General features: G+C 35.1%; 2 protein-coding genes, 1 long non-coding RNA gene, 1 other non-coding gene and 2 pseudogenes across 4 annotated transcripts; 5 read left to right on the forward strand and 1 right to left on the reverse strand.

Moving 5' to 3' along the window:
• The first annotated feature begins 9,971 nt into the window (after positions 1-9,971).
• Positions 9,972-12,095, forward strand: LOC120199306 (annotated as a pseudogene).
• Positions 12,096-66,560: 54,465 nt separating this feature from the next.
• LOC120199308 lies at positions 66,561-104,598 on the forward strand (annotated as a pseudogene).
• On the forward strand, positions 80,703-80,967 carry LOC120199309. The gene is made up of 2 exons (XR_005523450.1): positions 80,703-80,762; positions 80,930-80,967. It is a non-coding gene; the product is annotated as an uncharacterized LOC120199309 (long non-coding RNA).
• A 469-nt stretch (positions 104,599-105,067) lies between the features above and the next one.
• On the forward strand, positions 105,068-106,539 carry LOC120199220 (tropinone reductase homolog At2g29170-like). The gene is made up of 3 exons (XM_039200380.1): positions 105,068-105,142; positions 106,140-106,382; positions 106,453-106,539. Exons 1-3 carry the CDS (start codon positions 105,068-105,070, stop codon positions 106,537-106,539), a joined length of 405 nt encoding a protein of 134 aa, XP_039056311.1.
• A 16,998-nt stretch (positions 106,540-123,537) lies between these two features.
• LOC120199310 (methylsterol monooxygenase 2-2-like) lies at positions 123,538-126,780 on the forward strand. The gene is made up of 7 exons (XM_039200430.1): positions 123,538-123,666; positions 124,562-124,699; positions 124,847-124,992; positions 125,169-125,288; positions 125,394-125,606; positions 125,717-125,797; positions 126,393-126,780. Exons 1-7 carry the CDS (start codon positions 123,637-123,639, stop codon positions 126,472-126,474), a joined length of 810 nt encoding a protein of 269 aa, XP_039056361.1. The 5' UTR covers positions 123,538-123,636; the 3' UTR covers positions 126,475-126,780.
• A 1,506-nt stretch (positions 126,781-128,286) lies between these two features.
• Positions 128,287-128,360, reverse strand: TRNAV-CAC. The gene has a single exon. It is a non-coding gene; the product is annotated as a tRNA-Val (tRNA).
• Between the last annotated feature and the right edge of the window lie 15,819 nt (positions 128,361-144,179).

The following is a 144,179-nucleotide window of genomic DNA, read 5'->3' on the forward strand; positions in this document are numbered from 1 at the left end:
CCAAGAGATATGAGCTAAAGGATCCATGCCTATTCGGCCACATCACATGCCATGCATATGAGAGCCTTTGGCGCCAAACATGAAGAGACACACCACCATTCGGCCAAGGGAAGAAAATGGCGCCAAAGATGAACAAGCATGCCCATTCGGCCAAGGGAGATGTCTTCCCATCCTTAGCCGAATCATTAAGGCTTTTCATGATGGATTAGCCGAACCATCACAAGCCCAAAGGACTTATTCATTCATCTCAAGCATTATGTATTTTCCTATAGACATGTATCTAGCCGAAACAACTTGTAACCATTCGGCCAAGCCCTCTCATTTCCTAAAAATAGAGTGGCTTGCCTTCATTTGTACCCATCTCATCTCTTATATAAAATATACTCTTGTGAGTTATTTCTCTTCAAAGTTCTTTGTGAACTTTATCGATTAAACAAGTATAGTTCCTATACTTGTTGCGTCATTCTTTCTATCTTGATTCCAAAATTCCTAGATTGATATTTAGTGGGTTGAAGACACTATCACCACCCCTCAAGCAAGTTTCTGAAGACTAGGATTGTGCTTCATAGCATAGTTTTCTCTTTGGCGTGTTTGAGATACAACATCACCACCATTGCCATTTCATCATCACCATCATCCATCTCTTCCATCAATTCCGCAGCCATCTCTATCCTTTATTTATCTCATTTCATTCTTATTATTTATTTTCATTACTTATATTATTATCCCCTTTATTAAATTTCATTACTAATCATTATTTTTTTATCTTATTTTGCAGCCCAAACTTATAAATTCAAGGACATCAGTACTTGTCAATCCTAGATCGGGACACAATACGGCTATCTACTCTCTTTCATCAAAGCGTGTAGATTTGCCTTACATCAAGTGGTATCAGAGCATAGTTGGATTGACAACAAAAGTGTCATTGGCGTGCAAAGCAAAAAGAAATTCAAAAGAGAAAAAGACTCCTTCAACAAATTAGAGTGCAAAAAGAAGAGAAAATCAGAAAAAAAGAAAAGAAGAAAAGAAAAAGAAATTCAAAAAGAAAGCAAGCCAAGAAAAGTGCTCTACCATTACAAGTACATCAAAGAGGCCATCTGCACTAAGAGAAGATAACCTTATTGCTTCTTGAGAAAGGTTGGAGTAAGTGTTGTTTCTTGAATTGTAGGTCACCTCTTTCTTTTCCATAATTTCATTTTCCTTGTCTTCAACCATTTCTTTCTTTTAATACCTTAAAACCTTTATTCTACCTTTCCATTTCTTCTATTCTTTCTACCCTAACCTATTTGCAGCCGACTCACAAGGAAGGAATTAACTTGTTATAATCTTGAGTAAGTTCCTCAAAGGACTTAGGAAGAGAAATTGAGTGGAAAAAGGCTATTGAGAGAGTGAGATCAGAAGGGGAATTGTTAAAAGCCAAATATATATTCCCGAGAGTAAACATGAGTGTTGAGTGGAGTGATCTTATTTTTTCTTTGGAGTGAAATTGTGAGACTTTGTGAGTGTGCTGGTAAGGTTTATTTTTGTTTTATTTACTAACCATGTCTCAAAGTCCTAAAGGAAATGCAGGTCAACCCAATTTCAAATGCAAGCACTGATTGGAGAAATGATGAGAATGTTTCGAACAGAATTTGATACTCTCCATGAGAAACTAGACCAAAGAAAAGATCAACCATAAACCAGAAACAATGATACTCCTCGGAGGCAACAACCTCTTCCAGAAGATGATGTTCCAAATCCTTATGATGAAGAAGAACCAGCATTGATACAAGGACCTAGGAGTGCCAATGTTGATGATAATATGAGCAACATCAAAATCAAAATTCCTCAATTTCAAGGAAAACTGATCCAGAAGCCTATCTTGAATGGGAAAGTAAGGTGGAACATGTGTTTAGTTGCCATAACTATTCCGAACTCAAGAAAGTAAGATTGGCAGCTATGGAGTTTGTTAGGATCAACTTACTATTACCCAGAGAAGGAATGGAGAGAGACCAATCTTAACATGGCTCGAAATGAAAGGTATCATGCGTAAATGTTTTATTCCTACTTATTATCACCGGGATATGTTTCAGAAATTGCAGAACCTGAAGCAAGGCCAATGGAGTGTAGAGGATTATTATAAGGAAATGGAAGTGGCAATGATCCGAGTTAATGTTGAGGAGGATCGTGAAGCAACCATGGCTCAATTTCTTGTTGGACTCAATCCCGAGATTGCCAACACACTAGAGTTGTACCATTACATAGAACTTGATGAAATGGTGCAAATGGCTATGAAAATAGAAAGGCAACTACGGAGAACACCTATCTCTCGTACTTCAGTGCCTACATCTTCAAGATGGAGTCAAAATAACAATTTGAGGAAGTCTACCCCTATTCCTACCAAAGAGAAGGCTGAATCATCAAATGTTTCCCAAATTGGTAAGGAGAATCGAGGAAAAGAGATCCCTGAACGATCAAGAGACATCCGTTGCTTTAAATGTCTTGGGAGGGGACATATATCCATACAATGTCCCAACAGAAACACCATGTTACTACTTGGAAATGGTGAGATCGAATCTGACCATGAAGAAGAAGAAGCGCCACCACCACCAACAGAAGTTGAGGAAGAAATAGAAATTAGTGCTCCGGTGGAAGGTGAAGCCTTAGTGGTTAAAAGAAGTCTGAATGCTCAAGTAGTAGAAGATGATGCACAACGGGAAAACATCTTTCATACTCGATGCCATGTGAATGAAAAGGTATGTTTCATGATTATAGACGGTGGGAGTTGTACTAATGTTGCCAGTACCATCATGGTGGAGAAATTGGGATTGTAAACTTTGAAACATACAAATCCCTACAAACTATAATGGTTCAATGAACGAGGTGAACTTAATGTCAACAAACAGGTGATGGTTCCTTTTTCAATTGGTAAGTACAAGGACTAGGTTATGTGCGATGTTGTTCCTATGCATGCTAGCCATTTACTCCTTGGAAGACCATGGCAATATGATAGGAGGACCATTCATGATTGTTTTACCAATCAGTATTCATTCAACCATGGAGGAAAGAAGATCATTCTAACACCCTTGACGCCTAAACAAGTCCAAGTTGAGCAAATCAAGATGAAACAAAGTGTTGAGGCCATGATGAAAGGAAAATCGAAGTTAATCCAGGAAGAAAACATTCCAAAAACAAGTGCTTATACATCTAAGTGCTTCTTACAAAGATGTTTACTGACGAGGCACAAGGTCAATGAAGATTTTTCTAACTTTGACAATGCAGGAATTTCCTTTGATTTGCAGGATGATCCAAGTGACACAATCCATCGATTTGGGAAATTAAAGGACGTGACCTTTCAAGAGCCAAAAGGTGCGATTTTTGAAAAGCAAAGAGTGGTAATTCTTCATCCAAAGAACGTGATCCTTCAAGAATCAAGAGTTATGCCTAATGAAAATCAAAGGGAAGCGATTTTTTAACCAAGGGGCGTGACTTATGAGAACATCACCATTCCAAGAGTCACATCTTTCACGAATCAATGCAAACATCTATTGAAGAACAAAGGGACATGATTTTTGGAAAGCAAAAGGGTGCAAACGTTCAAAGCAAAATGACTTCAATAGACATGAACTTTGAATATACAATTTACAACAAGTATTTCTTAACTTTAGTTATGTTTGATCATATTTTTACTAATGAAAGTTTTCTTTCTTTTCAGGTTAAGAACTTCCAAAGCAATCTTTCAACGGATATGAACCTTTTTATAAAGATTGAATGGAATGAAACTAGGAAAAGAAGATCATTCGATTTGAGGACAAATCGATTAAAAGAATGGGAGGATGATGTGATCTAATTCAGCATCATATTTACCATGGCTATTCCAACCTCTCCAGGGAAGAAACTCTCTATCTTTAAACCTATAGATGCTTATTTCATATGTTATAAGATAGTTATTTTCATATATATATATTATACCTATAGTTATTATGATAATAAGTTATTCATTTATATATGAGATACAAGTTATTATCCTATACTATAGTCACAATCTTATAATATACACATTATATAAGTTTATATACTTAGTTTACTTCTTTATGTTATGCATGTAGGCAAATTTGGCCAACACTTGGGAGTTAAATGGAGCATGTAACGGTAAGGAAACTTACATAGGATCGATTAGGAGAGCACAAGGAACAATTGGTGAAAAGTTGTCTGGAGGCCGTGAGCTCATAGCTTGATTGAGCTGAAGAATTGAGCTACAAGATGACCTCATTTCAGCTGGAGAATTGCACCATCATCATCACCACTTAGGACACTTCAAATATGTCCTAAGTCAAAATTTGTGAAATTGTACCTTTTTGCGAATAGTTGCCACCTTAAGAGGTACCTTTTCACAAGGAGCTGCCCAAACGTTCACCATGTTACAAGTCATCTAAGGCCAACTCACCACCAGCTCATTCACACCCAAAGTAGCTCAAACATGAAGGGTTACCTTTCCAAACATTGTGACCTTTCATGAATGATGCTGCCCATGAAGATGCCTTTTCAACAAGGAACACGTGGATGAAGAGATCACACCTATTGGAAGCTTAAATCACCAAGAGATATGAGCTAAAGGATCCATGCCTATTCGGCCACATCACATGCCATGCACATGAGAGCCTTTAGCGCTAAACATGAAGAGACACACCAGCATTCGGCCAAGGGAAGCAAATGGCGCCAAAGATAAACAAGCATGCCCATTCGGCCAAGGGAGATGTCTTCCCATCCTTAGCCGAATCATTAAGGCTTTTCATGAAGGATTAGTCGAACCATCACAAGCCCAAAGGACTTATTCATTCATCTCAAGCATTATGTATTTTCCTAGAGACATGTATCTAGCCGAAACAACTTGTAACCATTCGACCAAGCCCTCTCATTTCCTATAAATAGAGTGGCTTGCCTTCATTTGTACCCATCTCATCTCTTATATAAAACATACTCTTGTGAGTTATTTCTCTTCAAAGTTCTTTGTGAACTTTATCGATTAAACAACTATAGTTCCTATACTTGTGGCGTCATTCTTTCTATCTTGATTCCAAAATTCCTAGATTGATATCTAGTGGGTTGAAGACACTATCACCACCCCTCAAGCAAGTTTGTAAAGACCGGGATTGTGCTTCATAGCATAGTTTTCTCTTTGGCATGTTTGAGATACAACATCACCACCATTGCCATTTCATCATCACCATCATCCATCTCTTCCATCAATTCCGCAGCTATCTCTATCCTTTATTTATCTCATTTCATTTTTATTATTTATTTTCATTACATATATTATTATCCCCTTTATTAAATTCCATTACTAATCATTATTTTCTTATCTTATTTTGCAGCCCAAACTTATAAATTCAAGGACATCAGTACTTGTCAATCCTAGATCGGGACACAATAAGGCTATCTACTCACTTCCATCAAAGCGTATAGATTCGCCTTACATCATGCGGGTTTGAAAATATTCAAAGAGAAGATAAACCAATCAACATTTCCAGTGAAAAATCCATAATGAGAATAACTCATCCAACGTGGGAGAAGAAGTTCATAATGAAAAGAACTTGTTCAACCTTGAATCAACATTTCCAGGGGAGAGTTCATAATGAGAAGAACTCATCCAACAAGGGAGAAGAAGTTCATAATGAGAAGAACTTGTTCAACCCTGCATTAACATTTCCAACTGGGAGTTCATAATAAGAAGAACTCATCCGACGAGGGAGAAGAAGTTCATAATGAGAAAAACTTGTTCAACCTTGCATCAACATTTCTAGCGGGGAGCTCATAATGAGAATAACTCATCCGACGAGGGATAAGAAGTTCATAATGAGAAGAACTTGTTCAACCTTAGTTCGATTTCATCATAGAAGGAGGTGGATCAATATTTCTAATGGGAGAGTTCATAATGAGAAGAACTCATCAGACGAGGGAGAATAAGTTCATAATGAGAAGAACTTGTTCAACCTTGCATCAACATTTCCTGCGGGGAGTTCATAATGAGAAGAACTCATCCGATGAAGGAGAAGAAGTTCATAATGAGAAGAACTTCTTCAACCTTAGTTCGATTTCATCACAGAAGGAGGTGGATCAACATTTCCAATGGGAGAGTTCATAATGAGAAGAACTCGTCCGACGAGGGAGAAGAAGTTCATAATGAGAAGAACTTGTTCAACATTGGTGATTCCATCACAGAAGGAAGTGGGTTGACATCCCCAACGAAGAGTTCATAATGAGAAGAACTCGTCCGATCAGAAAAAATTAGAACTCAAGAATTTAACAGTTTAGGCCAGATAAAAAATGGTGCTTACTATCTTTGCCCTAATCCTGTTCTACAACAATGAACAAAGAGGGGAAGTTGTAAACACTATTTTTATTTTATTTTATTTTGTAAAAACAATAATATATTATAATGGTTAGGGTTATTAATACCCCAACCGATAGCTTGTACAAGGGGACCACCTTTTTGAGAAAACCCAAGTTTTTATAACCCAATCATTTTATAAACGAGATGAAAGGTAAATAGAAAACCATAGGGGTCTTAGTCTCCTTCACGTTTTTATACATCTTTTTTCCTCTTATTTTTTTTTATTTTTTACTCTATTTCTCTTATTGTTGGGGTTCTTATCGGGGGGTTGCGTCGAGGCCGGTTATGGAGCTTGGTTAAGCTCCTGCCGAGAGAGAGGGGAGTTGAATATAAGGAAATGTGAGTCCCTTAGGGGTTGTTTTTCCTCGGTTGGGTGAACCCTTGGACTGTCTGTGCGAGATCCGGTGTGCGGTGAGAGAGTGAGCTGCCATGGCTTAGCAGTCGGTGGTGTCTTGGGGCTCTAAACAGGGTCACCGACAGGGTTGGTTCTGAAAGAGAGTGGTCGTGCGTGGAGAAGAAAGAAAAAAAAGGGTTGTATGTTTTCAAGTTTTGGATAAATTGCATGTAAGTCCTCCACATATTTGCACGTTTCATGTTTTGGTCACCTGTTTCATGGGGAAATCACCCATTAGTCCTCCCAATTTTAGTGTTACTTCACACTTTGGTCACTGTTGGAGAAAATCACTTATAAGCCCCTATATTTTAGTCTTGTTGCACTCTATTCACTCATTTTTTATTTATTTCGAATATGCATGCAAATTTTACTAAATTTTAATTCGGTCACTATTCTGCTATGTTATTTACTTCTAACTACAAACTTTTATTTTATTACACTTTAATCATTGTTATTTATTTATTTATGTATTGTTTCTAATATTTGATTCGGCCTTGTGGTGACCCGATCCAGGGTATGAGCCACATTATTATGGTTCGGACTCTGCTAACTACTAACTTTTATTTTATTGCACTTTAATCATTGTGATTTATTTATTTATTTATGTATTTATTATTTCTAATATTCGATTCGGCCTTGTGGTGACCGATTCGGGGTATGATCTGCATTATTATGGTTCGGACTCTGCTAACTACTAACTTTTATTTTATTGCACTTTAATCATTGTTATTTATTTATTTATTTAATTATATATTTATTGTTTCTAATATTCGATTCGGCCTTGTGGTGACCCGATACGGGGTATGATCTGCATTATTATAGTTCAAACTCTGCTAACTACTGACTTTTATTTTATTGCATTCTAGCCATTGTTTATTTATTTATTTATTTATTATTTTTAATATTTGATTCGACCTTGTGGTGACCCGATCGGGGGTATGATTCACATTATTATGGTTCGGATTCTGCTAACCGATAATAACTAATTGTTAACCTTTTAGTTATTTGTTTGTTTTATTTCATGTTTGAACCATGTACGACCTTGCGACCTGAGGTATGACTCGCACCATTTACGGTACGAGATACATAATAAAATTCGATATGAATATTTTATTTTTATTGCATTTTATTTCTGTTATTTAATTTTATTCACCTTTAAATTATGTTTATTTTAAGTTTTTTTTATTTATTGTTTTTTATTATTGTACTTTTTTATTTTATTTTAATTAAGTTTATTATTAATTGTTTTATTTCATGATTTATTTTCTTAGATTTAGTTTTAAATTAGATTAATATTCGAATCAAGTTTAGTAATTAGGATTTCACCTTAGTTTTGATTAGGGAATGATTCGATTAGAGTTTTCACATAACATGTCTCATTACTCGAATCGATTGTTCGACTTTTAAAATTTATTAATATTTTCTAAAATTACTTTAGGTTTAAAAAATAGATAATACTTAGAATTTTAGCTTGTTATTTAGTCCTCAATTTTAGAATTTATCAACTTAGGTCATAAGCTTTTAGATCTTTTAGAAATCAATATTTTTAGAACTTTAACATTTAGTCCCCGAACTTCGATTAATGTTTTAATATTGACATAATTAAATAGGTTAAATAGAGCCTCCATTTTAGATTATATTTAGAACTAGTCTTTTAATTTAGGGGATAATTCGAGTTAACCCTCGCGTAAATGCTCAAGGGACCATCTCGTTTATTCGATTGAATAATTAATTAAAATCAAATAGGATTAATATTAGAGTCTACATTTTTAGATATGCCTTTAGGTCCTTTAATTTTCATAATTTAACACCTTAAACTAGAAAAAATCATTAATTTACGTTAGCTTAATTAGGATAAATAAAACTTGTTTGATTTCATTTTATTTATAAACCTAAGGCAATGTTCACCTATTAGGGAATTAATGATATAACTCCCGCAAATATGCTCAAGGGGTGATTGCCGGTGATTCCCGAAATATGTCGACATCCTTTTCAAAGACTGCATCATGATTTTTTTTAAAATTAAGGCAATATCCGATTATTAGGCACAATAGTTGATCTCCCGCATTTACGCTTGGGAGAAAATGTTATCGGTCTCAATAAAAGAATACATTTTTAACTTTGCATCCGTAATGATTTTCAAATTAAACAAAGATTGAACTCAAAATTTCCAATTTTAAATATAGGGTAATCAACTAGGTACCAATTTTTGGACGCTTGTGGGGGTGCTAATCCTTCCTCACGCGTAACCGACTCCTGAACCTGATTTCTGGATTTTCGCATACCCCAAAACTATATATTTTGATAAAAATAAAACATTTTATTAAAATCACCCGGCTTTCATGGTATTCCAATTACACCTTAAATTATTGGTGGCGACGCTTCACATTTCGAAACCCTTTTCAAAGAAAAAATCCCCAAATCAATATCGATCTTTTCCTTCCCGAGCGAAAAACGGTGTGGACATTTATACTTTCACTGTGAATAATATATTTAAAAAAAATTAAACTTAAATGAATAGCTTTAACATAGTTGGGTTAATTATTTTTAAATATAAACATGTTCGAATAAAATTTTAAATAAGATTAGATTTAATAATTATATATAATATGTTTTGGGTGGAATACTAATAATTATGAAAAAACAACACATGAACTTGATTAGAATCCAATTCCACAAGCAATTCATGGTCGTAAAACCCAGAGACCAGAGCTTAATTTCGACCGGTTCTACGTACTTTTAAGAGATTTTGTTTACTTGGTTTGGATCCAAATCGTATTAAATTAATCCCTTTTTTAATCTTCAAACTACTACTAAACATGGCGGTAAAAACATCATCTTGTCATGATAATGAACGCAATATATTTTATTACAGTAACCACCTGTCTAGTTTTCTTTTTTCTCGATCACCAGAACCATCTGACTAGTTGGAGCAGTGAAAGTTACGGAAAGCATATATATTACATGGGATGGATCTATCGATTATTAGGCTGTCGTTGTCGTTAAGAATTTTAAATTTTCATATAATTTTTAAAAAATTATCATAGTCATCCCGTTTATTACCGAACATCAAACTTAAATACTCCATGTTAGTCAAGTTTTAGGATCGAGTGATATTCATTGTCCGAATTCTTGACTCATAATCAGACCTTATCTTTGAAAACTTGATTGGACATTTTTTTACTGATATTTTCATCTCAAGTCCCAAGTGCGTGAATATCCATCGACGCCCATATTCTTGAATAATTCTTGGTTTGTCATCAATGGCGGCTAAACTTAGTATTCTAGTTTCCATGGTTACAGTTTGTTCCATTTCCTATGCTGAAAAGCAAAACCAGTTTATCTACAATGGTTTCCATGAAGCCAACCTTCATATTGATGGAGTAGCCAAATCCACCCAAATGGCTTGTTGCAGTTAACCAACACTTCCTACCAACAAATCGGTCGCGCTTTCTTTCCCATCCCGATCAACTTCAACACATCATCACCGTCCAACGACACGGGTTCTTTTACGTTTTCGACGAGCTTTGTGTTTTCCATAGTCCCCGAGTTCCCCGATCTCGGTGGCCATGGCATTACCTTTATTATCACGCCATCGATGGAGTTAAAGGGAGATATTGCAAGTCAGTATCTTGGCCTTTTCAACATCACGAGCAACGGTCTTTCGTCCAACCATGTGTTTGCAGTCAAACTGGATACAATCAAAAGCCCCGAGTTCAATGATATCGATGGCAACCATGTTGGAATCGATGTCAACAGTTTGAAGTCCTATGCATCAGCTTCAGCAAGTTATTATTCAGACAGGGAGAGGGATAACAAGACACTGAAACTCATAAGTGGAAAGGTAATTCAGTTGTGGATTGACTATGATCAAAAAGAGATGTTACTTAATGTAACGGCGGCTCCTCTTAGAACTCCAAAACCATGGCTGCCTCTTTTGTCAGCAAGGCTTGATCTTTCTACAACACTGTTGGAACCCATGTATGTTGGTTTCTCTGCATCAACTGGTTCGATGTCAAGTGATCAATACATACTTGGATGGAGTTTCAACATAAGTGGGCAATCACAAGGCCTTGACTACACCAAACTTCCGACCCCACCCCCATCTAGGAATCGATCTCGGTAGAAACCCGATTTCCAGATCGTGATCCCGTTGGTGATCATGAGTCTTCTCCTTATAACACTCATCGGAGCAGCTTACAAGTTGCGGATGAAGAAATATGAAGAAGTAAGAGAAGACTGGGAACAAGAGTATGGACCTCAGATATTCTGTTACAAGGATCTCTAAAAAGCAACCAAAGGTTTCAAAGGAAAAGAACTCCTCGGCATCGGTAGTTTTGGAGAGGTTTACAAAGGAATACTGCCATCTTCCAATGAAGAAGTTGCAGTCAAAAGGGTCTTCCACAGTTCAAAACAAGGGATGAAGGAGTTCATAGCTGAAATTGCTAGCATGGGAAGTCTGAGGCATAGAAATTTGGTGCAACTATTAGGGTATTGCAGGAGACAGGGTGAGCTTCTGTTGGTCTATGATTTCATAGCCAATGGCAGCCTTGATAAGTTCTTGTTCATCAATGAAAAACGAAGCCTTGACTGGTCTCAAAGAATTCAAATCCTCAAAGGAGTGGCCTCAGCACTTGTGTACCTCCATGAAGAATGGGATCAAGTTGTGATCCACAGAGACATAAAAGCTAGCAACGTTCTATTAGATGCACAACTTAATGGAAGATTACGAGATTTTGGACTGGCTAAGTTCTATGACCACGGTTCGAATCCTCAGACCACACGTCATCGGTACCATCGGCTACATTGCGCCGGAGCTGGCCAGAACAGGCAAGCCTACAACCAGCTCTGATTATTTGCTTTAGACACCTTAATGGTGGAAATCGCTTGCGGAAGGAGACCTTTTGAACCCGGAAGACCATCCGAAGAGATCATTTTGGTCGACTGGGTCCTCGAATTCTGGAAAACTGGTATGATTCTTCAAATGAGCGATCCGAGATTGGAAGGTGAGTATGTTGTGGAAGAAATGGAATTGATATTAAAACTGGGGTTGCTTTGGGCAAATCCTGCACCGGAAACAAGGCCTAGCATGAGGAAAGTAGTACAATATTTGGATGGAATGTGACGTTGGCAGAGATATTTCTTGATGATTCCTCTAGTAGTTTGATTACGGTTCCTCTGCCAAACCCAAAATCTGTCAATGATACATCATATGTTGGATCGGGTGATAACATTTCTATCAATTCCTTGTCTAGTTCTGAGTCCATCTTCAGCTACGGTAGGTGATAACGCCCGAAATGAAACATTGGATATTGTTGCAACTCCTTTATCTTCCATTTTTCATTTGCACAACCAATGGTAAATCCCTGTAATATGAAATGTGAGGGTTTAAGATTTTGCATTAAAAGTTTATAATATTCGAAACAGCAACAGCATCGTATCTATGAATTTTTTCATCCCAGAATAATTTCAAATAAATCAACTTTGTTTTCCTTGAAAAGTGCCATAAATCAATATTATTTGGACCATAGTATTATTGTTTATTATTTAGCAAGGAAGAAACAAGGTAGTTCCCCTAGAAACCCATTCATAATTTGTCGTTACAAAATAATTTAAAATTTTATATGAATTAATTTAAGTTAGACCTCAGTTCGTTTTACATGAGTTTGAATTTGTTGCTTGCATATTAAATATTTTAGAGGGAAAAAAAAGGGAAATAACCATTTTAGCATGGAGGCCAAGTAGAGTAAAATAGTAGAAAATATTAATCAATTAGAGAAGTAATGGGGGGGGGGGGATGCGTACCGATAAATGTTCCTGTTGTAGACTTACCAAGTTCCTAAAATGCAATGAATGGGCTGATTTAAGATCAATCGTTACAATCCAAGTGGTATTTAGATTTCTGTGGCTGAAATCAACAATGACTTTAGGCACTTTTTTCTGTGTTTCTATATATAAAAATCTCTTCAACTGGTTCTGTTGTGCCTCTATATTTAGCACCTATATATGGATCCAACAAAGGTAATACTTTGCTCCTAAACACGGCCATTCCTATATATTTTATCACTTCTTTTATGTTTAAAAATGCATTTCGTGTATTCTATTTGATTTTGTTGCAATGGCCATGAACCAACTCGGGAAATACTTGGCGTTGGATTGGGCAGGAGATAATATTAGGGTTAAAACGTTGCACCTGGGTTTATCAAAACTCCCCTCGCTCAAACTGTAAAACTCTTGTGCTTATCTTTATTACTTGTTAGTAGGAAGGTATAATCTAGCACTCGAAAACACAAATCGATTCGAGTTTGGTTGATTTCATTTTTGAACTTCGAGTTTCGATTTCTATGTTCAAATATTAATTTAATAATATGTATATGAGTTCAATTTGATATATTTATTGTATTTCCTTTTTGACAGGCTCTTGAAGCCTATGAAGAAGGATTACAGATGACAATAAATCGAACAGCATTAAGATGGCTTGAAGAGATGGAGGAGGTATCGTCAATGGTGGCTTTCCTCTGTCTTTCAGCGGCTTCATATGTAACTGGACAGATAATTTGTGTTGACGGAGGGACGACCGTGAATGGCTTATACTTTCCAACATCTTATAATAAATAAATAAGGCTTGGTTCCCCCAACACCATATAATTGCTAAACCTTGACTAGGGAGAGTCTGATTTGGAGGAAGCTAAGCAATGGAAAAACTTGATATTTCAGGGTTATAATGGGTATTTGGATTAGGTCTTCTAATTGGATTAAAATCATCAAATTTAGGTGAAATCCTACACTTGATCTAGGAGTTACAACTGAATCATGGTAGTCTTGCTGATCACAAAAATGATTTATGAAGGATTTTAGTTTAATAAATATTATTAAAAATATTTACTAATTATAAAATCAAAAATAAACTTATGTCACGATTAAAAGGGGTTGAAAATAAATATTTAACCTCACACAATATAAAACTGAGACTATTCTTTGATAGCCAAATCGGTTTTACCTCTAGATAATCTGAAAATGTAAACAGAAACAAGGTGAGCTAAAAGCTCAGTGTGCCCTCTAAATATAAATAATACTTATTATAAATAAATATACAAATTGACAAGCGTTGAATTTGTTAAATAAAAATAATTTTTAATTCTTAAATAAATAAATAAATAAAGTAGTATAGAAAAGTAGGGTTGATTCACATGTACTAAGGAAGTTCGACAATGTCGTTTCTCGGATTGAATCGACTGCAAAAGATAAAAGAGGTGATTTTAAAATTAATGAAAGTGAATAATAAAAAATAAATATTGAATAAAAATAATGAGAAAATAAATAAAGTAAATAAATTAGAAGAATTCAATAGAGATAATATGGTCTTAAGTTTTGCTTAGCCTCAATTTCGATTGATCATCAAAATAAAATTTTCTCTTCGTGAAGTGCAACAGTTACAGTCATCAGGGCCCAACCTCTGCAGCTAACTCTTCTCTCTAGTTAAACAACATTTTCAAATTAAACAACATTTTCAAGTCTATCTCTGAAATTCGATCCTTGTTGGTCTAGCCACGTCTATCGTTGTTAGATCCAAAATAGGTTAAAGTTCTAGAAAAGTCCGACTTGAGTTATAGCGTCTCAACGAGAATCAAACTCGATCTTGATTCCCCTTAATAGACCACTGCTAAGTTTGTTCACAGGAAGCCGAATTACCACCAACCGACCTGACTTCCAAACTTCAAACAAATTAGTCTTCAAATCAACGTGCACCTTTTGAGTTAAAGATGTAATAACTTTTAAGGGAACGATTGATTGCCACTCCTAGTTTCCAGAGAATCGAAGAATACAATCTAAAGGTATGAAGATCAAGACTCAATTCTCATGATTAGAATTGAGTTTCTTAAAAACCTTTGGTTAAGTGGAAGTTTAGCTAAGCATGGATTGGATCATGCTTAGTATTATGAAAAGAAAATAAAGAAAGAAAAGTGGAGATGAAAATGCATATTTAAGTCTTGTAGTCCTAGATGAATTGTACTTTATCTTCTAGATAACTTTGTCTCAGGTAAATTTCAAATTAAATATTTAAGATAATTCTGCTAGTTTTCTAGAAGATGTTGACTGGACCATCAAAATCTACTAGTTTGTGGGTAAATTAATCTAACGAAGCTCTTGTCCAAAATAAACCAAAAATAAAGATAAATCAGTAATATTCAATTGAAAATAAAGAGTAAATAATAACAAAGTTATGCAATATTAAACACTTATCAAATTCCCCCACTTATTCAATGCTTTTCCTCATGCATACATGAGTTCAACATACTAACTTTTCTATTTACCTTCCACCGTCTCATTTCAAATCTCAAAATACCAATAAAGTCAATTCCACATCAAATATTCGAACCAAAATAACAATCAAGTAGAAGATCATGAATAAGATATATTTATGGTAAAATCAAAACATCTCATTAATTCATTAATTTCAAATGTGACAAGACTTAACACACTCACATAGATTCACTCAATACTCTCAAAGTGTTTAGGGTGTAATCAACTCTCAAAGTTAGAACATAACACAATATTATCATAGGTTTGCAAGTGAATTGATAACTCCGTAAAAGACATTGTTCTATGTCTTTTTACTTAGGTTATTGTTTTTCTAAAAGCCATTTTTCATAGCATTTTAGTTGCATGTAGTTGCATGTAGGAAACATTTGCATGTGGTGGACAAGTTTTGTCGAGATAAACTTTATTTGGTTTAACTAATGTTGTTGAAGAGGAAGGTTGTTTTCTGGTTGTTGATACAGAAAATGACGAAGGAAGAATTCATTTGTCGAGACAAATCAATTTGCTAAGGCCAGTGGAGCAGAAGAAAACAACAGTAAGGAACATATTTTCTAGCCTAGGCGAGAAATATCATGCAAGTTTGACGCACCTTGAAAACATTGCTGACGTCACTTGCCCAACTTCAACCTCACGTGCACTCATGCCCTTATTAAGTTAATTGAGACCATTTCCAGCTGATATATCATTCACAAAAATGGGTATAACATTAAGGGTATTTATGAAATTTCGAAGGGCACTAAACTCTATAAATTCCCACTATAAATACCCCATTATAACTCTTCAAAAAGGAGAGTGATCGGAATCGAGAAGAAGAGAGAAGAATATACCCGAGGCTTGGAGTAGGCAGCTACAACACTAACTTTCATACCATGGCCCACTCTACCGTTCTTGGTACCCTCCATAGTTGGACTTTATTGGAGCAGTGACCATGCCTCGAGAGAGGCTGGTCGCCAGAACAGGCGAGCTGGTGGTTAGAATGTCACGACAGAGCTCTAATTTTGGGAGTTTTTCTTTCTTTGTTTTTCATTTCCATATCATTTCAAGGGTTGTACTTAATGAATGATTTTTGGATGATATTTACCCCCACCATAACTGTTTTATTTGGTGTTGGATGACGCTTGAATGATACTTTGTTCAATTATTAATGATTGATGCAGTTTTTGTTTATGCTAAGTGTTGTTTTGTTTATTGTTTCAATATTTTTGCATTGATGCTGTAAGAGCAATCGAGAGATTACCTGGTGTCATGACAAAACATTCCTAGTCTTTGTAAGAGCCTTTGAGAGATTGCCATTTTTCTAGGAGTAGATGCCTAATATCGAGAGAGTTAGGGTAGATTTACGTGGACAAGGGAACTAATCCGGGATGGTGAGGTTCTAATCTGCCTTAGAGATAAGGATAGGGTTTTATTCAACTAAAGAGGGTAAAAACTTGAGTAAGATATGCCAAAATCTATAGTTTACGCTTAGGTGTATTGTCGTAACTACAGTTTGACAAACCAAGGGTTGTAGTTCATGCCGAGTAGCATTATCGTAGAAAAAGACCTGAAACACTCTAATGAATCATGTCGGGAAGCACAAGAATATCATTTTTAATCATCATAAACGTAGAATAATTTGTCACCGTAGCAAGTCCAACCCAAGTGCTTCGTTAGAAGTATGATTGTGTGAGGTTTTTCTGAATATTTGACACTCGAACATTTTTATTATCTTGACAACTTTTATTTGTATACTTTTTACATATTTTTATTACATTGACCAGACTTTTCTAATTAATTCACTTTACAATTTTTTTTGGCCCGACAATATTTTTTTCATCTGTTCATATACTTTGTTATTGTTTGCTTTTTAGACAATTATCATAGGACTAGTTAGTGACACCTAGTTCTAGCTATTGAAAACATCAAAAAAATTCTCATCAATCCCTATGGAGACGATAACTCACTTACTACTATATTACTTGCATCAATTGTGTATACTTGCATAGAATAGCGTGCCACAACACATACATTTACACGCCATCAAGTTTTTGGCACCGTTGCCGGGGATTGGCAACTGGAGGAATTTTTGATAATTTGTACCGTAACAACTTTTATTTTCTTGTCACATTTTATTTATTTATTTTTACTTGTTTTTTTCTTTCTCTTTTTTGTAGGTTTTTTCGTTGCATGACCAGGATATATGCTGATAAACCGTCAATACCATTCGACCTTGAGATCAAGTAGTCATTTAGACAAAGGTGATGTGCTCAGCGTGCCAGAGGCTATATGAATCGACTGTAGTTTCAAGCTGATATCCATATGGAAGATCAGGCAGATCTTGATGCCGCGATAAATAATATTCCCCAAAATGTTGCAAGACCACGAGCTATACGAGATCACTTAAATCATATTCTCGATGATCTCAACCATGGAATCGTGGCACCGGAAATATAGGTAGTTCACTTCGAACTCAAGCTGGTGATGTTCAACATACTCAATTATATCGATCAGTTTGGTGGCTTGCCTAATGAATATGCTAGATAGCATGTGTGTGCTTTCCTTGAGGTGTGCGACTCATTTAGGCAACAAGGTGTGCACGAAGATATGCTAAAACTAAAATTATTCCCATACTCTTTACGTGATCGAGCAAAAGCATGGTTGAGTGGAGTTCTATCTGGCTCAATGGAATCTTGGGATGACTTATACAAAAGTTTTTTGTTTCAATATAACCCACCCAATATGAACACCCAACTCAGCAATGACATTGCATGTTTTCACCAAGGCGATGATGAATCTATGTATAAGTGTTGGGAAAGTTATAAAAGTTTTCTTCGGAAATGCACTAACCATAGATTCCATGACTAGACTCAAGTCCTAATGTTTTATAATGGTGTTAATGCACCTACTCGCATGATGCTGGATGCTTTGGCGAATGGTGCTTTGCTTGACAAATGACCCGAGGAAGCCTTTGATATCTTTGATCGGATAGCCAATAACGACTATCAATTCCCGTCTGCAAGGTCATATGAACTTGACGGTAAGGATTCAATTTTTGCCCAACTTTCAGCCATAACTAACATGCTGAAAATTTGCAGCGTTCTAGGTAGGTGAAATAAGTCAAGGTAACAAACTCAACATGCATTCTTTGCCGTGACAACCATCATGAGAGTGAATGCCCAGAAAACTAGGAGTCCATCAATTTTGTGGCTAATTTTAATATAAGCAACAACAACCCCTACTCTAATACATACAATCCTGGATGGCGACAATATCCAAATTTTTCGTAGTGTAATCAAGGGAACAACAATAACAACTATGTAGGCAATTTTAATAGGCCACAACAAAATATTTTTGAACATTCATGTTTTAAACATCAACAGATGCCCTGGCAAGGTAACAATAAAGATAATGCATCTTTGTCAAATTCTAACTCCCTTGAAGCTTCACTGTATGAATCTATGGCCTCGACAAAATATTTCACGGCTTCAATAAAGATCTTGACACGTGAGCACTCATCGAAAATCAAGAATCAAGGTGTTTTGTTGCAAAGCCAAGCAGCTCTACTACAAAGCCATAGTTCATCATTGAGAGCATTGGAGAATCAAGTGGGCCAAATGGCCACGACAATACATTCTTGCCCGCAAGGAAGTCTCCCTAGTGACACTGAGGTCGTTAAGCCTCATGGGAAGGAGCAACACAGTGAACTTACACTTAAGAGTGGTACCCAAATAAATCTCGATGATAAGTTTGGGGAAAAGGATCGAGAAATTTCTCGCTAAGGCACTACACAGTAAGAACCATAAGGTCAAGCTGAAGAAGCTGAACATGAAGACTTGTTTAAGGAAAAGGAAATGGACGAGTAGTAGATAAGTCAACCCAATTTTGGTGGAAAATTTATGGCTAAGGCAAATGTTTTACCCCCATCTGCAGCAGATGAAATCAAACCTCCACCACATTTCCCTTAACAGTTAAAGAAGCATAATGATGAGATCCAGTTTAAAAAGTTTCTTGATGTCCTTGATAAGTTGTATATCATTGTCCTATTACTTGAAGCTATTGATCATATGCCTTCTTACGCCAAGTTCTTGAAGGATATTGTCACAAAGAAGAGAAAGGTGGAAAGAATATTAAGAATTGCTATAAAAATATAATATTGTTTAGCATTAAGTAAACTTCCACCGAAGTAAAAAGATCCTGAAAGTTTTGTTATACCATGCTTCATCGGTGATAAGTATGTTGGGAGAGCCCTTTCTGACTCGGGGTCAAGCATAAACATGATTCCCAAGTTCATATTTTTGAAACTTGGAATGGGTAATGCTCAACCAACCACTGTGATTTTTCAACTGACAAAATGATCACATGTTTGTCTCGAGGGAAAAATTGAAGATGTGATAGTTAAAGTAGACAAGTTCATCTTTCCAGTTGATTTCCTTATTTTAGAATATGAGACCGATGAAAACACACCCATTATTCTTGGGTGTCCCTTCTTAGCCACAAGGCGCATCCTAATAGATTGTGAGAAGGGAGAGTATACGATGAGGGTGGTTAATCAAAGCGTCACTATCAATGCCGTCAACACACTCAAGTATGTTGATGATCCTGAAGAATGCCATTGCATTGGAAACATGGAGCCCCATGAAAAAGACGGGACAAAATTTTTTGGTCAAGGTAAAATTTTACATCTAGACGAATATAATACTCTGTGCAAGGATAACATTTCCCAGATTGAGGATTGTAAAAAAAATTCCCTTATAGTGTTTTACAGCCAGAGAAAAACAAAACTTTTGGTCCAGGCGAATTTTTTCAGAATGAGGGAAGAAACATTATTTGCCCAGACAAAATTTTTCCAACTGAAGCAAATATAGGATTTACTAAAAATAGTACAAATGAAGAGTCTGAGGATTATTCACTGGAGGTGGGATAATCTAGCTTACTTCAAGCTAGACCAGGTATGAAATTCGAACCCCTTGATTTCAATGAATTTATTCCTCAAAAACCTTCGTTACATCACACACCTACCTTTGAACTTAAAACTTTGCCATCACATTTGAAATACAATTATCTAGGGTGTGACAATACTTTACCAGTTATAATTTCTTCTAGCTAACCCCCGAGCAAGAAGGTAGTTTATTGAATATTTTGTCACAACATTAAAAAACCCTCAGGTGGACTATGTCAAACTTGAAGGGAATCAACCCTACCATATGCGTGCACATGATCCAACTAGATGAGTGTCATATAAATTCTATGGAACCCTAATGGAGACTTAATCATACAATAAAGAAAGTAGTGATGAAGGAAATCATCAAATGGCTCAATGTTGGGGTGATCTATCACATATCTGATAGCTTTTGGGTCAGTCTGGTTTAATGCATGCCAAAGAAAGGTGGCGTGACTGTGGTAAAGAATGAAAATGATGAGTTTTTTACTACAATAACTGTCACAGGCTGGCAGATATGTATAGATTATAGAAAGCTCAACAAGGCAACAAAGAAAGACCACTTCCCCTTTTCGTTCATTGATCAGATGCTTGATCGGTTAGCAGGCAAAAAATATTTCCTTGAAGGATATTATGGGTATAATCAGATCGCCATCGCACTTGAATATCATGAGAAAACCACATTCACCTACCCATATGCCATATATGCTTTTCGAAGAATGTCGTTTAGAGTATGTAACATCCCAAAAACTTTTTAGAGATATACAGTGGCTATTTTCTCCGACATGGTGGAGGACTTTTTTAGAAATATTTATAGATGATTTCTCCATCTTTAGCGATGACTTTGACTGGTGCCTCTACAATCTATCTAAAGTACTGAAGCTATGTGAGGAGTCAAACCTTGTGCTAAACTAGGAGAAATGTCACTTTATGGTGGCAGAAAGAATTGTGTTGGGACACAAAATTTCACACCTAGGAATCGAGGTTGACAAAGCTAATGTGAAAGTAATTGAGAATTTGCCTCCACTTAGAACTGTGAAGGGCATCAAAAGTTTCCCAGGACATACAGGATTCTATAGACATTTCATCAATGATTTTTCAAAGATTTCAAAGCCTTTGTTTATATTGTTGCAACAAAACCAACCGTTCGTGTTCAATGATGAATACCTCAATACATTCACTGATGTGAAGAAAAAACTTACATTGGCACCAATTGTTATTCCACCTAACTGAGAAGCCCCTTTCGAACTGATGCGCGATACCAGTGACTATGCAGTAGGAGTAGTGCTAGGAAAATGAAAAGGTAAAATCTTCCATGTCATTTATTATGCTAGTCATACCCTTAATGATGCACAACTTAATTATAACACTACTGAAAAAATTGTTTATTTTAGTATTCAACTTTGATAAGTTTAGGGCATACCTTATAAGAACTAAAGTCATTGTACATATAGATCACTCTGCCATTAAATACCTAGTTAATAAAATGATGCCAAGCCTAGGATTATTAGATGGATACTCTAGCTGCAAGAATTTGATTTAGAGGTGAGAGATAGGAAAGATACTGAAAACCAAGTAGCATATCATTTATCTAGGCTAGAGAACAAAAACAGTTTTCACGACATGAAAGAAATTCAAAGGGAATTCCCTGACGATAAATTACTATTTGTCACGACAATGTCATGGTATGTTGACATAGTTAACTTTCTTGATAGTGGTATTATGCCTTCAGATTTATCTAGCCAGGGCAGGAAAAAGTTCAAACATGAGATACACTATTATTACTGGGATGAACCGTTCTTATTCAAACAATGTGGAGACTAAATAATCCAAAAATTTGTCCACGAAGAAGAACAAAATGAGATTCTATTTCATTGCGATACATCCCAGTGTGGAGGACATTTTGGTAGGATGAGGACTGCTGCGAAGGTCCTCCAATCCAACTTCTACTGTCCCACCTTATTCAAGGATACACACAACTTCTATAAGTCATGTGATCATTGCCAACACACTGGGAATACATCGAAGAGAAATAAGATGTCATGGAAAATAAATTAGAGGTCGAACTCTTTGATGTATGGAGAATTGATTTTATGGGACCTTTCCCATCATCTTTTGGTGATATGTACATCCTATTGGCTTTAGACTATGTGTCCAAATAGGTGGAAGCCATGGCAACACCTCAAAATGACTCCAAGATCATGCTGAAGTTCTTGCACAAAAATATATTCACGCGTTTTAGAGCATCACGAGCAATTATCAGCGATGAAGGCACTCACTTTGACAATAAATTAATTGCAAGGCACCGCAAAGATATTGGGTGTGCCATAAAATTCCCATATCATATCATCCCTATACCAATTGGCAAGGTGAGATTTCAAATCTTGAGATCAAGTAGATCCTTGAGAAGGTGGTTAACGTTAAATGAAAATATTGGTCACCAAAGTTAGATGAGGTGTCATGGGCATATCGCAGAACATGTAAAACACCGCTTGAGATGCCTCCATTCAGGTTAGTCTACGAAAAGGCAAGTCATTTGCCCATGGAATTAGAACACAAGGCGTAATGAGCCATCAAGAAACTGAACATGAATACGCAGCTTGCTAAAGAAAGAAGATTGTTGGAATTAAACGAGATAAACTAATTTAGAGCTCAGAAGTATGAAAATGTTTGCCTTTACAAAGAAAATACAAAAAGATATCATGATAGAAAAAAATTTTAAGGTAATTTTTTCCAGGAAAAAAACTATTGCTATATAATTCAAGACTTAAGTTGTTCCTCAAGACCGTTCATAGTGCATCAAATACATAGCCATGGCGCGATCAAAATATCAAAGTTGGATTATGGAACTACTTTCAAGGTGAATGGTCAAAGGCTAAAGGCATACAACGGAGCACCAATCCTACGAGATAAAGTGGCGTCGCTACGCCTTGATGCCCAATAGTTTGCTCTTATCACCTGAACAAATTATGTTACCTAGGAAACATAATTTGCACTTTGTACATAATTTTTTATCCTTATTTTATTTTCTATGAGTTGTTTATTTTAATTTTTTTTTCTAATTTTGATTCTATTGGTGATCTGGTTCCATATGGTAGTTTAGGGTTGAATCTCACGCATGGAAGGAAACAAACCCTAATAATTTAAGTGGCGACACTTTTGAGAGGGATATTTTATCATTCATTATTTTATTCCCTTTTATACTATAAAAAATCTTTTGCATCAATAAACATATCTCATTTTCTTTTTATTTTACTTTTTTACCCCCAATAAACCGCTTCTCTAAAACCGCCTATTTTATTCTCTCTAGCCGTCCTCTTTCACTTCTTTTTCATCTTCATCTTTTGTTTTCTCCCCTTTTCACCAAAAACCTCCATAGTTGTCGTACAAAATCTTTGCTGACTCCATAAAATCTGTTATCAAGAGAAAGATGGCTCTCTCTAAGTCAAATCCAGGTGCGTCCACTTCTTCCGTTGCGGCCACACATTTCCAGCGCTTCCAAAGTGCTGAGGTTGAGACAAGATTTAAGGCGCTGCAAAAGTGCTAAGTCTACTTGGAGGATGATTTTATCTTCCTTGCCGCTGACGAGGAACCGCTCGACCAGAAGTAATGGACATTTTCCGGAATTACAAATGGGAAAAGTTCGCCCAGCATCCGAAAACGGTGGCATCGGCGCTAGTCTAGAAGTTTTATGCACATATGGGAGACCAGTCCCAGTACTCTGTCTATGTGCGAGGGAAGTTCGTCTGTTTCACCCCCTCAGCCATCAACATATATTTCAAGCTCGACAAAGTAGAAAATCAACATAAGAAATTCTTTACCAAGGCAAATTCTGAGACATACGATGGTTTGATGGAGGATTTGTTTTTTGGCTGGGCAAAATTTGAAGGGAATTCTCCCAATCGAAAGTGTGTGGATCGCCGAGCCCTTAAACCGATCATAAAAATATGGAACCAATTTTTAAAGGGCAAGCTGATGTCCACCTCGTACAACACCACAGTGCTGCTACGGGAATTGATGTTGTTACATTCCATTATCTACGAGCGCTCAATCGATGTGGGCGAGATTATCTTCGAGCAGGTCCACGAAGATGCAAAGCGGGCCAGAGGTAACTTTCTTTTTCCCAATTTAATAACCGCTTTATGCAGTAAGAAAAAGGACCCTGAGGAACCTTTGGAGGAATAGTTTCATATAGGTGCATGTAGGACACATTTGCATGTGGTGGACAAGTTTTGCTGATGTAAACTTTATTTGGTTTAACTGATGTTGCTGAAGAGGAAGGTTGTTTGCTAGTTATGTTGATGTAGGAAATGACGAAGGAATAATTCATTTGCTAAGACAAATCAATTTGCTAGGGCCAGTGGAGCAGAAGAAGACGACAGTGAGGAACATATTTTATTGCCTATGCGAGAGATATCATGCAAGTCTGACATAGCTTGACGACACTGTTGACATCACTTGCCCAACTTCAACCTCATGTGCATTCTTACCCTTATTAAGTTACTTGAGACAATTTCCAGCTACTATATCATTCAAAAAATGGGTATAACATTAAAGGTATTTACGGAATTTCCAAGGGCACTAAACCTTAGAAATTCCCACTATAAATATCCCATTATAACTCTTCAAAAAGAAGAGTGACTGGAATCGAGAAGAATAGAGAAGAATATACCCGAGGATTGGATTACAGCACTCACTTTCACACCATCCCCCACTCAACTATTCTTTGTGCCCTCCATAGCCAGACTTTATTGGAGCGGCCGTCAAGCCTCGAGAGAGGCTAGTCGCCAGAACAAGCGTGGTGGTGGTCAGAATGCCATGGCAGAGCTCTGATTTTGGGAATTTTTCTTCCTTTGTTTTTCATTTCCATATCTTTTCAAGGGTTGTACTTAATGAATGATTTTTGGATGACATTTACCATACCATAATTGTTTTATTTGGTGTTAGATGACGCTTGAATGATGCTTTGTTCAATTATTAATGATTGATGCATTTTTTGTTTATGCTAAGTGTTGATTTGTTCATTGTTTTAATATTTTTCCTTGACGTTGTAAGAGCCTTCGAGAGATTGCCTAGAGCCACAAAAAAACATTCCTAGTCTTTGTAAGAGCCTTCGAGAGATTGCCATTTTTCTAGGAGTAGATGCCTAAATCGAGAGAGTTAGGGTAGATCTACGTGAACAAGTGAACTAATCTGGGATAGTGAGGTCCTAATCCACCTTAAAGATAAGGAGAGGATTTCATTCAACTAAAATGGGTAAAAACTTGAGTAAGATAGGCCAAAAGTTACAGTTTACGATGAGGAGTATTGTTGCAACAATAGTTTGATAAATAAAGGGTTGTAGTTCACGTCGAGTAGTATTGTCGTAGCAAAAGACCTAAAACACTCTAGTGAATCCTGCTGGGCAGCACAAGCATAGCATTATGAATCATCATAAACGTAGAATAATTTGTCAGCGTAACAAGTCCAACCCAAGTGCTTAGTTAAAAGTCTGATTGTGTGAGGTTTTTCTGAATATTTGACACTCGAACATTTTATTGCCTTGATAACTTTTATTTGTTTACTTTTTGAATATTTTATTGCCTCGACCAGACTTTTCTAATCAATGCACTTTACAATTTTTCTTGCCTCAACAATATTTTTTTCATCTATTCATACACTTTTTTACTGTTTGCTTTTTAGACAAGATTCGTAGGACTAGTTAGTGACACCTAGTTCTAGCTGTTGCAAACATCAAAAAAATTCCTATCAGTCCATGTGGAGACGATCAAAACACATACATTTACACGTGATGGTGAATCAAATCCCCACCATTATATATGAGTATTATGCTAAAATCAAAGGGTCTTTTAAAGGTTGTAACGAGGCTTAGGTAGGGGTATGGTAAAAAGGAAAAAAAAGATAGGCTCAATAATCAAGACACGAGATGCTTATAAGATTAAATCCACAAAACAATATCATAGAAAACTCAATCAATCAAAAGAATTTCAACATCTAAACTTCAACTCTTTTTTTCTTTTTCTTCACATTTTTTATTCTTTTTTTTCGAACACTTTTCTCTCTTTTCTTTTCTTATTTTCCAAGAACTTTTTTGTTGTTTTTTAATATCTTTTTTTTTCTTGGATTTTTTCTCTTGTCTCGAGAAAGGTAGCAAAAGAGAGATAAAATCAAAGACTTCTAGTTTAAGGTGTGGTAAAACAAAGAAAAGGGAAAATGACTCAAAGTGGCTAACTAGCTGGAAATAAATAGGTAGACCTTTTTTTTTTGAAGGAATGAGAAATGAGTTAACCATAATTTCCCTATCATTTTAAAGCATCAAATCCAAACTATAGTCTCGACATGTATTCACAAGAAAGTTCTAGAATATATATGTTAAGTTCGACACACTCAATACAAGAAAAATGAGTAAGAATATAAGAAATTGCACAATAGGCTCAAATCTTACAAAAAAATGTGTATTTAACATTAAGTCAAGTGCATTTTCAATGAACAAACTCATGAGATATCATCGTAGTATTTTAAAAAAAATTGCACTGTTTAATCTAAAAAAACGTGTTCAAAACTTTCAAGGCATTCTAAGATAATGAAACTCAAGATATTCAATAGAAAATTTAGCATATTCGAATAAAGCATACCAAAATTTAAACATGTGAACAAAAAAAGGGAAAATTTATTCTATTCCACTCCCCTCACTTAAAGAGTTTTACCTCATACGAAATAAATAAAGTAAATGAGAAGGGATAGAAATACTCCCATGTCTAGTGTCGGTGGGCTATCTGGTGGTATAGAAATATTGATCTTTATTTGAATCAATGTCATGTCCATAATTTTGATCTCAATTAGAAAATACCGGGTGTACCTAAAAAAATATAAAGAAAAATAAATAACCAAAAAATAAAAAAGTAAATAACATAAAAATAATAAAATAGGTTGCCCCTATTAGAACATTTTTTGTTTAAAGTCGTTAGCTCGATGACTTGGTTCTTATTACAGGTTCCGTGAGACATACTTCGTCCACTTTTTTCATTTTTTTCTAACTAAGAATTTTCTTATAAGAAATTCTACGATTCTCATAGGTATTTTTTCGAAGCTTTTCCAACTTGTTCGAAATAATAATTGACAGTATATCTCTTTCGTCCAAAATCGTGTTATTCAAATTATTAATACTTACACAATAAAGGTAATTCATCATATTATTGAACGAATGCTCAAGGTGTTTATATATAAAATATGAATGACTTACCGCTTGTAACTAATCTAGAAACAAACTAACTAATTTCAAGAGCAACTAATTCTGACACTCCCACTCAATTTGGAGATGAAAAAAAAAAATAGACCCAACTTGCTAACTAAATAATAATGTTGTTGTGTGCTAAGAGCCTTAGTTATAATATATGCAAGTTGCTCAGCTGATGTTGTGTGTTAGGCTACAATCAACCCTTCTTGTATCTTGTCTCTCACAAAATGGCAATCAATCTCAATGTAATTTGTTAGCTCATGAAAAACAATATTTTTAGATATTTTTAATGATGATTTATTATCGCAATACAACTTAACTGGTGTGCTTCCTTCAACTCCTAGTTGCGCAAGTAAACCTTTCAGCAAAACAAGTTCAGCTATTGTCGATTCCATGCTCATGTACTCTGCTTCTGCTAAAGATCTTGCTACAGTGTTCTATTTCTTTGATTTCCAGGACACTAAAGCCTCTCTAATCTTGATGCAAAACTCAATTATCAATTTACGTGTTATAAGATAAGACGCCCATCCGAATCATAGTAAGCAGTCACTTGACAATCTCCCGAAGCTTAAATAACAAGCCCTATTATGGATTCCTCTTCATACATGTTACTATGTGTAAAGAAGCATCCATATAAGATTGTTTTAGACTTTGCATAAATTGAATTAGGTGATGCACAACAAAATTTAAGTCCGGACGTGTGTGAGTTAAATAAATCAGTCTTCCTTTTTAACCTTTGGAAAATAGTTTTATCTTCAATCTCCATGCCTTTTGTAATACCCCAAAATTTTGGTTAGTGACCAAAATATAAATTTTGAAAGTTTGGTGGCTAAAGTAGAAAATTAGAAAATGTTTAGGGACTTAAGTGGTAATTTTCCCCAAAAAATTATTCGATAAATGAATAATTTACTTTTGAGAGTGGGGTTTTATTCAAATCAGATTCATGATCTGGAAATTTTGTTAAAAACTAAAAAGTGTTAAAGTCTGGTGAAAATTTGAAGGATTATAAATTAAGCTTAGAAATATTATTTCCACATGTTAAAATGATGGGAAATAATATGGACTATTGGATTTGAGAAATTTATTTCCATGCTTAATTAAAGAAATGTTTTGAATTTCTAATGTGACACCTATAACTCATATTGGGTTGTGTATGCGAGTTATGAGTGTTACATTTTTTGGTATCAAAGCTACAAGTTTAGCCGATTATAGGACTAAATCGAGCTTGTTTTGAGTTAAAAGTGTATATATTCCACTACGATGTAATTGTTACTGATTTAGTGATTATAAGGTTCGATTGATGTCACTCCTTACTTATAAATGTGAAAAATATAGTGTATAAAAAAGATGTGTGTATTCTAGGGTTTGAAGAACGTGATCGAGTGTGAGGTTCAAAAATAAGTTAATAGTGATAGTAATGATGTTAACCATAATCCTCATGTTTAGTCTAAATAAGTTGATGCTTTGTCACAATAGGAAGTGTCAATGTAAATTCAAGAAAACCCGTTCATGCATAAGTACAATATTGATTAAAGAATGAAACATTATGATAGAATTGACCTTAAGTGTTACATGTGCGCCTAACCCTTTAAACTTGAAAGTGAGGGTGCGTATTATTTGTAGACAGTAAATGTCTGGTAAGAATTCAACGTGTTGATTTATAATAGACTTGATAGAATTACCTTTCGAATGTAATTTTTGGAATGGATTGATAACCCCTACCATGTTACAATGAATTATCGCATAGACAATTGAATTTTATAGAACTTAAAAAGTTTCAAAATATTTGTAGTATGTAAACAGTGTAAATTTGTTTTCTAATGTGATTTTAGCATCAATTGCTATAAAGTTTTTGCTACTAGGTTGTTAAACCTTCTTATTAAAGGAGGTGGATACTCAAGTTTTCTTATTTAAGTTGGAAGATATTCCAACTGTTCGAGGGTATCCAAATGTGAAGCTACAAAAGTTACCTGGATTACCTCTAGATTGAGATGTAGATATTGAAATAGAGATGTTATCAAGTATTGTATTTATTTTTATAGTCGTATCGAATAGATGTGACTAAGCTCAGAAAATTAAAGGCATAGGTAGTAGAATTGTTAAGACCGAAGATTTACAAGACTAAGCGTGTCATATGGGATGCACCATTGTTATTTTGGAAAAGAAAGATGAGTCTATGGAATTATGCAAGGATTATCGTTCATTAAATAAGGTAACAAAGAAGAACAAGTATCCTATTATGAGGATTGATAATCTTTTCATTAGTTAAAAAAGAATATTGGTGCTCCAAAGCAAATCTCCTATCGGGATATTATTAGTTAAATATGATGAAGAAGATCTTCCTAAGACATTTTTCAGAATTCAATATGAACACTATGAGTTTGTGATAATTTCATTTGGTTTAACGAATGTTCATGCTACACTTATTGATTGGATAAACCGAGTATTTTAGTTATACTTGGATTAATTGGTGGTAGTGTACATTGATGTTATTGTGATCTATTGTAAGATCAGGGAAGAACACAATGTTTTTTTTTATATAGCTCTTCCAATTATCCAGGAGAAAAAATTGCATACTAAGTTGACCAAGTGTAAATGTGGGTTGTCTAAGTTGTTAAAAGAAAACTGACATAAGCTCCAACGTCAGTGTAATCATAATCAGGAAAAGATTATGTGAATTACAGTAATGCATCTCATAATGGTTTGGGATGTGTGTTCACACAAGAGGAAAAGTGTTGGTTTATGCTTCAAAGCAACTATAGAATCATGAAAGAAATTATCTGACTCACGATCTTGAGTTGGCAATAGTTGTGTTTACTTTGTTGATATAACATCATTATCTACATGGTGAGTGACGTTATATCTATACGGATCTCAAAAGTAAAAAGTATGCATTAACTCGAATGAGTGAAAAAAAAGAAATGGATTGAATTCCTTAAAGAATGATGATGTGCTTATCAACTGCAAACAGGAAAAGCTAATGTGGTGGTTGATACAATAAAGCCGAAAGACATTTATATTCTGAAAATTTTGAATACGTGATTGTCTTTAAAGAAAGATGGTGTTTTGATTGTAGAATTAAATTTAAAGCCTATGTTGCTAGATCGAATAAAGGATCATCAAAGATAATATGAAAATTGTCGTGCTTGTCAAAGATAGAACAAGAAGAAAAAGATGAAAAAACACTTTAAGGTTAAGTTTGATGAATTTTTATATTATCGAGGAAAGAGTTTATAAACATGCATGAAAAGAGTTATCATCAAACTTGTTTCTAAATGGCTAACATGTTAGTGAGTTAAAGTAAAGCATCAAGTGCCTTCTAAATTATTGAAACTGATTTCTATCCCTTAATAGGAATAGGAATTAGTTACAATGGGCCGTGTAATGGGAAAAGATCATTTAAGATAATCTCAAGATAGTTACTGATTGACAAAAGTCGTGTGCAGACTTTAAAAGAAAAGAGATTGAATACTAGGATGGTGATAAAACAAATTCTTAAATTATCACCTTGGGAAAAAAAGTATTGCAGTTCGGATGCAAAGGGAAGTTGCGTCCGAGATTTATTGGACCTTATAAGATTATAAAAAAAGAAAGTTGGACCAATGACTTATGAAATAGAGATCCATAATGTTTTTCACGTGTCGATGCTCAGGAAGTATCAATCAAATAATTTACATATTATCACCCAAGAGGAAATAGAGATTCGAACAAATTTGACTTATGAAAAAAACCAGTACTTATTATAATTCGACAGAGAAACCAAAGCTAATCGAAAGGGGGGAAAACAAAATAAGAAAAAGTAATATCCTTATCTATTTTCATCAAGTACGTATTTAAAATTCGATGACGATTTTTCTTAAGGCGAAGAATTGTAATACCCAAAATTTTGGTTAGTGACCAAAATGTAAATTTTGAAAGTTTGATGGCCAAAGTAAAAAATTGAAAAACATTTAGGGACCTAAGTGGTAATTTCCCCCCAAAAAATTATTCCATAAATGGATGGTTTACTCTTGAGAGTGATTTTTCTTTTATTAAAATCAGATTATTAGTCTGGAAATTTTGTTAAAAACTAGAAAGTGTTAAAGTCCAGTAAAAATTCGATAAATCAGATCAAATAGAAATCTTGAAAAAATTTAAAAGATGATAAATAAACTTAAAAATATTATTTCCACATGTTAAAATGATATAAAATAATATGAACCATTGGATTTGAGAAATTTATTTTCATGTTCAATTAAAGAAATATTTTGAATTTGTAATGTGACAACTGTAACTCGTATTAGTTTGCGTATGCAAGTTATGGGCGTTACACCTTTTCTTTGCTTGTCTAAAGTCTCGTCATAAACTATTAAAGTCAACTTCTGGTTTTGCTCCAAATGAGTCATGGCACATCTTGCTTCTTTGAAGCTTGTATCCCCAATCAACTTCAGCGCATACTTTCGCTAATTTAGAACTAAATCCTTCTCTGACCATAAAACTTCAATTCCTAAAAAATACTTAAGATCTCCTAAGTATTTAATCTTGACTTTATCACTCAAGATTTTTTTTAAGTATTTGATCATTTCACCATAATTTCCTCTTATAAGAAGAACATCCACATATACCAAGAAAACTACAATACTACTTTCATGTCTCTTTATAAACAATGAATAGTCAAACTTTGTTCAAAGCCACCAATGATCAAAGCTTTAGTCTACTTTAAATTCCACTACCAAGACACTTGCTTCAAACCATATAGTGATTTTTGTAGCTGGTATACCATCCGCTCCCCCTGGATGCAAAATCCCTCAAGAAGAGACATATAAACATGTTCAACAAGATCCCTTTGAAGGAAAGCATTGTAGACATCCATATGAAAAATGGGCCAGTGGAAATCGGAGGCGAGAGCTAAAACTGAGCAAACTGTAACCATCTTAACCACCAAGGAAAAAGTCTCCATATAGTCAACCCCCTCCTTTTGACTAAACATGCCTTGTATTCAACTTCACCAGAAGTACAATATTTAATCTTGTAGACCCACTTACAACCAATAGGCACCTTCATTGAAGGCAACGAAACCACTATCCAAGTGTTATTAGATTAAAAGGCCTGAATCTCGTCTTTCATGTCTTGCACCCACAAAGGATTTTGAATGGATTCGAATAAAGAATGAGGTTCAATAGAAGAACATAATAAAAAAAAAAGACTGAGTAAGTGAAAGAAAGAAGATGTGAGTAAGATAAAGAAGGAACTGACTGATAAGAACAAACAAAATCCTTAAGCCACCCTGAAGGTTTAGGCAAACGAGATGAACGTCGTGCAACCACAGTAGGTAAAAGAACATGAAACACAGGTTCAGAAATGATCAACACTGCCCTGGCAAAAAAAACTTGCTAAAACAGGAGAATAATCAAACATAACAGGGGATGAAACATGTGCTAAAGAAATAGGAGAACTTAAAGAATGAGATAAGGTCAAAAAATCATCTTCATGATAAGTGGTTGAAGGGGGAAAATATAAGAACTGGTTGGGAATTGATATAGAAAAATATCTTTTAGAAACTTGATATCATAATTAACAAAAAAAGTTTTCGAGTCTAAATTGAAAAGGACATACCCTTTTTGTGTGGATGAATAACCAAAGAAGTCATGGAATTACACGAGAGGAAAACTTGTCACTACAATTTGGAGTGGTAGCATAACAACGGCAACCGAATAAACTTAAATGAGAAATGTTAGGAGGCTTATGATATAACATTTCAAAAGGTGACTTCCAAAGAAGCACCGAGGAAGGAAGACGATTAGTAAGGTAACATGCAGCTGTAATACACTCACCCAAAAACTTAATGGGAACATGAGAACGAAATTTCAAAGCACGAGCAACCTCTAACAAGTGTTAATGCTTATGCTCAGCTACGCCATTTTGTTGAGGGGTATGAACTCAAGAGCTTTGATGAACAATGCCTAAGGAAGAGAAAAAAGGATCACAAATGGAGCTAAAAAAAACTCAAACCCATTGTTAGGCCAATGGTTAGAATATTGGCAGAAAAATGATTCTTAACATAAGAAAAAGAATATTTAAGGTAAAGTATTAGATTTAAGTTTCAGCAAGTAAACCAATGTCACTCAAGTGTGATCATAAAAAAATAGTAAAAAAACTATTGGCCACTATTAGTATAATGTCTATACAGCCCCCATAGATCTAAGTGAATGAGTTCAAACGGTGTAGCCCGAGAATGACTAACAGGAAATGGCAATCGAGTTTGCCTAGCCCTAGGACACAGAGAACAATGTTGTACACAAGACATATCCAATGGACTTTCATGAAAGAAATCAAGCCTATTTAAATTGAGAACTGGAACATAACTCAATCGGGCATGCAAAACGTTAGTTTTATCTCCAACAATAGTTGTCATACAATGAGAAGGAAAAAAATTAACTTTTTGTAAAGAACGACAGACTCGAGACCGAGAAAAAAGTAAACCTATAGAGTCCTGCAACAGCTCTACCAATCCTCGTCATCTTTTCATTGGAGAGATCCTATAAGAGAAAAGAATGAGGATAAAAATGAAAAAAACAATTGAAATCTTGGGTTAACTTAGACACAAACAAAAGATTATGAGTAAATTGCGGACATACAGAACATCTTTCAATATAAAACCAGAAAGCAAAGACATAGTAGCCTTATATGTAATGGAATCAGATTTATCATTGGGTAAATAGACTAACCAAGGGGGTGAAGCACATAAAACATGATTATTCAAGACATTAGAATCTGAAACCACGTGGTCAGTGGCACCACTATCAAGGATCCAAGAAAGACAAGTAGCAGATCGTGGGTTAAAAGAAACATTACCCACTTTATTAACAACAACATCACCAGCAGGAGCTCAATTAAGAAGATCTAGGATCTGCTTGTACTATTCAGGGGTAAAAATAGGGACAGAAAGTGTCGGAGATGGCAATGAATTAGTATCCAGCGTACCCTCATGAGACGAACCATCTGAGCTGGAAATCAAGGCAACCTGAGAAGCAACCTTCTTTCGATTGAACTTGAAATCAAGTGGGAAACCCATCAATCCATAACACGCGTCACGTTTAAGCCCCTCGACACCACAATGGTCACAATTGCTAGAAAAACGTCGATGACAAGATGAACCAAAAACATTAGAGAGCATGGTCGAGGCTTCTAGTGTGGGAGAAACACCAGACAAATGAAGGTGTTGCGCCTCCTCCTGACTCACAATAGAATACGCTTGGTTCACAGACCGGAGAGGTTGCATTTGTAACAATTAACTCCTAATCACCGAGTAAGTTTCGTCGATGCCCATTAGGAACTGGAACAAACGTTGTTGAGCAAGGTGTTGCAAAACTTGTTGAGAAACGCCACAATCGCAATAAGCAACCGGGACCAAGGTTGAATACTCATCCCGCAAAAACTTCAAACGAGAAAAATAGACAGATATCGAATAATCCCCTTATGCGAGCAGCAATCTCCCAATGAAGAAAATAGTGACCCGTCAACTTTACTAAATCTTTCCTTCAAATCCCGCCAAACAAAAGAAGCATTGGATGCAAACATAATACTAGCAGACAAATCTTTGCTGACCGTGTTGATAATCCATGAAAGAACGATCGCTTTGTAGCTATATCATTGAACGTGAAGAGAACTGTCAAAATCTTCTTTGCAACAATCGTCTTCGATGAACCCTAGTTTGTTCTTTGCAAGACGAGCAATACGCATGAATCGACTCCAAACTATGTAGTTTTCAACGCCGATCAACTGATGTGAAACCAAAAGGGACCTTGGAGTGTCCCCATGGATGTAGAAACAAAGTACGGTTAAGATCAATGGTTGTCGAATCCGACAAGGAAGGCGTGATAAATTGGGGAAAAACAAAGATGAGCCTTAAATTGTGTAACGAGGGAAATTGGGTTAGAAATAAACCAAATAGGCCCACAAAACCTGGAAAGGAAACTGATACCGTATTAAGAATTACACGGTAAAGATATACATAATATGAGTGACTAACTGCTTGTAACTAATCTAGTAACAAACGATCAAATTCCAATAGCAACTAATTCTAACACAAATGTTCTGGCAATGTTTCAACTCTAATTTTGATGCCTACAAAATAGATGGAAAAATTTACATTGAGAAGGCTTTAAGCGAAAATCTAAATCAACGTTAGAAATATTTTCTAACTTTATTGACACATCAGCTTCATCATTCAAGTCTTTACGCAATTTGTTATAAATATTATGCTCAATATATGATTCAATAACATTGATAAAACTTACATTTTCCATAGAATTAGGATATTTCATAGCCTTGTAAACATCAAACTTCATTATTTCACTGTCAAACTCCATGGTGAGTATTCTGCTTCGAACATTGATCTTTGTTTGTTTTGTACTCAGAAACGGTCTTTCGAACATAATTTTAGAATAATTTTTAGATTGATCAACCTCCATATCGATGACATAAAAGTCGATTGGAAATATCAATTCATTTACTTTTACAAGAACATTTTCCAACACTCCTTCTAGATATTATATTGATCTGTCAGCAAAGTTTAATTGTCACTCTTGTCTCTTTCAAAGTACATGTGTTAAGCAACTTAAAAATAGATAAAGGCATAATGTTAATAAAAGATCCTAAATCACACATATCCCTTTAATACCAACCTTATGGATTTTGCAAGAAATTGCAAACATACATTGGTCCTCGTATTTAGGCTGAATTTTTTTTTATTGAATAACATCAGAAATATTCTCACTTAAATTTACCTTTTCGTTCCTAATGAGCTTCCTCTTATTAGTACATAGATCTTTCAGAAATCTTGCATACCTTGAAACTTTTTTTATTATGTCGATGAGTGGAATGTTGATTTTGACATTTCAAAAACATCAAGAATCTCTTTTTCTTTAGCCTCTTTGTCATGATTGACAAGTCTTCCTATAAATGGGGGAGGTACGACATGTGGAGATGGAACAAGTGGTTCCATTGACAATTTTAAGTTTTTCTTTTTCTTCCTAGGTTTTATGCCAATATCTTATTGGGATCTAGATTCAATGACAACTCCGCTTTGTAGGGTAATTACACATGCACTTTGTCTCGAATTTGGTTATGTTTGAGACAGAAGTTTTTCCTTGGATTCCAAACAACTCACAACTAATGTAAGTTTACCCATTTGTTTTTCGATTTCTTGAAAATGTGCCTTAGTATTTTGTTGGAATTTCTCTTGGGAAAGTGCAAGCCTTTCCGCTACTGACTCCAAAGATGAATTCTATGATTGATATTGTTGAGGCGTAGGTGGTTGTCGTTGATAAGGTTGATTGTGTATGAGGTTTGAACCATAGCTAAGATTCGGATGATCCCTTTAACTGGTATTATATGTATTTGAATGAGGGTCATAATGCCTTTGGGAAAGTCTAGGAAAATTCCATACAATATTTACAAGTGTCGTACTATATTTTTGAAGAGTCAAACAATAATCTTTCAGATGATCTGGAATAATACAGATTCCATATAAGCAAGTCGAGTCCATTTTACCTACAGGAAGAGTTTGAACTATATTAGTAAGTTCATTAATCTTATCTTCAATGGAATTAGTACTTATCTCATGAACACTTCGAGTGAGTTCATTAGAAGGACAAAATTGTTAAGCGTTAGCGACCATAGTCGAAATTAAATCCCTAGCCACATGAGGGGTCATGTTTACAAGGGCCCATATGCTTTCTGCATATATCATTTTCATCTCCATATAAAACAGTCTTTCATAGAAATATTGTAGAAGAGTTTGTTCCAATAAGTCATGTTATGGACAGCTTGTACACAACTTCTCGAAGCGTTCCCAGTGATCGTATAATGATTCATTGTCCTTTTGTCGAATAACTACAATATTTCTCTTTAATTCACTCGCTCTAGCTGTAGGGAAAAACCTATCAAAGGATAAATGAGACATATCAACTCATTTATAAATTGAACCATGAGGTAAATAAAATAACCAATCTTTCACCAAATTAGCTATAGAAAAAGAAAAAGCAAGAAGTTTTATTTGGTCTTCAGATACTCCTTATGGTTTCATACTTAGACAAACCATATGAAAATTTGTGTATGTTTATACGGGTTCTCGTTTTGTAAACCGTGAAAGGTTGATAGAAGATGGATCAAATCCATTTTAATTCGAACTGTGTTTCGTCATTTAGGAATGTAATGTAAAGTGGTTGTTCTTCATTAGGTATAGAAGCTAGCTCACGAATCGTTTGATCATCCATATATATTAATTCTTCTCCGTCGAATGTGAATAAAACTTTAGTGTAAGAGATTTCTGCAAAGTTTGGATCGGGTTTTAGTTGATGTTATTATTGTTGTTACCTCGTTCGCTGAAGAGTTTCACCACATAATCTTTGAGCAACTGCTTCGATGTCATGTTTTTAATTTATTAATTCTCTTGGATGCGACCTGGTCATATATCAAAACAAGAAACAATATTAGTAACTTTGTCGGAGTCTCTAGCAATGACACCAATTTTACAAGCATCGAATTTACCAAATAAAAATAATTCATAATTCTCAAATAAATAAATAAAGTAATATAGATAAGTAGGGTTAATCCATGGGGACTAAAGAAGTTTGATAATGTTGTTTCTCATATTGAATCAACTGTAAATAAATAAAAGAGGATAATTTTCAAATTTAATGAAAGTGAAAAAGAAATATTGAATAAAAAATAATAAAAATAAATAAAGTAGAAGAATTCAATAGAGATGATATAGACTTAGGTTTTGCTTAGCCTCAATTTTGATCAATCATCGAAATAAAAATTTTCCATTTATGATGTAAGCCAATTACTGTCAATAGGGCCCAACCCCTGCAGCTAACTCTTCTCTCTAGTTAATCAAAATTTCCAAGTCTATCTCTAAAATCCGTTATTTGTTGGTCTAGCCACGTCTATCGCCGTTAGATTCAAAATAGCTTTAAGTTATAGAAAAGCCTGACTCGGGTTATAGCGTCTCACCAAAAATCAAATTCGATCTTGATTCCCTTTAATGGATCATTGCCAAGTTTGTTCACAGGAATCCAAATTACGACCAATCGATCCAACTTCCAAACTTCAAGAAAAACAATCTTCAAATCAATATCCACCTTTTGAGTTGAAGATGCAATAACTTTTAAGGGAATGATCGATTGCCACTCCCACTTTCCATAGAATCAAAGAATACAATATGAAGGTATGAAGATTAAGATTCAATTCTAACGATTTGAATTGAGTCTCGCAAAAACCTTTGGCTAAGTGGAAGTTTTTCTAAGCATGAATTGGATCATGTTTAGAATTGTGAAAAGAAAATAAAGAAGGAAAAGTGGAAATGAAAGAAAATCAGAACTTCAATAATTAATCAATTTCAATATGTTTTTTTAATTGTTAAACCTAAAGGATATTTATAACACTAGAGTTCTAAGTAAATAAAACAACTAATTTCTAAATAAAATAATAAAAATAATAAAACTAAAAATCCTAAATCTACAAGGTTTATAACAAAAGATAAAAATAAAGATTTAATTCTTGTAGTACTGGTTGAATTCTATTGTATCTTCTAAATAACCTTGTTAGAGGTAAATTCCAAATTAAATATTCAAGATAATTTCACCCGTCTTCTAGAAGATGTTGATTGGACCGTAGAAATCTATTAGTTTTTGGGCTAATTAATCTAACGAAGCTTATGTAAAAAAACTCAAAATAGAGATAAATCAGTAATATTCAATAGAAAATAACGAATAAATAACAACAAATATATGCAATATTAAACACTTATCATAGATAATCAGATATGACATATCAAATAACATGATAATCAGACATTAGTAAAACAAATATTTATCCTTGGAAAAAGCATAGAGAGTTTCTCACAATCTTACCTTTCATTATAGATAAATAAAATAAGAAATGTTACCTTCCAAAGAGAAACTCGTCAAAACTCAGAAATTAGATGAGGATACCCTCCGAAGATGATCCCGACAGAATTGGGACGGGGTTGATTCCCTCCGTAAAGGATCCCATATAGAATCAGGACAGAGATAATGCCCTTGATAGAGAATCCCATGCAGAATCAGGATTGGGATGATGCCCTCCATAGAGGATCCCATGCAGAATCAAAAAAATGGACAAATATATAAATTAATGAGAAATCATGCTATACAATATCATATATATTACGAATAAATATATTCAGGTTACAAAAATGTATTCCAATAAAATCATGCCATACAATATCATTAAACATTAAATGTATCGAAAGAGTCAAGGAACACACCTATACCAGCTAACCTATAATGTAATACCCCAATTATTACATGAGGGACTTTATTGAAAAGATTTAATAATTGAGGATTTAAATGTTTAAATGGTAGAAGATGAGAATGGATTTGAAATTATGGTTTAAACCAAATTGTAACAAAGGATAATTAAAAAGACATTTTGGTCATTTAGATTAAATTGAATTTAATATTTAAATTATTGGGTATTAGGTAAAGAGATAAGAGAAAGAGTGATTAAAATCAAGTCAACTCTTCTCTTCTTCTTTGTTCTGCTATGGGTTAGCTCTTCTCCAAAACTCAAAGGTGAGTTTTTAAAGTAATGGTTCATCCTTTTATTTTTGATTAATTTGTGAAGCTTTGAGTTTAATAAAAGCTTAAGGAAGGATTAGATGGGAGAGAAACTATGAGATAGAGGAAATAATGAAGATTTTAAAAAATGGGTTTTGAAACGATATATTAATAAATGAGTGTTTATTGATGTTTAATGGTAGATTTGACTTGTCAAAGTAGTAAATGAAATATTGGAAGCATTGGATGAGTTTAAAAATAAGATAGAAAATATAGTGTGATTCTTAGATTTAAACATTCTTGGGGGAAATGAGATGCTTTAAGGAGCTAAAAGAAGGAAAATTAGTAAATATAAGTAAATAAGAGTTTAGTAACATTATTGAGTACAAAAAAAAAGGAAAATTGACCAAATTTTGGTATTGATACCAAGTAACATCGAATCTAAAAATGGTATCGATATCGGAAGGGGGTATCGGTACCATAGTAGGGTAGTATCGATACCATGCAACATCGAATATAAAATTGGTATCGATACTTGAAGGGAGTATCGGTACCATAGTATAGAAGTATCGATACTATGGTAGGGGTATCGATACTACCAAGTCAAAAATGCTAAGATAGGTTGAGATTGTTACAGAAATTTAATAACATGTACCCTTGAGTATTTCTTAGGTATAATTGAGAAGGAAACACTAACAATTGATATTGTACATGTTTTGAATTGATGCCTAAGTAGATCAAAATCAAGCTCCCGAGTCGAGTAAATCAAAAGGCAAAGGCCAAGTCTCGTAGTAATCATCTTTACATTTTGGTTATCAAAGCAAGACAAGCCAGGTGAGTACCTTAATATAAGTATGCGATATGATGAATATTCAATTTAGTGTGTTTTCAATTTATATATGATATAATGATGATTATGATAACTTTATATGCATGGAAAGAATATTATAAATGAGTTTAGAGTGTGTAAAATGCATGAAAGGATATATTAAAGCATGAAAGGATGCATTAAGGCATGAAAGGATGCCATAATTAAAATGCATGAAATGATGCATTAAGGCATGAAAGGATGCCATAATTAAAATACATGAAATGGTGCATTAAGGCATGAAAGGGTGCATTAAGGCATGAAAGGATGCCAAAATTAAAATGCATGAAAGGATGCATTAAGGCATGAAAGGATGCCATAATTTTAAATGTATAAATGGATGTGTTAATATATGAACAGAGACAAAAATTGAAGTTAATGAAGTAATGGGAAGTTTGTTGGACATATTAAAATTTGTTATGAGGATAGAATGATCAAGGTTTGGTTATGATAAGAAGAAACTTCACTAATTTATATGGATGTTATAATTTAGTTTGAAGCCGTATAAATATGAGATGCTTATGTATCTTTTAATGTTTTTCATTTTCTATGTTATATCTCACTAAGTAATTACTTAAAGTGTGTTATTCTCACGTGTAGGTTAAATCAAAGATAAACTGAGCAAGGAGTGATTTTGGAGCTGTGGTGATCATCAACTAAGGTGGACTTATATGTGACATCAAGACAATCTAATTTATTTTAGAAACTTCATTGGCATGTAATCACAGTATTTAATTATTTTTAATTTCAACCAAGTAGAGCTTATAACATGTTGAAATCAAGATTTTGTCTTAATTTAAAATGTTTTGTTTAAAAAAATTATGTGATATCCATATCTCGTGTACGGAAAGGGTATACGTGGAATGGGTGTTACATTTATTGGTATCAGAGCTACAGGTTTAGCCGATTCTCGGTAGAAACCAGTCTTAATTTTAAAGTAGAAAAAGGGATTACATGCCATAAAGATTGTCAATGTTACTGATATGGTGCCATTTTAGTGAAATTGATGACACTTCTTACTAATGTATATGTTATTATTATGAATGTTATTATAGATGTCAGAATATTCAAATTTACGAAGAGATGGGGGACAGAAGATGCAAGAAGGAACTAATAGTGAGAGCTATGAGGCAAATAGTGAACATCCTATCCCCTTTGAAAATGCTAGTGCACCTGCACCTCAAGGGACTTAGGTGCCAGAATTTGGAACTTTTATGCAAGCCCTTGACACCATACTGACTCGGTTTCAACCTCCTTCTGTTCCTCATGCACCGAGAATGTTAATCCCAAAAGAGTTAAAGAGCTTTGGAGCTCCAAAGTTGAGGGTCCCATGAAGGCCAACTCGTGGTTGAATGATTTTATATTAATGCTTGAGAGTCTTCAATGCTCATATCCAGAAAAGTTGGGAGGAGTTGTATCTTTACTGAGAGGATCAACTCGAGTATGGTAGTTAAATACTACAATGTATGCACCATTGGAGCAAGTGACTTGGCAATTCTTCTTGGAGGAATTCAGGAACAAGTACGTGGGTGAACAATTCAAAAGGGCAATGTTTCTAAAGTTCCTTAATCTGAAGCAAGGTGATCGAGCGATACATGAATTCAAGGCCGAATACAACAAGTTGAATCATTTTGCCACTGAAGTTGTTCCAAATGATAAGATAAGATGTGTTTGGTTTATATAGGATTTGAGGCCTAAGCTGAAATAGATGATGTTGGCCTTGAACTTGTCTAGTCTACAAGAAGTCATAAATAGAGATAAAGCTATTGAAAGAGCTCAGGAAGAGACGTTAGCTATAGAGCATAATGCTCAGACGGGAAAAAAAGTGGGAATGCCTTCCACTCCCTATCATGTTAAAAGAGGCAAGGGCTCGAGTTTCAGATTTTCAGATAGAGATAGTTATAAAGCAGCTTCACAGAAAAAATAGACAATCTCAGTCTTTTGCTGCGAGCTCGGGTAGAGAAACAGGAGAGAGAATTCTATGTCAAACATGTGGCAAGTTGCACAGTGGAGCATGCAAAATACTCAGCGGAGCTTGTTTCTAATGTGGCGAGATCGGTTATTTCGCTCAAAATTCTCCTAAGAAATATGGGGTCAACTCGGCGCAATTTAAAAGATTAGTAGCAACCTCAAATAGAAGCAGAGCAAGGGGTATATCTAGGGGACAAACGTATTCAGTACAGAGACAAGAGACTCAGGGAGTCGCTAGAATTTACAATATTAAGGCTAATGAGGATCGGGATGTGTTGAAAACATTTTGATGTTTCGATATACCAAATTAAGTATAAATGAATTTTAAGATTTTACAAATGATTTTCTAAATATATTCGATTTAATTACTCGAATATCAAATTATTACTCCAAGTCTTTCAAGATCAATTTCAAACCTTACCAAATGTGTAAAATTGTGTTTTATACTTAATATATTTTTGAAACAATTTTCACAAAGTATTTTGAACCAAAATCAAGCCTAAAATCAATTTTTCAAAGTGATGCATCGATGCACCAATCTATGTATCGATGCACCATGGAATAAATTGAACATGGAATGCTTTTCATGCATCGATGCACTCAGGGTTTTATGAAAACATCGAATGCATTTTATTCATCGATGCACCAGCCATGCATCGATGCACTCAAGCTATTTTGAAACATCGAATGCATTATATGAATCGATGCACTCTTAGTGGACCGATACACTAAGGGTCCAACGGTCAAAATATTTGAATTTTACACATGATGGACCGATGCACCATGGGTATGCATTGATGCACCGACGCTCCCAACTGAATTTATTAATTGTTTTCACACTTAAACGACTCTATTGACTCCACTAATCATCCCCAACGTTCAGAATCATTTGAAGGAGTATTTAAACAAGCTTAGAAGCCATTGATCAACTACAAGAAAACACAAGAAACAATAATCAAGGGAGAATCAAAGAGAAAGCATTAAACCTCAAGTTTGAGCATTTCAAGCCTATTTTTCATTCAATACTCATTTTGCTTTCAAGAACACTACTTGTACTCAATTGTATTCATTTTTTAGTGTTCTTTTATTTGTTCTAGAATTGTGCAAACAATCTACATTGTGAGGATTTCCTTATAAGTTTGCAAATTTGTAATCTTCTCTTTGAGAAAGAGTGTTCTCAAGAATTGGGGTATATTCTGGAGGGAGTTGTAAGGTTATCTCTTTGGCCTCAAAAGAAAGAACAAATTAGTGAATTTGTTGAAAAATCCTTAGTGTGGATAGCTAAGGTAGTGGACGTAGACTTTGGTTGAGAAAGTCGAACCACTCTAAATTGCTGTGCAAATCTTTTCAATTTTTTGCAAAAGCTTCTACCAAAATTTTAATAGCCAATTCACCCCCCTCTTTGCCAATTCCATTGATCGATTAACTCAACAATTGATATCAGAGCCTCACTCATTTGAAGGTTTAATCGCCTCTTGAGTCGATTCGGGAAGAGTTACATCGATTATCAAGTCATCAATGGTCTATACTTCAAATGTCGACTCCGGTCTCGATTCGATGCCCGTCAACAAGCCTCATTTCTTCAATGGAGCTAACTATGCCTATTGGAAGAATAGGATTATGTATTTCATTCAAGCAAGTGACATGGGAGCATGTAATGTTGTAGAAGACGGATATATCAAGCCTCTCACTTATCCAAGATTGTGGAGTGAAGGAGAGACATGAATGCTCCAGCTCAACTCCAAAGCCATCCATATCATATTTTGTGCTCTTGGACCAGATGAATATGGAAGAGTTTCATCTTGTACAACCGCCAAAGAAATATGGGATAAACTTCAGTCACTCATGAAGGCACCGACGAGGTAAAAGAATCTAAAATTAGTCTTCTAATACATAGCTATGAAAATTTCAGGATGAAACCAAATGAAGATATCAAAGCTATGACGGATAGATTCTCAACGATTTTTAATGGTCTCAAATCATATGGAGAGATCATTCCAAACGAAAAGCTTGTGAGGAAGTTAGTTTACTCTTCCAAAATCGTGGTAATCCAAGAAGACGACAATCATCGAGGCTAAGAACCTAAAGTCCTTAACTCTTGAAGAGCTAATCGATTCCATTCTCACTCATGAAATGATACTTGAAGATGAGGTGGACCTCGATACGATTGACGAGACACCAAAGGAGAATGAGAAAAAGAAAAAAATTGGAGTTTCTCTCAAATCCACAAAAGATGAGAGTGATTCGGATGAACATGATGATGATGAGGAAATGGCATTGTTTTCCAAACGGTTCAGAAAAATGATGAGACCTTACCAAGGAAGAAAATTCAAACGAAATGAAGGCCTAAAAAATGAACCAAAAGAGAATGACCCTATCATTTGCTATAAATGCAAAAAGCCTGGGCATGTCAAATATGATTGGCCATAATTGAATAGAAAGGGTCAATCAAAGAATAAGCACAAAGCTCATGTGGCTACATGGAGCGATGAAGAAGGTTCCGATTAAAAGAAACAAGAAGTAGCAAACTTGTGCTTGATGACATTCGGGGAAGATTCTAAGGTAACATCTAACTCATTTGAATTAGATGAATTATCTTATGATGAGTTATTAGAGGAATATAATGGGTTGCCTTTGGATTATGAGAAATTGTTTTTAAAATATAAAAATGATGTTTCAAAATTGAAAAATGAAAATAAGCTCATATCCAAAACCAACAATGATTTTGAAAGTAAAATTAGAGATTTGCGAATCAAACTAAAAGAGTTTGAAAAAAAAATTTATATTTGCAAAATTTGCTTTCAAAGGTCAATGATGATCATCAAAAGAAAATTGATGATCTTAAAACTTCTTTTAATAAAGTTAGAACAAAATGTTTTGAAAAAGGGGAAAATTCAAAAACCAACTTTGTTAGAAAAAGTTTTAAAAACTACAATCATAGAGGTCCCAGAAGAACCTCTAATAGAAAAATAGTTAGAAGTATATGGGTTCCTAAAGGACTCATTACTACTAAAGATAAGGATATCCTACACAAATGGATACCTAAGGGGACTAAGATTTTGGAAACTAATGAATATGGACCCAAAAGAATTTGGGTACCAAAAATAAAAAATTAATCTATGTTTGTAGGAAACAAAGCATTGCTACAAGGCACGGGAAACAAATTCAAACTCATGGTACCTTGATAGTGGATGCTCAAGACACATGACCGGAGATAAAAGCCGATTCATAGAGCTCAACACCAAAAATGGAGGAGAAGTGAGTTTTGGTGATGATTCAAAAGGTCACATTGAAGGTATAGGTACTATAGGTAATACCTCTTCTATACAAATTAATAATTTTTTATATGTGAATGGATTAAAGCATAATCTATTGAGTATTAGTCAATTATGTGATAAGGGATTCAATGTCATGTTTGATATTAATGGTTGCAAAGTCATTGACATTGCATCTAATCGGATTGTGCTTGTTGGTCATAGAATAGGAAACATATACATGGTGCATTTAGACTCAATTGATATGACTAATTTATGCCTAGTTGCTAAGGATGAGCATGATAGTTGGTTATGGCATAGGAGACTAGGCTAGAATGAGTGTTTTGCAACGGCTAATTCAAGGAGATTTAGTTCGAGGGTTACCTAAACTAAAATTTGATAATGATAAAATCTGTGATGCTTGTGCTAAAGGAAAACAAAAGCGAGTTTCTTTTAAATCCATTAATGATGTACCAACTAGTAGAGTATTACAATTGATCCATATATATCTTTTTGGGCCAACTAGAACTACTAGCTTGGGTGAAAAAAAATATGCATTTGTCTTGGTAGATGACTATTCTAGATATACTTGGGTTCTATTTTTAAGTACTAAAGATGAAGCATTAGAACATTTCATCACATTTTCAAAAATAATCCAAAATGAAAAAGGTTACTCTATAACTAGTGCTAGGAGTGATCATGGCACTGAATTTGAAAATCTTGGATTTACTGAGTTTTGTAATTCTAATGGTATTAGCCATAATTTTCAGCACCTAAAACCCCTCAACAAAATGGAGTTGTTGAAAGGAAAAATCAAACTTTAGAAGAAATGGCTAGAACCATGCTTTGTGAAAACAATTTGCCAAAATTTTTTTGGGCGAAAGCCACAAATACTACTTATTATGTTGTAAATTGAGTAATGATTAGGCCGATTTTAAAGAAAACTCCATATGAAATTTTCAAAAATAAAAAGCCTAACATTATATATCTTCATCCTTTTGGATGTAAATGTTTTGTTTTAAACAACGGTAAAGAAAACCTTGGAAAATTTGATGCTAAAAGTGATGAAGGAATTTTCTGGGTTATTTCTTAAATTCTAAAGCTTATCGAGTATTTAATAAAAGAACTTTAGTTGTAGAAGAGACTATATATGTTTTTTTCGATGATAATCACCTTCCGAGGAAGGATTCTTGTGTGAATGATTATATAGGCATTATAAATATAAATGACGTTGGACATGACGTTGGAGAATCATCATCAAAGGAAGAAACGAAAGATGAGGAAACTCAAGATCCTCTCGAGAATCCAACCATTGAAGAAAGGGAAGTATCTTACCCAAGGGAATACAACTATGTCAAGGATGGTGAGATTATAGGTGATCCATCCAAAGGGGTAACAGCTCGATCTTCTCTTAGAAATATTTGTAATTATGTTGCATTTATCTCATGTATAGAGCCTAAGAATATTAAAGAAGCATTAAATGATGAACATTTGATTATGGCTATGCAAGAAGAGTTAAATCAATTTGAGAGAAGTAAAATATGGACATTAGTTAAAAGGACTAGTAATAAATCCACTATAGGTACTAGATGGGTATTTAGGAATAAGCTTGATGAAAGTGGTAATATAGTGAGAAACAATGCTAGACTTGTTGCTCAAGGGTATACTCAAGAATAGGGCATAGACTATGATGAAACATACGCTCCCGTAGCTAGGATGGAAGCAATTAGAATGTTATTAGCATTTGCATGTTTTCATGAATTTAAATTATATCAAATGGATGTTAAAAGTGCATTTTTAAATGGTTTTATAAAAGAAGAAGTGTATGTGGAACAACCTCCTAGTTTTGAAGATTTAAAATTTCCAAATCATGTTCTTGAATTGACAAAAGCACTTTATGGTTTAAAACAAGCTCCTAGAGCTTGGTATGAAAGATTGTCAAATTTTTTAATTGAAAAAGGTTTTTCCAAATGGAAGGTTAACACTACATTGTTTTTAAAGCATAAAGGTAAAAATTTATTAGTAGTTCAAATTTATGTTGATGATATAATATTTGGTTCTACTAATGATGTTCTTTGCCAAGAATTTTCTAAGCTAATGCAAAGTGAATTCGAGATGAGCATGATGGGGGAGCTCTTATTTTTCTTGGGACTCCAAATCAAGCAAAGAAAAAATGGCATCTTCATCAATCAAGCTAAGTACGTCAAATATATGCTCAAGAAGTTTGGACTAGAAAATGGGAAACCTCATGACACTCCAATGAGCTCATCAACAAAGCTTGACATAGATGAAGGAGGTAAATGTGTGGATGTTAAATTATATAGGTCAATGATTGGTTCTTTGCTTTATCTAACTGCAAGTAGACTGGACATTATGTTTACTGTTTGCTTATTTGCTAGATTTCAATCATGCCCTAAGGAATCACATTTACTAGCTGTTAAGAGAATCTTTAGATACCTTAAGGACACTCATAGATTAGGACTTTGGTATCCTAGAGACTCTAGCTTTAGCTTGCATGCCTTTTCTGATGCGGATTATGGAGGATGCAAATTAGATAGGAAAAGCACCTCCGGTACTTGCCAATTCCTTAGAAATATGTTGATTTCTTGGTTTTCAAAGAAACAAAATTGTGTTTCATTATCTACCACTGAAGCATATTACATTTCAGCTGGTAGTTGTCGTGCACAAGTTTTATGGATGAAACAACAACTTTTTTATTATGGAATTGAAGTAGGTACTATTCCTATCAAGTGTGACAATACTAGTGTTATTTGTCTCACTAAAAATCCCATCCAAGACTCTAGAACTAAGCACATTGAAATTAGACATCACTTTATTAGAGACCATTCCGCTAAGGAAGATGTAGTTCTAGAATTTGTTGATACTTTGCACTAATTAGCGGATATCTTTACAAAACCTTTAGACAAAGAAAGATTTTGGACACTTAGGAGAGAATTAGGTTTAACTGGCCTATCTTCACTTAGTGTTTAAAATAATTTTAGCACTTTTAAGAATAAATGAAAAATGATTATAACAGTATTTTTTGATTGAATTCATTGCTATTAGATAGGGGGAGTTTATTTTCTTTGGTGAAAATTAATTTTATGTTCAAATGTAGTTTAAGAATTAATTGATTGATTGAACATGATTAATTTTCAATATATGAGTTGCCAATACCACTAGAGCTAATTAATTTAGCATTCTGAGTGTTTTAAAACAGATTTTTGACATTTTTGTGCTTCATGCATCGATACACTTAACAATGCATCGATGTATCCCTTTGAATGTGCATCGATACACCATGAAGGTGCACCGATGCATGCCTTGAATGTGCATCGATGCACACTGCCATGCATCGATGCATCCATCGGGTTTTGGGTTTAAAAGGCTTATTTTCTCATTTGTTTCAAACCCTAAAACTACACCCTCATCAACCGCAAGCCTCTCTCACTCTCTAAATTCTCCACTTACTCCAAAATCATTGTTTTTAATCGGAATTCATCCTCATTTCATCTCAAAGTTCTGCTACTATCATTAAATCGTGCAAGACAACATCTCATTCTCATCAATCCGAAATTTTCAAGGTATTTTTCTAAAAACTTTTAGTTTATCATATTTTGATCTTAGGACTAGTTTTAATTAGTTCTAGGATGAACATTATATCGGGCATTGATTGTTTGATGATTTCAAACTAGATTTTACAATCAATTCCATCATAAACTCACAAATTTTCAAAAAAAATTGAATTTTTTGAAATTAAAAAAATAATCGAAAATATGAATATAATTTTTAAATTTTATGTTTTTGATTTAATTATGTTGTTTTCATGAAAACTATACATATTATGATTTTCCAAAAATTATTTTCAAATAGTTTTCAAAACCTTGCCCATTAGGATTCTGTTTAGAGAACCTTGATTTATTGAGGACTCAATAGAGTTTTGGGATTGATTATTGTGCATACATGTGTTTTAAATTGCATGTTTCATTCCTTATTCCGATACCTTAACCATGTCCAATCCTAAACGTCCTAGGACTTCATCGAGTCGTTCAACCTGACCTCTTAATCTCGTTCCTCCTCCACCTAATAGTCTTATAGGATCCTGTTTTAATATGCCTGAACGTCGTAGAGACGACTTGTACTCTAGGTATATAAATTCTTTCCAATCCTATAGAATCCGGGAAGAGCGTATTCTTTCTCTTCAAGCCATGATAGATATTGACTTCGAATACCTTCCGATTCTTAAAACTTCGAAGTTTGATAAAATGTTTCACCTCAAACCTATCGTCTATCATCAGTTAGTCCGAATTTTCTACTCCAATGCGGTATACATTCAAAACCAAACGCAATGTGGGACTACAGCAATTAGATCATATCTTTTAGGCCAATATATTAATATTGACCCCGAGACTATAGCTTTCCATTTTGGGATAGATTATGATGGGTTATATAATGAGAATGAAACTGTGGAATATCCCTATGTTCCAAACTCTAGTGTTAGTACTCTACGATCTCATCACGACCGTTTTCTTTATTTGATGATCTTTTGGTGGTTTAGACCATCTGGAGGTAGGTACTCCACTCTTCATACTAGGGATTTATGGTGGATGCATTGTATTAAGAATAAGAACAAAATAAATCTGCCCCACATTATATTTAGTCAACTAGTGGATATCATAAACATTGTTCCTTCAAAACATGTTGAAACATTAGTTTATGGATGTCTTCTTAGTAACCTTTTTATCAAACTCGGTCTAAATGTCTCTCTCGACAACCCATCCCTCTCCAAAATCAAATCAATCTCACCTTGTTGAAGAAAGTGGATTGGAAACAAGACGAGGAAACCGGTGTTTGGGTATTTCGACCCGGTACTCTCGTGCTCCTCCTCCTCCTCCGGCTTTGGCTACTGACGATGATCCCGAGTTTCAACACCTTATGCAAGATATTGACGGTCACTCTTAGAAAATGAGTGTAAACAAGAATATACACAGGTGAAATGACTTGCTTTTACATATCTGCTGGTACATTGTATTTATACAGAAAGTTAGGCTCTCATCAGCTCTGTTAACCAACTAACAGACTAACAGCCTTGGCCTAACAAACTAACTGCCTTCATATGCGCACATGCACATTGACAGTCACCTAACATTCCCTCTACTCTTTTCTTTTCTCCCTTTTTTCCACCAACTTACTTATACAACAGACACTACACACACATTTTTCCGAAACTCTTCAAAGACAGTCTTTGACAAGGCCTTGGTGAAACCATCTGCAACCTGGTGCGCAGCTGGTATGTAGTTTACTATCAACTGTTTGGCTGCAACTTTTTCCCGTACAAAATGTACATCCATGTCAATGTGTTTAGATTGCGAGTGGTAGACAGGGTTTGCACTCATCGCGACAGCCCCTGTATTGTCGCACCAGATCACTGGTTCCTGGCGTTGCGGTAGCCCGAGATCATTAAACAAGGCACCTACCCAGGTTACCTCAGCAGCAGTGTCAGCTACACACTTGTACTCGGCTTCCATTGTCGATCTTGACACTGTTTTCTGCTTCTTCGAGCTCCAGGCAACAAGACATTTCCCAACAAAGACACCATAGCCAGAAACTGACCGTCGGTCATCGACACTTGCTCCCCAATCAGCATCAGCAAAGGCTGCAACTGACAGCCACTCATCTCCTGGTCGAAACATCAATCCATAATTAACCGTTCCAACCAGATATCGCAATATTCTTTTTACAGCAACCATGTGAGTTTCTCTCGGAGCATGCATGAATTGTGCCACTTTCCCAACGCTATATGCCAGGTCTGGACGCGTATGACATACATACAACAAAGAGCCTACTATACTACGATATTCGGTTGCATTAGAAAGCAACTCCCCCTCATTAGCTGATAATTTGGAAGACAAAATCATCGGTGTTCCACAGCTAGCTGCTCCTGTCATACCAGATTTGTCCAGCAGCTCTAGTATGAACTTCTTTTGGCTAAGTATAACAGTGTCTCGTGACCGATGCACCTCAATACCTAAGAAATAACTCAGTAAGCCCAAGTCCTTGAGCGAGAATTTTTTACTGAGCGATTGCACCACCTCTCGTATCCGAGCAGCAGATTGTCCAGTGATGACAATATCATCAACGTATACTAGTATATAGACATCGTTGCCATGATTCCTACAGACAAACAAGGAAGAGTCTGCACGAGACGAGACAAATCCCATTTCCACAAGACTTGCTTTAAGCTTAGTGTGCCAGTTTCGTGGTGCTTGTCGAAGACCATAAAGAGCCTTTTGTAACTTGCAAACAAGAGGAGAACCATCTGCGGCCACTTGCTCGAAGCCTGGTGGTTGTTTCATAAAGACATCTTCTCCTAAGTCCCCGTTGAGGAACGCGTTGTTGATGTCCACATGCCGCAATTCCCATCCGTTTGTCACAGCCAGAGTTAGCACAACATTGAAGGTGGAGAATTTCACAACTGGGCTAAAGGTGTCAGTGAAATCACATCCTGGCACCTGGGAGTAGCCTTTCGCAACTAATCTGGCTTTATAACGATGAACGGTGCCATCCGGGTTCCGTTTGAGCTTGAACAACCATTTGCAGCCTACGGGTGTACGACCTGCTGGTAGTTTCACTAACGACCATGTATTGTTTCTCTGAAGTGCCTCAATCTCGGCTCGAACTGCCTCACTCCAGTTGACAGATTGTAGCGCCTCATGAACTGAGACAGGTATATTGTCTTCAAAATAAGCAGAGTAAGACTTGGGTTTGAACACCCCGCACTTACTGCGAGTGAGCATTGGATGACAGTTCCGTCTCGCCAAATCTATATCACCAGCCTCATTCGAGGCATTATGACGCGTAGTTCCTCCTGCATTAGTATGAACATCTGAGTCAGCTACATTAGGACCTGTATTCGGGGTGGAGGTCGTGGTTTCATCCAAAACAGCAGTAACCTCATCAGTTGATTCTAGTGGGGTTGTAGTTTCAGCAACAACCTCAATTTGTTGTGCTTGGTCTAAGGTGACTTCTTCAGCCACACCATTTCCATCACGAGCAGTACAAACCACATTTTGCCACCTTTTCATATTGGTAACAACCGGAATATTTTGTGGCCGAAGGACAGTAGTTTTGTGCTGGGAATTGACTTCCTCTTTACCTGCAAAAGGAAACACCATTTCATTAAACACCACGTGTCGCGAAATATAAACCCTTCCATCAGCTGCAAGACATTGGTAACCCTTATGCCGGGGACTGAATCCCAAGTACGTGCAAGGTTGTGAACGAAAGGACAGCTTATAGTTTTGAAACGGCCTTAGATAAGGAAAGCACTGGCACCCGAAGACTTTTAGGGCAGTATATTCAGGTTTCTTGCTGAACAACTTTTCAAAAGGTGATAGCCCGTCAAGCACCTTGGTTGGTAGCCGATTAATGAGATGCACAGCTGCTGTCATAGCATAAGACCAGTATTGAATAGGTAAGTATGCCTGAGCCAGCAAGACCAGTCCAAGCTCGACTATGTGACGATGCTTGCGCTCGACAATACCGTTCTGCTCCGAAGTATGAGGGCAGGATAGTCGATGTATTATGCCAGCTTGGGCTAGCATCATGGAGAAAGGACGATATTCTCCTCCCCAGTCTGTTTGTACTGCCTTAACCGATGTACCAAACTGATTCAATACAAGCTTGTAAAAAAGCTGAAAAGCAGATAAGGCTTGAGCCTTGTCTTTTAGAAAGTATACCCATGTAAACCGAGTATATGCATCAACAAACGAAATGTAGTATCGAAATCCATTAGATGCGACATGCGGGGGTCCCCATAAATCTGAGAAAATAAGCTCAAAAGGGTGTTTATACAGATTTTTAGAAGAATCAAAAGGAAGCTTGTGACTTTTGCCCATAAGGCAAGCCACACATGTTTTATTAATCTCGGAATCAAGCTTCACATTGACTTCTTTAGCTACTTTATCTAAAGCATATTGCGCTGGATGTCCTAGGCGTCGGTGCCATAGTTCGGACTGAGCTCGAGTAATATCCGCAGTCACGACATGAGCAGCAACACTTGATTCTAACCTACGTGAGCAACCAAAGGCAAAGGTGTACAGACCATCTTTTTCTTCACCTTGCAGCAGAACATCCCTAGTTGATTCATCTCGCACAAGACACTTGCCAGCATGAAACTCAACAAAAACTGCATTATCCCTAGCAAGCTTGGAGACCGAAAGCAAATTTTGTGTCATACGGGGTACATGCAATAAGTCATTCAAAAATAACGCTCTTGAAGAGTCCATAACTGAATTACCAATATTATGAATGTCAAGGGAAACCCCATTTCCCACAGTTAATTTACCTGGGCCTCTAAACTCAGTGGAGTTAGGAATGTTGTTAATATCAGGGGTAATGTGGTGAGTCGCACCCGAGTCCACTACCCAGAGATCGGCTGGTTTAGAGGCCACATTGGCCTGTGGCGTTCCTGCTCTTGCTTGAGACCGACCATTGCAGTAGTCACACCCCGAACTGGACGTTTCAGCAGCTGAGTAATGGGCATGGGCATATTGACTTTTGTGAGGTCGAGACTCAGTAGTAACGCACATGAAATCTTCATCGAACCGATGCCAACAGCGGTCAACGAGATGACCCAGCTTACCGCACAACTGGCATTGCACTCTGGTCCTTCCTCGGCCACGACCAGCAGACTGATTTCCTGAAGACGATCGAGAAGACGATCGAGAGGGCCTGGAACCACGATTGTCATCAGAGAATTTCACCTCATGTTGAGCAACATTGGCACTCATAGGTAATGAGTCCAAAGACTCATCAAAACCAGCTAGTTGAGCTTCCGCATCGAGAAGCATTGTATGAAGATCCTCCAGAGAGAGAGTTTCTTTCAATGTAGTGATAACCGCCATGAATGGTTGGTATTCCCTGGGTAATCCTTTCAGCACACTAGCTATGTGACCAACATGTGATACGGCACTTCCACAAGAGGCAAGTGCGTCACATACTTCCTTAACTCTGGTAAGATATGTCCTCATAGTATCATTCCCTTTCTTTAACGATTGCAACTTACAGTGCAATCCCATGGCAGCAGTAGTAGATCTGCTGGCAAACAACTGTTGTACCGTGCTCCACACTGTGGCAGCCGAATCCGCTCCAACGAATTGTGGTAGAAGGTGAGGACTGATGGTGGAAAGAAGCCACGACGCCAACGCACTGTCTTGTGCCACGAATTCTTCAAAGGCATCATTGACGATCGGTTCGCCATTGTTGTCAAGAACCGTCTCCGGTGGTGGTTTCAAGGCACCGGTCAATAACCGTTCGAGACGGTGGCTTCTAACCGTGAGTAAAATCTGCTGTTTCCACAGCAGAAAATTCATTTCATCGAGAATGATACTTACTTTCTTGTGTGCAAAACTCTTAGACGACTCCATGGCTATTGACGAGAGCACGCAGCAGCGAAAGCTTACCAATAATCCCCAGAAAGCTCGGCGAAAGATACCATCTTAGAAAATGAGTGTAAACAAGAATATACACAGGTGAAATGACTTGCTTTTACATATCTGCTGGTACATTGTATTTATACAGAAAGTTAGGCTCTCATCAGCTCTGTTAACCAACTAACAGACTAACAACCTTGGCCTAACAAACTAACTGCCTTCATATGCGCACATGCACATTGACAGTCACCTAACAGTCACGTACCAGACGATGAGCCTGCACCGGAACCAGCATGGCAAGAAGATCAAACGCCACTATATTTTTGATCTTTCTTAGAGTCGTTTGATCTGAGGTTTGCCTCCATGGAGTCTCAGATTACTGCGTTTCAGCGGGAGATGCATGAACGTATGGATGCACTCACTCTTGAAGTTCGAGCTCATTTTCCTCCTCCTCCCGATCCTCCGATGGAGTAGATTTTGTTTCCTTGTTATGCTTTCTTGGTTTTCTAAAACTTGGATTGATTTTGATGTTTCTGGATTGTTTATTTTGGATGTTTGAATTTTTTGGATTGTTAAATGTTTGAATTTGTTATGGTTTGGATGATTGGATTTTGAAGTTAATATATATATATATTTGGGTTGGTTGAAATTTCTTATTTTTGCATCATTAGACATATATGACCAATAATGTCATTTCACATTTGATTATGAATATTGATTATGAAACTAATGGCTAATCTCTCTTTTGATTGTGATCTTAGTAGCTTAAGCTATATTTACTTATAATCAATTGGCTATGTTTTTTAAAACCTTGTTTAAAACATTTTAAAGCCTTTTTGATTTAACAAAAAAGGGGAGAAGAGTAAAAGTTTTAAAAGGGAGCAGTGTTAGAGCAAGGGGGAGTAATTTTTCAAACTTTATTTCAAAATTTATTTTCAAAATCTTAAAATTACACAAATGTTTAGTTATATCAAAAAGGGGGAGATTGTTGAAAACATTTTGATGTTTCGATATAACAAATTAAGTATAAATGAATTTTAAGATTTTTCAAATGATTTTCTAAGTATATTCGATTTAATTACTCTAATATCAAATTATTACTCCAAGTCTTTCAAGATCAATTTCAAACCTTACCAAATGTGTAAAATTGTGTTTTATACTTATTATATTTTTGAAACAATTTTCACAAAGTATTTTGAACCCAAAATCAAGCCTAAAATCAATTTTTCAAAGTGATGCACCAATCCATGCATCGATGCACCATGGAATAAATTGAACATCGAATGCATTTCATGCATCGATGCACATACCATGCATCGATGCACTCAGGCTATTTGGAAACATCAAATGCATTATATGCATCGATGCACTCTTAGTGCACCGATGCACTAAGGGTCCAACGGTCAAAATATTTGAATTTTACACTTGATGCACCGATTCACCATGGGTATGAATGCACCGACGCTCCCAACTGAATTTATTAATTGTTTTCACACTTAAACGGCTCTATTGACTCCACTAATCATCCCCAACGTTCAGAATCATTTGAAGGAGTATTTAAACAAGCTTAGAAGCCATTGATCAACTACAAGGAAACACAAGAAACAAGAATCAAGAGAGAATCAAAGAGAAAGCATCAAACCTCAAGTTTGAGCATTTCAAGCCTATTTTTCATTCAATAATCATTTTGCTTTCAAAAACACTACTTGTACTCAATTGTATTCATTTTTTAGTGTTCTTTTCTTTGTTCTAGAATTGTGCAAACAATATACCTTGTGAGGATTTCCTTGTAAGTTTGCAAATTTGTAATCTTCTCTTCGAGAAAGTATGTTCTCAAGAATTGGGGTATATTCTTGACGGAGTTGTAAGGTTATCTCTTTGGCCTCAAAAGAAAGAACAAATTAGTGAATTTATTGGAAAATCCATAGTGTGGATAGCTAAGGTAGTGGACGTAGACTTTGGTTGAGAAAGTCGAACCACTCTAAATCGCTCTGCAAATCTTTTCAATTTTCTGCAAAAGCTTCCACCAAAATTTTAATTACCAATTCACCCCCCTCTTGGCCAATTCCATCAATCGATTAACTCAACAGGATGACCCTGAAATTATAACAAGTATTTTTCGTCTTTTTAATGAACCTGTATTTATTTTAGTTGAGCCTGGTTCTACACACTCCTATATTAGTACCAAATTGGTTAAAATTAAGGAAATCCCTTTAGAACCAATTGTGAGTGAGATTATAGTGGTAAACCCCATGGCTCACAGTGCAAAAGTCACTAGAATATGTAGAAAATGTTCTATAAAGATCCAAGAGATTATTTTTTCGGCAACCTTGATAGAGTTGCCCTTCGATAAATTTGAAATTATTCTGGGCATAGATTGGTTATCTTCACATTATGGATGGGTTGATTGTCGAAAGAAATTCTTATTTTTAAAGGATGTCGAAGGTTCAGAAATCATAGTGATTAGTGACAGAATGTAATTACCATCAAGTGTGATATTAACCATGACTGCCATGAAGATTATGTCGAACGGATGTGTAGCTTTTCTTGCCAATGTGATAGATACTCGAGTTCCGGAAGCTAGAGTAAAAGATATTCCCTCAGTTAGATAATTTTTGGATGTTTTTCTGAAAGAGTTACCCGGCTTACCTCCAGATTGTGAAGTAGAATTCAGGATTAAGGTTTACCTGGGTACCGAACCTGTTTTTATGGCTCCATTTCGAATGGCTCCACTGGAGTTAAGGGAGCTAAAAGCACAGTTGCAAGTGTTAATTAATAAAGGATTTATTAGACCCAGTGTTTCTCCTTGGGGAGCACCTGTGCTATTTGTGAAGAAGAAGGACATGTCTATGCGGTTATGTATTGACTATCGTCAATTAAATAAGGTAACGATAAAGAACAAGTATCCTCGTTCGATGATAGATGACTTGTTTTATCAATTAAAATGTGCAACAATGTTCTCCAAAATAGATTTGAGGTAGGGGTACCATCAGTTAAAGATTGAGAAGGATGATATTCCAAATAAAGCTCTTCAGACTCGGTATGGACATTATGAATTCGTGGTAATGTCATTTGGATTAACTAAAGCGTTTGTAACATTTATGGACTTAATGAACAGAGTATTCCAACCGTATTTGGATCAGTTCGTGGTAGTATTTATAGATGATAAATTAGTGTACTCCAAGTCAAGAGAGGAACATGATACTCATCTTTGTGTAATTCTTCATATACTTCGTGAAAAGAAGTTGTATGCAAAATTGTCCAAATTTGAATTATGGTTAGCTGAGATTGCTTTCCTTGGTCATATAGTCTCTGTAGAAGGTATAAGAGTGGATCCCAAAAAGATTCAAGCTATAGTAGATTGGCAGTCCCGAAAGAATGTATCTAAAGTTCAACGTTTATTGGGACTTATTGGGTATTATAGGAGGTTTGTGAAGAAATTCTCAATGTTAGCTCTGCTGCTAACTAAATTGTTATGAAAAGGGGTGTCTTTTGTTTGGACAGAAATGTGCCAAGAAAGTTTTGAAAAGTTAAAGAGAATAGTAACTAAGGCTCCAGTGCTCGTGCAACCTGAGTCAGGTAAAGATTATGTTGTTACAGTGATGCATCCCATAATGGGTTAGGATGTGTACTGATGCAAGAAAGGAAAGTTGTGGCTTATACCTCAAGACAGTTGAATAATCATGAGAGAAATTACCCTACACATGATTTAGAATTGGCAGCAGTAGTGTTTGCTTTGAAAATTTGGCTCCATTATCTGTATGGTGAGCGTTGTCAGATTTACATTGATCATAAAAGTCTAAAGTATTTGCTGACTCAGAAAGAGCTGAATTTGAGACAGAGAAGATGGATTGAGCTTTTAAAAGATTATGATTTGGTTATTGATTATCATCCAGGAAAGGCTAATGTGGTAGTCGATACGCTCAGTCCAAAGACTTTTGCGGCTTTAAAGGCTTTGGATGCATGTATGTCTTTAAAGGTAGATGGTGCTTTGATTGCAGAATTAAAGTTAAAACCGATGCTTTTGGATCGGATAAAAGAATTGCAAGTTTGATATAAGAAATGCTTGATGAGATTGGTGTAAGTCGAAAAAGAAGAGGTCAAAGATTTTGAAATAAGGGATAATGGATGTTTATATTATCGAGGAAAAATGTGCATTCCCGAGGATGAAGAATTGAGGAAGGATATTCTTTGTGAGGCACATTATAGCCCTTTGACGATGCATCTAGGTGGAAATAATATGTATCAAGACTTAAAGTGTCGTTGTTGGTGGCCTGGTATGAAAAGTTACTACAACCAATGTCTATTCCTGAATGGAAGTGGGAGCGAGTTACAATGGATTTTGTTACAGGGCTACCTTTGTCCCCAGGTAAAAAGGACTCGATATGGATAATTGTGGACCAATTGACCAAGACAACTCATTTTATTCCAGTTCGAGTAGACTACTCGATGGATAAGTATGTTGAGATATATATAAAATAAATAGTTAGACTGCATGGAGTACCTGTATCGACAGTGTTGGATCGAGACCCAAGGTTTACTTTGAGATTCTGAAAGTCTTTACATGGTGCATTGGGTACTCGATTGAACTTTAGTACAGCTTTTCATCTGCATACGGATGGGCAATCAGAGTGAGCTATTCAGATACTAGAGGATATGCTAAGGCCATGTGTGATTGAGTTTAAAGGATCATAGGAAAGGTATTTGCCGTTAGTAGAATTTGCTTATAATAGTAGTTATCAATTCAATATTAAGATGTCCCCGTATGAAGCTTTATATGGGAGGAAATGCATAACACCATTAAACTGGTTCGAACTAAAAGATCGAGACCTAGTTGGCTCGGACTTGATGAAAGAAATGTAGGAAAAAGTAAAAATTATTCAAAGCAATCTAAAGATTGCATCTGATCGCCAGAAATCTTATGTTGATTTGAAGAGAAAAGAAATCGAATTTAAAGTTGGGGACAAAGTATTTTTGAAGGTATCACCTTGGAAGAAAGTATTACGTTTTGGGAGAAAAGGAAAGTTGAGTCCGAGATTCATTGGACCTTATGAAATCTTAATAAGGGTTGGACCCGTAGCTTATTAATTAGCTTTACCTACGGATATGGACAATATCCATAATGTTTTCCAGGTATTGATGCTTATAAGATACAGATCGAACCCATCTCATGTTATTACTCCTGAAGAAATATATATTCGACCAAATTTAACTTATGAGGAGGAACCATTACAGATCTAAGCTAAGGAAACCAATGAATTACGTAACAAAAGTATTCCATTGGTTAAAGTGATTTGGTAGAATCATAAAGTAGAAGAAGCTACTTGGGAAAAAGAGAAGGATATGAGGAAACAATTTCCACATCTATTTGTTTAAAATACTTCTTTAAATTCGAGGATGATTTTTTTTAGGGGGAGAATTGTAATACCCTAATTATTACATGAGGGACTTTATTGAAAAGAATTAATAATTGAGGATTTAAATGCTTAAATGTTAGAAGATGAGAATGGGTTTGAAATAGTAGTTTAGACTAAATTTTAACAAAGGATAATTAAAAGTACATTTTGGTTATTTAGATTAAATTGAATTTAATATTCAAATTATTGCGTATTAGGTAAAGAGATAAGAGAAAGAGTGATTGAACTCAAGTCAACTCTTCTCTTCTTCTTTGTTCTGACGTGGGTTAGCTCTCCTCCATAGCTCAAAGGTGAGTTTTCAAAGTAATGGTTCATCCTTTCATTTTTGATTAATTTTTGAAGCTTTGATTATAATAAAAGCTTAAGGAAGGACTAGATGAGAGAAAAACTATGAGATAGAGGAAATAATGAAGATTTTAAAAAATGGGTTTTGAAATGATATGTTAATATATGAGTGTTTATTGATGTTTAATGGTAGATTTTACTTGTCTATGTAGTAAATGAAAGATTGGAAGCATTGGATGAGTTTAAAAACAAGTTAGAAAATATGGTGTGATTCTTAGATTTAAACATTCTTGGGGGAAATGAGATGCTTTAGGGAGCTATAAGAAGGAAAATTAGTAAATATAAGTAAAGAATAGTTTAGTAACATTGTTGAGTACAAATATAAGGAAAATTGACCAAATTTGGGGAAGATTTAGGTTCAAAAATGTAAAATCTGGTTAAGGGTATTGGTACCAATGGAACAGTACCAATACTATAGGCAAAAAAGTGGGTGAATTAGCTTAGTAGTATTGATATTGCTTCAATCAATATCGATACCGACAAGGTAGTATCGATACCATGGTAAGGGTATCGATACCAGGTAACATCGAATCTAAAAATGGTATCTATACCGGAAGGGGGTATCGGTACCATAATAGGGTAGTATTGATACCATGGTAAGGGTATCGATACCATGCAACATCGAATATAAAATTGGTATCGATACTGGAAGGGAGTATCGGTACCATAGTATAGTAGTATCGATACTATGGTAGGGGTATCGATACAATGATAGGGATATTGATACTACCAAGTCAAAAATGCTAAGATAGGTTGAGATTGTTATAGAAATTTAATAACATGTACCTTTGAGTATTTCTTAGGTATAATTGAGAAGGAATACACTAATAATTGATATTGTACATGTTTTGAATGGATGCCTAAGTAGATTGAAATCAAGCTCCCGAGTCGAGTAGAGAAAAAGGTAAAGGCCAAGTCCCGGAGTAATCATCTTTATATTTTGGTTATCAAATAAAGACAAGCCAGGTGAGTACCTTAATATAAGTATGCAATATGATGAATATCCAATTTAGTATGCTTTCAATTTATATATCATATAATGGTGATTATGATAACTTTATATGTATAGAAAGAATATTATAAATGAGTTTAGAGTGTGTAAAATGCATGAAAGGATATATTAAGGCATGAAAGGATGTCATAATTAAAATGCATGAAAGGATGCCATAGATGCATTAAGGAATAAAAGGATGCCATAATTAAAATGCATGAAATGATACATTAAGGCATGAAATGATGTCATAATTAAAATTCATGAAAGGATGCATTAAGGCATGAAATGATGCCATAATTTTAAATGTATAAATGGATGTGTTTATAAATGAACAAAGATAAACATTGAAGTCAATGAAGTAATGGGAAGTATGTTGGACATATTAAAATTTGTTATGAGGATAGAATTATCAAGGTTTAGTTATGATACGAAGAAAATTCACTAATTTATATAGATGTTATAATTTAGTTTGAAGTCATATAACTATGAGATATTTATGTATCTTTTAATGTTTTTCTTTTTATATGTTATATCTCACTAAGTAATTGCTTAACGTGTGTTATTCTCACGCGTAGGTTAAATCAAAGATAAATTGAGTAAGGAGTGCTTTTTTAGTTGTGGTGATCATCAACTAAGGTGGACTTATCTGTGACATCAAGACAATCTAATTTATTTTAGAAACTTCATTGGCATGTAATCACAATATTTAAATGCTTTTAATTTCAACCAAGTAGAACTTATAACATGTTGAAATCAAGGTTTTGTCTTAATTTAAAATGTTAAGTTTTTAAAAAAATTATGTGATATCAATATCTCGTGTACGAAAAGGGTATACGTGGAATGGGTGTTACATATACTGACTAAGCTTCACATTTCCCACGAACAGTAATACTAGTTCTTGCGAAACATAACTTAATGATAATATAATACTATAAAAGAACTGAAGTAATACTTACTTAAACGGAATCAACCAGTAATTTAGTTAATAACACTCACATATATCTCGGATAAAACGTGTGGAATCAAGCTGAGTGGAACAGAGTTGATCCAAACTTACTAGGAAGTGATGCAGAGACATGTGACCACCTTCAAAACATAATATCAGAGGTAAGCCCATTAATTTTAAAATTTACTAAACATGATTGTATTGTAAAGTACTAAAATATGCAAAAATAGGATTTTTAGGTCAGAATTTGGCAAAAAAAAATGGAAACTGACTCAAAGATGTCGAAAAATGTAAAGATAGAGGTCTTCAAAAAAGTCAACGATCAACAAACAAAGTCAACAGTCAACGGGTTGGGTCGGTCAAAGTCAATGCATCGGTCGCTCAAAGTCAAATGGTCGGGTCAATCAAAGTCAAAGTGCAAGTTGATCAAATTCGATTCGGTCAACGATTCAAAACTGGTTCAGGCAAATCGATTCAGACAGATCGCTTCAACAATTTAAATTGACTATAACCCTCCCACACGTGCAACGACAACATGTGTGGCGCGGGAGAAGCCCTTTGGTGGCCGAAATTATACCATTTTTTCTAGAATTGCATTTTAAAGCACCAGAAATCACTTATCGAGGTCAGTTCAAAGTGGAGCTTGGTGGAAACATGACTTCTACAAAACCCAAAAATTATCTTGCTTCACCCCTACTAACGACGACAACAACTAGAACGAGGTCACCATCATTCAAACATAAATGCCAAGGCGAACTGAACGGTGCTAAAGGTGTCGTTAATGGAGACCATATCGATGACGAAACGAGCAAAAATCCAAACACAGAGAGGAGAGAGACGGTTGAAACTTTTCTAAAGTGGAGGATTTTGAAAGCTAAAGCTAGAATTGGATTTTAAAATATTTCAACCTTGGTCTAAACACAGCAGAAGTCCCTACACTTTTAGGGCACTCATACAATGAGACTGAAATTTTAAATGTTTGATATTTAACCTCCAATTTTTGGGGTGTGACATTAGACATCATATTTCGAGATTAAATAATTTGATCCATTTAGGACATTGGATTAAATTGACTATTAGATTATTAATACACTCTTTTATTTGATGTTGTGTTAAAATTATGTTTTTATTCTATTTATGTTTTATTTAGATTATTAATACACTCTTTTATTTGATGTTGTGTTAAAATTATGCTTTTATTCTATTTATATTTTATTAGATTAAGTAATGAATTCGATAGGCTGGTGTTAACTTTTTTTAATGTTGATATTAATTACTTTATATTTTTTCATAAAATTAAAATTATTTTAATTATATTTAAAAATAAGTATTTAATATAAACAATATAAGAAAATTTGTCATTAAAGATGTGCGAACATCAAAATCCTTATTTTAAAATAATAAATGAAATTAAATTATTGGACAATTGAATTATTATTTTTCATCGATATAAATAGGAAAATATTGAAAGCGTAAATGAATATTCAATAAATTTATAACTCAAATAATAGAAAATTTATTTTATAAGTCCTTCCTATCGAAAAATTATTTTATAGACCTTCCTTACCGTGTAGTATATAAACTCAACTAATAAAATTAAAACATGCCAACATTATTTTTTTAATCATCATTAAATTTAAATTTAATTTTTAATTACTTATTTATTTCTAGGATAAACTACATCAAATGTTATTTACCTTTAAGTTCGAGCTCATCATTGACGTTTTAATTTCACTAATTTTATCACCGACATTTATGTTTCAATACAATTATGTCACCTCGCCATTAATAACTTAACGATACGATGACATAGTATCTTCGTGACTTGACGTTGCTGACATGACTCCCTCATCAAAAGGATGTGGTTTTGACGCAACTATTTTGATGCTAAAAAATCCCAAAACGACGTCGTTTTGTTATAATCATTTAGTGAAAAATTACTCCCCATGGGATTGAAACCCATGCTCTTCAAGAATAACTAAACACCCAACCACCATATTAACTTAATAATATTATATAATCTTAACAAAACTAATATGTATATGTTAAACTGTAGTTGTATACTCCTTCTCCACTCTCGTCTTTTTCTCGTCTTTTGAATTGATTAATAGTTTAATTTAATCATTTTATTGGATTCGTAGATATCGATGGATGCCATTGTTGAAAATGCTGGAGAAGAAAGAGACGAGAATGGAGAAGTATACAACTACAATTTAACATATACATTAATTTTGTTAAGATTATATTATATTATTAGGTTAACTTGGTGGTTGGGTGTGTAGTAGTTATTCTTGAAGAACATGGATTCAAATCCCATGGGGAGTAATTTTTCACCAAATGATTTTAACAAAACGGCGTCGTTTTGGTGAGAGAGACACGTCAATAATGTCAAGGCGTGGAGATGTCATATCATCGTGCCGTTAAGTTATTAACGACGAGGTGACATAAATGCAATGAAATATAAACGTTAGTGATAAAATTGACAAAATTAAAACGTAATCTCTTATTGAGTCTCTAAACTTCCTCTTTCCCTCCCTTAAACCACGATTATCATAATGTATCTTTCCTTCATTCCCTCTCATGCTTGATAGCCCTCTCCACACTCATCCTCGTACAGTTGAGCTGCTTTGCCTCATTGATGGGAACCTCGAAGTCGATTTTGCGGAGACGATGAACAAATTTTCTGGAGACATGTTTCTATTCCCTGAAGGATTGGAGCAAATCAATACAATGTTGATGTTAGAAATCCAGATGTCCCGACCAAGCTTGTCCATCGTCTCAACAAAACCGACTTTGAGGTTCCCACCCACGATGTGTGTGGGGAGGGCTGACAAGCATGGGAAGGAAAAAGACACTAGCTATGATAATTGTGGTTTAAGGGAGAGAGAATTTAGTGGTTGAATAAGAGATGGATATTTAATGCTGATATAGAAATAAATAAGTAATTAAAAATTAAACCTAAATTGAATAATGATTAAGAAAATACTGCTGACCTATTTTAATTTTATTGGTTGGGTTCATATATTACTTGATAAAAATAGATTCATAAATTATTTTTTTATGTATTATTAATATAAAATAAAATACGAGTACAACTTTTATTAATAGTAGTTTGTTAATATAAAAGACCTCACTTCAGTTTTATAGTTCTCTCAATCTCCTTATTTTTCTGCTTTACACACATGCATCTATCGAAACTAAGAACTAAAACACATATATAGGAGAGATCAACGGACTAAATGAAAGCTCTAGTTGTTCAATTTCTTCATTCACCAAGTATCTTTGCCGACTCACTCTCATTTTTCAACATTTTTTTACTTTTCAGCAAAACAAGAACTTTCTAGTTGCTGCACTTAGGAAATCAAATTAGATTTGGATTCTAACATTATTATCGTAATCAACGGAGTAGACTGATTTTAGATACTAACATCAATCATCAGACGGAATTGATTTTAGAAGATAGGATCAAACATAGTATTTATTGTTTAATGAATATTTCTCATTTCATAAAAAAAATACAGAAAGAAAGAAACTGAGAAGTAAGAAGATGGGAGAAGCAGAGGGGTGTAGCAAAGACAAGAGATGGAGTCTTCAAGGCATGACTGCCCTTGTCACAGGTGGATCCAAAGGGATTGGGTAAATTTCTCTCTTTTTCTTCATTACATGTATTCGGAATACACAGATTTTATACGAGTCTAGTCGAAATTCACTCAAAAGAGATAATTGCAATGCCAGCAGACATGCAATTGTGGAGGAATTAGCAGGACTGGGAGCAAGGGTACATACATGCTCCCGAACTGAATCCCAGCTCAACACTTGCTTGCTCCAATGGAAAGCCTAGGGTTTCCAAGTCAAAGGTTCAGTGTGTGATGTTTTGAATCAAGCTGAAAGGGAAAAGCTGATAAACAATGTTTCATCTGAGTTCGATGGGAAGCTCAACATCTTGGTATATTATCCTGAATTGGTTATAAATTAGATGGATCTGAACTTGTGATGATGATTGGTAAAATTTGCAGGTAAATAATGTGGGAAATAACATCGTGAAAATGGTGTCGGATTACACGGCGGAAGATGTTTCATCTCTGGCGAGTACCAACTTTGAATCAGCTTATAACATTAGCATACTGGCCCATCCTCTCTTGAAAGCTTCAGAGTCTGGAAGCATTGTTTGTCTCTTCAATTGGTTCTGTTATGCCTGCATATTTAGCACCTATATATGGAGCCAACAAAGGTAATACTTTGATTCTATATTTGACCCTTCCTATATTTTAACATGTTATACTTGTGTACATGATCGTCTATATAAATCTTGATATCTTAATAATGATTTTTATTGTATCATGTCAAACATTGGAGACAGAGCTACGTTTTTATTTCATCCGTGTATACACATTATATGAGTATAAGATTGTTTGATTTTGTTGCAGCGTCCATGAACCAACTTGGGAAATACTTGGCTTATGATTGGGCAGGAGATAATTGACAACTATCGTTTCGATGTCAAAATAAAATTCCTTCTTCTCGATTAATAAATAAAGGAAATTCACAGTATAGAGAAGTAAGGGTCGAATCCACAGGGACTTAGAAAATTTTAAATTTATGTCTGATTGGTTTATACTAGGTTTGATATAGTAAAGTGGGGGGATTGGTAAAATGAAATTAAATAGTAAAAAGAGATTAAATAAATAAAGGCAATTAAAGTAAAAATAGGAGAGTAAAGATTGAAAAATGGATATGGTAAAAATAGCCTCAAGTTTCGCTTTGACTCAATTTCCTTTAGATCATCAAATTAGATTTTCCCTTCGGGATTCACATCGGTTACTTTGTCTACAAGGGCAATCCCCGTGAGTATTTTGTATACCGAATACCCAAGGCAATATTTGATTCTGGCTTCGAGATCTGATCTAATCAACATCAATTGTCGTAGATCAATCACCGTTTATGTTCATGGCGACCGACTCGGATTGTTGCTTCTATAACCGTCAATTCCGATCTTAATTCCCTCTTGGCGAAGCTATCTCGCCAAGTGTGTTCCCAGGAAGTCAAATGTGCTTTCTATAAGCCGATCATCATTTCACACGTTTAATCGCAACGACAATCTTGACCAAAGTCTATATTTGATTTTGAAAACTGTTTTGATTTTGAAAAATAAGCGCAAAGATTGAGAGAGATATTCCTAAGATATTAAGGGCTTGTTTCAATTCTCCCGATGGAATTGAGTTATCGCTTCAGCTCTCGGCTTATGAGAAAATTAGCTAAGCATGACAAAAGTCATACTTAGCATATTTAAAAACAAAGTTTTAAAAATAAAGTAAAAACCAAAAAACTTGAAAAATAAAATAAAGGAGAAAGCTTTAATAAAACTAGAAAGAAGAAGAGAATTGTAATCTGAGATGTGTGTTTAGGCTTACCCCAAGAGGGTATTTGTAGCCTCTCAAAGCCTAAGGATAAACAAAGAAATTAAAATAAAATAATCCTAAAGATATTTTTTTTCTAAATTCAAACTTTAAACAAGTCTTCTAATGCAACTCTGCTCGTCCATCTTCCAGAAGGCACCCTGAGTAGATCTTCTGAAACCGCCGCTGACTGGACCTTCTAGAAACTGCCACGTCAGACCGTGTCATGCCTTTAGTCGTGCCCATGTCTCCAGTCGTGACCAAATAATAATAAAAAATGCAGAATGCGCCCGTTTTATCACTAACTATGAAAAGTAAGACCCTGCACGAAAATAAGCATAACACAACCAAATCAGCAGTAATAAATCCACAAGATTGACGAAATAACGAGAAAATATTAACGATTCTGAACACTCATCAAATTCCCCCTCACTTATCTCATGCTTGTCCTTAAGTATGATATAACCAAATCTATCAAAAATTCCATTTACCGTTATTTGTCAAGTTTCATATTCAAGGAAGCAAGGTAGAGACCACAAGAATTATTCAAGTCAAGAAATCAATCAATTGAATATCACCAATTGGAACAAGTTAAATGCAATTGTAACATCCATCATTCATTAATCTCAATGCCCATAACTCAACACCTTATCGGGATTCACTCAAATCACTCAATGTGTTTGGGGTAAAGAAATGCTCAATGTCAGAACCAACACGATATTACCATAAGCCTGCAAGTAAATCAAATCTCCACTACTAATAAGAATAAGATGGATAAATCAAAGTCTTTTATTGGTTGTAATGAGGCTTAGGTAAAGGTAGGGAAAAGGCTAAATATATGGCTAAAAATTCAAGACAAGGAACTAACAAACAATAAGTTCAACTCTATCAAAACATTAAGTACAACAAGATAAAAAGACAAACTATCAAACAAAAAAATTCTTTTCAGAATGCATTTGATTTTTTTTTCCTTTTTCACATTTTTATTATTTTGTTATCCATTTTTTTCATGTTTTTTTTTTCTCTTTTTTTCGAACAACATCTTTTTTTCCTTTCTCGAACTACTGTTTTTTTATGGAGCATACAATGATTAAACTGTTCACTTTCCCTGAAAAGTGTAGAAAAGAGGGATAAAACAAAAATGCTCGGGTTTATGAATATGGTGAAAATAAAGAAGCGGGAATAGGCTCAAAAGTGGATAACTAGGGGAAAATGCATGGGTAGGCAATTTAGTGGGGAAAATAGAATGGTTAATCCTAAGATGCCCAAATCATTTTTAAGCATTGTGTTCATGTGTAATCTTGACAGTATTTAACATGCAGGTTCTAGAATACCAATGTCAAATTCGACACACTCAATCCAAAAAAATGTGAGCGAAAATGATATGCTCGTAAAGGCTCAAATCTCACCAAATTGTTTAATGCATTGAGCTAATCACATTTCAACAAACAAAATCATGGAATATCACAAAAATACCAACTTGATCACAATTCATGATGTCCATTATCAAGAACTTCCTAACCTAAATAATCATGTGTTCCCAAACAAGCATAGCATTCCAAAAATATTCAACAAGACAAAGAAATTCAATGAAATTTCCGAAAATTCAACCAACACATACTAGCATCAATCATAAAGATAAGAAAAAGGGAAATTCAACCTACACTCTAGTCCCCCTCACTAAAAGTGTTTTGCCTCAAAACGTAAAAATAAAGTGCAAGAGAAGGAATAGAGTACTCCCCGAATTTAGTGTCGACCACGGCCACGGCATCGGCCGCAGTGTGGGGCGCTGGGACGGAGATAGGAAAGGATCTCAGTAATATTCATCTCAATGGAATGGAGGCAACTGTGCACTTCATCCATTTAAGACTGCATATTCAAGCGAGGTGCTGCAGGTGGCGGTTGTGACGCATTACGGTGAACGAAGACTTGCTCGCGGCGAGGAATGAGGACACCTGGTGGAACAAAGTATGGTGCGCTCGGGGTTCTAATAAGTAGGCCCATCGAATCCAAGCATCGCTCATCTAAAGCATCTATAGAAAAAGCATAAGTAAATCGTGTAACGTTAAAATTAGCGATGCGAGAAGATAAATGAGTAATCTAAGATCCAAGAATAAGTGGGTGATTAGATCGAATAACGATCTCAAAGGCCCGAGCAAACCAAAATCCCAAGGAGGAAGACGAGTCATTCCGACCGGAGTAATAGTAGGCGAGGAAGCAGTGGATGTAGCACAAAGTCGGGTCATGGATAAGATGAGCTCGAGTTGAGCGAGCATTGAACGTATGGACAACCAATCCGGTAAGAGTCTCATAGGCCATATCGGCGTCGAAATCCTGCAAAATCTCAAGTAAAGCAGTTAAATACGCATGATTCGTGATATCTATCCCAAATCCCATAGCAAGATTAAACTGCGATATAGAAATTGAAAAATAACTTCCGCATAGTCGGAATGTAACGACATTGGGTGAATTAACATTGAGCAGACGATGCGATGAAAAACTAAAAGTGGCATAGAATTCAAACACAAGTTCATAAAAAGTTCCATAGTTAATCAACGGATATAAACTCCAACCAATGGCAGCAAAGTATGCATGAACAGACTCACGTAAATGCAAGGTTTCTAAAGTACGAGTATATATTTACCTACACGAAAATGACGATGTCTTACTTACTCAAAATGTACCAACTCATAGTCCGAAAACTTTAATTACTCGTGCAACATCTCTTCAGTTGGGACAGCGTATGACCGACCCCTTCGACTACGTTTTGGATTTGCATGGACAGGTGGTGGGATGTCAGGGGTATCACCCGAGCTAGGGGAACGATTCAGCGAAGCATAACGCTTGGGTTGCTGTCGAGAGCTCGATGTCGCAGATAAGGGATCTAGGGGTGGAAAACCAGCAGTAAAGTCCTATGTAAAACCATAAATAGGATGGTACATTAGCAAGGGTTGAACCGAAACAAGACTGGAGTTTACCTCGGGAGCATTGTTTGATGCTGCCGAGTGCATCGAATATGACAGAAAATCCGTCGGTTGCGGATAAGACGATGATGTTGGTACTGTTGGCATCGAGTGGAACGATGGAGATGGGGAGCACGGTGGTTACGGACGGCGAGAGGTGCTCGGCCTGGGGTGAAATGATGCGGTTGGAGCAAACGTTGAATAATACAGTGACGTTGAAGCTTGGCCACGGCCTTGCGTCATTTGAATACGAGGTGGTGGTGGAACAAAATCAGAGTGGCTGGGTAACTCAATGAATGTCGGTGCATTCGAGCGGCGACGTCCTCCAAAGATGATGGGTAGAGGAGTGTTGGTATTGTCGGGTCGGTTTCGTGTGCGCACCATCGTGGATTAGGGAGGAACGAATAGTGTAGAAACACGTTAGCAAGGGCGTAGGGGTTTGGTAAGGTCGGTGATGGTAAGAAAAAGGAGAAACGGTGGTGTTCTTGTTGGGGAATGAATGAAATGTGGCGAAGAAGAAGCAAAAAGGTTGGGGGTTTTTTGTTTCAGTCGTGTTTGTGGGGGGTGTTTGAGTTTGAATGAAATTTGGGTTTTTTTTTTAATTAGGATAAAAGGGAGTTTAAAAATTAAAGGTGATAAGGGGTGGGGTCTACGGTCAAAGGGAGAAGAAAGGGAAGAGAGAATTAGGGGTGGGGACGATAGAAAGATAATAAAAAGGGGGAAAATTTTTAGGTTTTGCTAACGTGCATCGGTCTCCTTAGAAGTGTGCTAACGTGCACCGTAGGAGTCAAGGGTATCGGTACCGCCAGAGGGGTATCGATAGCACTATATATAAGGGTATCAATACTATATGAGGGTATCGATACCCTATTTCGATTATGTTTTCCACGATACCGATACCATTAGGAGGGGATATCGGTACCACACTGCTTGCACGCCATTACACTGCTCCCGGGGTCTGAATTGGGCACTGTTCGGATGATAATTTCATAAATCTTCGTTGTTTAAGTTTGAAAAACATTCATTTCTTGCAAAACAATAATAATTAAATGAAACATGTTTAATCAAAATAAAAATTAAAATAAAATTGAAAATGTAACGAAATTAGGAAAGCTTGGCTATTCACATAATACGGTTTAATCCTGTGTCCATTGACTTTAAATCGAGTACCCGAATTATCTTCAAGTTCAACTACGCCATGAGAAAAAACTTGAGTTACTGTGTAAAGTCCTCTCCACTTCGATCAAAGTTTACCTGTAAAAAGTTTTAACTTTTAATTAAAGAGAAGAACTTTTTGTCCGATATAAAAATATTTAAAAGCAATTTTTCAATCATGGAATTCTTTTGTTTTGTCCTTATATATTATGGCGTTGTCGTAAGTATCTTTCCGGATTTCTTCAAGCTCTTGTATATGTAGCTTTCGTGTTTTGCCAACCGCTTCTAACTCCATATTGAATTGCTTTACAACCCAATATGTCTTGTGTTCCAGCTCGACAGGTAAATGACACGTCTTACCGAATACAAGGCTATATGGTGACATACATATAGGTCCTTTATATGTTGTTCGATAAGCCCACAAAGCGCCAATCATTTTCAAGCTCAAATCCTTGCGATTTGGCTTTACTATTTTCTCAAGAATCGTCTTTACTTCACGGTTTGAAATCTCTGCTTGTCCATTTTTTTGATGATGATAAGCCGTGGCAATCCTGTGATTTACACCACGCTTTTTCATAAGCACATCAATTACCCGATTAATAAAGTGTATGCCGCGGTCGCTTATTATCGCTCTTGGTGTACAAAACCTGGAAAAAATACAATTCTTTAGAAATTGAACAATATTTTTGGCATCGTTGTTTCGAGTGACTTTAGCTTCTACCCACTTCGAAAAATAGTCAACCGCAAAAATTATATAACAATTGACGAAAGAAGAAACAAAAGGACCCATGTAGTCAAGTCCCCAAACATCAAATATTTCACATATATGAATAGGATTAAGAGGCATTTCGTTTCTTCGACTCAAATTACTTGCACGTTGGCAATTATCACAAGATTTGCAAAATAAGTAAGCATCCCGAAAAATATGAGGCCAAAAGAATATGCATTCCAAAATTTTATTAGCAGTTTGTTTCGGTCTGAAATGTCCACCACATGAATAAAAATGACAAAAATTTAAAATTGAGCTTACCTCGCTTTCAGGAACACACCGTCGAATTACCTGGTCTGAACAATGCTTCCAAAGACAAGGATCATCCCAAATGAAGAAACGAGATTCTCTTTTAATGTGGTTTACTTCGGCTCTCAGCAAATCAGATGGTAATTTACCTGTAGCTAAGTAATTAACTATATCTGCGAACCAAGGCATTGATTTCTGTGCCATCATCAAGCTTTTCTCCAGGAATTCCTCACAAATGGGAGGATCAACTGTAGAGATTGGAAGCCAGCTTAAGTGATCGGCCATTAAGTTCTCACATCATTTCTTATCTTTGATTTCCAAATCGAATTCCTGGAGGAGTAAGATCTAACGGATTAGTCGCGGTTTCGCCTCTTTTTTATTGAGCAAATACTTCAAGGCTACATGATCAGAGAAAACAGTAGCTTTAGTGCCAAGAAGATATGATCTAAATTTGTCTAATGCAAAAATAATAGCGAATAATTCTTTTTTGGTTGTTGAATAATTCCGTTGTGCGGAATCTAAGGTACGGGATGAATAGGCGATAACTTAAGGCTCTTTCCCGATCTTTTGTCCGAGAACGGCTCCAACACTTCCATTCGAAGCATCACACATAACCTCGAAGAGAAAGTCCCAATTTGGTGGTTGGACTGTGGGTGTCGAAACCAACTTTTCCTTTAAAACGTCGAATGATTCTCTGCATTGTTGGTCGAAATCGAAGGCTTTATCCTTCTGTAACAACTCGCATAATGGTTGCACCACTTTGGAGAAATCCTTAATGAATCTATTGTAAAAATTTGCATGATCAAGGAAAGAACGAATTTCCCTCATCGTAGTGGGCTAAGGAAGTGAACGTATTATAACGTTTTTTGCTTTGCCTACCGCAATTCCTTTAGAAGAAACAATATGGCCTAGAATTAAACCTTTATCAACCATAAAATCAGACTTTTCATAATTCATAACAAGATTAAATTCTAGACACTGATGTAACACATTTTTCAGATTTAATAGACACTCATTGAATGAATTACCGTAAACAGTGAAGTCATCCATGAAGACTTCAATACCTTTCTCAATAAAATCAAAAAAATACTAATCATACACCTTTGGAATGTGGCAGGTACATTGCAAAGTCCGAAAGGCATACGTCGATAAGAGAAGGTGCCGAAGGGGCATGTGAGTGTCGTCTTTTCTTGATCTTCAGGTGCTACTAGAATTTGGAAGAAACCTGAAAAGCCATAAAGACAACAGTAGTGAGATTTACCGCCTAATCGTTCTACTATTTGATCTATGAATGGAAGAGGAAAATGGACTTTTCGAGTTAAAGAATTCAACTTCCTGTAATCGATGCAGACTCTCTATCCATTCTGAACTCGTGTTGGTACAAATTCTTCTTTAGAATTTTTTATCACAATAACTCCTTTTTTTTAGAAACTATATGTATCAGACTTACTCATTTACTATCTGAAATTTGATAGATAATATATGCATCAAGGAGTTTTTGTATCTTCGTTTTTACCACTTCCATCGTTGGTTGATTTAGCCGGCGTTGACCATCACGTGTCGGTTTTATGCCTTTTTCGGTTTTAATTTTATGCATACAAGTTGATGGACTCAACCCTTTTATGTCGACGATGGTCCATCCTATAGCCTCCTTGTGTTGGCGCAAAACCGTGATTAAGTCCTTTTCTTCCTCCTCGGATAATCCTTTTGATATAATTACTGATAGAGTGTTATTTGCTCTGAGGAATGCGTATTTTAAGTGATCCGGTAACGGTTTTAGTTCAACTTCAGGTGCCTACAAAATATACAGTAAGGCTTTAGGCTTAGAAGAAATCAAATACAATTCGGCATAATCAGAATACATGTTCTTATCATGATCTTCTAGATCCCTGAATAGATCAAAGGAAAAATTAGTCCTTACAAAATCATCAGCCAAAGGATCAATTATATCGACAGAATTTAGACTTTCCACTTTATCAGGATATCTCATTACCTTATACATGTCAAATTTAACGATCTCACCGTCAAATTCCATAGTTAAAATTCTGCTTCTTAGGTCGATTTTCATGTGTGTAGTACTTACGAAAGGGTGCCCCAGCAAGATATCAGAGGATATGCTTATGCGATCGTTCTTCATTTCGATTATATAAAAATCGGTGGGAAAAATCAAGTTATTTACCTCAACTAGTACATTCTCTAAGAGTCCTTTTGGATAGATCACCGATCTGTCGGCAAGCTGTATTTAGATCTTTGTATCCTTCAAAGGCTCGTTAGTAATCGTTTTGTAAACAGATAGATGCATTACATTAATAAATGTACCAATATCGCACATGGCTCATTTTATCTCAACTTTACCAATTTTATAGGGTATTACAAATATACCTTGGTCTTTTAGTTTAGGTGGCAAATTTGTTGGAAAACGGCTGAGATGTGTTCTCCTAAATTCACTTTCTCGACCCCATTAAGCTTCCTTTTTGTCGTACAAAGATTCTTTAAAAACTGGGCATACCTTAGAACCTTCCAGATAACCTCAAGGAGAGGAATGTTAACTTCCACCTTCCGAAGTACGTCTAATATTTCCTTTTTCTCTACGTGTTTATCCCTTTTAACTAACCTTGATAGAAAAGGCGGTGTCACGTCATAGGGAGGTGGTGTTGGATTCTCTATTTGTTCTTCGTCATTCTCTTTCTGGGATTTTGAATCATCAGTCTTCTTCTCTTTTTGGATTGCCTCGTCTGATGGAACAGGTGGCGCCACTACTGTACCACTCAGAAGAGTGATGGTGCTGACATTCTCCCTTGGGTTTACCTCGGTTTGAGATGAAAACTTACCTTGTGATTCCAAGCGGCCTACGGTTTGAGCCATCTAGCTTATCTGTTTGTCCATCTCTTTGAAGTGGGCTTCAGTACGAGTCTGGAATTTTTCCTGGGAAAGTGCTAACCTCTCGACAATTGACTCTAGTGATGTCTTCTACGGCTATTGTAATGGTGGAGGTGGTCTCACTTGATAACCTTGATTCGATCTTGAGTTCTGAGTATAACTGAAGTTCGGATGATCCCTCCATCCTGGGTTGTATGTATTGTCGTAGGGATTATAAGCTCTTTGGGGAGGTCCTGGATAGTTTCCGACTGCGTTGACTTGAGCTGCTGCATCATCTAGGATCAGTGGACAACTGTCTTTCGGATGATCAGATAATGCACATATTCCACATAATTTGTTTGGTCCTGTCTTTCCTACAACAAGAGAGTTGACGAATTCAATTAACTTATCTATATTATTTTCTAAAGAAGATGAACTTTCTCATGAATCCTTGAGGAGGTTCATTATTTGTGCGGAACTGTTGAGAATTTGCAGCCATTGTGGGAATTATGTCCCTAGCCTCAGTAGAAGTCATATTTACCAAGGCTCCGTCGCTGGCAGCATCGATCATCTTCATTTCCAGGGGAGATAATCCTTCAGAAAATTGTTGAAGAAGTGTTTGTTCAGTTAACCCATGTTGTGGGCAACTAGAACATAACTTTTTAAACCGCTCCCCGTAGTCGTAAAGTGACTCTCCATCAAGTTGCTTGATTCCAAGTATTCTCCTTCGCAATTCACTTACTTTCGCCACAGGGAAAAACCTGTCAAGAAAAAGACGAGTCATTTGAGCCCATGTAGTAATAGAAATATAGGGTAAATAAAATAACCACTCCTTAGACAAATCGACTATGAAAAAATGAAAAGCTCTAAGTTTTATTTGATCATCGGTTACTCTCTGTGGTCTCATACTGGAGCAGACCATGTGAAATTCAATGAGATGTTTATATGGATTCTCGTTTGGCAATCTGCAGAATGTAGGGAGGAGATGAATAAGGCTAGTTTTCAATTGGTATGGAGTTTCTCCTTGGGGAAAATCAATGCACAAAGGCTCTTGTTCAGTGGGCATCACGGCTAAATCACTAATGGTAGGATCGACCATCGGAATTAGTCTGTATTAATGGTTTCACCTGAATTTGATTCTTCTTCTGGATTTGATTGTTGTCTCATTGTTTCCCGAAGCGTATGTGCGTGAAGTCTCCTAGCTTTGTCTTCGATCTTCGGGTCGTACTCCACTAATGCGCCCGGATTAGTCCTGATCATAAATCAAAAGCAAACAAAAATTAGTAATTTTGGCAAAGTCCCTGGCAACGGCACCAATTTGACAACTGTCGTTTTGATGTCAAAATAAAATTCCTTCTTCTCGATTAATAAATAAAGGAAATTCACAGTATAGAGAAGTAAGGGTCGAATCCACATGGACTTATAAAATTCTAAATTTATGTCTCATTGGTTTATACAAGGCATGATATAGTAAAGTGCGGGTTTGGTAAAATGAAATTAAATAGTAGAAAGAGATTAAATAAATAAAGGCAATTAAAGTAAAAATAGGAGAGTACAAATTGTAAAATGGATATGGCAAAAATAGCCTCAAGCTTCGCTTTGACTCAATTTCCTTTAGATCATCGAATTAGATTTTCCCGTCGGGATTTACGTCGATTACTTTGTCTACAAGGGCAATCCTCGTGACTCTATTTTGTATACCGAATACCCAAGGAAATCTTTGATTCAAGCTTCGAAAATTGATCTAATCAACATCAATTGTCGTAGATCAATCACTGTTTAAGTTCATGGCGACCAACTCAGATTGTTGTTTTTATAACCGTCAATTCCAATCTCAATTCCCTCTTGTCCGAGCTATCTTGCCAAGTGTGTTCCCATGAAGTCGAATATGCTTTCTATAAGTCGATCCTTCCTCCCACACATTTAATCACAATAAAAATCTTGACCAAAGTCTATCTTTGATTTTGAAAACTGTTTTGATTTTGAAAAAGAATCGCAAAGATTGAAAGAGATATTCCGAAGATATTAAGGGCCTATTTCAATTCTCCTAATGGAATTGAGTCATCGGTTCAGCTATCGGCTTATGAGAAAATTAGCTAAGCATGACAAAAGTCATACTTAGTATATTTAAAAACAAAGCTTTAAAAATAAAGTAAAAACCGAAAAACTTGAAAAATAAAATAATGAAGAAAACTTTAATAAAACTAGAAAGAAGAAGAGAATTGTAATCTGAGACGTGTGTTTAGACTTACCCTAAGAGGGTATTTATAGCCTCTCAAAGCCTAAGGATAAACAAAGAAATTAAAATAAAATAATCCTAAAGATAATTGTTTTTTCTAAATTCAAACTCTAAACAAGTCTCCTAATACAACTCTGTTCGTCCATCTTCTAGAAGGCGTGCTTAGTAGATCTTCTAGAAACCGCCGCTGACTGGACCTTCTAGAAACTGCCACGTCAGACCGTGTCATGCCCAGAGTCGTGAGCAAATAATAGAAAAATGCAAAATGCGCCCATTTTATCGCTAAGACTGGAAAGCAAGACCTTGCACGAAAATAAGCATAGCACAACCAAATCAGCAGCAATAAATCCACAAGATTGAAAAAATAACGAGCAAATATTAACGATTCTGAACACTCATCAATAATATCGGGGTTAATGCTATTGCACCCGGGTTGATCAAAACTCCCCTCGGTGAATGAGTAAAACTCTTCCACATGCTTATCTTTTATGTTTAGCCTATGTTATAAAACACCTATAATTACCCTACTTAATGTTATAAAACACCTTGAAATAATAAGCCTATGTTATTAGGAGTATAAGCCAAATTTCGATAACAACACATGGTCGTAATAACTAATAAACAAGATACTTTAGAAAAATAATTATCTTATTTGGCATACTAATAAAAATGGGTGTTTATGACTCGACCAATGCTAACTATAAAAGATCAATACTTCATCATCTTGTTTCACCACGTGATTCATAAGGAGAAAGATATATAAATAATCTTCTCTATAAGATGAAACTTTCTCTCTCACACACTCTCTCCTAGTTTTTCATTCGGAGGAAAAGAATCTTTTATCTTTGAGGAGAGATCACTACAGCAAAATAGGTTTTTAGCGGCATTTTTTTAACAAACGTCGGTAAATACTTGTACTTTAGTGGTGTTTTTAAATAAACGCCGCTAAATATTATACTTTAGTGGCGTTTGTATACAAACACCTCCAAAGAGTCATACTTTAGTAGCGTTTGTATACAAATGCCGCTAAAGACCCATACTTTAGTGGCATTTTTATACAAACGTCGCCAAAGATTCGTACTTTAGTGGTGTTTTTTTGAATAAATGTCACAGTTTATTAGTACATTAGCAGCATTTGTAAATACAAACGATGCAAGATTACAATTTCTAAGTCCTACATCCTTTTTAACCCTTTTTCATTTTTTGCTAGAGGTGAACCTAGAATACAAATACAAGATGATGAAGCCCCGAGATCCAGTGAAAGAAGACAAGCTACGGACCCCTGAAAACCTGAAGAGGAGTACAAAAGGGGGGAATTTTATTGGCTTCGTCATTGTCATCCGTCCGAACCCTAGAAGAAGAAAAAACACTTAAAAGTTACAGCTTTCTTCTTCTGCTTGCTTTAGAATTCTCTCAAACTTTCTCTAATCTACAATTTCTACCATTTTACTCTATTCAATTCCTTTCCAATTCACTTCCCTTCCCTTCCAACCTTTCTCTCTTGCTCTTTATTTCACTGCTCAATTTCTCTTCTTTTCTTTTTTTTATTTTAAATTTCGCGAGGTTTTGGTTTTTATTTGAATTTGTCAATATTTTGTATTCTTTTTACTGGTAGAGAAGCGAGAGTGATTTGAATATAAAATGTAGGTTAGATACAGGTTTGAGAGAAAGTTCAGGTTCAGTTAAGCCGCATTGAAGAGGAAACTAAACGTTTAGCCATAATTTGTGAGGTAACTTTGAACAAAATTTTATCTCCCATTATTTTGACTTGGAAAGCTTAAAACTTTAATACTCAATTTCTGCAATATACAGAGTTTTGAGGCTCACATAGTGATGGAAATTCACGATCTTGAGATGGATTTGAAAATTATGGAAAAGGGTGTCTCAAGTTTAGCATTTTATTTGTTTTCCTCCATCACAACTATTAAAGAGTGCCTTATAAAACCAAATAAATCTTTCAGGAGCTTGAAGCACTGGCAAATCCCATGAGAAATGAAGTTACCGTGGTGAGAAAAAAGATCGATGCAGTCAACAAAGAATTGAAACCATTAGGGAATACCTGCCAGAAAAAGGTACAAATTCATCAGACCATTAAACATTTTTCAGAATTCATCTAGAGTAATGTTATTCTCCCTAAAACATCCGAGTTGTTCATATCCGAGTTGGAATAGTTGTGTCCTTAGTTTGTATACAGAGAGCATTAAGTATTTAAGAGCCATGGTATCGAAATATATTATAGGAAAGTGAATACAAGGAAGCCCTGGAGGCGTTTAACGATAGAACAAAGTCCCCGACTTTGTGTCTCTCTTGATCCTCATCCCAAGAATATACTTTACAGTCGCCAGATCTTTCATAGCAAAATGCTTCGACAATTTTTACTTCAAGTTTATAATCTCTTGCATGTCTGAGTCTGCAACGAGCATGTCATCAACGTACAATAATAAAATAATGAAGTTGTTGTCGAACCTCTTGATGTTGCAACAATGATCTGCTTGGCATCTAGTAAAACCACTGCTACTCATGAAGCTATCGAACTTCTTGTACCACTGTCTAGGAGCATGTTTTAAACCATACAAGCTCTTCTTCAACCAACATACCAGGTTTTTCTTGTCTGTCTCTATGAAGCCTTTTGGCTGCCTCATATAGATTTTTTCCTCCAAATCACCATGAAGGAAAGCTGTCTTCAAATCTAACTGCTCAAGATGTAGATTCTCTACAGCTACAATTTTCAACACCAGTCTTATTGTAGAAGCTTCACGACTGGAGAAAATTTTCATTGTAGCCAATACATTATTTTTGCTGAAAACCTTTGACAACCAATCTTGCTTTGTAGCATTTTCTCCCATCGTGCTCTTCTTTGATCCTGTAAATCCACTTGTTATAGAGTGCTTTCTTAACTGGTGGTAATTCAGCTAATTCCCACGTCTGATTTCACATAAGCGAGTCCATCTCATCTTTCATGAAAGACTCCCACTTCACTGAATCCTCCACATGCATTGCTTCATCATAGCACTCTGGTTCACCATTGTCAGTCAGCAACAAGTAGTGTAAAGAAGGCGAATAACACTGGGTTGGTTTAGGAATTCTGGAGGAGCGTCTCAGTTCTGGTGTGCCTGATTCTTCTTGAACTGCTTCAGGACTGATCTGAACATTATTTCCAGAAATCTCCTTAAACTTAACAAATTCCTTTATTTCAGCTTCGGTATTGGAGCTACTTGATTCTATGGTTGACCTATTTTTGTACATCACATTCTCATTGAAAATGACATCTCTGCTTCTGATGATCTTTTGGTTTTCGTAGTCCCAAAACTGGTAACTGAACTTATCACCTCCATAACCAACAAAGACGTATTTTTTGGACTTAGCATCAAGTTTACTTCATTCAGCAGAATTTATGTGTACATAAGAAATACAACCAAACACTCTTAAGTGTGAAAGGTTTATTTCTTTCTTGCTTCAAACATCTTCTGGTAATCCACCATCCAAAGGAACTGAGGGCCCACGGTTGATCAGGTAAGCTGCAGTGTTGATAGCTTCAGCCCATAGAAATTTGGGCAAGCTGGCATGTATCCTCATGATTCTGGGACATTCATTCAGAGTTATGTTCATGCGCTCAACTATGCCATTCTGTTGTGGTATCATGGGAACTGTTGTCTCCATCTTGATCCCATTGTTTGTGCAGAAATCTCTAAATCTACTATTTATGTACTCTCCTCCATTATCAGACCTCAACCGCTTGACTTTCAAACCAGTCTCATTTTCCACCATGGCCTTCCATTTTTTGAATGTATCAAAGACTTCTGATTTCTTTTTCAGAAAATAAACCCACACCTTCCTTGTAGAATCATTGATGAAGGTGACATAATATAGTGAGCCTACAAGGTATGAAACTGGAGATGGTCCCCATACATCAATATGAACCAACTCTAACTTTTCAGCCTTGGGTGCCTTGCCAATCTTTGCAAAACTGGCATTCTTTTGTTTGCCAAAAATACAATCCTTGCATAGTCTGACATCTACACTCTTTAGATCCGGCAGCGTCCCTTTTGACAAAAGTGTCTTCATCCCTTTCTCGCTCATATGGCCAAGCCTTTGGTGCCATAGGTTTGATTTTCCATCAGCATCTGGTACTGTAATGATATTCTCTAAATTTGAGGTTACATAGAGAGTATCAGTCTTCTTACCACGAGCAATGACGAGTGCTCCTTTGGGAATTTTCCATTCACAGCCTGAAAAAGTTGTACTATATCCTTCTCCATCAAGCTGTCCTATAGAAATCAAATTTCTTTTGAGGCCAAGAATATGACTCACTCCTTTCAACTTTCAGGTGGTCTGGTTTGGCAACTTTAATTGAATGTCTCCTTTTTCGACGACCTTCAAAGTTTCATCATCAGCTAGATGAACCTTCCCAAAATCACCACTGACATAGTTCTCCATGATTTCTCGGCATGGGGTGGAGTGGAAAGATGCCCCTGAATCCAAGATCCATGATTCAATAAGACTATTGACGATTAGAATCATGGCATCACCTATCTCCTCTGTCACATTACTAGATTCATGTGCGCCGATATTTTTCTTTGGTGCTCGGTAATCTCTTTTAAAGTGACCCTTCTTACCACAGTTATAACAGGTAAAATCGTTGTTTCCCGTCCTTGATTTTCCCCTTCTGGATTTGGATCTTCCACGATTTGAATTTCTTTCTGAATTTTCCCTCTAGACTCCGTGTGCAAGGCTGAGGAGGTTGACGCTTCACCCGATTCTCTCCGTTGAATTTCTTCACTCAGTACCAAATCCTGAACATCATTTAATTTCAATTTATTATTTCCCGACGAGCTGCTAACTACTGTAACAGTAGCATTCCAACTGTCTGGTAGATATGATAAGAGAATTAAAGCTCGAACTTTATCATCGAATTCAATTTCCATGGAACTCAACTGGGTTGTAATTGTGTTGAGTTCATTTAGGTGTTGAGCCACTTATGCCCCTTCCGCCATCCGCAAATTGAATAATCGCCTCATTAAATGAACTTTGATTAAGGTTGATGGTTTCTCATACATACTAGAGAGAGCTGCCATAAGACCCGCCGTGGTCTTTTCCTTTACTATGTTGAAAGCAACATTTTGGGACAACGTTAGTCGGATAACTCTAAGGGCTTGTCTGTCGAGAAGAGCTCAGTCTTCATTCTTCATGCCCTCCGATTGTTTTTTTGAGAGAGGTTGATATAGATTTTTCTGGTACAGAAAATCTTCAATCTGCATCTTCCAAAAGCCAAAGTCCGCACAATCGAACCTTTAAATTTTCACCTTCCCTTCGTCTGCAGCCATCGTTCCCACTCGAATATGGCTTTGTTTGGATCATTTTTGACAATTCTTGTGAACCACCGTGTATTATAACACCTCCGTTGACAAATTCGTATCGCCGACAAAATTTTTACTGTTCATAAAATTTACTATTCTCATGAATAGTAACCTCACAAAAAATTAACAAAATTCACAACCAAAAGCTCTGATTACCAGTTGTTGGGAAATAAACGATAACAAGTAATTTCCCTATAACCATATTAGTGAGAATGTGAAATAAAAGGGGAAAAATAATACCCGAAATTGATAACGAAGTTTAGCCAATTATGCATACGTCTCCGGACTGTTGCATATCCTTTACTAAGAGAGAAAATTTACAGGTGTTTACAAAACACTCACTACTCACAAGAAAGCTCTCTAGTATTGGGAGAAAGAAATGATTTGGGATGATTTTGAAGCTAAATGAGCTAGGGTATTTATAGTTGAAGCTTAAGGACTAATCTTGTAAATACCCAAAAGTGTGCAATGGCTAAAATATAATTAACCCATTTTTAATTTCATTAAAATATTGGGGCACCGAATTTCTAAAATTATGCTCATCCCTTTGTTGATTTTGGGATCCACCAACGCCCCCTTATTTGACTTTACAGAAGCTGGAAGAACTCAGCAAGAACATAGATTCAATACATTAATCTAAGCCTCTCATGTTTTTAACTGACAAGGTTTGTGTGATGTATCTAAGGTTACTTTTATATTTACATATGGTTGTGTTACTTTTATATTTACATATGGTTGTGTTACTTTTTTTTAGTGTTTGAAGTATTTTATGGTGAATCTTTCTTTGTATTTTTTTTCAATTAGCATTTTTTTGGTCATGAAGGTTAGATGGGTTACTTTTTTCTTATATATGCCTATCCTAAACTCCTAATGTATAGGTGTTCATGGGTTTGGCTGGATTCGAGCCTAGTTTCTCATGTGGTAAAAGTATAATGTATGTTTCAGATGGAATATGCCATGTATATGTTGATAAGTCTGCTAATATGGATATGGCGAAACGGATTATTTTGGATGTAAAAATAGATTATCCAACTGCTTGCAATGCAATGGTAATTTATTGTTCATCTGTCTATTTATTTCTGAAATTTATTCTTTGAGGCTCTATTATGTTTGAATATTTTCATATCGTGTTCAGCACATTGCATATTTTTTTAATGCTTCACTTTTACTTCAGGAAACTCTTCTTGTCCATAAGGATTTCAATCTTCGTTGCATATATAATTTGTTTATTTAATTTTCTAGATTTCTCTCAAATAAGTGATACTGATTGCATAAGCTATTTTGTTTTCTTTTAATTTTAGTTTTTCTTCCCCATATATCAGCTTAATAGATCACATGATTTGCGGGCAAGGAACAATCAAACTCTACGTGGCCTACAATATGTTGGTGAGAACAAACAGCTTAACCTAAGAACTATGAATGCATTTAAGAAGTTCATATCAAACGCTGAATATTTACCATGAACAAAGCTATGGATTGTCTGAGATTTTGGTGCTTTATGGATTTATATTTTGATATTTGACTAATGACTCTAGATCCTAACAGCTCAAGGTGTTTACAATGCGACACCCCGGTGGTGTCAATGATTGGAGTTCAAATTGGTTTTTCTAATGTAAGGAGACACCAACTTTAGGCAACTGAGTGAAAGGTTTCTAGATGTTGAGAAGTAAATATTCTTTAACTTATATATTGAAAACGAGAAATTTAGGCTCCCAACCTCTTAATCATTAAACTTGATAAGTGAATTTTGCTTAAACAATTGCCTATTATATCTTATAGCATGTAATTAGAATAGTGTTATTTTACAATGTCTTTTAAAGTTGTCACTTGGAAAATTTCTCTTCTGAAGAAAAAAAGCATAACTTTTAAGTGAAGAATATCTCAAAGAAAAGGATTAAGGCCATGGATTTAGAGTAGTTAGTATGGCTTCTTATGCTTAAATAAGTTCTTTTCATTAGGAGTACATTAAATATTAGATAGTCTTTTAGGGATATTTTTGGATTAGTTATATTTGTGGTTTCATTATTTTATACATATGTTGTAGAATCTTTTTCTACCGCAATAAACGGTCGTGTGTGTACTTCTATCATCCATGTTGATTCCAGTGAACTTTGTATACTTTGACTAGTATTCTTGCTGAATTTTGTATAACATTGTCTCTTGTGTCCATATGCAGATATTTTTTTTCTCCATTTGCAGTGCACATACTGATTGTATCGCTACGGAAGACCGGGAAACTACGGAAGTCTTCATGCATCAAGTCGACAGGTAAAACCAGCATGTATAATATTATACACACATGCTAAAAAAAGAATAAGAGAGAAATCCCCAATCAAAATTTATCATTACAAACTTTCAACAGTACGTTAACTAGAAATTTATAATTTATTCTGAAAGTTACATATGCTATTATTTATCTTGTTTTGACAATTAATACTAAGGTATGGTCAAAATTTTAACCGGGGGAATGTAGTTTTTAAAGTTAGTGGGTCGATTTCCTTATACTGAATCTATATGTTTGAGACTATTGGTGCTTTGATATGTTCATTGCAAATATTAATCCTGGCTTTGCCTCTATTTGCATTTTGATATGAAAATAAACAGTTAGCTGACTACCAAGTTGGTTTTCATCAGATTTACTTCACATATCTTTTTCCCAAATGTGCATATGTTTTGGTACTAGTGATATTATTGTTTTAATATAAATAAATTGTAGAAAAGATGATTGAAAAGAAATTAATTGCTACATTGGAGAACTATATTTGATGTGAAAGTTAGCATTGGAGCTGTAAGATGCCTGTTAGTTTTACAAGTGTGAAACAGAAGGGCAACAAAGTGTGTAAGAGATGTACTTACCATATGTATGCATGTATTTTTAGTTTTAATATGTTATAGCCTTCCTACACTACGTAGCATGCAACATGTGAATCTTTATTTAACCTTTATAGATGTTTTGATTCGATATTCATGGATATTTTCCCTGACTTTTGACTAAAAATTTACAGTTTATGATGGTACATATTTCATGAATCATTAACACATGGATCCTGAAGGCAAGAAATTTGGAGGTAATATTGTTTAGAATGAGGGTTTTTGTTGCACTTTCTTTATTTTCATTGCATTTGTTTTTGGCTTTGTTCAGTCTATTTGAAGTTTTCAGATTAAAAAATTCAGAGTCGATTGTAATTTCATGTAAAGTTCTTTGATATTTATATTTTTGTTATCATATTTCTTTTTCAACTGACAAGAAATTGTGTATATAAATAAATGTAGGACCAAGAGAACTTAGTGGTGTTGTTGATCTTATAAGTCACTATAAATTATAGCCTCACCACGACTTCTTCTGCAAGAGACCTCTTCCTGATCAATCTCAGATACACATCAGAAAAAATGTGAACTTTCAAAATCAACTTCAAGCTATGATGCAGATCAAATGACAAAATCAACCCCATAGTCCACCATCTTAGGTGTTATTATTGTTTATTCTAGTTAACAATGTTGAACTACATTATATTTTACGTTAATGCAAACTTTGATTTATTATTATGGATTTCATGTTTCTTGTTATGGATTTCAAGTTCGTTGTTATGGATATCAAGTTTATTGGATAATGCTACATGTTAAAATTTTAAATTTGGGTAACAAAAGAGTAGAAAACAGCATTTGAAAAATTGGTTTTAATTCACGGCTTTTGTATAAAAAAACGCCACTAAATACATAGTCAATACTGGTGTTTATACAGAAAACACCACTACATACATAGTAAAGAGCGGCGTTTTACATTCACAAACACCTATATGCCATAACATTTAGCGGCATTTTTGGGAACAAACACCACTATATGTCAGAACATTAGCGGTGTTTTTGGGACAAAACACCATAACATAAAAGATTAATAGTGGCTTTTGTTACAAATGCCACTAAATATTATTACCTTTAGTGGCGTTTGTAAATTAGCGCCGTTAAAAAATATAACCTTTTTTTGTAGCACATCGTTCCGAAAAGTCTTCTCTCCTTTATTTGGTGCAAATTCTGAAAAGTTCTCTCGCAAGGGATTTCAAGTGAGGCGGTGGCCGCCTCTTCCGAGAGGTGGTGGCCGCCTTCCCCACCTTCGTCTTTATTGTTTCATACTCTCCTTTGACCACTTCTCCTTAGATTTCATGAGCCTTCCTCTATGTTGTCGAATCCTCTTATGTTCTTTGATCAAGTGATTAATCGGCCCTGCTTTGGTGTTTTTGGGATTAGGTTCTTTAGCTATTGTCCCTTTATTTGCTACTCATTTGGCTGGGTTTTCTCTTCTAGTTTAGTGAGGCCATTTCGTTTCTCTTTTAACTGTGTCTTCCCCTTATTCTTTTTGTTTGAGGTTTCGTGTTTGTGTTCTGGCTTGGTTCTGTCTTTAGTTTCATAGTTTTTGAATTTTTGAGTGGGCTTCTAATCCGTTTTCGGGAGTCAGGTCGTGATGGTGATTTATGTAAGCAAGCTGTTTGTGGTAATGCCATAGTGTTTCAGTCTATTGTCCATTTAGTATATTCTGTATGAATGAGAGTGTTTAGTCCCTCCTTTGGTTTCTGCTTTAGTGTTTGTGGCTATTATTTCATTCTCTTTTCGTTGGTGAGGTTCTTGGCAGATTGAGGGTCACTTTGGTGAACTTCTATGTGTGTGTTTTTTCTAAAGAAGAGTAGGTGAGTAGCATCTAGGGTTGGATTCGCAATTGGTTCTTAAGTTTTGCTTATCCAATTTTTATGAGGTTGGTGCGTGAATATCAGGGGTTCATGAGGTTATAGGCTTTGGTCTTGAGGATGTTTCGTGGTGTTTAAGTGGAGCTGGAGCAGTTTAGTTCTAAGTTTTTTCTGTAGGTCTAGTAGGTTTTTTCTGTGTTAGTCTATTTTCAGTGGCTCAAGTATTATCGGTTGAGAAGCAATTTCTTGGTGGAGCTCTGCATCTCACCGTGTTCTCGTTGGTTGAAGGTGGTTTCCAGTGGCTTGTTCTTGAGTGGATGGTTCAGCCTTGTGTTTTGGTGTTACGTTTCAGCGAATCAGCAGTATAGTTTAGGTGATCAGGGTGTTTTGCTCTTTGGTTGTATTTCGATTGTTAGCTCACCAGTCTCTAGTCAGATAAGTCTTGTTGCAAGGTTTTTTAGAGTGATTTGTAAGGTTGAACTTCGGTGGTGATATTGTTGTCTGTTTATTTTCATAGTTATTTCATTGTTAGTGTGGTGTTTTTTGTTTTTTTTATTATTTTAGGGTTCTAGTAAGGTTCTATTCTTTCAAGCCTTGAAATTGCAAGTTCAAGAATCCGTTCTGCTGACGCTAGTTTACCTCTGCTACTGTAGTGGGCTTCGGTGGTCCCTGAGATTTGTTTGGTTATCATTAAGGGTAGGGACTTTGTTCTTGTTAAAGATTGTTTGTGCTTTGATGGCTCTTGGGCTGACGATGGAGCGGTGATCTCAACGAGTGTCGGTGATGGGTTGCTTTCTAGGTTGCATGAGGATTCTATTGCTTTTGTTGGCTTCAAGGTAGCTTTTCTAAAGTTTGTTTCATGAAAGTTCAGAGCTGAGGTGTGACGTTTGGTGCTCTGGCCTTTTGCGGGTTCTTAGGCAGTGTGGAGTTAGTTTATTAGTGTGCCCATACTGTTTTTGTTAGGCCACTATTCAGTGGGTGGATGTTAGCTTTGTCATATCTGGTATTAATTTTTTTGTATTGCCCATACTGTATTCCGAGGAAGTGTGGAAGGTATTTTAGCAAGTGAGTATGGTTGTCAGTGTTAGCTTTTTCATGTGTTGATTTGGTGATTGTGGTTAGGTATGGGTATGGGCTGAATGATGTTTCTTTCTATGTGTATTTGTTCTCTACCACCAAAGGTACACTCTTTTTCCTCCATTTAGGATTTGGGAGGTTTTTTAATGAGGGCCTTGAGGTGGTGTACTTTGTTACTCTTTAATACAAAGTACCCTATTACAAAAATATATATATATAGCCTTTAGCGGCGTTTTTTTCATTGGCGCTTTCTTCGGCGTTTGTTTTTGAGCCACAAAGGTTTTAGTGGCGCTTAGGCACGCCGCTATATGACTGAAAAAACATCACTAAAAACATTTTTTGTTGCTGTGGATATTAAAGATCAAGTTTGATTGTTGTGGTAACTCTATGTCCATATCTAAAAGAAAAATTACTAACGTCTATCTCATTCTTTTCATTTTTGGTTCATTAAATTGTTTTGAATCTTTACTTCGTTGGTTGTAGAATTAGTTATAAAAAAAATCACCCAAATTAAAAACTTGATAGGAACACTTTCGTTTTTCTCTTGTTTAGAAATAATACATGTATTGATGAATATCTTATCATATAATTTTTTTCAGTATATTGAAGAAGGTCGTGGAGAAATTATAGAGACAACCAAAAGTCGAACAGCACTAGGACGGCTTGGAGAGCCGAAGCAGGTATCGGCTATGGTGGCGTTTCTCTGTCTACCAGCAGCTTCATATGTAACTGGACAGATTATTTGTGTCGATGGAGGAATGACTGTGAATGGCGTTTACTTTCCAAAATAAATTACACTACGAGAAACATCATGGGCCGTGACTGAGCCACTACTCAACCCAAATTTCTATATAATAGTTTATAAATTGTGATCAGACCCGTCTAATGACAGGTGTAGAATGTAATTTGTCACATACCTCAAAATTTAGGGATTTCAAGCATGAATATCATTTAGGTTCATCCATGTATAATATTTATACTCTAATGATATTTGTTTTTGAAGGGAAAATAAATTTTTCATTTGGTTTTCGAGAAAATTACTGAGAAAGTTATAAACAAATATTTTGATAATATATTTAATCATTTTTCATAATGAATTTTGGTAAAAAAACCCTTATAAATCTCTTGTAATTTTAAATTCGACAAATTAATATTTTTATAATGTATTTTAAAGGTCTCGTTTTTTAAAGTAGTATAGAACCCTACATCATTTGAGGCAGGTCTGATTTTGATACATAACACATGTTTGAACTATGAGACAGAGTTTCATAGCTACACCTTTAGTCTAAACTTTCATTATTACCCCAATAATAACTTAATAATCAAAATTATATTCCATCACTTAAAGACTAATATGTCACATCATATTTTATTTTAAAAATATAATAAAATAATCTAAAAACATCATTCTCATACTTTTATATAATAGTTATCATTAACTAATAATTTAGCCTTATAAGTTATGAAAATGACTTAAATTGTTCAATAATGAAATCATTGATAGGGTGTAAATGAACGGAGCGTTCGGTGCACTGTTCGTTTGTTAAGTTAAATAAACAGACATGAACAAAAAATTTATGTTCATTTAATAAACGAACGAACACGAATAGAGGTGTGTTCGGTTCGTTTATGAGCTCGTTTATCAACTTGTTCATTTATGTTGATGAACAAACTTGTTTACCCGATTCTCTTTTTTCTTTTATTTTTTATACTTTAAATATTGGTAAAGATAATGATTAAATAGAAATATAATCAACCATTTAGTCCAATTTTTCATTATTATTATAGTAATGATTTAATACTTACAATTTTATTTCATCACTTGAGACTAATATACCGTGTCATATTTTATCTTTAAAAAATAATAAAATATTTGAAAAAGCATTATTTTCATATTTTCTTCATATAGAATATCGTTAAATAATAATTTATCAGTTTAATTTAATGAATGGTACGAAATTGTTAGATAATATAATGAAATCAGTGTCGATCAAAATTAATAATCAAAACAAAACCACTGCAATCACTACTTTGAGATAAATTGTGGATGAATTAGTAGGATTGGGAGCAATCGTACATACATTAATCTGATAAAAACATGCAATCACTACTGTTTCATATAAAATATCATTAAATAATAATTTACCAGTTTTTATCTCGAAACATGCTATCACTACTAAATCAAATCACTAGAAGGCATGTTTCTTTTAGCTTTGTTTTAGTAACTTGATTAGTGTTGTTCAATTGTAATTTTAATTTATTTTAGAGATAAAAACTGCCTATAATACGTTGAGAAGTGTATTACATTCTATACGATATCAGTGTTTGTGAGAACATCATATAGTGTAGAGAGATCTGTGTAATCTGATTCTCATAGCATTTTTAGTAAGTATATTTAGTTGAGAAATAGAGATATAAATATGTTTTGTATGTTGCGGTGAGCACTTTGAGAAGTAAATAACCTGTTTGAATAATGTTTGACACATTAATCTGATTGCTATAGCATCATTAAAATTGCATGTAATTGTCTAACAATATTATCTTTTGTTTCATCAATCTAATGCTCCATTGAAATTGGCTGCAATCATTTTCATTCATATCTAATTACAATTACCCTACGTTGAAAGCTTCGGCAGCTGGAAGTATTTTATTTATCTCTTTAGTTGGTTCTATTATGCCTGTTCATTTTGCACCTATATATGGAGCCAACAAAGATAATATTTTGCTCCTAAATTTGCCCTTTCCTATCCTATATATTGTATCATTTCTATTACGTTTAGAAATTACATTTGGGTATTCATGTTGTGTTAATTAACACATGTTTTTAGCGGCGTTTTAAGCGCCGCTAAAAATCGTTGCGGTGAAAAGAAAAATACCAGCAAAAGCGCCGCTAAAACCAACGCGACAAACACCACAAAAGGTTATGATTTTTAGCGGCGTTTTTCCATAAACGCTGCTACAGGTTATGATATTTGGAGACGTTGTTGAAAAACGCCGCTATCTATATTTTCTTTTATGGCGTTTGTAAAAAAACACCGCTAAATGTTCTGACATATAGTGGCGTTTGTTCTCCAAAACGTCGGTAAAGGTCATGACATATAGCGGCGTTTGTAAATGTAAAACGCTGCTATTGACTACGGCTATAGTGGCGTTTTCTGTATAAACGCCACAAAAGATATAGAACTTTAGTGGCGCTTTTTTCTAAAACGGCGGTATTGAGTATGTATTTAGTGGCATTTGTTATACAAACGTTGCTAATTAACACATATTTTGACGATGGTGTTTTATGCACTTTTGTTACCCAAATTTAAATTTTTAACCTGTAGCATTTTCCAATAAACTTGTCATCCATAACAAAAAAACATGAAATCCATAACAACCAACTTGAAATCCATAATAATAAATCAAAGTTTACATTAACGTAAAATATAATGCATTTCAACATTGTTAACTAGAATAAACACAACATATATCTAAAATAACACCTAAGATAGTGGACTCTGAGGTTGATTTTATCGTATCATCTGCATCATAACTTCAAGTCGATTTTCAAAGTCTTGACATTTTGCTGATATGTTGATTCTCTCTCTACTTCCCTTGCTTCATTTTCGGATTTCATTTGAGTAACTTTTTGATCTATTGCAGCAACTGTTATTTTAAACGACTAACTTCTAATTGGGAAGACTGGCTCTGTGATGACATGTACTGAGATGAACTTGATCCAAAATATTTGGTGGGAGTAACGAATGATCCTTGACATTGAACCCGACCATATCTTTCAGGATCCAAAACTTCATTAATAACTTGATTTTTGATGTCACCCGCATTAACAATACCATGACTTGAAGTCGTAGCTTCATACTCCGCCCTTTTATCCCTCAATTTTTCCTAATAATCAATTCAATAATTATTTTAAATAAAAATGTCATACTATAGATATAAATATAACATAATTCAAATCTTGTGTCCAATAAATGTACCATAATTTATGCAACTTCATCAGTCATAGGAGTGCCATCCTTTTTTTGTATGTGTCGTGTCGAAGAGCTTTATTTGTCTAATTTTAAAACCAGACATATTTTCCTATAATGTAAAATAAAAATTAAGTCTTGCAAAAAATTAATTAAAAATATAACTAATTTTCATTAGTATGTGCTACCAACTGTAAATCACTATGTGAATAATCAATAGTACCTCATCATTAGCTATACAAGCAAAGCTCTTTGATCTAGATGTGTGAGTAAACTTTTGTTGTTGTCTTCTAGCAACACCAACATTCTCTCGGTCTTACAATTTTAAATATGTACTTATAAAGTCAATATTATAATGACATTTTATTATTTTTGAAAATTACATCATACATGTCCTCTCTTTGAACTCCAAAACTTGACAGCATCTTCCCATTGATACCTGAGCATTCCAGGTGGGACAGTTTGCAACTTCTCTTCAAGGTTGAGATCATTCTTGAAGTATTTCTTTTTTTAAAGAACTCTTATTGTCTCTCAATCTCTTCCCTAACGCTTGCTTCAAATAATCGTCTAAGACCTCTAAAGAAATTTTTCCTACAAATAACATAAATGTTCAAAGTAAATATAAATTGCTATTGAACTGTTATGGACTATCTATTATACTGACATTATTACATTAACAAAATCCAAAACCTGATTTTTGTTACTATTTGGCATTTCACGCCATGACTTATAATTGATCGGTAAAAGATTAGCATTACGTGCAACAATGTCTAAGTAACTGGATAGAAGACGTGCTTCTGGGCCAATAGGTTGACCGACATCATTTCTTGAAACTTTCACACGGTGCCCAGGAGGAAGTTGGTATAATTCCTTCAACGTTGTACGTCCTCTAGTCTTGCGTGTTCGACCATTTTCAACTATATAAGAAATAATTCAATGTAAGTTTTCAAAATGAACCAGGAATTAAAGAAAGTGACGAACATTACATTCAATTTTTACATCTTCTTCAACAGTAATCGAAACTTCTGAAGAGCCAACGACAGTCGATTCCTCATTATTTGTTTCTTCCTCCTCTTGAGAAGCTCGAACAATCTGCAAATCACTTAATTTTCTTCTGGGCATGATATATGTAATAAACAAACAATAATGTTAGTTAAAATATTACTATTAATGAATATATTGAAGGACAATATGTTATAACTTATAATATTATAAATTAATAACTTAAGATATAAAATCTTACTAATGTTATGTCATATCAATTCTCATAAATATCTTCATCCAAGTCCTGCCGAACCCATTGAAGTTGTGTAGTATTAGTGATAGTTTCATCTAAGTTTTGTGCTACAAAAGGTAAAGCTTCTAATCTTGTTTCAATGTCATCTCTACTTCCATCCCCAATGTCTATCAAGTCTCTAGGGTTATTACGGAGTACAACATACCAACCCTCATCCATTGGATCGTGACAATAAAAACATGTTTGACTTGAGAAGAAAAAACATATGGCTCATCCATCAATTATTGACCAGTGTGAATTAATCAAGCGGAATTCACCATTGTAAAACCAAATTTATCTCTTTTTATGCCTCGACTAGTGTTTACATCAACCCAGACACACCAAAACAACACAACCTTTCGTTTTCCATAATAATCCAACTCAATAATGTTCATAAGAATTCCATAATATTCTACATCTCCCTCCAGATGATGATTGTCCCTAGCACTAACATAACTGTAGTTGAAGAAGTAACAACTACTCCACAATTTTTTGTCCTCCTTAATCTTTCACGAGATTTCATGTGGAACCTGAACCCATTAATGAGGAAGGCATTATATCTTTTAACAATTCTATTCCGACCTTGAGAAAGCCATTTAAAATCTTCACTAACTTCTCTCCCAATCCAAACCTATTACACGTGAAAGGTGAATTAATTAGCATTTATGTTGATATATTAAAACAAAAGTTATATATTACTTACAACTGTGTGCAATGATTTAGTTTCTTACCATCTGCCCTAAATATTCATGAAAAGTTTTTTGTGAATAACTTATGTATCTCTCGCTGATGTAATTTTTGGGAGCTTGCATGAGATCTCAAGACTTCTTTAGACTCACTATAAAGTATATTATGTTGTTAAAGAATGATAAATAAAAACGATTAAGTAAATACATTAGGATTTAGCCCGTAAAACTTACGTACGAAAGGGATATGTTGAATCGTGATGGAAAATAACATATCAGTGTGCTTGTACCCAAGACTTATCATCTAAGTGTGCAATTTCAACTTTGTTGAGTGGTTCACCATAACTTCCAAAACAAATAGGTCTTAGCTAAGTCATTAGTACTAAACACATCATTTTTATTTGGTTATTCAATCTTGTTTCAACATCTTCCAAATATCTAGAGCAAAAAAGTCATAATTCCTCTGCCAAATACCCTTCAGCAATTGATCCTTCCGGATAGCGCTTATCACGACAGTAAGACTTCAACTTGCATAAGAACCTAGATACAAAAGAAAATAGTATGTAAATAGGAGTGATGAAAATGTATAATCCCTAGTCATTTAATACATATAAGTCAATTAACACCTCTCTCCATTAATAGAAAGTTGGTACACCAACTTTTGCTTCGTGAGGAAGATGACTTAGCAAGTGCACCATAATTGTGAAGAATGAAGGTGGTTATATCTTCTCCAAGTTTCATAAAGTCAAGGCGGATTGATCTTGTAGTTTCTCAAGTTCTTCAACCATAAGAACTTTACCATACATAGCTTTCATTATATTAGAAAGTTCAATGATACAAGACGTCACCTTACTCGACATACAACCACGTAAAGCTACTGGAAGTAAATCTTATATCAATATGTGATAATCATGTGACTTTAAAGATTAAAGTCTTCGATCTTTAACACTAAAACATCGAGATATATTTGATGTATACCCATTTGGGACCTTTATATCCTTCAACACCATGCAAAACACTTCTTTTTCTTTCTTCGACATCTGAAAATAAAAGGCGACAATAAATATTTTCCATTAGGATGTAACTGCGGATGAAGATCATGTTGATTTCTAATGTCGACTAAGTCAAGCCGACGCGTTAGATTATCTTAATATTTTCTGTCGACATTGAGAATGGTCCCAATAATATTCTCATAAACATTTTTCTCGATGTGCATGAAATCAAGATTATGTCTCAAAATATGATCCTTCTAATAAGGTAACTTGAAGAAAATACTTCTTTTTTTCCACAAATCTACCTCATTTGGATCATTCTCTTCATCAGACTCATCATCACTCTGTTGGTCAACATCACAATCATACACCTGCTTTGCCTTTTTATTAGATCGTGTATTCGTTGGTTGATTCATCTTTCCATAAATAACTTGATATGTTTCAACATGGAGAAGATATTAGACCCAGTTGTTTTGTCAGGCCCTTTTTGGAACTATTCATTACCATCAAACATATTTTTTGACTTCTAAATTTATGATTTTCATCTAACCACCAACGATGTCCCATATAAGAGAACTTCTTTCCATTATACAAACACTTCGAACATGTTTGTACAATACAACAAGGATAAGCATAATGTCCTTTGGTACTCCAACAAGATAAATTTGCATAAGCAGTGAAATCATTAATTGTCCATAATAAAGTTGCACGTAAATTAAAGTTCTCCTTCTTCAACACATCATATGTTTCAACCCCTACCCATAATTGTTTCAACTCTTTAATAAGAGGATGCATATAAATATCAATATCATTTCTGGAACTTTCTTGCTAGGGATTATCATGGATAAGATAAAAGATGATTGTTTCATGCAAATCCAAGGAGCCAAATTATATGGAACAAGTATAATAGGCCAAGTACTATACGAAGTACTCCTGATTTTGAAATGATTAAACCCATTAGATGCAAGACAGAGCCTGACATTTCGAGAATCTATTGCAAAACTTGGAAACTTGTTGTCAAATGAATTTCAAGCTAAACAATCCACAAGATATCGTAATAATTCATCATCGGTTCTTCCATCATAATGTCACCTCATAGACTCAACAGTCTTTGAGGACATAAAAAGTCTTTGAAGCCTAGATATTAGAGGAAAATATCACATAATCTTTACTGATTTCTTTCTTGATTGTGCTTCAACTTCATCCTCACTTACATTTTCAGCGTCCCTAGTCATCCACCGAGATTTTCCGCATACATGACCAGACTCCCAATTTTTTCGATCGCCTCAATACAATATACAATCATTCAAAAAACTATGAATTTTCTCATAACCAAGACCCAAATAGTTTATCATTTTCTTCATATCTTTGCATGATTGAGGGATTTTTGCAAAAGGAAACATTTCTCCTAGAAATTCTAATAAATGCGTAAAAGAGTTACCAGTCCACCCTCCCAAGCATTTTAAGTGGAAAAGACGAATGCAAAAAGAGAGATTTGAATATTTTGATACCTCATAAAGTTGTTCATTCATTTCATTAAGCAACTTGTAAAACTTTGCCGCTTCTCCATTTGGCTCTTCAGCACATCCAATTCTTCTCATCGTAGTGAAATCATTAACATCATTGTCACAATCATTTTCTCTAACAGATTGATGATGACTATGCATATTAAATGCATCTCGCAACATACCTTCCATGTTATCTTCTCTAACAGATCGATGGTGAGAATTAGAAGGATAAGTCAAAAAACTCGTGGAAAAAGATCTATGAGATGTAAACTCTCCATGAAATATCCATTTTCTATAGCCCCGAACAAAGCCAAAAACTACTAGATGCTCGTAGACAACTTCACGAATGTGCCAATTAATGTTAGCACACTTCTTACAAGGGAAAAGAATCATATTCTCTTCGCTTGCATTCACAAAAACTAAAGTTAGAAAAGTTTCGACTTCGTTTCGATATTTGTCGCTTACCCTTGACAAATCCATCTAATTCTTATCCATTTCTTATTTATGGAATATCAATTTCAAATATTATGTTACCTATAAACATAAGGAAATAAAAAAGTTAGTTTACCTATTTGTTATTTTACCTAAAATTTCATTACAAACCCAAATTTTGATCATTAATTAACCTCAGACCACATTAGATACAGGAATCAATAGAACAACTATCTATTTATACCAGTGAATATAACCTCTTTAACTTCTAAACAGATCCCAGTCAAGAAATATAAGGGTAATACTCAATGGTTATTCTTTTCAAAGTTGCCTATTGAGTTTTCTACAATTAATAAACCAAATACCAAGAAGAAGATATAACATATAATCTAAAATACACATCCAAGTGACATGAAAACAACAAACTTTTAAAATATAAGTAATCTATCAAAAAGTGGCGTACACAATGACATCAATAAGACGTATCTAACGCAAAAAACAAGAGAAATCAAAATGCCTTTAAAATGTAAATAAGCTATCAAAAAGTGAAGTACACAAGGACATTAATAAGACATGTATCTCACGCAGAAAATTAAATGAATCTCAATTAAATGGTTACAAACCCAGTCCTCTTTTTATTTAATATAGAATTGAATTTGAACTTTCTTTCGAGGCTTTCATAATAAATCTACCAAATTCTAAATTTAACACATTCATTTCAAGTCTTAGCCTCTCACTTAAACACTCTCTCTCCAGTCCTGTTTACTAGGTCTAACCAAGGAATTAGATTGATATCATTGCACTAAGACATAACAACTTTAATGGAATTGTAGAACTTAGTTCCTTAAATGACTAGAAATTGATAACTCGTGATTTAAAAATAAAATAATAGATAAGAAGTAAACAAAGTTCCAAGAAGTACACAAAGTTCTAAGAAACAACCTGCATTACTTTAATATCAGTTGCAGGTGTATGAGGTTGCAAAGAGAAGAAATATTATAGCAGTGTTGGATACAGGTGTAGGGAAGACAATGATCGCTGTGATTCTCATCAAAGATTTTGGTGAAGCTTTAAAGTCTTTTGACAGTAAAAAGTTGATTGTTTTCTTGGCTCCTACTGTTCATCTAGTTAACCATGTATGCCTTTTTTATCACGGAGAGTCTAAAATATCTTCCGTTGATGTGAAAATCTTGAAAATTGTTTGTGTTTGTTTGCATCAATTTGAATATATATATAAAAGATCATGCAAGTTTGGAAGTTGAACAGTATTATGGAGCAATGGGGGTTGATGAATGGACCTTGGATTGTTGGGAGAAACAAGTAAAGGGTCATGTTGTAAGTTTTCTAACTAGTTAGCTATAATAAGGCTATTTTTATGCTTATTTAGGATCATATGTCTCTTTTAGCATCGAGGCTAGATAATTGAAACAAATATCTATCTTATTGATCTTATAAGTTCTGGTTATGACACCGCAAATTCTATTGAATGCCTTAAGGAAGGCATTCTTGAGTCTAGAGATGGTGTCCTTATTGATAATAGATGAGTGCCACCGTGCTACTGGAAACCATCCATATGCAAGAATAATGATGGTCATTAATCCAAAAAACTTTTTGCAAGAATTTAGTGATTTTTTTTTTGTTATTGTCCCTGATTAAAAATGAATTTTTTTGTGTTCCTAATTTCGATGTAGGAATTTTATGACAAATCCAAGAACAAGCCAAAGAATTTTGGAATGACAACATCACCTGTAATTAGCAAAGGTTATCCTTTGTTTAAATCCTGTGTTGCTCGAGTTTTGTGCCTATTGCCTAAATATTAAGTAAAGTTGCTTGAACCATTAGGGACCTATTTCTAAAGAAAATCAACTTGAAGCTAGGAGCCTTGTGCTTCTCGGTTTATTGGTGTCGCAGCCTTTAAAGGTACTTTGACTCAACTTTGTGTCAGAATTTTCTAGTTCGAATTTGAAAGCAATGGTAGATGCCTCTTGGTTAAAGGTATCCATGGACTTGTATAACGTGATTCACATGTGTGTGGCAATTGTTGTATGCATTTATCATGTTAGATGTTGAAGTCATTTTACCTTTTCCTGGACAGATCGATGTGTCATTGTTGAAGTTGCAAGACTTGCTGCAAGTTTCTTATAAAGACTTGGATGATAAGCTTAAAGCACTACGAAAACGATTATCGAATGAAAAATCTAAGATTCTGCATTGTCTTGACAATCTTGGTCTCATATGTGCTTATGAGGTATAATTTATGTTGTCACAGATTTCAACTAGAGAGAATAAAAGAATGATATTTAAGAGGAAAAATGTGTTATCTTGTTTTCTCATGCTATATAAAATTCAAGCTGCTGTTCTACCAAATACATAGGTTTGACCTTAATCAGCTAAAAAGCATGATCTAGAAACCTAAGGAAAAAAATAAAATCATGAACTAAGCCTTAATTAAAAACCTAAATTAATGGTATTTCGTAATCGTAACATAGAGTCGGCCAGTAGCATTTTCACAGCAACCCTCTACTCGTCTTTCTTAAATATCCACTACATGTCTTAATCTTGTGTAAAATAGTTTATATAGGTTTGTTTGGGCTTTATATACTTTATTTTCCTGCTATGTCTTCCCATTTGGGATGATGTGCCCTATGTTACTTCTTTCCTAGGCTGTTAACGTCTGTCTAGAGAACATCAATGACACTAAAGATGAATGTGAAGCATATAGAGAAGGTGTGATGCAGTGCAAAAATTTTCTTGAGGAAGTCCGATGCTTAACTGGGGAGTCCCTTCTCCTCGGTACAAGTATATACATGAAATATGGATTTATTACTCTAATATGGAAAGGAAGAAATCGATGACATACTTGATGGTCGATAGTTGGTGATCGGACTGGCGACGACGGCGTGATTTAGAGTCAGATTTCTGATAAGAGTTGAAAGGAAGAAGAAGGTTCGAATAAAATTAGGGATTTGGATCCCGATATGTTAAAGTAGTGTTCAGTAGCAGCCTTTTTTTTAAGTAAACGCCACTAGGTTATATGACAATTGCGGCGTTTGGTACTAAAATGCCATTAAACTGCATGTCGATCGCGGCGCTTATCGATAAACACCGCCTTATACTATTCAATCGCGGCGTTTTTAAATAAAAACGCCGCTAAGGTACTTACCTATTGCGGCGCTACTCCATAAACGCCGCTACTGATTTTATTTGGGAAGCGCTTCCTAAAGTACGAGTATTTAGCGGTGTTTGTATAAAAACACTACTAAAGTACGAGCCTATAGCGGCGTTTGTATAAAAACACCACGAAAGTATTAGTCTTTAGCGGCGTTCGTATACAAACGACGCTAAAGTAAGAGACTTTTGCAGCGTTTATTCTAAAAACGCCGTAAAAAATACCGCTATAAACCTATTTTGATGTATATAATATAGTTGATTTTGTTGCACGGTCAAAATCATCAAATTTAGGATTTATATTTCGAGATCAACAAATTTGATACATTTAAGACATCGTATTAAATCGAATATTAGATTATTATTACACTCTTTTATTTGAAGTTGTGTTTAAATTATGCTTTTATTCTATCTATTTTTGTTAGATTAAATAATGAACTCGTTTAAATAACGTTAACTATTTTGTTTTCTTATGAATGTTGACATTAATTATTTAAATATGTATTTTATTGTTAGGTACAAAATTATATCCCATCACTTAAGACCAATATACCATATCATATTTTATTTTTTAAAAATAATAAAATATTTTTAAAACATTATTCTCGTATTTTTAATAAAAAAATGTCATTAACTAATCATTTAACCTTTAAATTAATGGGTTTCAATTTTTAGATAATGAAATCATTGACCATCAGAATAAATAAACAAAATTATTATAGTCAACGCTTTAAGATAAATATTTACAATCAAAAGAGTATTTAGATTTAAAAGCTAACTTAAAAAAAATATTTTCTGAGGGTAAACTAATAAACCCTAAATCCTAGTCGTCTCTCCCTTTTTTTCAAATTAATTTTCTTTCAATAATTTTACGCATCTTTTCCTTTATGTTTGATTTTTGTTTAGTTAGCGACGACATCCGTTTTAATGTTGTTTGTTGACCGTCAGTGACTATTAATTCTTTTATTTTTATATTATGTATTTTATATTTTTTCTTGAATATTTTTAATTTTAAATAAGAATTTATCTTTCTGACACTTTTTTTCTATGCTCTAGTAACAAGCTTTTTCTATGCTCTTGTGGCATTATTTTTATGGTTTTTGGTACATTTTTTGCATACTTTTGTAGTCTTTGTGTTATTTACACAAAAAACTTCATAACATTTATTTTTTGATTGGTTTGTCAGTAGTCACGTATAATCAGATCTCATCTTTGGTAAAAGAATATTTGTCAATGTAATCACAATTGTGTAGCAAAACAACCTATCAAAATGTTTGGTTTGTTCACTATTCCTTTATCACTTTGTAAATGTCTCATTTGACAGAGACAAAGAATTTTGACGAAAGTTATTGAATTTTAATGTTAGTCACAATTAAATGTTTTGTTTTGTTTTTTTTTTTTTTGTATTTTTATATTTAGTATTTTATTTTTGTATAAGTGTTTTGATGACTATTATGTTCAATTTCTTCTCAATATTTTAATGCGTCAGTAATTTTAATTCCTTTCGTCATTAATTAAATGCACATGTCATAAGAAAAATTTTAAAGATAACATCAATCGCGACACGGAATTGATTTCTGTGGCTGAAATCAATACTATTTAAGGCATCTCATCCACACAATATATACTAAGAGAGAGGGGAAGAAAGAAGAAGCTGAGAAGTAAGCAAATGGGAGGTGCAGAGGGGAGTAGCAAAGACAATAGATGGAGTCTTCAAGGCATGACTGCCCTTGTTACTGGTGGATCCAAAGGGATTGGGAAAATTTCTCTTTTTCTTCATTACATGTATTCGGAATACACAGATTTGATACTAGTCTAGTTGAAATTCACTCAAAAGAGATAATTGCAATGCGAGCAGCCATGCAATCGTGGAGGAATTAGCAGGACTGGGAGCAAGGGTACATACATGCTGTCGTACTGAATCCCAGCTCAAAAATTGCTTGCTCCAATGGAAAGCCAAGGGTTTCCACGTCACGGCTTCGGTGTGTGATGTTTCGAATCAAGCTCAAAGGGAAAAACTGATAAAAACTGTTTCATCTGAGTTCGATGGGAAGCTCAACATCTTGGTATATTGTTCTGAATTTGTTATAAATTAGATGGGTCTGAATTTGTGATGAAGAATGGTAAAATTTGCAGGTAAATAATGTGGGAAATAACATCGGGAAAATGGTGTCCGATTACACAGCGGAAGATGTTTCATTCTGGCGAGTACCAACTTTGAATCAGCTTATAACATTAGCATACTGGCTCATCCTCTCTTTAAACCTTCAGCGTCTGGAAGCATTGTGTTTATCTCTTCAATTGGTGGTATTATGCCTGCATATTTAGGACCTATATATGGAGCCAACAAAGGTAATACTTTGCTTCTAAATTTGACCCTTCTTGTATTTTAACATATGTTTTTCTTGAGTACATGATGTTACATTTATGTTATTCAAGTTTCATATTCATACAGTTTTTCATGCTTTTTATATTTTTATAACTTTCGATAAATTGATAATTTCTGCTATTCAGAGTACGACATGTTCTAATTTCTTTTTCGTACTGTGTTATATCATACAAGAATTGTTTGTTTTACTTGGGATTCATATCATCTTGAACATTGCAGATAGGTTTTTTCTTCCATCCATGTATACATATGGTATATAAGATGTATTTGATTTTGTTGCAGAGGCCATGAACCAACTTGGGAAGTACATGGCATATGATTGGGCAGGAGATAATATAAGGGTTAATAGTATTACACCCGGGTTGATCAAAACTCCCCTTGCTGAACGTGTAAACTCTTCCACATGCTTATCTTTAATGTTTAGCCCATATTTACCCTACTTAATGATATAAAACAACTTCTTGAAGCGATTAGCCTGTGTCTTTAGTAAGCATGAGTCAGATTTTTATAACAGTTCATTGATGTAACAATTGATAAACAATAATTCGGACATTACTTCATTTTTAACCCATTATACTGTCTTAAACCACTACTTCATTTGTTATATATAAATAATCAGTTATAAAAATAAATAAATTTTGAATTAGTTTCATTTATCCAAATTAAAAACTTGTTATGAACACTCTTTCCTTCTTTGTTTTTGCTTAAAGATAATAGATGTATTGATAGATTTTTTATTGTACATATTTTTGCAGTATATTGAAGGTCACGGAGAAACAATAGAGACAACCAAAAATCTAACAGCATTAGGACGACTTGGAGAACCGAAGGAAGTATCGGCAATGGTGGCGTTCCTGTGCCTACCGGCGGCTTCATATGTAACTGGACAGGTTATTTGTGTTGATGGAGGGATGACAGTAAATGGCATTTACTTTCCAAAATAAATTACACCGCCGTGAACACCGTGAGCCATGAGTCAACTCAAATTTCTACGTAGTTTGTAATCTGCGATGCATGAGGCATGTTTGAACTCTTAGGTAGAGGTTTTATTGCCAGTCCAAACTCTCATTATTACCACAGTAATGACTTAATGTCCAAAATTATATCCCGACACTTAAGACCAATATACCATATCATATTTTATTTTTAAAAAATAATAAAATATTTTTAAAACATTATTCTCGTATTTTTAATAAAAAATGTCATTAACTAATCATTTAACTTTTAAATTAATGGACTTCAATTGTTAGATAATGGAATCATTGACCATCAGAATAAATAAACAAAATTATTATAGTCAATGCTTTAAGATGAATATTTACAATCAAAAGAGTATTTAGATTTAAAAGCTAACTTAAAAAAATATTTTCTCACGGTAAACTAATAAACCCTAAATCCTAGTCGTCTCTCCCTTTTTCAATTTAATTTTCTTTCAATAATTTTATGCGTCTTCTCCTTTCCGTTTGACTTTTGTCTAGCTGGCGGCGGCGACGGTTTTTAATGTTGTTTGCTTGCCGTGCGTGACTATTAGTTCTTTTGTTTTTATAGCATGTCTTTTATTTTTATTTTTTTGAATTTTTTTTAATAAGAATTTATGTCTTTTTGATACGATTTTTATACTCTAGTGACACATTTTTCTATGTTCTTGTGGCATTATTCTTATAGTTTTTTGTACATTTTTTGCATACTTCTATAGTCGTTGTGGTACTTACACGAAAATCATCACGACGTTTATTTTTTTGATTGGTTTGTCGATAGTCACGTATAATTAAATCTCATCTTTGGTAAAAGATTGCTTGCCAATATAATAACAATTGTGTAGCGAAACAACCTAACAAAATGTTTGGAGGAATTAAAGTACGCGAAAAGATTATTTATTACTATTATATTGCCTTCAACGTATTTGTTTTTAAGTCATGTGTGAAACGCACCTATTGCAATGATAGCAGACATGCAATCGTGGAGGAATTAGCAGGACTTGGAGCAAGCGTACATACATGCTCTCGAACTGAATCCCAGCTCAACACTTGCTTGCTCCAATGGAAAGCCGAGGGTTTCCAAGTCAGAGGTTCGGTGTGTGATGTTTCAAATCAAGATCAAAGGGAAAAGCTGATAAACAGTGTTTCATCTGAGTTCGATGGGAAGCTCAACATCTTGGTATATTATCCTGAATTGGTTATAAATTAGATGAATCTAAACTTGTGATGATGATTGGTAAAATTTGCAGGTAAATACTGTGGGAAATAACATCGTGAAAATGGTGACGGATTACACAGCGGAAGATGTTTCATCTCTGGCGAGTACCAACTTTTAATTAGCTTATAACATTACCAAACTGGCTCATCCTCTCTTGAAAGCTTCAGCGTCGGGAAGCATTGTGTTTATCTCTTCAATTGGTTCTGTTATGCCTGCATATTTAGTAGCGATATATGGAGCCAATAAAGGTAATACTTTGCTTCTATATGATCCTTCCTATATTTTAACATATGTTGTGTACATATATAAATTTTGAAGATGTCACATCAAGTTTCATATTCATATAGTTTTTGTCTTCTTTGTTGTACTATAATGATGCTTAAATTATTTTTGATAAATTATTATAATTTATATTCTTTTGACCTCGACATTTTTAATTTCTTCTCATACAATAGTATTTCTTTAATTTTTCTTTTACTTGGGATTCGTATCTTGTTTTTCTTTCATCTGTGTATGCATATAATATATAAATTATTTGATTTTGTTGTAGGGGCCATGAACCAACTTGGGAAATACTTGGCATGTGACTGCGCAGGAGATAATATTAGGGTTAATATTATTGCACCCGGGTTTATCAAAACTCCCCTTGTTCAACGTGTAAGTAAAACTCTTCCACGTGCTTATCTTTTACGTTTAGTCCCTAATTAGCCTATAAAACACCTGGAAACGATAAGCCTGTCATTAGTAAGCATGAGTCGGATTTTGATAACAGTTCGTTGATGTAACAATTGATAAAAAAAAAGATAACGTAGACACTTGTTCATTTTCAACTCATTAAACTGGCGTATATTTTTTTTTTGCTCAGCAACAAGAACGTTTTAAAATTGATAAGGGGGAAGAAAAACGAATCCTTAAGTGTGAGTCTCATTAAAAAAAACCCTAAACTTAAAAAGGGGAAAAGAGTACTCCACACTTGAGGATTGTCGCAACCGTCTTTCGGTTGTGTTCCGGAATTGAGCTTCGACGTGAAAAATAGATTGGGAGTCGCCACCGATCATTTACTTTACGAAAAGTGGGTTGATCGAATACCTTATTTCTTACCTGATCTGCGTCTTACCAGTGATATGTCGGATCCGGGAGTCGGTTACGGTCAAGGAAGGATTAACACCCTTGAACCGCCCTTTCGGTACTATGTAATTTCCAGTTGTCTTTAATTAAGAAAGTTGAAAGTTTAAATTGAAAGGTAAAATAACGATCCAAAACTTACATTTGATTGATTGAAAATGTACCCTTAAGAAAGTAAAAAAGCCATGTTAGATAAAATGATAAGAAATTAATTAATTAAATTAAAATGAAAAGAAAACAAATTAAGTAAAATGATAAAATGAAGAAAGCAAAGATAAAATAGTAAGTAAAAAAATAAATAATAAAATATATATAAAAAAGAAAAAGAAAATAAATAAAACAAATAAACAAAATAATAATAACAAATTACGAATAATATATATATATATATAAAATAAATAAAAAAGTAAATATATATAAATTAATAAATTAAATGACGAAAAGAACATATACACATATAATAGTAAAAAAAACCAAATAAAGATAATTACAATATATATATATATATATAGTAACAATACTAATAATGATAATAAGTAGTTAAAAAAGACAATCACACCGAAAATGGAAGAAAAGAAAGTAAGGTTTGGTGAAGTATAATTGACAGGAAGAAAAAATGATGAGGGGTGGGGACAAAGTAGGTAGATATAATTAATTTGTGTAGAATATATATATACATAATAATAGTAAAATGTATATATAACAACAATAATATCAATAAAAAAGAAAATAAATATAATATAATGATAATAAAAAATATAGAAAATTAATAGAAAAATATATGTATAATATTATAAAATATAGCACTTAAAATAAAAAAACCAAATATTTATTAATAATAGGTATAAAAATTAAAATATTTAAAAAGAACATACGCATATATATATATATATATATATATATATATCAAAATAAATAATATAAAAATAATACAAGTAATAATACAAGAATAATAAAAAGAAAGAGAAAGTAAAAAAATATAATGATAATAAAATATAAAAAATATACATATATAATATAAATAAGTAGAATAAAAGGAAATATAATAATAAAAATAATAAATATAATAGTAATAATAAAAATGCAAAGAAAATAAATATATATATATATATATATATATGGGTAATAACGTATATAAATAGAGAAAAATTTAAAAAGTGATAAATTAAAAATAAAATTAGCAAGTATGTATATATATATATATATAAAACTAATTAAGGGATTAAAATGAAAGGAATGTAAATTAAGTGGTTAAATGTCAAAGAACATCGAAGATTAAAACCGGCAAAAATAAAAAAGTTTTCATTTTTTGATAGATTTTCGCACTCTCATTCAAAAAATGTAATTTGTTTGTGCGAAATAGCCTCTAGGGAGCGTAGATCTGAAATCAAAGTTTCGAAAAAAACTCCCTCTGGGTCATCGGCTAAAACATTTGTCTTTGGGGTTCTCCAAAGAAAACACGATTAACAACGCATGCAAGTGAAGAGTAAAGAGAAACAAACGAATGATAAAAAAACTCACCTTTATTACTTCGAATCGTTTACAATAGCTTTGTCTTTGTATTTTCCGTGTTTTCCTCTGTGTTTTGTCTGTAAATCGTGTCTTACAATAGTGAGTTACAATGGCTATTTATAGTGCTTGTGGATCCTATCTTTAGTAGTTTAAATCATAGTAGAACTCTATCTTATTTTAAGGAGTTTGAATCCTAGCAAAATTCTATCCTATTTTTAGGAGTTTGAATCCTAGTAGGACGAAAATGTGTGTTGACAGCTGCCCCTCTTTGCCCATAGTCGTTTAACGGGGATAGGGCAAAGATTAAAAGACAAACTTTTCGTTCGGTGGAGTTGAAAATTGACTCTAATGTTTCAATAACTCCCTGTAGAATTGAGTTACGGATGACTCCTCCGTCGTGAAGCCGAGTTCATCTTGAAATGATATGAAATTGAGGCCGTAGTTCAGAATTTGAATCAGCACGTGGCTTCTCGTTGCCCTTCGGTCTTCTTCTCGGTTTAAAGACCTTGGATCGGAATCGAACTGAGAAATCTTCATTGACAGATAGCTTTTGCTTGAAAATGGTTGCTTGTCACTAAAGCACGGTTAACCCAGGTCCTCTTCTCGACTTGAAAACCTCGACTGCAACTGGAAAGTAGTGCGATTGATGTGTCATCGAGCTGAATGAAATCGAACTCGACAATTTTGATGGCAGATAACCCTTCTAGCATTGAGTTATGCAGTAAATGATGTGCCTTGGAGCTAAGCGTAGTCGAACTCGAAGGTATTTGTTAACAAATACTCCATCTTTGAGTTGGATATCCTTCGTCGTGAAGTTGAAATCCAATCTAAAGATGGATGATGCTTGTGTGCACGATTCCCTTCGTCGTGAAGTTAAAACGGCGGGTGGCCCATTCGTCGTGAAGTTGAGCCTGAAATTGGATATCCTTTGTCGTGAAGTTGAAATCCAAGTAAGTAGCATTGTTCTGAGTCCAATATCCTCCGTCGTGAAGTTGAAATTGGCTTTGGAACCGGGAAATTATTTGTTGACAACCAGCCGTCCCTTTGTTGTGAAGTTGAACTTGTGTTGTCTCGAGTCTAATATCCTTCGCTGTGAAGTTGAAATTGACTCTGAATGAAATTTTGTTGACAATCAGCCGCCCCTTCGTCGTGAAGTTGAGCTTGTGTTGTCTTGGGTCCAAGATCCTTCGCTGAGAAGTTGAAATTGGCTCTGAAATTGGGAAGTTGTTTATTGACAACCAGCGGTCCCTTCGTCGTGAAGTTGAACTTGTGTTGTCTTGAGTCCAATATCCTATGCTGTGAAGTTGAAATTGGCTCTGAAATTGGGAAATTGTTTATAGACAACCAGTGGTCCCTTCATCGTGAAGTTGAACTTGAATTGTCTGGAGTCCAATATTCTTCGTTGTGAAGTTGAAATTGGCTCTAAAATTGAGAAGTTCTTTGTTGACAACCAGCGGTCCCTTCGTCGTGAAGTTGAACTTGCGTTGTCTGGAGTCCAATATCCTTCGCTGTGAAGTTGAAATTGGCTCTGAAATTGGGAAATTGTTTAATGACAACCAGCGGTCCCTTCGTCGTGAAGTTGAACTTGCATTGTCTTGAGTTCAATATCATTCGCTGTGAAGTTGAAATTGGCTTTGAAATTGGGAAATTGTTTGTTGACAACCAGCGGTCCCTTCGTCGTGAAGTTGAACTTGCGTTGTCTGGAGTCCAATATCCTTCGTTGTGAAGTTGAAATTGGCTCTGAAATTGAGAAGTTGTTTGTTGACAACCAGCGGTCCCTTCGTCGTGAAGTTGAACTTGCGTTGTCTGGAGTCCAATATCCTTCGCTGTGAAGTTGAAATTGGCTCTGAAATTGGGAAGTTATTTATTGACAACCAGCGGTCCCTTCGTCGTGAAGTTGAACTTGCGTTATCTGGAGTCCAATATCCTACGCTGTGAAGTTAAAATTGGCTCTGAAATTGGGAAATTGTTTATTGACAACCAACGGTCCCTTCGTCGTGAAGTTGAACTTGCGTTGTCTGGAGTCCAATATCCTTCGTTGTAAAGTTGAAATTGGCTCTGAAATTGAGAAGTTGTTTGTTGAAAACCAGCGGTCCCTTCATCGTGAAGTTGAACTTGCGTTGTCTGGAGTCCAATATCCTTCACTGTGAAGTTGAAATTTGCTCTGAAATTGGGAAGTTGTTTATTGAAAACCAGCGGTCTATTCGTCGTGAAGTTGAACTTGTGTTGTCTGGAGTCCAATATCCTTCGTTGTGAAGTTGAAATTGGCCCTAAAATTGGGAAATTATTTGTTGACAACTAGCGGTCCCTTCGTCGTGAAGTTGAACTTGCGTTGTCTGGAGTCCAATATCCTTCGTTGTGAAGTTGAAATTGGCTCTGAAATTGAGAAGTTGTTTGTTGACAACCAGCGGTCCCTTCGTCGTGAAGTTCAACTTGCGGTGTCTGGAGTCCAATATCCTTTGCTGTGAAGTTGAAATTGGCTCTGAAATTGAGAAGTTGTTTGTTGACAACCAGCGGTCCCTTCGTCGTGAAGTTGAACTTGTGTTGTCTGAAGTCCAATATCCTTCGCTGTGAAGTTGAAATTGGCTCTGAAATTGGGAAGTTGTTTATTGACAACCAGCGGTCCCTTCGTCGTGAAGTTGAACTTGTGTTGTCTTGAGTCCAATATCCTTCGCTGTGAAGTTGAAATTGGATCTGAAATTGGGAAATTGTTGTTGACAACTAGCGGTCCCTTCGTCGTGAAGTTGAACTTGCGTTGTCTGGAGTCCAATATCCTTCGTTGTGAAGTTGAAATTGGCTCTGAAATTGAGAAGTTGTTTGTTGACAACCAGCGGTCCCTTCGTCGTGAAGTTGAACTTGCGTTGTCTGGAGTCCAATATCCTTCGCTGTGAAGTTGAAATTGGCTCTGAAATTGGGAAATTGTTTGTTGACAGCCAGAGGTCCCTTCATCGTGAAGTTGAACTTGCGTTGTCTAGAGTCCAATATCCTTCGCTGTGAAGTTGAAATTGGCTTTGAAATTGAGAAGTTGTTTGTTGACAACCAGTGGTCCCTTCGTCGTGAAGTTGAACTTGCGTTGTCTGGAGTCCAATATCCTTCGCTGTGAAGTTGAAATTGGCTTTGAAATTGGGAAGTTGTTTATTGACAATCAGCGGTCCCTTCGTCGTGAAGTTGAACTTGTGTTGTCTTGAGTCCAATATCCTTCGCTGTGAAGTTGAAATTGGCTCTAAAATTGGGAAATTGTTTGTTGACAACCAGCGGTCCCTTCGTCGTGAAGTTGAACTTGCGTTGTCTGGAGTCCAATATCCTTCGTTGTGAAGTTGAAATTGGCTCTGAAATTGAGAAGTTGTTTGTTGACAACCAGCGGTTCCTTCGTCGTGAAGTTGAACTTGCGTTGTCTGGAGTCCAATATCCTTCGCTGTGAAGTTGAAATTGGCTCTGAAATTGGGAAGTTTTTTATTGACAACCAGCGGTCTCTTCGTCATGAAGTTGAACTTGCGTTGTCTTGAGTCCAATATCCTTCGATGTGAAGTTGAAATTGGCTTTGAAATTGGGAAATTGTTTATTGACAACTAGTGGTCCCTTCATCGTGAAGTTGAGCTAGCATTATCTGGAGTCCAATATCCTTCGTTGTGAAGTTGAAATTGGCTCTGAAATTGAGAAGTTGTTTGTTGACAACCAGCGGTCCCTTCGTCGTGAAGTTGAACTTGCGTTGTCTGGAGTCCAATATCCTTCGCTGTGAAGTTGAAATTGGCTCTGAAATTAGGAAGTTGTTTGTTGACAACCAGCCGTCCCTTCGTTGTGAAGTTGAACTTGTGTTGTCTCGAGTGGCACGATATCGTCCGTCGTGGAGTTGAATTCACGGATGGCCACTTCGTTGTGAAGTTGAGCCTTGACTTGAAAATCCTTCGTCGTGAAGTTGAAATCCAAGTATTGTATGTTGCGGTTGGACACAATTCCCTTCGCCGTGAAGTTGATACCGTGGAGACCCCTTTATTGTAAAGTTTGGCTTCGAGCTAGATATCCTTCTTCGTGAAGTTGAAATTCACTCTCGAACAAATTATGTTGTTTCGAGAGAAACTTTCAATCTGTTGAGTTGGTCGAAGTGTAGCTTCTTGCTGCTGAGTTAAGCAACCAACATGAATCTTTAAAGGTGCTTTTGAATCGAGTATCATTCGTCTTGAACTTGAAACTTGACTCTAAAAGCTGCAAAAAATTATGTATGTGGAAAATGATAAATATGATGCTCTAAAATGTATGCATAAGATGCATGTAACATGAATTGGTTATATTTTATCTCCTGAAAAAGGTCTGATAATTTGCATTAGGATATTGAATCCCCAAATGATGCCCCAATATCCAAAAATGCCCCAATATTTGATGTTGAATCTTCAAAGATGCCTCAAATGTTCCTCATTTCTTACTTCAGCATTGATTCTGAGCATGAGTTTTGTGTCTAAGAGTCACATGTCATTTACCAAGATCCACTCTAGAGAGACTGTCTTGTTTGAAAAAAAATGTTTTTCTTTCTCTTTTATTTTCAAAGTTCTGAAAAATATCAATAAAGAGTTTCGAAAAATGTTTAATCAAAAGTTTTGAAAATATGATCTCTTTCACGGTTTTACAATTGAGACGAATCATAAAACTAGAGTTCATTGGATATCAAATGTTTAATTACAATGTTAATCCTTCAATAAATTATAGCTATTTGACACGTGCCAAGATCAAAGCTATCTTTGGGAAATGGTTAAGTAAGGAAATGATAAAAAGGTCTCAGGTTATTGTGTTTGGTCAAAGGTTTGGCATTTGATGCTCAAAGGTTTGGTATTTGATGCTCAAAGGTTTGATGGGGTAGCTTGCATGCTCCTCTACTGGAAGTGTTCTCCGACTCCCAGCTTTCATAGTCACATTTGGATTGTGCGATGCCTTATCAAGGAATTTGTGTGATCGCCTCAGTTGCACAATTTTTATATTCGAGCCGCCTTTTCAGGTTTTCAACTCGAATACTCATTTGGTTTCAAGACGTTATTCAGGATTTACGTCTTGAACCTCCCTTTGTTATTTTTCTCTACCATGCATTAATTACATTGTTTTTTGAAAACAAAGATTAATCCTGATGGGCGGGATGAAATATGAAGATAATCTCTTATGTTTAGAAATCCATATATGATTAGAAGGGACTTTTAAGGCACGTAATGTAGGTCAGGATTCATGGCTATGAAAAAAAGGATAAATAGGCCCAAACAAGTATTTCAGGGTGTTGAACCAAGGATCAATTCATTCTGATGCCTTCAATCATGTCCTGCTCAAAATGTCTCTCTCTTGAGGCTCTATGATCTTCGAGTGAAGTGATTCAGTGATTCGGGAATGATTGTGCTTGATCAATCTCATAGTTTGAAGTTTGATGTGCTATTTTAAACTAGTGTTTCAGGGTGTTGAACCAAGGATCAATTCATTATGATGTCTTCAATCCTGCTCAAAATGTTTCTCTCTTGATGCTCTATGATCTTCGAGTGAAGTGATTCAGTGATTCGGGAATGATTGTGCTTGATCAATCTCATAGTTTGAAGCTTGATGTGCCATTTTTTAGGGAATCTTTGCATGTGATTTTTGTCCCTTTTTCTTTTTGATTTTTGTTCTTGTTTCTCTTTTATCTTTGTTTTTTTGCTTCTTTTCTTTTTTGTTCTTGATTGGATCTTCGCACTTGCCATTTGGTCCACCTTTTGGTATCTCATCTGAATCAATGTCTTCGCTCATGTGAGCATATTTCTTCCACCTTGCCCCCCAGTGTGGAGGGTGATCCTTGGTTAGGGTTGAATGAGAAGAAAAATACTACAAGCTCAAAAGGGGACACAAGGGATATATTTTTTTCTCCTGTTGTGAAGGGATAAAGAAAGAAAGTCGTTCATCATTTCATACATGTAAATCTTCACAGAAGAGGTATCCCCAGGGGGATAGATTTTTAAGATTAATTCTATTCACATGAAAACAGTGTAATTAATGCATGATAGAATTATTTCGAATGAATTTTTCTTCTTTTTTTTCCAGATGTCTCAATGTTCAGGCTCCTCGCGAGATACCCCAAGTTGGTTCTTTAGAAGAATGCTCATGTTAAAATGAACAACTCAATGCCTTGGGTTTTAATGGTAAGAAACATTATTTTTTAGTATAAAAAAGACAGTAGTGTGATCTTATTGACTCAAAGAAAGGTGTGGGTGTATCAAAAAGATAAAGGTAATGTTCAAGAATTTCAAAGGGAGGTAATGTAAAAATTTGGTCTTTTGGTAATGACCATGAGTTATTTTGGGTAAAGAATCAAGGTATTTTGTTTTGGGGTTTGAGTCAGGATAAGAAAAGTCTAACCTTGCCATATGTCAAAAATCTATAATTCTTGAAGAATTAAAAGAATTAAAAGAATCCTTAATTCATTTTATATTCGAAGAACTAAAGATTAGAATTTGTTCAATTGCTCCACCTTAGAAAGTAACATAAATTCAATCCTTTAAAAGATTAAGCAAACGATGAAAGATTAGAGACGTGTTTAAACAAAACAATCCTCTAAGTGCAAATGGTATATGCCATGCCCCCTTCTTCGGCCGTTTATGCCCTTGAATCCATCAGGTTTTGGATCTTGCGCTTCAGCATCTTATAGTTCTCAGAGGAATATTTGGGGCTTCTTATGTGGTAACACCTAACAGCTTCAACATCGTAGTCCTTAGGATATGGGGATTTTTTTCTTAGATCATCCTGGCCGGCTTTGTCCTACCATCAGCTGATCAGGCTCTTTAATGTTACAATCTTGCTTCCATGTGGTTAAATCCACTTCATCGAGTCCTTCATGACTTAATTTCATGTTTGTGAAAATGCTTGAAAATGTATATGAAGATGCAAAAAGGCAAAAATGCAAAATGCAAGAATGCATGAAATGTTCAAGGCATTGATCCAGAAAAGTGTCCATTATTATAAATAATTTTTACTTAGACAAAAATGTTTTATCTTGTAAGAGACATAAAAACGATCAAAGGTACATTCGGACTAAATCCTCTAGACCCCGAACAGCTTCTAATAGATTGACAAGTCTTCTGTCTTCATCTGTCACTGGTTGTATGCCTTGTCGGACCATTCCAGCTTCCATTGCCAGGCCGTGTAGATGACGAGCTGCCTTCTGTACTTGATCCAGGAAGTCTCGGATGACTGCGTCTCTGGCCTTCACTCTTTGTTGTGCTTGCTCCCAACGGGAACACCACTGTAAACCTCCGTCGAAGAGCACTATCTGAAGCTCGCTCACTTTCTTCTTTAACCCATCTACAATAGCTTCTAACTCAGCTATTGTTTTGTCATCTCTCTCATGTTGTTTCTCCAGATTAGCCATCTGGATTCTCAAGCATTGGTTTTGATACTGACTGTCTGCTAAGCACCTCTGGGCAGTCTTCATCTGTTCCTTCCAAGCTCTCTCATCAGGCCCTTCGAACTTTTTTTTTCAGGCTATGAGCTTCGTCTTTCCAGTATTCAGAAGCCACTTTTAACTTGGAGTTATCCTTGACTTTATCTTGATACCCATTTCTCAAGTCTTCGAGCTCAAAACAGACTTTTTTCTGTTCTTTTTCAAGTTTATCTGCTCGATCTTTCTGAGAGTCGACATCTAGCTTCCATTGGTAGCGCTCAGCTTCAAGCTCCTTTACCCTCTGCTTCAGCTCGTTATTCACAGCTTCAAACTCTATCTTGGCCATCTCAAGTTTAAAAAAGACGGGCCTAAGATGTTCTTCCAGGGTTCAGGTGTCCTCACAGTCTGGCACCGGGATATTTTCATTTTTTTCTCAATCTTCGCCACTCCACATAGTCCGGAGTAAGCATGTTTCTGGAAGCTACAACATCCATCCGGAATACTTTCTTCCATGAATCGACTGCTTCCTTGATCATCTTCTTATAGTTGTCACCGTGATACTCAAACTCTGATTTAGCTAGTCCGCATATTGCTGGGACAAACTGACGTGCCCCATAATGTCTAAGTGCTAACAATGGAGCATACCCAACTGCATCCCAAAGTTCAGGTAAGGTCATAGTGTCAGAGTCCCCACATTGGAAAAGAACGACACTGAGGAACAACCAGGGGGCTCTCCAAGTAATATCTCGGTCTTGATAGATGAGTGAAGACTTTCATCCACTTTTCTTTTGAAGTTCCTTCATGCCATTTCATGGTGATGAACTCTCTCAAAGGTGAATACGTAGTGCTAAATCGGCGGTAGGCAACCCAATTAGTCTTCCAGAAGTGGCTGTGAATCCAGACTTGAAGGAGCTGAACACATCCAATGAATCTACCTCCACCAGCTCTTCGGCAATGGTTGAGAGACCGAAAGGTCTCGGCTAAGATGGTTGGTGCTGGGTTGACTCGTTTCAGAAGTTGCTCAAATAGTTCCACCACGGATGCGTCAATGCATCCCAAAATCTTTGGAAAGATGATCAAGCCATACAGACCTAGTGCAAAAAAGGTCTATAGTCTTCCATTTATCAGGGTGGTCATTCATTAGTTTCCTTATGTGGATCCACTGAATTCCTTGCCCGTTACCTTTGTTTCGGAGTCGGTCAGTCACCCACTTTTCATCAACTCCTACAATCTTAGCCAGTCTGTTCTTGAAAGGCTGACTCTTGATGTGTTTGATGTAGGCTCGCTCCAGTTTAATGCTTTCACAGTGCAATAGTGTAGTATACTCCTCGATGGTAGGTACCATGTCCTCTTGGTTAAAAGTGAAGTAACTGTATACCGGGTTCCAGAATTGAACCAAGGCTCTAATTAAGGGCTCAGCAGCCTTAACATGAAGCAAAAGTGCAATGTCACCATACTGCTGACTGAACTTCTGTTTTCGATCATTCTTCCAACTGTCCCAAATGTCTCGAAGTTCTTGCACATTATTCTGTTTTAGGCTGATAGAGGCATAGCTAACAAGCTCTGACACGTAACTTCCTTGAAGACTATCTCCCTTTTCTTTCTGAGTCTTCTCGGACCATAGTCGTACCTCGGGGTTTTTAATCTCCTGTATTACAACACCTTTGTCCACTAATGCAAATTATTTATGGTTAACGAACACGTTTTTTTGGTGGATCAACACCTCTTTTGAATGATGCAGATGATGGAAATAAAATAAAAGAGAGGAAAAAAATGAAAAGATTTAGTAAGGCAAAGATAATAATCAAAGCAATCATGAAAATAAAAGTCCTACCCCACATGATATCTACCCCACATGCTTATTATTCCTACCCGTACATGATCTCTATCCCGCAAGTTGATTTTGAACAAGTCCTAACCGCATAAATTTCTAGTTCACATGTTTTGAACAGAAAGTAAAGCATAAAATAATTTTGGCATCCTAGGGTTTAAAACGAGGTTTTGGGGTGGGTCCTAACTCCTTGTAGTCTCCGGGTTTAGGTTTTAAAAAAAGGTACTCGAGTTCTCCTTGCCGGTGCCCCCTTGGGCTTACCAGACCCTTAGTCCTAAACCTATCACAGGCTTGTGTGGACTAAGTTAAACTCGAGAGGAAACATTCCCTTATGCCTATACGGAGAATAAATTCACACGAAGGCATAAGGTATATGAATCCCGAAGGTTACTTGCTAGGCCCTTACGATGAATAAATTCACACGAAGGCGTCGCTTTCACCCCCACTTAAAACGGGTTCGGAGCTCGGGTATAGAGCTTTTGGATGAAAAATCTTTAAGGGCTGAAATCTTTAAAAACGGTCAGTACAACTATTTACTCGAAAATATAATCAAAAGTAAGTAATAAGGATCGAAATGTTACCTTAAAATTTAAACTTACCCTTTTCATTAAAAAGACAACTGGAAATTACCTTAGCCTGACTCACTTACCTGTGTCTCCAGCAGAGTCGCCAAGCTGTCGCAACCATCTTTCGGTTGTGCCCCAGAATTGGGCTTCGACGTGAAAAATGGATTGGGAGTCGCCACCGATCATTTACTTTACGAAAAGTGGGTTGATCGGATACCTTATTTCTTACCTGATCTGCGTCTTGCCAGTGATATGTCGGATCCGAGAGTCGGTTACGGTCAAGGAAGGATTAGCACCCTTGAACCGCCCTTTCGGTACTATGTAATTTCCAGTTGTCTTTAATTAAGAAAGTTAAAAGTTTAAATTGAAAGGTAAAATAACGATCCAAAACTTACATTTGATTGATTGAAAATGTACCCTTAAGAAAGTAAAAAAGCAATGTTAGATAAAATGGTAAGAAATTAATTAATTAAATTAAAATGAAAAGAAAACAAATTAAGTAAAATGATAAAATGAAGAAATCAAAGATAAAATAGTAAGTAAAAAAAATAAAAAAAAATAGAAAAAGAAAAGAAATAAATAAAACAAATAAACAAAATAATAATAACAAAGTACGAATAATATATATATAAAATAAATAAAAAAGTAAATATATATAAATTAATAAATTAAATGACGGAAAAACATATACACATATAATAGTAAAAAAACCAAATAAAGATAATTACAATATATATATATATAGTAACAATACTAATAATGATAATAAGTAGTTAAAAAAGACAATCACACCGAAAAGGGAAGAAAAGAAAGTAAGGTTTGGTGAAGTATAATTGGCAGGAAGAAAAAATGATGAGGGGTGGGGACAAAGTAGGTAGATATAATTAACTTGTGTAGAATATATATATATATATAATAGTAAAATGTATATATAACAACAATAATATCAATAAAAAAAGAAAATAAATATAATATAATGATAATAAAAAATATAGAAAAATATATGTATGCTATTATAAAATATAACACTTAAAATAAAAAAACTAAATATTTATTAATAATAGGTATAAAAACTAAAATATTTAAAAAGAACATACGCATATATATATATATATAACAAAATAAATAATATAAAAATAATACAAGTAATAATACAAGAATAATAAAAAGAAAGAGAAAGTAAAAAATATAATAATAATAAAATATAAAAAATATACATATATAATATAAATAAGTAGAATAAAAGGAAAATATAATAGTAAAAATAATAATAAATATAATAGTAATAATAAAAATACAAAGAAAATAAATATATATATATGGGTAATAACATATATAAATAGAGAAAAATTAAAAAAGTGATAAATTAAAAATAAAATTAGCAAGTATGTATATATATATATATATATATATATATAACTAATTAAGGGATTAAAATGAAAGGAATGTAAATTAAGTGGGTAAATGTCAAAGAACATCGAAGATTAAAACCGGTAAAAATAAAAAAGTTTTCATTTTTTGATAGATTTTCGTACTCTCATTCCAAAAATGTAATTTTTTTTGCGAAATAGCCTCTAGGGAGCGTAGATCTGAAATCAAAGTTTCGAAAAAAACTCCCTCTAGGTCATCGGCTAAAACATTTATCTTTGGGGTTCTCCAAAGAAAACACGATTAACAACGCATGCAAGTGAAGAGTAAAGAGAAACAAACGAATGATAAAAAAAGCTTTCACCTTTATTACTTCGAATCGTTTACAATAGCTTTGTCTTTATATTTTTCGTGTTTTCCTCTGTATTTTGTCTGTAAATCGTGTCTTACAATAGTGAGTTACAATGACTATTTATAGTGCTTGTGGATCCTATCTTTAGTAGTTTAAATTATAGTAGAACTCTATCTTATTTTAAGGAGTTTGAATCCTAGTAAAATTCTATCATATTTTTAGGAGTTTGAATATCAGTAGGACGAAAATGTGTGTTGACAATGATTAAATAACACATGTAGAACACGCCTAATATCAAACTACCCCGACTTAGACAAACTCCAAGAAGCAAAGACTAGATGAAGAACACAACAACAATCTGAAAAAAGAACCCCCAGTACAAACAAGTTCTTTCTATCTAACCGATATAGCTCTTTTACTGGAAAAATCTTCTCATACCAACATCTCACCAATAAGCTTTGAAACAATACTCTTCTCCTCAACCCCAACTTGGCCAAGTAATCTACCATACCATTTGACAACCTAGGCGTGAACGCAAACTTGGCCTCCCTAAACTTTAAAGCATTGTCATCGATCTGTTGAAAGGAAGATCCCCACCTCCATGGTCGAACAGAACAGATTAGAACCCAATTCATCACTACTGTAGAATCAGATTCTACAAACAGATCAGTCTTACCACACCACCTGGATTCGCACAGAACCACCAAAACATTTTTAAAATGCAGACAATTCTGCAAAAACAGAATTCACCTCTGTAACCAGCCCAACAAACAATGCTACCACATGACACTCCACAATGTTTCTTAAACATCTTCAATTGAAAATGGCGCTTCCATCTCTTCCGCATCATCCAAAGAAAATCGCTTAAAAGGAAAAAACAGCTCCGAATGTCACTCCTCCTCCTTGCTTCAAAAGTGATTATGGAAAAATTGAAAACTTTTGCTCTCATTTTCAAGGGATCATACGATTTTTACTCCGAATCTTCACTGTTCTATGAAAGAAAGCAGTATTATCATCTCCAAGCTTCAGCCATAGCAGTCTTGGTTATTGACGCCAACTGTCTTCTTTATGTCTCAATAAATCCCATAACTACCTAGAGCAGCAAGCTACCTCCTCCCTTTCAGAACCGACCAACCCACTACAATCTCCTTTTCTGTCTAGCTCAATAAACCTCTGCTGTAATTTACTTCAATATCAACAATCCACAGGCAATCCTTATTCCATATTTGCAGCGTTCCTTTCACACTTCTTAAATTCACACATAAATCTTCATCACATGAGAAAACAAACTGTGAAGACTCCTTTATCTCCTTAATGCAGACTCACTATGGTTTCGTATGGCAATAAAGACAGCAGCCATAAGCCATCAATTACTGAAACTTCCCCCTTTTAACCAAAATCTCATCCCACAGTGCATCTTGTTCAGAACCAACACAGGCGCAAAAACATTCAACACTGAGCAATTCGAGGCCTATGAAACATATCTCCCTAATAACAAAAATAAATCTGTCCTTAAATCCATTATCTTCAATCTGAAAACGACTATTATCTCACACAGCCAGCAGACCACCAGCATTTCCCACAGCTATCAAAAGTCTAAAGTCGAAATCATCATCACACCAGAAACTTACTATATCCGATTCAGTAAAACCCTATTTATTCATTTCTTGAATCACCACAATCTCACGCTAATACATCCTAACAATCCTCTTCGGTTCAGAAATTTTAACATTTAAGCCCATTCCTCGTATATTCCAAGAAACAATCCTCAACACAAAACATCCCTCCTCTGGACCCTCCTAAAATTCAATAGATAGGGAAGTTGACTCACCTTCCAATTCTTCCATTGCTACCAATTCCCGAACCAATGCCTCTTCCGAACCTTTAAACACAATGCCCAATTCTTTTCCAGCCTGAAGAGTTTCTTTGGCTTCCTTCCTATGTCTCTGCCACCTTTCATGTAAGTCAGAATCGGATAGAGATCTGTCCGAACTAATTAAGAACTTGATATAAACGCACTTTCTTTTTTTTTATTTAGAGATAATAGATATATTGATTAATATTTTATTCTACTTTTTTTTTTTTTGCCAGTATAATGAAGAAGGTCATGGGGGAAGCAATAGAGACAACCAGAAACCGAACACCATTAAAACGGCCTGGAGAGCCGGAGGAGGTATCGGCAATAGTGGCGTTCCTTTGTCTACCAGCAGATTCGTATGTAACTGGACAGGTTACATGTGTCGTTGGAGGGATGACGGTGAATGGCATCTATTTTCCAAAATAAATTATACACCGTCAACCTTATGACTAGGAACCATAAGTCAACTCAAATTTCTATTTTGTTTGTAAACTGTTATGAGGTGGTTTCATAATCACCACTCCATCAGGCCAAACTTTCGTTACTTTTTTTTATTACCTATTCGTAATTTTTTAAATATTAATAACATATACAACTCATCATACTTATAACCTAAAGAAAAACAACATTTATTTTGTTTATTAAGATCACTTAATAAGTTCAATATTTTATTGTCACCATAATAATAACATAATATTTAAAATTTTATTTCATCACTTAAGACCAATATAACATATCATACACAATTAGGTTGGAGCTTAGTTGATTTCATTTTAAAAAAATAATAATGGATTCTTATACAAACAAACAGAATGTTTTGAATGTTTTAAAACATTTGATATTAAAAGTTTAATCATCTTTAATACAATTATTTATGCTTGAATTTGAGACTTTTTAAAAAAAATAATTCCTTTGATCACTTAAGATAATTTGGTTGGTGCTTACGATGATTAAATTTAGGCTTCATATTTAGAGATTAATTAATTGTACCTTTTAGGACATTGAATTAAATCGACTATTAAAAAAAAAAGCCAATAGAGAAAGCCCAGATTCCATTTGACAGTCTGTAGTCGGTACTACTATCTAGATTCACTATCTGTCTCCTTTCTTGTCCCTCTTTCTATATCTCCCCCTCTCTGTCTCACAAAGATTTCAATTTTTCGTTTCTTAAAAACCCCATTTCGGATTAACAGTATTTCCTCTCACTTCCAAGCTCTCCCTCATGGCTTCCATCATTGAATCTGGCTGGCTGGTAACATTCCTTTCTCTTTGGTTATGTCTTCATACTTTCGCCCATCGCTTGTTTTGGATCTGTCTTTGTTTGGTTTGTATGCTTTTTGGGATAAGAAAAGCTAGTTGATTATGTTTGATTTGAAAGTTTTTAGATTTTATTTATTTATTTTCTTTTGGCTGTTTTTGGATTGTGACATTCACGGTTCATTCTAGACGGTAGGTGGTGGAAGTTGATGTTTACAACAATTGTTTGAATACAAACACATACATATTGCCTTCGTACATACGTATGTATGATATACATACATATGTATATTTGTATCTTTGTTTTGAACATTACTGTCTGGGTTTACATAACTTGCTGATGATAGCTGCAGAATTGACATTGATTTGGGTTTTGAATCCTAGTCACTGATTCACCCCAGTTTTTTGTCATGTATAAATATATTTATGTCTGTGTTAAATTGTCTTAATGCCATTGATAAGTATCTGGAAATGTAATCCAGGCTAGAGGACCTTGTTTTTCAATGTTGAATATGTGTTTCTTCCGAGTGATTATTTAGATCCTAATTTTTTAACCATTTTCATTTTTCTTTATTCACTATAAAAGCAAATTTGTCTGCTTGTTCTTATTGGTTTCATTCATTCACAACAAAGGATCTTTAGTGGATCTTTGATTGAATTTGTCTACTTGTGCTTATTCATTGGATTAGCCTGCATCAGAGTATCTTCAATGAATCTTTGATTTCTTTTTTTCAACTGAGTAAGCGGAAAGTTATCTAAGTTTTCATACTGATTTCACCTCTTGATGCGTAGTTTGAGAAATATCATGCTCATATTACATTCAAAAGTGTTTTTCATGTCATGTGATATAAGATATTGGCCCTCAAAATGTTGTTTTGTTTACCATACAGTATCTGATCACACATTTCAGTGACTTCCAACTAGCTAGTTTGGGAAGTTTCCTTCTTCATGAAAGTGTTTTTTTCTTATCCGGACTTCCATTTATATATCTTGAAAGAGCTGGGTTGCTAAGCAAATACAAGATTCAGGTTCACTCCATCTTCTTTGCTGCCATTTTTGTTGATGGTTATGACTTTTCTAGCATAAAAATCGGGTTGTTCATGATGAAAAAGTATACTTTGTTTTTGTCTAATTCATAATAAATTAGTTCGCTTGTAATTCATGTTTCTATGCATACAAAAAACAATAGCCCTACTGCTCAGGAAAAATGTATCACACGCCTGCTTTTTTATCATTGTAGCGTCAACCTGCCTCTTATGATTATCTCATATCCTGTCTTCAGATTCATGGGAATGAGAAGTAGTCTACCATTGCCATCCTGGTATTTTCAGGTTCTTTATATGCTAGTGCTTTTATTTTCCTCGATTTGTACCTCATTCGAACATAGTAGCCTTGAATTATATTACCTATTCGGAATGTAAACTCCATAAATTTGCCCATGTAAATGAAAATATCGGTTTTGGGTCTAATTGGTTACATTGTTATTTGGTTCCACAGGAAAGTGATCCTAACTCAGATAATATTCTACTTCGTCCTGGAGGATTTTGTGTTTTACTGGGGACATCGTGTTTTACATACAAAATGGCTGTACAAGCATGTACACAGCGTCCATCATGAGTAAGTCCAAATATTAGGTGGTTGTACTAGTAAAAACTACGAGCAATGTTATTCATGGTATGTTCTTCTGCATGTACTAATTGGATAGTTATATAAACTATACAGATATGCTACACCATTTGGACTGACATCAGAATATGCTCACCCTGCCGAGATATTGTTCCTTGGCTTTGCCACAATTGTTGGCCCGGCCATAACTGGCCCACATCTGATTACTCTCTGGTTGTGGATGGTTCTTAGAGTCCTCGAGACAGTTGAGGCACATTGCGGTCATCATTTTCCATGGAGTCTCTCGAACTTTCTACCTTTATATGGGGGGTGAGTTTTATGTTCGCTTATTGCTTTTACTTCATGAGTGTACACAGTTCTATTGTTTTATCTTTTACTCATCAGCTGTGAAGTAATTGTTCGTATTATCATTTTTCCAGTTCTGATTTTCACGACTACCACCACCGTTTGCTTTATACAAAATCTGGCAACTACTCATCCACGTTCGTTTACATGGATTGGTGAGTTTTTGGATTTGCTTTTTCGAATCATTAGCATGTTTCCCAATGTCAGATAGTAGGTTATGGCAACTGCCACTATATTTGTCTGATTATAGAAGTAGGTGAATTTTTTATGGATCATATATGCTGTTGTCATCTAGTCTGTTTTTCTTAGACATGTTGACACATTAAAAGCTTATTTTGTTCTGATTCTTCTTTTTTTTCTTGAAGTACCTTTGCCCGATGCCATGTGTCATGCATACACAATCATGTGTAGAGGGATATGATAAATGTCGGTCTCCCAACGCCCTCGCTAACACTCATCCTTCCAAATATAATTTTCTATCATCTGTTAAAATGACTGGACGGTTTAGATACACATGGCACTCCGTCACTAGGAACTTCTTTATGCCATTTAAACTTTATTCCAGCTTTATAGCATCTAATGCATCATCAGGAGTATGTCAGTGCGGACTTCTTTAGGCTTAGAAGAATTGTCTGCCTGCTTACGTTTATTTTATAACTATCTAGATTGCTTTTCATGTTTTATTCAAGCCTTGTTAGGATTCATCATGTACCTGTCGATGTGTGCTTTAAATTTTGTAAATTCTGACAGGATATTTGGTACCGATAAAGGCTACAGAAAATTGAAAGCACTAAAGCACAACGGAGTTGAAGATGACAGGAAGCAAACATAATGGAGAATGCTAGTTCAGGATGTTTGTGTGGAAAAGGCTATCGTTGTTTTGCGTGTGATCCTTTTTTTTTTTCGTGGTTAATCTTTGTTCACGTTGATAGTCATATTATAGCTATGTAGAATCATTATATATATTTTCCTTTCGACATTTTACAATCCCTTTCTGTGCTTGAATGAAGTTGCTGTTCTACTAAGGTAACCATTTGTTGTTTTCTTCTTTGAAATCATTTTTATAAGGTAACCATTGTAGATTTTGGAGGTTGAATGTTTGAATAATGTACAATTATTTAATATTTGTTGATTTTTATGGGCAATTTGATGCATTCAATGAGATACCACACCCACACAAGTAATCAGTATGTAGATGCCCTAGTTTGGATGTAAATTTTTAATTTGAAAGAGTTTAGAGTTAACTAAATCATTATACCGTGGTCTTATGCTGGCTTAAATCTCCATCTGGAGTCCTCAAAATCAACGTGGGTGGTGCTTGTCCGCTGTGCAACTGTGCTGCTGCAATTGGTGTTGTGATCCGTGATGAACATGCGGATAGTGTCTGATTTTGGGATCATACTATTCGTCTTGCGATTGATCTTCAGTTACCACAGGTCATTTGTTGAAAGTGATACCTTCAATTTAGTTCAACTGCTTCACCATGTTGAGACGCGGCGACTCTTAGATGCTTCTCCTCATGTTTGGGTGTCCTATGTCCAACGTTTTGCAAATACAAGTCGCTCATGACCTTGCTGACTGCTCTTCTTCCAAGTTTGTTTTAGGAATGGTAACGGGACGGGTTTGGAGTGGGTTTTGCTCTTCCGTCCCTAAAATGAATCTCTCTCCCAGTCCCGTTCCCCGTTGGGTTTTTTATCGGGGCGCCCCGTCAGGAATTTTTTTTTGCCCCATCCCCGAACCCGACCCGATCCTGAGAAAAACCGAGCAACCTTAGTTTTCATAAAAAATAGAAAAAACGATCACAAAAAACTGAAAAATTAGTCTACATGATTTATAATTCAAACTATAATCACAAATTCAAACCCAATTCTAAATAATTGTCTAAACTCCAAAATAAAACACATGCTTAATTAAATACAAACTTGTTTCGATATTCAAATCATACAACGAAGATGCATACGTAATATTAAGTCAAATAAAGTCATCCAAAATCGTCGTGCCACTTTTGTCACTTTCTTTGGTAGCTCCCTACATTGAGAAATTTATCAATAAATCAATAAAATTTCACTTTAATAATTATAAAAGCTAGGGTTTAGGGTTTGTATTATATAATTAATATAAAAAATATAAAATATTATATATTATATATATATAATTAATATAAAAAATATAAAGTATTATATATATATATAATCGGGGCAGAGCGGGGATACCTTGCCCCAAACCAAAAAAATCCCCAAATTTTACCCCGATACCCGACCCGAACTTAGTCGGGTTTCGGATTCCCCGTTGGGTTCGGATCGTTCTGCCATTCCTAGTTTGTTTCTGTTGGTTTCAGTTAGTCAATAAGATATTAGTTGTGTTGCCAAAGTTGAAGTCATGCATCTTTAAGCATTTGAGTTCCACCATGACTAATTATCATCTGGATTTTAAGTTTAAATTCTAATGGAGTATTATGTATGAGTTTATTTTGATATGTTTTTCTTATTTGAATTCTGTTTTATATCGATTTAGTTGTAATTATAGTTATTTGGACATATTATATGCGAGTGTCTTTGTAATAACAATTGTAAATCTAAAAAAATACGTATAGTAGGACTGAATCCACCAAAAACATATAATATAAGTACCATTTTAGAAAAATTGTCTGAGCCCGGGTTTGAACCGGGGACCTTTAGCGTGTGAGGCTAACGTGATAACCAACTACACCACTCAGACAATTGAACACTTCGTTGGTAATGATTTATTTTATTTATATATTATTTAAGTTTAATTCTACCTAATATTTGGAAATTGTAGCGTCTGTGCTCGGGTTTGAATCGGGAACCTTTAGACTGTGAGGCTAACATGATAACCAGCTACCCTACCCAGACAGATTTAATATATTTCGACAAAATAATTAATATCAATGTTGTTTTGACTAATTTGACCTAAGAAATTAAGTAAAATTAGGAACGAAAATGTAGATGAGATGATGTTAAAATGTTATGTGAATATGAGCATGTATATGAGATCTATAATATGCATATTTTAACTTAGTGAGCTAATACGGCAAACATTACAAGACCTTATGAAAAATAGTTATATGTTAAAATATTAAGATAAATGGTTGGCATGCTATTTATCTTATATGTTTTACACAATTCCATTATAAATTGTACTTTGTATCTTCGTAATATGTTACGTTTTAATTCTTTGTTATAATCGATATGACAAGAAATCTTATGTGTTTTTAGTACTAATTATACTTCGTATATAATTAGTGTATTACACTTTATATGTTTTTTTTTTCATTTCAAATGTCTTTGTCACGAGTCACATTTTGTGTATCACTTTTATGTATTGCACTTTGTGTACCGCTGTCACGTAGTGACTCATGTGCTTAATTATCAGCTAAATGATGTTGGATTAAAATTCATAATTATGGACACATATTTATAATTTATATTGTTATCATAAAATATGATATAAATTAAGTGACCAATTACGTTATCAAGTCATAAGGTATTATAAGTGTCATGGAAATAAAAATGTAGATAATATTAAAGTTGTATTTATAATTTGATGAGGGACAAAGTTATAAGTACAAACAATACTTGATTCCTAAATCAGATATATAAAGGGGTTATGGTCCAAAGAAATAGATAATATTGTATTTTCTCTTATTCCGTCAAAGAGTTAATACTCAAGAGAACTTTATCTTCTTGGAAGATCACAACCGAAGAAAGATTCAAGGATTTCAACCTATCAATTAATTTAGGTACGCTTCTACATCTAGTATTATTATTCTTGATGATTTAGAATGATTAGATCATGGTTAGTTTTCATATTTATTATGGTTTGATTCTAACAAGTGGTATGATCGCATGTCATGTTGAATCATTGGGAATCAATTGATTTTAAGGTTTATAATTTAGGGACTAAAATTTTGAATAAAATTATGCGATAAGATTTTCTCTTTGTGATGAATGTTGTTACATTCACTTTGCGTTAAAGTTCTTCTCAGTTGCTGTTAATTTTATTGCGTTTGAAAACAATTAAAATTTGCCGCTTCTGAATGTCGCCAATCCGATTCGACTGGCTCAGACAAATTAGGTTATGACACCAGTCAGAAAGTGTCATCCAGATCTCAGAAGACATGCTTAGGTACACCGTTGTAGGTCTTGAGGGTAGTTTGGAGGACCATATTCCATTAATGGAGTTTGCATACAATAACAGTTTTCAATCGAGCATCTAGATGGCTCCGTATGAGGCCTTGTATGGACACAAGTGTAGAACTCCACTTTGTTGGACAGAGCTCAGCGATGGTAAAATAGTGGATCCTAACTTGATCAAAGAAACCAAAGAAAAGGTTCGATTAATTCAAAGCCAATTGAGAGAAGCCTCAGATAGGCAAATCTTACGCATATATGAAGCGTAAGGATATTGAGTTTGCATTGGGGGTCCAAGGTGTTCCTCAAGGTTTTTTCATGGAAGAAAGTGTTTCTTTTTGGACGTAAGGGAAAGTTGACCCCACACTCCATAGGACTTCACGAGGTACTAGAGAGAGTTGGACTAGCGGCTTATCGGTTAGCCTTACCATCAAAGCTAGAACACATCCATAATGTGTGTATCCATGCTTAGGAGGTATTGTTCTGATCCATCTTATGTCATACCCCTAGAGCAAATCGAGGTGAGCCTAGACATGACCTAGGAGGAAGAGTCGATCAGAATCTTAGCGATAGATGTAAAGGAGCTAAGGAACAAAAGAATTCATCTAGTAAAGGTGTTGTGGAGGAATCATGATGTTGAGGAGACAACTTGGGAAATCGATGAGGATATAAAGCTTCATACCCTTACCTCTTTTACCCAGGTAAATTTCAGGGATGAAATTTCTAAATAAGATGAGACAGTTGTAACACCCCAAATCTCGGGTTAGAAGTTCGAGTTAACATGAGAGAGAGTTTGAACAAACACATTATATTTTAGGAAAACCATGACCCAAGTTTGAGTGGATATGGGCTTGGTTTGAGCTTAATATGGGTTAAAGGGTGTTTTTAATTTGTAACTAAAATAGTAAGGACCAAAAAAGATATTTACCCATTTGTATTTTGAAATGATGAATCTCATTAATGTGGGATGATCTCACATATGGGCTACCTTTTCTTTTTCCTCATCTTAATTTGTCTTCTACCTCATTCTTTCTTTTCCTTCTCATTTTTGTTGAGTGGCACAAAGGTTATAACTTGGTGCCCTTACAACCTTAATTTGGAATCCTAAAGGTAGGATTCATAACCTTTATCTTTAGAGCTTCATATCGAGCCCTCAACCTCTCTATTTCACCTTAGTAGTCAAATATGGGTTTTGTGTGGGTTTAAGAGACTCAAGTGTTTTAATCCATTTTCAGGGAGTTCAAGCATTAGGAAATCGTTCTTAATCTCTTCCTAACCTCTTAAGCAAGTTAGTAACTCATTCTTTGATCTTTATCTAGTGGTAGAAGTTGGAAAAAGCTCTAAGAACAAAGAGAAAGAAAAAGTGACCCTTGGTTGAGCCTTGGACACTTCCAGCAGCTTAGAAATTCAAGGTAATCACTTCTAACTCAACTTTACCACATGTTGATCACTAGGTGTGTTTTTTTAGGTTGCATGAGTTATGAAGAATGTTCATGGTAGATTCAGTAATTGGTGTTTTTCATCTTGTTTATGGACCTATTATGACGCCTACTTCTATAAATAAAACTCTAATAATATTTGGGAACCTCAGTATGACTCATGGGAGTGTTAGAGAGGTGTATCCGTGCCTAGAACATGACATTTTTGTGTTTGAGTATCGGTATTGGAAGCAGAATGCTGATATTGTTTATCAGCTAGCTAAAATAAGGCGTTTTAGGAATGAATTATCGATATTGACCCATAGAGTATCGAGATTGTTGGTCTGGTTTGGATAGTCGTTGGGTAGTATCAATAACGAGTACACTTAGTAGATTCTAATAGCTAATTTTCGTATTAGTACTCATAGGAGTACCGATACATGAGGAAGAGTATCGATACTCTCAATAGGGGTATCGATACTAAGACATTTTTCAAAACATCGAAGCAAAATTTGGTATCGTTACTCAGGATAGTATCGATACCACAGTCCAGAAGTATTAATACTCAAGTTAGAGTATCAATATTACCTCTTTTAATTCAATTATGAGGGGTTTAGTGTCGGTACCCGTGAATAGTTTTGGGTAAGAAACCCAAAAGTTTTAAGGGATAGATTTAAGGGACCTAATAAAACCAGAAAGCCATGAAATAAAACTACAAATGATAAAAGTAATAAACTTAGAACAACTAGAAACAATAACAACAAGGATGGCATAAAACTAGCATTGTTTGATGCTCAGGAAACTGTTAGGAAACCTAAGTTACTATAGCAGATAATGATCGTACGGTTCAGATATATCCTAGTCAGTGCCAATGCACTTTAGTTGCCAATTGGACGCAAATGCCTCAAGACTCGACGAAGTAAATTGGAAAGGTGTTTAATTATTAGATTTTATTATAATCATTTGTGTGCAATTTTATCCTTGAATAATATTGTTAATTATTCTAAATATCTCTCATTAATTATTATTGTAGGAACAATAATAAAATAAGATTGATATGAAATTTGATAGATATTCATGAGAAGAATATATGAATGAGATTCAAACCAAATTCATATGTTTTTGTTGAGAACAAATATTGGATCGACTCGTTTTGAGATTAATACATGGATTAAGTTTTATATTAATTTCAAAACAGTTATGTCATAAAATCCTTAAACCTGAAATTATTGCAGTTCTCAACATGACGTTTATTATGTTTTGAAATAATCAAATGTTGTCTTTAATCGGAAAATTATAAAGGTTATGATTCATCTGACAATTATAAAGGTTATTATTGAACATGACACGAAACATGTAGTGAGATGTGAGTTATTAAGATGGAATTTATCCCTCTTATCATAAGAGATATATCTCAAGGCCCCTCAATGATTAAGAATAAAAGATGTATGCTCATGCTTAAATGAGTTAATATACGTCAACATCATTTATTTAATCAATTCAATTGGATATCGAGAAATTGAAGATATAGCGATATAAGGTTGACATCTTCCATGTTTTATATTCTATTAAGATATCGTGCATAAATAAAAGGATTATGACATAAGTTGTATTAAGGTTATCTCGGGTCATGAGCTTTTCATTTAATTTGGCTAGTCATAATGTCTTGCTAGAGGTCACTCATGACTTGTATGATCAAATGTGATTTTATCTACTGCCAACATTAAATGAATTATAAGGTCGCCTACTTAGAATGGATAAGAATGGTAGTGGTTATTACTATAAATGACAATTTAAGATAATGGGATTATTTTAAATATATTATAAGATATTATTAATTATTTAAATTTAAATAAGTTAAATTCATGTTCTTTCGATAGACTATTTTTTTATTATTTTTCTTCATTTGATTTAGAAATAATATTAAATAAATAGTATAGTTAAATAATATTAGTATTTGGATAAATTTTATTTTCTTATCATATAAGAATTTTTCGTATTATTATTTATTTAAAAGTGTTTTAGATAAATAATAATTATATTGTCATTTAATTTAAAATAATTTTAAATTAAATATGATTTACAAAATTGAAGGATTAATTAACCCTAAGTCATATATATATATATGTGATATATGATTAGGGATAGAGGTTAATCTTCCACAGTCTTCCATAACAAAAAAAAAACCCCACAAAAATAGTTTTTGAGAAAAATGCATTAAAACTAGCATTCTATAACCATTAATCGTTCTTTCGCGTGTGTATACTTGTAGAGGGTGGTCTTCTTTCAGAAAGGCAACACTTATAGATTTAAAGAGAATCAGAGAAAATTCAATAGGATTTTCGAACCAGAGATTAAGGTAATCCCACAACTTTATTTTACAACTAGTAAGATATGTATACGATCCTAAGATTGATCGAGGTAATTTTTGAATGTATGTTGTTTTCTTTGCCTCGATTTTCATCAATGGTATTAGAGCCTCTTGCATGTTCATATTAATTGTATATATTGTGTATGATTGCTATAATATGCATTCTTATATGTATGATAATAGGGTTTGCGTGAACGACAATAATAATCTGACTTCTTGAGCTGTTTATAGGTTAAATCTGTTTTTAATATGATTCGTTAATTTGATTAAGAATCACAATATTATTATGTGATTAAAGTGTTTAATTTCATGATTAGAACATGATAGTACAAATTTATCAATAGTGATTTACGGTTGTTTATGTGTAAGCCTTATATATAATACGATTACATTATTTAATGCGATTAAATTGGGTTTTGGCTTGTTCTCAAATTTACTGATGAGATCAGTAAAATTGAAAATTTTTTTGACAAAATTGTAAGGTTTTTTATATATAAATATTTTTCTAGGGAAGCCCCCTCGACCTCGTCCTCTAACCGACTAGAGAAATCGACGATAAAATCTGCGTGTACTTTGACTCTACGAAGCACCTTATAAGATTAATTAGCTTAAAGAACGTGTCTTAATATCGCTCGTAATATTTGTGCAATATGCATGTGATATGTGTTTCTTGATGATTATGTGTAAAGTATTTTATGACATGGTGCATAATATGGCCTTTAGATTATTCTATAACCTGGATGTTGTTTTATTTATTGTAATTTAAATATGGCCTACGTGTCATTTTGTTGAATGTAATAACAACCTTCGCGTCTTTTAGATTTTCATTGTAACAAAATAAGAAGACAATACTTATTTAACCATGGTGATGGAGGAACTAGAAGGTGATCTAAGGTGATGTCATGAAGATGCTTGTTACTTAGGTTCATTCTTTATTTTTGGATAACACCATGCTATATCACGATTATTTATTTACATGTATGTGATGTTATTTGAATGGAATGTTATGTATGTGATGCCTTAATTATCAAAGATTAAAATCGACAAAAAGATCCACCTCATAAAATTTAAGTTTGAATGAGATCCTTTTCGAAACACTTGTCAAGGCTTTTTATCACCTTAATGTAGGTTCTACTAAAGTAGAAATACATTAGGTTACATTAGTGAGACAATATGGGTAATAATAGTGCTACTCATATGTTTGAAATGTTTAACTTAATTAGGTTATCAAAAAGTTTTTGGGGCTAATGGCATGATATGAGATTTATGCATGCCGAGACATATGATGTCAAAAATCTCATAAATTTCTAAGAGTCACATAAGATGCAATTAGTAAGAGTTACTTGCCTAAATAACTTATTTTTAAGTGTCATGCTAAAGTTGACTTAAATATTGAGTGAAATATAGATCTTAGCCCACTATATTAATAGTTTTATATTTGAGGGTTGTTAATTTAGTGGGATTATTATTAATCAAAATTAAACTTTGCATCTTGTAGATGGTCAACAATAATAACAATTCAACTTTATTATTGTGATCGGTCTTTGAGAAGAAAAAACTTACCGAGACCAACTTCCTTGATTAGTATCAAAAATTTGATAATTGTTCTAAAACAAGAAATGAAGCTTTACATCATGGATGAAACCTATCCTGAAAAACTAGAAAAGGATGCATCTAAAGCTGAAACAAAAGCTTATGAGAAACATAAAGATGATTCTCTTGATGTTGCATGTCTGATGTTGTCTACCATGATTTCTGAACTTTAGAAAGATCTTGAAAAACATGGAAGCTTATGATATGATCAATGAGCTTAAGGAAATGTTCCAACAACATGCAAGGCAAGAAAGGTATGAGACTACCAAGGCATTACATTCTTGTAAAATGGCTGAAGGTGCTTCAATAAGCGCTTATGTGCTAAAAATGAAAGGTCATATTGAGCATCTTGAAGGACTTATTTCCTTTGAGCCATGATTTGGCTACTGATTTGATCCTAATTCATTGTCTGATAGTTATAACAATTTTTCATGAACTATAACATGAATGAGATGGAAAAATCAATTTATGAGTTGCATACGATGCTTAAAACTGCTAAACAAAATATTAAATCCAAGCCTAGCCATCTTCTGCTTGCCTTTTGGGGTTTTGCGCTTGAAACAACTATTTTCACACTAAATCGAGTTCCTACCAAAGTAGTCGAAAAGTCACCATATGAGATATGGACTGGTAAGAAACCCAACTTGTCTTTTCTTAAGATTTGGGGTTGTGAGGCTTACGTGAAATATTTAGTTTCTAATAAGTTGGAACCAAAATCTAATAAATGTAATTTTGTGGGTTATCCAAGGAAACTAAAGGACACTACTTTTATAATCCCATTGAGAACAAAGTGTTTGTTGCTAGAAATGGTTTCTTAATAGAAAGGGAATTTATTTTTAAAGGAATGAGTGGGAGTAAGGTACAACTCAAAAAAGTTTGAGAAATAAAAAGTAAGATTGAACTACCTTTGGATACTCAAGTTCAACAAACTATGTTTGACACACCTCTAGTAACTTAAGTTTTACGTAGATCTGATAGAGTATGCCATGAGCATGAGAGATATGGATTTCTTATGACTGATAGTCATGATGTATTGTTAGTGGATCAAAATGAACCCACTATTTATCAAGATGTTATTTCATATCTAGACTCTAAGAAATGGTTAGAGGCCATAAAGTCTGAAATACAATCCATGTATGACAATCAAGTTTGAACCTTGATTGATTCACCTGAAGGTTCTAAAAACATTGGATACTAATGGATTTTATAGAAGAAAACTGACATGGATGGCAAAGTGCATACTTATAAAGCAAAGATAGTTGCGAATGGTTTTATACAAACTCATGGTATAAACTATGATGAGATGTTTTCACATGTGGCCATGCTTAAGTCCATTAGAATTCTTATTGCCATTTCCATATATTATGACTATGAGATTGGAAAATGGATGTCAAAATTGTGTTTCTTAATTGAAACTTACTTGTGGAAGTGTACACGACACAACCTGAGGGTTTTGTACAAGTTGAGAATTTTGGTAAAGTATGCAAGGTTCACAAATCTATTTATGGATTGAAGTAGGCTTCATGGAGTTGGAATCTTCATTTTGATGAGTCAATCAATGAGATTTGATTTTATTAAAAATGAATATGAACCTTGTGTTTACAAGAAAGTTAGTGGGAGTGCAGTTGTGTTTTTGGTCTTATATGTCGATGATATTTTACTCATTGGGAACGACATTCCTACTTTGATGAGTGTCAAGTCTTGGTTAGGAAAGTGTTTCTCAATAAAAGAATTAGGCGAAGCTACCTATATCCTTAAGATAAAGAACTATAGAGATATATCTAAAAGGCTAATCGATCTAAGTTAAAGTGTTTATATAGACAAAGTACTAGAGAGGTTCAGTATGCAAGATTCTAAGAGAGGATTCTTGCCTATGTCTCATGGTATTACTCTTAGAAAGACTCAGTGTCCTAACTCTAATGATGAGTGATAACTCCATAAAAAGGTCACATTTTGGGACCTTTTCACTTAAGTTATTGAATGTCTAAGAGCCCATTTAGGACCATGTAGATGCATTTAGGAGCATATAGTTGTATGTGGTGGAATTCTATTTGCCGCGACATTTTAGTTTGAAATTAGTGCTGCTTTATAGGAAATGTGTTTTTTCGGTGATGTGAAGGAATTGAGAGCAAGGAAAAGCGAAAAAGAAATGCCGTGACATAAGGAGATTGCTAAGCAGAATGAAAATACCGAGTTGGATTGGCATTTCGAGAACGAACAAGGTGAAAAAAGATATTTTGAAGCCAACTATCACCACTTTCACGTGATCTCTGACAGGGGGCGAGAAATCCACCTCGAGGATCCGCTTGGAGGGATCAGCGCTGCTACAGCCGATCCTGCTGACCGCGCCGCCCTATTGCAGAACCTATCTGTCTTTGAGCTTTTGCAGCAGGATTATGCTGAGTACTCAGCCGGTAACCCATGCTGGATCAATGTCAGCTGCCCAACGGGACCACTGCCAGCTCTGCCCGATCCTCACGTGAATTAAGTATGGTTTGGGGTATCCTAGGAATTTCAACACCAAGTCCTAGGGATAATCTTCCCCTATAAATATAGGATGAAGCCACAATAAAGAAGACTTTGGTTCCACGACATTTTGAGCTTAAATAGAGAGAGAAAAAGGTCTCTCCTTTTCTCTGTCAATCTTACTTGCCGTGGCATTTCTCCGTGACAAGCTTGAGGGAGTGGCGTTCTAGGCATCCGAGAGGAGCTAGTTCGCTGGGGACAGTTCGTGGTGGCCGAGGAAAGCTCCGACAATGCACGTCGAAGGCTTTTCCTCCTTCCCTTAGTTCTTTGCTTTCATATTTTATCGTTTAGGTTGTAAAGAACGAATAAACTTACTTTGTGCTTGCTTATTTCGAACCCCACCATGAACTATTCCTATTTGGTGGGAGTTCATTTTGGATGTTTATGTTTTATTTCAATGAATGGTTGTTTTTCTATGCTATAGTCTATTTTGTTTATGAAACTTAGTGCCTTAAGGTTGTAGGAGCTACGAGAGTAGCCATTCCTTAGGAGATTCTTTGAGTTCAAGAGAATATCGAGATAACACATCCTTAGTGTTCGAGAAAAACTAGGGAGGAACTACATAAACAAGGGGTTCTAGATAGTAACTAGGCCTAATCCAACTTAGAGATAAGGCTAGGATTTCATTCGACTAAAAGGAGTTGTGCATGAATGAAATGTTAGATGTTAATGCTGCCACAAAAAGGTATTGCCGAGACATATCCTGTTATATGGACCAATATGGTCACTGCAGGGACGCCAACCGGTTTTGCCAAGGCATCTTCAATCTGTCGAGTCCCTTACTAGAGATAGCATAGGGAACCTTAGTATACTCTATCGGGAAGAAGAGGTATAGAGATAAGATCATTCCGAGAAGTAAACTTAGGTTTTCCAGAGTGTCTCTCATCACTCATTCCCATAGTAGCTTGTCGTGTGAGAAAGACAAAGTCCTATAAATTAAATTCAGTAATTACATTTTATTTTACCTTGACATTTCCAATTGTTTTCACTTAACACAATTAAATTTACCACGACATTTCCATCCATTTTGCCACGACATATCCATTTGCTACCATACTTCCATCATTCCACTTCCACAACATACATCTCAATTTGCCATAGCATTATCATTTGTACATACCATCACTAACTTTACTTAGGTGACAGAGTAAAGTGCTTTGACAAACTTATTTGATTTCATCCAATCCCTATGGAGACGATACTCACTTATCATTGTATTACTTGTTCGATTGTCTATACTTGCACATATATCCGCACCCATATTTAGTACTCACATAGAGCGAATAAGTTTTTGGCACCGTTACTGGGGATTGGCAACTGAAAGTTAATTTGTTTTGTCAAAGCATTTTTATTTTACTTGTTCATTTTTTTATAGTTTTATTTTTTATTTTCCTTGTCTTTTTCAGGTTTTTATTTTACGTGCTCAAGCAAATATGTATCAGATCAGAAATCAAGGAATTGGTCAAGAGGAATATCAGAATGTCGAGGCAATTCTGAATGTTGGGAATGCAGCTAGGCCTCGTAGTATTCAATATCATTTAAACCCTATCATGGACGACCTAAATCCTGGAATTATGGCACCCATGATTCAGGCAGCCGACTTTGAGCTCAAACCGGTTATGTTCGACATGTTGGACTTTATTGGACAGTTTGGTGGTACTCCTCAGGAGGATGCAAGGCAACATGTTCGGGCATTTTTAGAGGTTTGTGACTCCTTTCGACAACAAGGTGTGCATGAAGATATGCTGAAATTGATGTTATTTCCATATTCTTTGAAAGATCACGCCAGGGCATGGCTCAATGGATTACCTTCCGGCTCCATAAGGTCTTAGGGTGACTTATGCTAAAAAAATTTGCTATGGCATAATCAACCTAATATGAACAACCATATTAGAAATGCCATAACATCTTTTCACCAAGGCGATTAAGAGTCTATGTATTAGTGCTGGGATCGATACAAAAGTTTGCTTCACAAGTGCCCTAATCATGGATTCCACGACTGGACTCAAGTAGTGATGTTCTACAATGGAGTCAATGCAACCATGATGATGATGCTAGATGCCTCAGCAAATGGGACATTACTTGACAAATTACCAGCAGAGGCATTTGACATTCTGGATAGGATTACCACTAACGATTACCAATTTCCATCTATAAGGCTTGGCATTGGCCAAAAATCATATGGAGATTTCGAGCTAGATTCTAAGGATTCGGTGTCCATCCAACTTGCTGCTATCACCAGTATGTTGAAGAATTTGCAAAGGCCAAGTGAGGTGAAAGAAGTAAAGACAGCCAATTCAGCATGTTTATTGTGCCATGGTAATCACAATGAGAGCGAGTATCCGACCAATATGGAATCCATCCACTCTGTAGATAACTATAATCGAGGCAACAACAACCCCTATTCTAATAATCTTGGATGGTGTCAGCGTCTAAACTTCTCTTGGGGAAATTAAAGAACCAGCAATGCTAGTCAGCCCGCTAGGCAGCAGAACTTCAGTGACTCCCAGGGTTTCCAAATGAATATGCCATGGCATAATTCTATTGAGGGAGTACCATCTTCATCTAATACAAGATCTTTGGAGGCCACAATGCTAGATTTTATAATAACCACGAAGACCATACTGCATGACCATACGACCTCTATAAAAAACTAAGAAGCTTTACTTCAAAGCCATAGCTCATCTTTGAGGGCCTTGGAGGGTCAGGTTAGTCAAATTATCACGACATTATAGTCTCGCCCACATGGCAGTCTTCCTAGTGATACTAAAGCCACTAAGGCTCAAGATAGGGAGCATTGTGGTATATTCACTATAAGGAGTGACATCAAAATCTACAAAGATTCTACGTTTGGGGGGAGACACTCGAAGAGCCCGGTCATGAGATTGTGCATGAATATCCGAATATGCATGAAGATTCACAATTGCTGCAAAACAATGATGAGGGTTCGATGAGTGCAGCCAATGAAGATAAGAAAAATTTTGCCACGGAAGTAGAAAATCCCCCATCAGTAGGACTTGATGACCAAATGAAAGCTGTAGGATTTTGCCGCAACAAATTTTTATACACTAATAATCACTTGAAGCTTGATGAAGAAGATAAAGAGGAGCTCGAGGATATTCCAAAGAAAATGAGTCAGTCCAGCTTACCCATAGCTAGACCAAGAAAGAACAAGGTCATACATGATGGTGGCTACTGTCATAGATGACCTCGACCTCTCCAACGAATTTGTTAGCCAAATGATTTCAAGTTGCCACAGTAAAAGGAGCGAAAAGAGATCTTATTCCACTACCATTCAGCTTCGAGAAAAGAGCACTTTGAAGAAGAGATGACTACTGCAAAAGTCCTACAATTCAGATGTGGAAGACACAAAATGACTGGGAAAAATATTTTGAAGGTGGAACTGTTATATGTGTGGGCCATTTTGGTCTACAATGGTGCTCTGATCGAACGCGACAAAAATTCCATAACAATTTAAGATTTTCGGAAAGAACAAACTCCCAAACATGCGGATAAGGGTAAAGCCCCTACAGAAGCCACACCCACTTAGAAAGAAAACTCAATTGGTGTTGGCACAAATGATGACATTGCTGATAATGTCCACCCATATGTACAAATGCCACGACAAATTACAACACTTCTAGACAAGCAAACCCAAGATCAAGTGGCAAATCTGACTAGCAACCTGATGACCTTCTTTACCTATATCAAGCGACGGGATGAGGATATGACAATAGCCTTAATGGAGCTCATTCTACAGCCCACGAAGCCACATGATATAGCATAATGATAAATACCACAGTAATTCCCTTTGCACAGGAATCAATGCCGATTGAAAAAGGTGTCTAGGTGTGAGGAGCCTCAATGATCCACCATCCTAGAAGGTCCCAGTACTCCTCCGGTTGCACTGACTCAGAACACTCCAGCCCTGCCAAACTGAGAAAGTGCACCCGTCGCATGACCACCGCACCACCACAAGCATGAAGTCAAGGGACCTTGCATTGCATTGTATTCATAGCATGTAGTTTCAGTTTCCTTAGTTTTAGTAAGCATTGAGGGCAATGCTTATCTCAAGTTTGGGGGAGGTAGGGTTATCAAAATCATTGCATGATAGTATTAGTAAAATAAATATGCCATGACATTAGTAAGTGTTTGAATAGTTTTCTGGAATTAGTTATGGATGCCCGATGATGATGAATTTTTTATGGCTAGGATAGAATGTACATGACTGGTTAAGGAGGATAGAACCAACTCCAGGACTTTCCTCTTTGAAACCCTTGAATACATGATTGTATGTTTTCCATACTTTAAAAACTTAGAAATTTTGTATAAGAGAATTCTTAAAATGTCGTGGCATAAAACTGTGAATGATGAAACCCCGCATAAAAAATTGATGAAAAATTAAAAAAATGAAAATGAATGAGTGAAGTTATAAATAAATGCGTCGGCATATCTATAGAGGGATACTCCGTTATGCCATGACATATGAGTGAACGAAAGATGTCACGGGATGACTCTACCTGACTAGCTCAGGGGTGGAAGGTATGCTCCCTTTCACCTAGAGTGTGGGATGGTAGGTGTGATAGGCTGACTCCCCTCATAGCAGAATTTTTTATGGCTAGGATAGAATGTACATGACTGGTTAAGGAGGATAGAACCAACTCTAGGACTTGCCTCTTTGAAACCCTTGAATACATGATTGTATGTTTTCCATGCTTTAAAAACTTAGAAATTTTGTATAAGATAATTCTTAAAATGTCGTGGCATAAAACTGTGAATGATGAAACCCCGCATAAAAAAAGAAAAAAATTGATGAAAAATTAAAAAAATGAAAATGAATGAGTGAAGTTATAAATAAATGCCTCGGCATATTTGTAGAGGGCCACTCCGTTATGCCATGACATATGAGTGAACGAAAGATGTCACGGGATGACTCTACCTGACTAGCTCAGGGGTGGAAGGTATGCTCCCTTTCACCTAGAGTGTGGGATGGTAGGTGTGATAGGCTGACTCCCCTCATAGCAGAATTAATGAAACAAAAGAAAACAAAGTGGGAATAAAATTTGTAAATGTCATGGAAAATTAAGAAAGCTTGCTTAGAAATTTTTTAGGTTTGTTAAGCATGGATTGAATACAAACACGCACACACCCACACAAAGAATCTTGCCCTAGGGGACATTATTTGATTTCTCAAACTAAGTCTAGCATGTTGAAGCCAAATGCTGAGGGCTGAAATTTTATCCCATATAACTATTCTACTTCTAAAATTTCCATGGTATTTTTATTTTGCTTAATACTATCCATTGCTTAAGGACAAGCAATAGCTTAAGTTTGGGGGTGTGATAACTCTGTAAAAAGGTCACATTTTGGGACCTTTTCACTTAAGTTATTGAATGTCTAAGAGCCCATTTAGGACCATGTAGATGCATTTAGAAGCATATAGTTGCATATGGTGGAATTCTATTTGCCACGACATATTATTTTGAAATCGGTGTTGCTTTATGGGAAAGGTGTTTGTTTGGTGATATGCAGGAATTGAGAGCAAGGAAAAGAGAAAAAGAAATGCATTGACATAAGGAGATTGCTGAGCAGGATGAAAATGCCGAGTTAGATTGACATTTCGAGAACGAACAAGGTGAAAGAAGATATTTTGAAGCCATGTGTCACCACTTTCACGTGATCTCTGACCGGGGGTGAGAAATCTTCCTCGAGGATCTACCTAGAGCGATCAGCGCTGCTACAGCCAATCCTGATGACTGTGCCCTGCTGTAGATCCTGTATGTCCTTGAAGTTTAGCAGTAGGATTATGCCAGGTACTCAGCCGGTAACCAAGACTAGATCAATGCCAGCTGCCCATCTAGACCACTGCCAGCTCTTCCCGATCTTCACGTGAATTAAGCATAGTTTGGGGTATCCTAGGAATTTCAACACCAAGTCCTAAGGTTAATCTTCCCCTATAAATAGAGGATGAAGCCACAATGAAGAAGACTTTGGTTCCACGACGTTTTGAGCTTAAATAGAGAGAGAAAAAGGTCACTCATTTTCTCTGTCAATCCTACTTGCCGTGGCATTTGTCCGTGACAAGCCTGAGAGACTAGCGTTCTAGGCATCGAGAGGAGCTAGCTCGTTGGGGGCAGTTCGTGGTGGTCGAGGGAAGCTTCGATAGTGCACGTCGAAGGCTTTTCCTCCTTCCCTTAGTTCTTTGCTTTCATATTTTATCATTTGGGTTGTAAGGAATGGATAAACTTGCTTTCTGCTTACTTATTTCGAGCCCCACCATGAACTATTCCTATTTGGTGGGAGTTTATTTTGGATGTTTAAGTTTTATTTCAATGAATGGTTGTTTTTCTATGCTATAATCTGTTTTGTTTATGAAACTTAGTGCCTTTAGGTTGTAGGATCTACGAGAGTAGCCATTCCTTAGGAGATTCTTTGGGTTTAAGAGAATACCGAGATAACACATCCTTAGTGTTCGAGA

Source organism: Hibiscus syriacus, unplaced genomic scaffold, assembly GCF_006381635.1.
Source record: "Hibiscus syriacus cultivar Baekdansim isolate YM2019G1 unplaced genomic scaffold, ASM638163v2 tig00005406_pilon, whole genome shotgun sequence".
Classification (NCBI taxonomy): Eukaryota; Viridiplantae; Streptophyta; class Magnoliopsida; order Malvales; family Malvaceae; genus Hibiscus; species Hibiscus syriacus.

What these genes read in the sequence shown, in the direction of transcription:
- LOC120199220 (XM_039200380.1), top strand. Translation starts at nt 105,068, where the DNA reads ATGGTGGCGTTCCTGTGCCTACCGGCGGCTTCATATGTAACTGGACAG. An exon ending in GTGTTGATGGAGGGATGACA is followed by an intron (nt 105,143 to 106,139) that starts GTAAATGGCATT and finishes TTTGTTTTTAAG; the next exon opens with TCATGTGTGAAACGCACCTA. An exon ending in ATGGGAAGCTCAACATCTTG is followed by an intron (nt 106,383 to 106,452) that starts GTATATTATCCT and finishes TAAAATTTGCAG; the next exon opens with GTAAATACTGTGGGAAATAA.
- LOC120199310 (XM_039200430.1), top strand. Translation starts at nt 123,637, where the DNA reads ATGGCTTCCATCATTGAATCTGGCTGGCTG. An exon ending in TAAGCAAATACAAGATTCAG is followed by an intron (nt 124,700 to 124,846) that starts GTTCACTCCATC and finishes GTTTCTATGCAT; the next exon opens with ACAAAAAACAATAGCCCTAC. An exon ending in AGTCTACCATTGCCATCCTG is followed by an intron (nt 124,993 to 125,168) that starts GTATTTTCAGGT and finishes TTGGTTCCACAG; the next exon opens with GAAAGTGATCCTAACTCAGA.